Source organism: Manacus candei, unplaced genomic scaffold, assembly GCF_025592945.1.
Source record: "Manacus candei isolate 608988 ecotype Guabito, Panama unplaced genomic scaffold, ASM2559294v1 h1tg000011l, whole genome shotgun sequence".
Taxonomy (NCBI): Eukaryota; Metazoa; Chordata; class Aves; order Passeriformes; family Pipridae; genus Manacus; species Manacus candei.
The window spans coordinates 4,945,274-5,089,452 of record NW_026138059.1 but is presented as its reverse complement, the minus strand read 5'-3'; the positions used below and the strand labels follow the sequence as shown (position 1 = coordinate 5,089,452).

Below are 144,179 nucleotides of genomic sequence, written 5' to 3'. Positions count from 1 at the left end.
CTTTGTGTTCACAACCTCTTTCCGTTCTCCCTTACAGAAGACCATGGATTTTTTAACTGAGAATATGTCTTCAATGTTTCTGAATCTCAAGATTGATATTTTTTTAAACTTCAGTTTTAAAAGGAATTTATTGCTGTAGAACCCTGCCTACCTCTCATTCCAACTGACTTAAGCCACACACTCTCGTGAACTACAGGACATCATCTGCAAGTGAAATAATGGGAACAGCCCAGGTTACACGAAATATAAACACCAGAGTTGGCCTTTGTTGGGAGTAGTACAGCAGTAATAGCACATACTTACAACAACAAAATTTGCAATAAGAAGTAAATGTCCAGTTTTGGGGTTTTACCCAAAGGAAGATACTTGTCATTGCGCTGGAATGGGGTTAATTAAAGGTAATTTAAAAAATCATTTTCTTAGAGATTTATGGAAATGATTGTCCATCAGAGCAAAATGTGCTCCACGAGCACCATAAATACATGCCTGTAGTCAACAGGAGACCATGGTGCTGGTGCTACTGGTAGAAGAGTGAAAACACTTGAGATAACTCTATGGAAGCAAAAGCTCCCCCCTGGGAAACACAGGAGAGATCCTCCTGCTGTGGGGCCCAGATGAACTCTCCCACTCACTTCTGAGCCTTTCTTGAAAACCTCTCAGCCACACACTGATGTCAATGGATCCTACTCCATTCTTGACATTTAACAGGGTCACAGAGTGAAGTGATTGACAAAAACCTCCTTGTTCTGGCCCAGCAATGAGTGTATATGGGTTTAGAGCATTTTTCCACGTAGCTATACTGAAGTCTTCTAAAAAATGCATGTGCAGGCAGCTCATTCTACAAATCCTATGGTGACTGTTTGCATCATGGTGGTTGGCTGAATTCAAATATGCAAGACGTATACATTAAGAAATGTTATATTCAAATGGAGAAAACTTTCTAGAAATATTATTATTCACCCCCCACTATCAAGAGATCATAGCAATCCAACAAGATCTGACTACTTTGAATTATTATTCATGTACCATGGAATATGTATTTTTTAAGTAGCATTGTAAATGAATGCTACCAAAATGTAATTTGTAATTTAAATGTAAATCAGAATTGACTAAGAATATAATTAAGCTTTGAATGCCTAGGTAGTATCTGCAAACCAGACTGTTTGGTGGCGGTTTTCTACTACGATTTTAAAGCACATTATTCACCCTAAATACCTCAATGCATATTATCCGTATATGTGTGCTATAAAAATGTAAATAATAATAAGAGATTAGGTTACACACTGTTGAATTCTAGATTGATACATTTCTTTGAAAGTGAAAACTGCTCTATGCAGAGTTATATGGGATTCTTTATGGTTGCATAGAGGCTGACTCAGCCAGAGGGATGTTAGGAAGAAACAAAGTCCCCCCATCACAAATGGTTCTTCTGCTTATCGAATTTAATGTTGTAGCAGAAGTAAAAAACACAATGTCTTCTATATTAATCAAACAACACTGTCATGTAGTTTTAAGTAGTACACACATTTATATTAACATTTGCTTCAGTGCAAGGTAATTGTAAGCACATATAGAATATGTCTATCAGTCTATCTTCATATTGAAATCACCGTGTGGTTGCCTAAACATTTTGGTACTGGCCAAGCTGGTGTGTAGAGTTGACACTGCTTGCCCAGCCCACTGCTACCCCCTCAGCACAGGCATTTCCCCATTGATGCAACCACCTCTGGGCTGTGCTGTAATGTGGGAGCACAGCTATTAGTGAAATTATCTCAGTTGAAAAAAAGACACACCACCATGTAGCTACACCAGTAGAGAAACTGTGAGGTTGAAATGTAATTTAGATTTTACAGTAATACAAATGTTTTCTTACAGAAACAGGGACTTTGTAGCAATGAGCAATTGGCAAGACTATGTGCTTGATCAAGACGAAATAAATTAGCTGAAAGAGGCCAGGACATATTTAAATCTTTTAAAACAAATGAGATGATTTTAAAATGTCTCTTTTGATCTATGCACTTAGGGCAGCTATGAAATTGCTGACATTCTCTTCCAGAGGGCAATAGAACCTCTTTGTTTCCTATCAGCACCTCTGTAGCCCAGCTGCCCAAGCACCCAACTAATCCATGGTCCTGAAGGTTTCCAACATTGAATCTCAGATGTGCTTCCCCATACGGCCTTGGCCATCACTATGGAAGGGTCTGGATTCCCAACAGGCAATGGTTGTGGACTGCTTGTTCCTGAATATCAAATATATAGATCTATTCTTGTTTTTCAGTGGCCAACTACAGGCATTTTGAAAGGGGAAGAGCACAAAGATAAAAGGCATACAGGAAGGACAGGCAGAGGCTTTGGGGACTGAGTGCAAGGACTTCCCTGTGCTCCCACACGTTCTCCTTGGAGATAATAAGGATTCTTCTCAAATGTGCAGTTACACTGCATATGGCAAGTTGATCCTGTCTGGATGCCAGGTGCCCACCAAAGCCTCTCTATCACTCCCCTCCTCAGCTGGGCAGGCACCAGAAAATAGAACAAAAGGCTCATGGGTCAAGATACGGGCAGGGCGAGATCAGCCACCAGTGACTGTCACGGGCAAAAGAGACTCCACTTGGGGAAATTTTTTTAATTTATTACCAATCAAACCAGAGTAGAGTAATGAGAAATAAAACCAAATCCTTCCCCTCCACTCCTCCCTACTTTCTTGGTTCAACTTTACTCCCTAATTCCCTCCCTCCTCTCCCAGTGGGAATAGAGGCTACAGTTAGTTTACCACACCTTGTCTCTGCTGCTCCTTCCTCCTCAGGGGGAGGATTCCTCACACTCTTCCCCTGCTACATCGTGGGGTCCAACCCTCTTTGACAGGCAGAAGGGAATTTATTACTGACAGCTGAAATTAGGATTTTAATAATTACCTGAGCTCTTCTTTGCATAGACCCAGCAGGAGAACGTCCTACAATGTGCAGTGCGTCAGCCACTCATCTTGAAGTAAATGAAAGCTGAGACTTTGCAGCAATGGAAAGATGTTTAGCAACTTTCAGCATTAGGCTAAAACATGTTTTCTTAGTATGAACAGTGGATATAAGTTCAGCAGGAAGTTCACCTTGTATGAGGTAAGGACAGACAAAAAGTACTCAGAGTGTAAATGATGTTAAACACGGCTTAAGTGGAAGAGGTGGAGAAAACAGAATGGGAACAAAATGTTATAGAAGATTAGGAGGTGAATTAAGCTGATGGCTTCTCCCTTCCCACACTTAGGTACTGATTTCACAATCAAAATCTTCATTTCAGGGTTTGTATTCAACTGTTTGCTCACGGAGCCTTTCAGCATTGCTTTGATTTGTCTGTTCACTAAAGAAAACAGTCCAACCTTTGCACAGGAACAATGCCTTACTGTGGCTCCTACCTTCTGTAAGGGTTGTCTGAGCACAGCCTTCATTGTCTAGTCCTCGATGTACCCTAACTACTGGAAGGTCACTCCGGAACCTTCTCTTCCCCAGGCTGAATAAACCCCAGCTCTTTGGCCTGTCTTCGTATGAGAGATTCTCCAGCCCTTGAAGCATCTTTATGGCCTCCTCTGGACTTGCTAAAACAAGTCAATGTCCTTCTTATGTTGGGGGTCTCAGAGCTGGCTGCAGTACTCCACGTGGAGTCTTACGGGAGTGGAATAGTAGAGAATCACCTCCCTTGACCTGTGGGTTGACCTTCCTCCAAGATAACTCATCTGTGGCCTTTCATCACCTCAATCAGGCACAAGTTGTCTTCATCAGATCTGCTGGTTATCGATTGCTTTACCCATTACAGCACGTCTTGTAATTTCTAAAAGATTGTGACTTTTTGATCTTCCCTGCTCAGAAAAACTGGTCATTAGCTACCTTTCCCTTGATAACTTAGAAGTGTAGGTGGATGCTTACCCAAATAGCAGGGGGTATTGAAGAAAGGGTAGCACGCCAGAAGCCTGATTTTTGCTGTCAGTGAAAATCTGCAAGAAGTCTACATTGCACACAGTATCTAAATCTATTCGAATACATAAAGTGTTATTGTTTTTATGCAGAAATCTTTGTATGCAAATTCTAAATAATTCATCAGTATAACAATCTCATCAGCTTATCTTAAAACCTTAATTTAGGCCTACACACATCCAAATAGTTTGTTTTCCTGCTGAAACTACCTCCACCCTTGGGTGCTCATAATCCTCTACCAGCCCTGTCTTTTGAGCGCTCAGTTCCCAGCAGGGAGGGGAAATGCTGTTGCTGCTTTTCTGTAGTTTCAAGAAACAGGATAACTGAGAGGCTCTAGCCACCCCACCGACTCTCTCAGGTAACTCAGCACACCCAGCTCGGAAGCTGAAATCAGATAAGAAACTGAGAAGCCTTTAGCTAACAGGGCAGGAGAGGAGAGAATAGCAGAGGACTTCAACTGCTTCTCCATCTAAAACCTCTTCTTTCCTTTAGCTTGTGCTTGGTTATTTTCTTTTTCCCTTTTCAGTGTCACTGACTTGAAGAATGTGGGGAAGAGGCAGAAAGAACAACTTTTTTTTTTTCACTTTAATGAAACATGTGACAAGAACTTTCCATCATCATCCAATACCGTTACCGTTGCATGGTCTTGCCATAGGGAAAAAGTCAGGGAGGGGCATTCTTGTGCTGTGAGTTTCCTTATATACACTAGATGTTGTCAGAACAAAATACACCCTTGGTGTACCTCCTGAGCACTAAATTTAAATCACCAACAATTCATGCAAACTCTGACTCAAATCAGAGATTTCAAAGCGAAATATTTTAGGGCTCTTCACAATGACCATAACTTTAAGCAAGCTACAAAATCCCAGTGCATTGTTCTAGGAATGAAACCATTTTCATCAGAAACCTTGGGGGGGGGTGACCAGTTTTAAGACGGAGCTTTTAAAATACGTGAAAGAATGATTCTTTACAACCAAACTGACTTAAGGAACCAAAAGGTGCTTCTTTTTTTTTTGTCCTTTTTTTTTTTTGGTCTTGTATCCTATGTTCCAGTGAAAATGTCGCAATTAGGCAATTTTAAAAGTGAGCTAGGTTGATTCTGTATTTAGGGAATGAGACTGCTTTCATATAGTCATATCTCATGTGGAAAAGCAGAAATGTTGTAGCTCAGGACACTTAAAACTGGACAGGGCAGCACTAAACCAGAAACTAGAGAAGAATCCAGCCCTGGAAGACAGTGTCTGCAAGACAGTAGTTGCCTCTCTGACTTCTATTATATCCATGTTTTTTCACAGTGATGTATTTATTTTTGCACCCTGACTCCTCTGGAGACAAACAGAAAGGATTCATCTTAACAATACATCTCTGAGAGTCTGAGACATTCAACAACACTCACATGTCTTTTCCTCGCTGACTCCTAGGGAGTTAAACTGTGGATGCACTGAACTAAATTGTAATTGAATTGTGTCTTGATGATGAATGGGCACTTGTGCACCGGCCCCTTCTCACAGAACATGGGTTATAGGCTGGAGATCAGATATCTCCTCATGTAGGATCTGTGGCTTGCAGTGCACCAGCAAATTGGAATATTTCAACTTCTTTGACTGGTTTCACCCGTGAATAGTAGTTTCCTCATTGAAAAGGCAACCTATCTGAACCACCTAGCCTTCTCAAGTTTGAGCACCTCCTGGTGCAGAAATGCAAGGAGAAGGAGAAAAGGCTGAACGGACAGGAAAAGCTTACAGACACACAGAGTTTTGGCACAGAACAAACATGTTCATTCAAGCACAACATCTTCTCTTTCTTTATTAGTGTGTAAATTTCCACAGCCACATTTCTAATGAGGTTGTGGTTTCTGCTTTTCAGCTTGCATGGGGGAGCAGGTCCTCAGAGTGGGCAGAGATATCCAGCAAGATCCAGCCTTAAACTATTGTTTTGTTGAAATGTATTCCCATCAGACATACCAGGGATGGGAATGTGGCACAGGGGAACAGTGTTATCTGCAAGAACTTCCCCATGTGAGACCATTTTTCTGGCAAGGGGAAACTGTCCAGAGAGAAAATCAGCCACCATACTGCCATATCAGTCAGCTTAGGCTTAGTTTTTAAGTGCTAAAAATATAAGCAGAAGACACAAGCTATGTTCTTCCACAGCTGAGGAGAGGAAACAGAGAAGATATGTCCAAATTCCTTCAGGAAGAATCACAACAAATTAAACAGTGCAATCTATCCAAGTGGTGCACATGATGATCACACAGAAGGAATGGTTCTCAGCAAGGTATGAGTGAAGGCAGAGATGGTGCACAGCTCTCTAAAGGATGACCAATTGCCCTTGGTCTGCAGCAGGAGAGGAGTAATGTGGAGGGTCTTGTGGTGATTTAAATAAGAATGGGCTGACATCAGATTGGACACATTATAACCAAGGTCAAAGCCATCACAATGCAGGGAATAGAAACTCTTCAAGTTTTATCTCTGTTACAGTGCCATCAGATACCAAATTTATAATAATTTGAGACAATTTGCATTTAATCTGTTTGTAACAGTCATAAATAAATTGCTAGCAAGTATTTTTAATATTATACTATGATTCATAATCATAAATAATAATTCACAAATACTAAAATTTATATTTCACAATGATCACCAATGAGAGAAAGAAGGATGAGCTGTTACATGGAAAACAGTGCACCCTTTTGGGTGAGAACACTTTCTTGTCTCTTCTGCTTCATCTCTAAAAGGTGTTAGGAAAAGAGTGAGAGGAGAAATTATTGAGGGAGAAGAGAATTTCTTCATTAAGAGAGAGACTGTAATGCTTAGGCTCAGTTTGCTTAATAGCCAGAGGGAAGAGAGGGAGAGTTATAAGGATTTCCAAATTATGCTGATTAGAGAGAAAGGAAATTGCATGTTACCATCACTACTGAAGGAGCCAGGTGACTTTTAAACAGACTGAAGTCACCAAACCCATTTTCTACAACTTTATCCATAGTGGTGGTGCTTTGTGAGCAAACCCATCTGTAAATGATAACTGCACTTTTTTTTTTTTTTAATCCAAAAGATCGTGTGAGGATAAGCATATTGAAACTTAAAGCCCTGAGCTGAGACCTGAGTTCCTCTGGGATATATCTTTGTTTCATCCAAGAGACTAGTACCTGTGTGGCCACACCGACAGCTGGATTAAGACACTAATACAGCTGGAAGTAAAAACTAACTGATTTTGGCTGAAAGTTACTATTGTTTTAGCAGCTGTGGCCACAGCAGTTATGAAGCCAAAAAGCTAATGGAAATATTAAATTTCTAATTATAACTTTTCTTAGAAGTTTGCATATGGATATCTGATAACTTCACTGCAAATCATTAGGCCCCCGAGAAAGGTATTTAAATGGAATGGGGATGATGGGGAAAGAACTGTGCTTAGAAACATACACTGCTCAGGCTCCCTAAGGATGTTCCTTGTTTCTTTTTTCTCTCCAGTTGCACAATATCAAACACTCCCTAATCCCATCATGCATACAGTGTGCAACAATATACATCCATAACAAGCAGCACTTACAGTGCTTGACATCTTCAAAAGTCTCTACAAACCTGAGTTAATTAACCTGTTTCAACACCCCTGTGGGCTAAGCATAATTATTCTGAAGAAGCTGAAACAGAGAGGTTAAATGAGTTACTGTGGGCCACAGAAAGTGAGGGGTAGAGGAGGGCTGGGATTGCTGCTGCTGGCACACTCTGACCCTATGCCTCTCCTCTTCATGCCCTTACATGCCACAGACTCTCAAATATATGTAAAACTAACAAAAAAAGAAAAAAGAAGCCAAATGCATAACATTGTCAAGGTTTTTATACGACATTTATTTATAACAACCTGCCATCAATATTAGTTTTGTCTTCTGGGAGCAAGGTGATCCTAAAGTCACAAACAAGACCTTAAAGCGACTGTAAAGCACCCCACTGCTCGATACCATCATTAATATTGCACATGGGAATCAGGACATTAAGCCTCAGAGTTCAAATCAAACCTAAAATCCAGCATCCTAGTTTGGATTTGGTGTGTGGGTTTAGAGTATTAGATAAGGTTGGAGCCTATTTCCAAAGCTTGCTGGGGGAAGTTTTGGAGTGTCTTTCTCTCTGGAAGCATCTCCATGCCTCTACAGATATTTATCTGTTTTGTTTGATGAAAAGTTGAGATCTATTGCTTTTTACCCCAAACTTTTTTGACTCATGTAAATATAAAAATTCAAGGTCATATTCTCTAGCACATGCATTTTTATTTTGGTGAATTGATTATTTTAGAAGAATAAGATATAAGATTTATTATCCATATGTTTTGAACAGAATGCTTGGGATTTCCAATATGAATGATTTTATCAAAACTTTCTCTTTACATTTATGTCAAAGAACTGCTTTGCACTGACATTTGTCACAACCATGGATGTATTTAGAGGGGTGCTTCTGAAATGCCTGAAGCAACCCTCCCTTTGTAGAAGGCAGATCTGCCCTGGTGACCTCAGCAATGCAGATGAGATCAACATGCCACAGCTCCAGCATGTTTTCAAGCTGTGCTTATACATCATCCAGTACTCTGATTTTCAAGGGTGCTTCATGCCTTGCCATCAGTAAGTCAAGGGTGCTCAGCTCCTGCAGAAAATAAGCAGAGAAGTATACAACAAAAGCGTAATTAGCAAATGAGTCATTAATTCTCATTATTCTGCAGTAGAATCAGAGCTGTTTCATCAGGGGGTAGCAGGTAGTTCTAACTGACTGTTAGCATGGAAAACACATCCATCACAGTCACTTCACTCCCTCGGGGGAGCATCAAGGAAAGAAAGGCAAGGATGCTGGAGCAGATAAGCACTGTAAGGACCTCGTTCTGCAAAACGCTGAAATATGGGCATTTCAGTCATGCTGACTTCAGCAGGCAGGGAAAAAAACCATGGACTTAGATAGTCAGCATCAGCAAAATGCCAGTTTATTAAGATGACCAGGTCTAAGGGAAAAAAACCCCAAATTTCTTTAACTTATTACATGTATAATCCTCTACTACCTTTTGGTTGTGACTGTGGTCACACACCAGGCTTATAGTGTTGTAATCCTGTGGGTTTTAATGGACCTGGTTCTCAGCCACCATGGGTGAGGTCAGGGTTAGCCCATGAACGGAACTCTGTGCCAACACCAGAGCTTTTGCATATGGTTTCATAATCAGCTCTTTATTAATTCCTGCTTCAAGGTGCCTAGTTTAAAATAAAATGATTTTTCATTTTCTAGCCCAGCACATTGAATATCAGAAGGATGAGAGGTGGTTTTCTGCTTAATGCCTGGTAGGAAGAGCTGATCCAGCCCACGTGCTGGCTCTGGGCATCTTCAAAGGCTTACAAAATTTTTAGAAAATATTGTATCAAAATCATTCCTGTTGGTTAACACACACATTGACTGCGGGAAATCAAATTAATCCCTGGTGTTACTTTGTCCTTGTCAGCAGATTAATTCCCGGAATTACTTTAATCTATTACCTTTGCTTTCATTTTCTATTAAATGTTTATAAAAAAACATCAATAGGAAAAAAATGATACACAGACAAAGCAAACACGGAAGCAGAACTAAGAATAACCTGGTGAACTGCTCTCACTGGACAGTATAAATATTTCTTTCAGGTTAAAAATATTTCTTTGAGGATAGAAAGCCCTTAAACACCAGAATAGATTTCAGACAATGACACTTCCTCACAACCAAGGGAGTAACATGTTTTTGCCCGTAAAGGATATGCTCTTCTTTGCAGAGGAAACTCCTGTTGGCTAATTTCACCATGGAAACTCCAGGTCTGACTATAAAAAGACCATCTTATCTCCTGACAAATATCCTTATGCTGGGAATAGCAAAAAACTAAGAGTGGCTGGTGTGACTGCCGAGTACAGGGGTTACTACTGGTGTGGAGCAGCCATGGGGCAGCCTGGCGCAGGCTGGTCTGCATGAAAAGCAGAGCTGAGCACACAGACATCTCCGTGTCAGTAATAAAGCCCAGGCTAAAGCCAGCCTTAGGATCTGTCTGCCCAAATCTCCTGTCCCAAAAGTGACTATTGCATTTCGCTCACACTTCTGGGACAAATGTGAATTGGCCAGATGTGAGAACAAGGCCCAGAGTTTTCAGCTTCAAAGGGGTTTCTGACCCAGAGGTTTCTCACATTGATCCCTTGAGCAGTGACTCTCTGAGGCTGCTTTGTGTGGTGTAGTGGTAGAGATGTTGTGTGAGGGGACAAGCCATGTGCTGGAGGTGCTCTGATTTCTTTGGATCAGTCTGCAGAGATGTCGAGATTGCACTTTCCTCCTGGTACAGCTCTGCTTTGATGCATCTTTAACACAGAGGTTTTCAATTCCCTCAAAGGAGCAAATATAGAATTATATAACATAAATATAATAATATTATTAATAATAATATAACAATAAACAAAAATACATATATATATATAACATAAATTATCAAATACTCTGCTGATGATGGATGAAGAGGACCAACGTGGTCACTAGAATACTTACAATGAATCTTTTTAGAGATGCAATGGTTTCCAGGTTTAATTTTGAGCTCTGTCCTGCTGTCTCTGTCAGACAGTGCACTATTGAGGCACTGTGGGTGACAGACTGATGGCTAATGGCTACACACACAGCTAAAAAAGAGCACAGGTAAGGGAAGGCCAGTCCAAATAATCAGAAAACAGACAAATTTGTGATAAAATAGTAACAAAAAATAACACAGTGTCTTTCTTGTGTAATCCCAACCACCACGGTGACTTACAGCAACCTAAGGCAGTTTTACACAGGTTTTATCTTTTTTCTCTACAAGTAGAGAATTTACATTAGAAATAGCCATGATTTTACTTCCTATTGCACTTGGTGCTGCCACAACATCTCCGGATGACCTGAACAGTGACTCTGCCTGGGCTAGTTGGTCTCCATCACCTGCCAGTGAAAGAACAGGCAGCATTTAGGAAGAGGGAGACCCATAATCCACAATATCATGCACCACTAAGCAGAAAGATGCATTACAGCTCTTGCTCTTATATGTCAGAAAATCCAGAAGAAAGGATGCATTTTCTTCCTCCAAATTAAAAAACCCAAACAACCCCAAACCAAACAAAACAAATGATTTGCAAGTGTTCAGGAGTGTTGGAAATTATTTTGGAAAGTGCTTTAGGCTAATTTTGTACACCACAACAGAACTGTAGTGGGTAGAAAAACACTTTCATCTTACTTATTTCTCTCCATCTTTAAATGCTGGGTTTACTAGGATAAGTTTCTCTTTCAAATCTGCTCAGCATGACATAAATTTTCTTGGTTATGAAGTGTCTGGCCACACAAGTACAGATACAGACATGTCCAATGAGCTTATGATCTTCCTGTCCCATAGTAACACTGAGCCAAATTTGGTTTCAGTTTCCACCAAGCTTTTCCCTATCAATGGTGCAAAAATCAACGGGGCTGATTTTCCCTACACCTGGGACTGCATTTTTCTGTGCACCTGTAGCAGGATGAGTTAACTCATGCCAAAATCAAGAAGGATGTGCTGCAATTTTCTATATCCAGCACAAAGCCTGCTGTGTGGATGGCAGGATACACTGGGCACAGAACCTGAGCTCAGCCTGGCTGCAGCACACACAGGTTGGCGTCATCTTTGAAAGGTGTTCGTCGAGCAACAACTCAGGGGAAACCCCACTTCACACAGCTTTGGGTCACCAGTCTCTGTATCCCCATATTGTGAGCATCTCCAATGTCTCCCATGAGTTCTCCCATGCCAAAGGGGTACAAGCAGGGACTTGCCAGAGCGATGTGTATACCTTTGAGGTCTCAGCCATTGTACTGTTTTGTGACCAAAATTGGCCAGCTGGTTTAGGAACCCCAGCCTTTCCCCTCCTCCTGATGATCATCCTCTCTTAGAGAATTTCTGGGAATTTCTGTTGACTTCTGCCTGAGGCAGAGCATGCGTGCCCTGTGTTGCCTCTGTGCACGCTGCAGGGATGAGCACCTCCAGAGGGAGCATTTGCCCCATCTTAAAACACCATCTAAGCAAGAGTAGGAATTTCCTTTTGCAATTTTATCTGGTTAAAAACACACAAAATGCATCCCACCCCAGCTTGTAAGTGCCAATGCTTCGGTTGGCTTTTGCATGTTAGAGCGTGTAGAACTGGGGGTGAGAAATAGCTCTTTCCATATTGCCAGAAGGTAAAGCAGTTCAGGAGGGATTGTAGATATCTGGATGCATTAACAGGCAAGCAACAAGAGCACAATCCCTGCTCACTGCTGACAGATTTCTCACTGTGTAACATGTGAGTGGAGTTTTGAGCAGTAACCACGTACTGAGGTGGAGTACGAAACACTTGATATTTGGTTGTGTTGTGTAGCTGCTGAAGCATATACAGACTTGTGGAGATTTGCAGGTCCAAGAGGCAGAGGAGCCCTTCCACAGGGGGTATGGAGCCAGTCCACATCATTTCTTGGCCTTTTAGAGTGACCTGCAGCTGGGTTGCAGGCCACCAGAACCCTGGGAGGGGCAGAGCAGTTCTGCCATGTGTGAAAGTAGTTCCTCTTCAGCTGGCACTTGTCTGTATGTGGTGCTCACTTAGTGCCTCATACCAGTGACACACTGTTAAATTTATTATAATGTCTTACAGTGCTGTAAAACATGAACTCCAGCTTCTCGTTTTAGATTGAATTGTGTTCCAGGCATTTTGTACTTCATGGAAAACACATCAGGAAAATGTGGTCTGTTACTTGCTATTTTACTGTTTGGTCTCCAGTAAAAATCTTGTTGATATTGTTTGTTTGGTTTTGTATGTTTATTTACGGGGGGAAAAGGAAGACTTAGCCTGAGTTCTTCTGCACTGAAATGTTATTTAATAAGTAGAAGAAAGTAGGTAAGCTGGGATTCTGTAACTGTCTTGTCAGCAAATTAGCTTTAACTAGTGTAATGGCAGGAGTATTCACTTCTAAAAGAGGAGAAAGTTCAATGTCATGCAGTAAACCATCCCTTGCTTTTCAAAAATTAGGATCATAGGTCCAGAAGAACAAAAAACCAAGCTTTTATTAATTTTTCCAAATTCATAAGGATATTGTACAATGCTCTTAAATGTAATAGAGCGAATGCAAGACTTTTGGACTGTTTTGTTACAACAAAAAGAGAAGAGACCTAAAGACACCTGAAGACCCACAAATTTTGTGATACATAACTAGTTCTGCACCACTGAACTCTTCAATTAAACAAAACAGACAGAAAATCCAAAGAAAGCCTTTTCCTGTGTAGCTCCCGTGTATCTTTGCTCAACATTCACTCTTCAGAGATGTCTACAAAGTGTGAGACCATGTTAACTGTCAAACAGGTATAAAACTAACGTGTAAAACCTTCTGGAAGTACATAACCTAAAACTGAGTAATTGTGAGACCTTCTAGTCTTCCCTAACTTCATCCCTCCCCTGTTGTCCATCACCTCTTCAGCTCAGGCAAGAAGTTACCCCGTGGTACATGTGGTGGTTTCTCCGGTTGCTGTAGAAAAGGCTTGCTGAGATGCTGGTCTGGAGATGTCAGATCCCTGGGTGCATTTATTTGCAAAGTAGTTAAAGGCAACAAGCAAAGCAGCCAAATTCTGAAGGATCCTTCTTACATCCAGCAAGGATTTTCAGGTTGAATCCTGCAGCCCCCATGCAGCATCTGCAAGAGAGAAATCCACTGAAAATCCAAATGCAAGAGTTCGCTGAAAATTTTATTCTGGGGCAAGAAGTTGACTTCTTGCAAACTGAGGGTGATGGTAGCTGCTAAAGGCCTGATTTTGGACAGAAAGGTTTAAGGGCATGTGCTGGGCAAAGGGACAGGAGAGGCAGAGGAGCTGGGCAGGGAGTGCTCAGGGGGTGCACGATCCCTTGTAGGAAGAGAGGGACAGGAAGGAGGGTGAAGGGTGGTATGAAATGAAGAGCAAGCCCAGGTCCCTTGGATGAGGAGCAGGAGAAGGAAATTATCAAAACCAAAGATGTCTCAGGCTACAGAGGAAGGAGGAAGAATTGCAGAGCTGGGGTCAGCACGATGAGCTCTAACTCCCACAAGGGCAAAGGATGAGTGGGATGTCATGGGGTGTCCCCTTCAATCACAGCTTCTACTGAAAAGGATTGGGAGGGTGGGAGGGATCTCTCTTTTTTCAGGAGGAGGCTGTGAGCCCCAGCTCTGCCCCTCTAAAAGGCAGAACCATAAGGTGCTTTGTTGGGCTCACAAGTCCTCTTTTTGCCAGGCCACATCCTTGCTAAGAGACTTTTGTGTGAGAGATGAGCACCTGCACAGGGAAGCATCACATTTCTTGTAAGAGATCTGTGAAACTCTTCCAGAGAAATGCATTAAAACATCCCTGAGGTGCTGTCACAGAAGTAACAGCACCCTCTCCCATCCTTTTCCCTTCATCTGCCCATCCACAAACATTCCTTGATATTATAAATAAAGATAGGTCTTCCTTATAGTTTCTGATCATGTTTTATAATTTAATCAGGACTAATATCTCTCTCCTAATTGACTCCTGTTATGACAGCCTTGTTCAAAAATACCAATTCCAGAAATATCCTACAGAAATCCTTATAAAAATTCTGTGGTTTCTTCAATTAGTTTTTAAAGAAATCCTGAAGTTCCCGCAGAGTAGGCACTTCCAGAGAATTATGGAAAAGTAATCATGATCTTGTAATTGAAAATCAAAATGCTCACAGATGTTCATGAAAGCCTCAGTTCTGCCTCCACTAATGGTGCCATTTCTCTGAAGTTAGGTGGAAGCCGGCAGGATAGTCCTTATAGCAGGGCTGGGTCAGGAAATATACAGCTTGGGAAATTTAGTCAATTAACTTAAGTTTTTATAGAAACTGGTTCCGGTCATGTTGACATTGTTTTTTAATCCCATTCTAATGCAATAGAAAATACTGATTTCCCTACAGATTTGAGACCGCATGTCCACTACACAGACAACGTGTGAGTAAATTACAACCCACTTTCCCATCAACTCTGCTTCTACCTAGATTGCTTCTTTCTCGCCCATGCTGCATGCAATAATTTTCAAAACAAACTGAATAAACTAGCATAAGCATTTAAGTGTGTTTCCACTGATTCCCATACTTAAATTAAACATGCAAATGAAAACATTAAAAGGAATGATTTATTCATGTTCTTGGGCAAAGTATACATATTAAATTAATGTACATGTATCAAAGAAGGCATTAAGTGCTGACTCTTGGAAAGCCTGTGTAAGAAACTGTACTACAGACTGTTCATTTAATATTTTTTATAGTTTAATATGAAACTTAGAAAGACTGTATTGATTCTATCTTAAGTATTTGTCAATATATTCTCATTTAGAGCAACCTCCTCATTTCCAAATATATATTCAATGAAGCACGTGGAATTTTAGGCAGACATTTAAAGTATAAGTTTCATCTCTTTAACGTTTTAAGAGTATATGTCACATTAACAACTCTTTTGATGTAGCACGTAAGATGGGAAGTTATCAGTAATACAAAGCAGCTCCATAGGATTGCTGTGCAAAGCTCCAGCAGTATAGAAAAATATATTTTTAGAATGACAGAGGTTGGTTTTAATTTGCACATTTCTTTTGAATCTTGTTTTTATTTGTTGCTCTGTTGAAAATTACATGTACATGCATTTTTAGATCTCTTTATGACACAAGAGTAGACTAGGAGGGAAAAAATCATCCAGTGATTTTTTTGTAAAGTGACTTCTGTCAGCCAAAGAGCTGAAGGCTTAAGCAACCTGCAGTTTAAGTCTCAGAGCTCCTAACAAGTAAAGCTGAAAGCTTGTCAAGCTTACAAAAACAACAAATAGCTCAAGGACAGAGCTGGAAAGGAGGGTTTTGGCACATTCAATTACTGGAAAGCTTTCACAGGAGGAAAATTGTCTTCATTGGCTGAACTGCCTTTGTACATGGAGTATCAAAGTGCCAGGATTACGGTTGGAACAGATTCAAGTTATCTTACCCAGGTTAATAGGTAGGAAACGCAAAATGGAATAAGTGAGGAAGAAGGAAAAAAACCAGCATAGCCAAGATAGAAATCTGCAAGCAAGGAGAAAACATAAAGTTATATTCACAAGATGGGTGGTCAGGTAAGCAAAAGGCAGTGAAACAATTTCGCTTGCAAGGAAATTGAGAGAGGTCAGGGCGCGAGAACTGAGTGCTTGGACACAGAGCAATGAGCCCATGCAGTGAGATACAGGAGGCAAATGTTGTGGTAAAGGACCTGAAACCAGGCATTTGCAACATGGCATGTTCCTTCTGGCTGGAGTACAGGGTTCTGAGGAAGTCAGAACTCAGGACAGAGGGGTAGGGAGGTAGTGGTGAGAGGAAAACACAGTACACTACTGATGTAGTGGTGCGTAGAGAAGGAAAAGCATGATACAATAAAATTGATCAAGGTCCATTGCCTTCTTGAAAAGCACTGTAAATCTACGTTATTACAGCAGTAGCACTAAAGACCCTCTAGATAAAATTTGACTGTGGCTGTGTGACAGTGGAATAGTATTAGTCAACAGAACCTGTAGGACACCTGCTCCTAGAAATAGATCAGAGCAGAATTATATCAATAAAAAAATGGAGGCTACAGGTGATGACACAGTTCTGATGTTCTTAAATCTGGACTGCTGGCAGACTGTTTTTAAGATATTTATTAAGCCTTCAGGAGGCAGTACTAGTTCAGACATAAAGAGGATGTTATAGAAGAGGAGGCTGTAGAAAATAGCCCTGATCAAACAGATCATAGAGCTTTCTGATTAAACTGAATGGAAAAATAAAAAAACCCTATGCTTTTCTGGGTTCTCATGTTTGGCTTTTTTCAATCTCAGAGGAGTGTATTCAACTGAACCAAACTGAGGAACTTGGAGACTTGGCTGCAAAGGAGATTCCCGAAGTCAAAGATGCATAATTGAGTCTGCATTTCAGGAAGAGAAAACTCACAGAGAAGAACTCCAGACCCAACTGGTGACAATCCAACTTGAAAAGGATACGAGTAGTAGGCAAAGAGTCTGCAAGAAGTGGAAAAAAAGGGGCTGACTAACATGGAAAATTGCATCTTGGAGGTCAGAAAGTGTGGGGAGAAAGTGAGATCTGTCAAAAGCTGGGCTGTGTTACACCTTGCAGAGGAAATTAAAAACACGTTGTAAAATGTTCTTTAGTCATATAAACAAAGAGAGAGAAAAAAGAGGAATTTGAGACAGCTATGCAGTAAAGATTGGGGGTGGGGGATAAAGATAACCTAAGCATGGGCCAAAATAAAAATGAAAGCTTTACTTCAGTTTTTAGTAAGCACAGTGACATGTGGGGCAAAGATGGTGGGACTCATGGGAACGAGAAAACATCTGGAGTGGAAAAAGTCTAAGGGCTTAATATTTTTGGCCAAAGACAGCAGTCTCATCTCAATCCAAAACCCTGAAAGAACCTACACAGGAACCTGCCAAAACTAGTAAATTGATATGTTATCTCAGGAATGGATGCTGGGAGCTGAGCAAGGGTATCTTCTACATTATAGAAAGCATGAAAATTTTGATCTAGTTGAACAATAACTGTTAGTTTGATTTCAACAGTCAGCAGAGGTAGGCAAAAGAAAGTATAGTTTAGCACAGCTTAATCCAAGGTAGGTTACTAACCTCCCTTTCTCTGATAATTTTTATTGATTCTTAGTAGGGAAAACTCCCAACTTTTTTCTCATCTTATTTCAAGTATTTCATACAATGTCTCTTTAGAAACAACTACATGAGGAACATATCCAAGGCACGTGAAGAACTGGCTAATATGGAAATAGTAGCTAAATAAAGGATTGGGGTAGAAGACAACTATTTAGGGAGCTACTAAAAAACCGGGCTTAGAATGAACATTCTATTAGTGAACATGACAAAAAAGCATGCCAGTGCTGACATTTGTCACTGACAAAGACAGAAGAATCAGAATACAGTTCAGAAAAATCTGAAGGGCTTTCAGGATTACAACAATAAGCAAATGATGGACTTTTAAGGGCAGAGCCATGCACTAAAAATTTTTTTGTGGTTTTGCCGTGAGCTCAGAATTAATCTGTTGGTGGGCAAGAGACCTCAGTGAATTAGCTGACCACTGGTGCCTTTAAACCAGTTAACTATGGTGAAGAAAAATGTAAACTTGGTGTTTTACACTCAGGTTTCTTTTATAATCAGTGAAAAGAAATAAGACACCACAACTTCCTATTTTAAAATGAGATGAATGACCTTTGTATGGAACTTACCTTAAACTTAGACAACAAAGTTTGAATGTCTGAAGTTAGATTAGATTAATCTTCCTGAGAAATATTTGGCATGAAAGCCCCATGTTAGACAGGGTTTCATCCTGCATGGTGCTGTTGACTTTTTCTTGAAGCAGTTCATGGGAGGCAAGTAAGGCTATAAAAGCCAGACACCTAAAGTTTCAATTATTTTTGAAAGGACCGAGTGTCTCAACCCTGTCTTTGAAACACTTGTGCTGTCTGCCTTTTGAAACCAGCGGGGGTGGTGAGCTCAGCCCCAGTAAAGTGCTGCTGTGGGCGGAGGCCTTCCTGCAACAACGCTGGGTAAGTGTGATTGCACTGATTCATGCCACGAATAGCTGCTGAATGCTCTGCAAACACTTGGAGTTACATCACCAATGTACGGGGTCATATTTTTATGCAGTTGGTGACCCCTATTGATGGTTGCATTGCAAAGATGAAGGAGCTGGAAGTCCAAGGAGGTGGGCTGGACACACAGCACAGACGGTCTCAGTTTTGTATCCTCTTTGTCTTGGTCTATTGCTTTTTCCTAAGAAAACCAAGGGAAAGAGGATGCACAACGGGGGTGCTACCAGCCTTCCTCATCCCCATGCAATAGGGACCACTGGGTGCTGAAAGGTGAGTTTGGCGTGCAGGAAAAACTGGAATACATCACTCTCCTCTGCCATCAGCAAAGAGTCTGGAGCTACCCAGGGGAAAGGTCTGGGCACCACTGAAAAAAAAAAAAAAAAAAAAAAGAAAAATTAGAAAAATTAGTTTCCAGGAATAGGTTTATGCATGAGGAGTAAACCCCCAGGACCCTCTAATGGAAAGCAATCATTTGTGGACTGTAGGTCAGGCACAGCTACTGGACTGAGATGGAAAAACTGTTTGACATATGCCACAGGGACTTGTGAGTAAAGTCATGCTGTATCAAATTCACCTGGCATGGTGAAAATCCCTTGTAAAGATTGCTTTGAGAAGAGTTTGGATTTCCATTGCAGTGACACGGTTTCTTTCTGAGCACCTGCCCGCATGATTAGGTGCTAAATTCTGCCTTGAGATCTCTCATCAGGCCAAGTAAGACCAACAGGGGCAATTAAATGCTGGAGGAAAAGATAAGGATCACTAATCAACTTGCAAATCGTCTAATCAAACCATGCTGTTCACATCCCACTGTTCCAGTGGATTTATAACTATAATTATCTTATTTTCATTTTTCCCCAATCAATTTTACATGAGTATTTATTTTTGTGCACTAAACATTGTCCTCCATAGATTCAAGGAGTTTTTTATAGTCATGCCTCTTAAACAGCCACCTTGCATGGCAACTCTTAACCTTGATGCATATATAGACAGAGACAAAAAATATTTCTAGAGTATTGCTCTTTGCTAAATTGCAACATTTTATGATGTATGTATGTATATATATGTTTTGTTTACATATGTATTTACTTTTCATTAGGGATTTTGTGAAAAAGCATGGTGCTAATAACATCAAGTTTGTGGGTTCAATCCCTGTATGGGCCATTCCCTTAAGAGTTGGACTCAATGATCCCTGTGGGTCCCTTCCAACTCAGAATATTCTGTAAATCTATGATTCTGTGAATATTTGTAGATTATTTATCTGCACTATAAAAGATGAGAGATGAAAAGATACACTATCCATTGCACTAATTTTTCAGAATGGTTTGATTCTCAGAACAACTTAAATCCTCACATCTTCAGTGGTTTAGTTACACCCTTTGTGGGCCTTCCCTTTTCACATCAGATAGACCTAATACATTGCATATTGCAAGAACAGTGTTAATGAGGAGACCATTAGCATACACTTAGGTTACCTAATATTTTTCATTTTAAAGGTTTTTAAAGGAACTCTTGGAAGAGTTCTTTCTTTTCCATATGGGACATCTCCAACAGCATTGCAGCAGTTAAAGTGAGGCCTCTCTTAGATCTCTGAAAAATCTCTTTTGACCTGATGATGTTGAAAAAAGCCAAGGACCCTTTCCTTTTTTGTGTTCTCCAGGGCAGAGCCCCTTCATGTCTCAGGAGATATCATTTCAGATGGATCCTGCCAGGTGGGATAGCAAAAAAAGGAGCCCCTTCCCTGTCACTTCCACTCCCTCACTGTGAGACCATACTGGAAATGGAGCAGAAGTTAGATAGATGTAGGTTTGGGCATATATATCCACTAACTGGCTTTAATAGCATCATAGTTTAATGACTTTTGACAGGATCTTGCAGATTACATGAGCTGTTGAATCCTGGCATGACATTTTTTAGGTAAGCCCTGAAATTCTTGGCAAGAAATTCAGAAGCTTCACAGTCAAAAAGGGAATGGAAGCCACTGAGTTCATGAATTTTCCTTGTAGGAAAATGTAGTCCTCTCCATTGTACTGAGCCACTGTATTAAGGACAAAAATAGAATAAAACTATTATTTCTATATAACTTGTCCAAAATAATAGTAATGACAGGACAGTTATCAGGATTGCACAGTCTGTAAAGGCAAGGAAAATTTAAGTTGTTCTAAGCATAAAGCTTTGGAGCAAAGAAAGGGAACTATTTTCCACAGCTATAAATGAGTCTTCACCTTTATGCTGCACTATTCAATCTGCTCTGACAAATCCCCCCATGAAAACCCTTGTATTGACCTAACAGCTTCAATCCCCAGATAAAGTTTTCTCCATTGCAATAAGAAGCAAAGCAGAGGTCAACATAGCAGATATGTGACACTCGGGAAATTAGAGGGCTTTAATAAAATGAAAATAAATCTCACCTTTTAAATCAAGAAGTTTTTGTGACCATTTATGTTTTCCATATGTGATGATAGTGCATGCTGAGCCAAGAACATCTTTACATCCCCAGTCTTAAATCTTAAGAGGTAGCTGTAATTCATCAAGCACAGTTCAGTGTTGCTACTGGAATAAAAGCTTCACCACAGTGCCAAAAACAAAAATAAGATGAACCTCCACTCTAAAATGTATTCCTGTAGTTCAGATGGTAGTGAGAGATGACAAATAGCTGGCAAATGCAGCAATTCATTCGATCAATAGATAAACTATGCAAATTGCAGAGGAAGAATCCTGGAGAATGCCATTATTGTAAAAATAAAGCACAGTCACCAAGGCAGCTCCTGCAGTCGATCATACAATACGTTTAAGGCAATTCTGCTCCTCCTGGATTCAGGGAAAGTTGACTAGAAAGAAAAAAATCTGTGGAAGATATACAAAAGAGCAGCCTCTGCAACCCAGGCTTTAGGGCTTGATTAGGGGTTAATTCAGATCAGTGCTTATGGAACAGAATTTTATGGCTGGGCTGCTCTGTTGCAGCTTGACAAGCAGTAAATTCCCTGCTCTGTGGGATTTACCGTGTCTGGATTCAGCTGTCAGAGGAGGCTGAATATAAATGGGAGATGAGCATGGCCAAACCTCCCCTGGGGACCCCTGGGGACCCACAGGGCTGGCTACCAGGGTGCTGGGCACACTTGCACTGGTGTCCACTGGCAACTAAATCACATCAAGCTCCAAGATTGATAATGGGATTATTAAATCTGCTCACAGAGTAACTGTTTTTAATTTTGCCCAGGTGTGAGAGAAATACCCTTTGTTTCTCTCTCTCTGAGCCCTGCTTAGAAAGGAGTCCTCCAAACCTACATAGTTCAGTAACTTTTTTTTTCCCAGTAGAATGACCATGGTCCCTCCTTGATGTTTGCCTCAAGAAAACTATTTGTAAACTAAAAACCACCACAAATCCTAACACTACCAAACTTGCAAAGCAAATCAATAAAATTATAAGAAGTAGAAATCCCAGATCGATAAAAATGCTGGGAAGCCAAATATGTTAAAGAACTGGCTATTTATAGTTTATCAGCATTGAAGCAGCAGATACACACCCACAGTATTTAAAATGTGTGATGAATTATCTACTGTCAGCCTCTGTAGTACAATCCAGATAAATCAATGATGTGCTTAATGGGACACTGGCATGAAGGCAATATTGGGATTCGAATAAAGAAAAAAAACTCAAGATGAGAGTAGAGGATTACGTTTCCATTTATACTTCATTCACCAATGATTGGGATAGCTATTTGCACCCCAGTAGGCCCCTAAGCTATTTATGTACCAGAAAGCTGAAACAAGTGACCCCTTAGAGACACATATTTTGAAATCCTTATTCCTGCAGAAAGGTCTTTGTTAAGGACAAACCGTAAGATTTTCCAGAACTGGGATGTAATACCATACATACACCTCAAGAGAATTTTAAAATGTTTTGTCAAGGGCAAGCAACAAGTTATCTAAGGACAATGAGATAAACAGGGTATTCTGAAGACAGTGGCATTGCATCAGTTAAGAATTCAACACAATTTTATTATTTGGAAACACAGCAAATGATTTATTACCGTAGCCATTTGCTTAGGGGCTCAATAAATACTTATGCAGCTGTTTCTGCTATATGTGGTTTATCAGTAGACTTTGGTGGGTACGAGTGATGTAACGTAAAACCAATATATATTTAATAGTCTGTTCAAGGATAAATTAACTTGTATAATGCAATGTATGTTATTAATGTAATCCTGTGATTTTTTACTGGGAGGCATATAGATACATGCAGTTATTGAAAATGCAAGAATTTGTTTATTTGATGGTTTAACTGCCTCAGATTAAAATACAGGATTATTATGCAAAAGCTCTGAAGTGCACATTAGTACTTTGTGATCTCTTAGTTGTACAGTTTGAGATGGAAAATTTATATTTCTAAAAACAATATGCCATAAGTATCTTTATTTGCATTGCTTGGAAGTCATATGGTGTCATTTTGTATTGAAGAGTGTGCTGAAAGGCCTAAATCTGCATGTCTCTTGAAGGTGCAGCTTCTGTCTCCAGAAGAGGTTCACTTTTGTGAATAACCCCCATGTTATAACTCCCAGAATGTCCTGGGATCTCTCTGAGGAAATGACTCTCTAGCAGAAAGAAGGACATTGCCTTTGCCATTCCCATCAGCTAAGGTGATGGAAAGGACTTTGGTGAGAAGAACTGGACCCTATTTCAAGCAGTATGGTTTGCTTGCCAACCAACCAAAGGAAGCCATGAAGGGAAAAACTGAAGCTCTTCTCCTGATGCAAATCTTGCACATCTTCTCCAAATGCTGCTCTTGGCCACCACCCAGATACTGGAATCTTGCCTTCATGAGACAGCATGATTTTCTACCTAATGCATTGTCTCACCATAACACAAAGGTCTTTGTCTGCAGACTGGATCCACACAAGATGACACGGCTCCTGGTGCAGCAGTAAACGTAGGAGCTGTTGTGTGTACATGGCTTAGCCACTCCACCAGTATTTCAGCAGGATATGTGTATCTGCACAATGCTAAAATGAAGTCAAAGGTTCCACCATTGCTACTAGTCCTGGGGCTCCACCCTTTTTCCAGCATGAAGAGAATGATTTATGCGTCTTGCTTATAGGAGTAAAACTAGAAGTAGGTGCCCATACAGAGATACTTCCTCACTGCTTCTCAGCCTCTGAATTAGTTATTTTTCCTTTTTCCTTTTTTTTTTTTTTTTTTAGGAAAGTCGTCTCATATCTATTAACCTTTTAGTTCAAGAGTGTCATCGCCAGACCTCCCATAGCTGTTATTTATTAAAGAGCCAGAAAACACTGGTTGTATTTACAGTGCTGATGGCCACCGGCCAGATTTGCAGCCCCAAGCCAGGGCTGGGCACAGCTGCACAGCTTCTGCAAACCAGGACTACATTTGAAAGCTTGAAAACTCCTTTGCTCTGTTTGTATTTGTTTCACCATATTTACTTGTTTCTAACTTGGCAACCAAGCATTTAAATGTGTAGAAGTATAAACTCTATTGGCAGTCAAGCTGTGTTATCAAGGCAACATAATGATACCAGCCTCACTGCAATGCAGCAGCCAAACCGAACTTTTGTCAAGCACAGAAAGCTTCCTAGCTGTTTTTTCTTAGGAAATACTGAAATGTGGTTAAAAAGTGTGTATCCATACTGATGCTTTAGAAATTGCAACATGAGAAGACAAACTACCATTGTAGGAGATGGGAAAGGAGGAAAAGGTTTTCCTCAGGACAGATTTGACAGCAGCCACTGCAGCAAGGGAAGCTGCATCAGCAATACCCTGTGCTGTAGCAAATCTCCACAGAACCTTGGTTTCACCTAGCTGGCACTGAGGGTGCTTAGAAAAGGAAGTGGGAATAGCTATGAAAACCTTTTCCAATTTTTCAGACAGGGAATTGCAAAATATATTATTTTTTGAACTATCATAGGCCCCTGTGTATACACATGAAGGCATGCAATTATGGAAGTATGGCTATATTGTTTCAGTGGCTATAACTGTGGAAGCAAGGCATGTTTGGTTATCATACTGCTCACTTTAGACGTGTAATCCAAATATGATCCAAACGACTGAAATTAGGAGCTTGACTTTATTAGAGATGTTCCTAATAAGCTGAAATGAGAGGACAGGAATGCGCTTTCTGAGTGAGGGTGCTATTGGCAGCACCAAGAGCCTACATTGCAGAAACCCAAGTACAAGCGAATTTGGATGGAGTTATATCATAGAATATTTGAATAGCCTGAATTGGAAGGGATTCCCAAGGATCATTGAAGTCCAGCTCCTGATCCTGCAAAGGACAGCCCAGATAATCACACCATGTGACTGAAAGTGTTGTCCAAATGATTCTTGAATTCTGGCAGGCTTGGTGCTGTAACCACTTCCTTGGGGAATTTCAGTGCCCAACCACACTCTGGATGAAGAACCTTTTCCTAACATCTATCCTAAACTTCCTCCAACACAGCTTCATGCTGTTAATCATGTGAAATCCTAAATACACCTGACACCTGAATGCAACTGGACAGATGATTTCCTGCCTCAGTAGCCTCCTGACATCCATGCCAGAACATCCACCAGGTCTTCCCCAGCCCTGGGGTACTGGTGGATGTCACCACTGCTTCTTAGCCACCAATGGCTTTTCCATTCAGCAATACCTGGGAAAAGAAGGCAAGAGATAAGAGTAAATAGGAAACTTTGCAAAGGGTTGTCAGCTGATCCCTAAGGGTCCTAGAGTGAAAACCCTCAGAGTAAAGAAATTGCCTCCTTCAGGGGCCTCACTTTGTGTATTTGGGGTTAAAAAGCTACTGATAAGAGCAACTAAGAGACAAAAGATATATATTTTCTGGTTCTAGTGGAAATACTCATGATAGTATCCTCAGGTATTTAAGCTGAGTTTAAAGCCATCCTTAAGGCCTGCTTCTTAACACAAGACCTTCCCAGAAAATGAAGTTTGAGTGAAGAGCTGTGAGAATTGCTGCTACATATTAAATATTGACATATATATAAATAGTTAATTTCGCTTCTCCTCAGTCTCCTCGTGTTTTACTTTACCTTCCTCAATGATGAAGCCTTTGGAGCCAGGTGTGCATAACAGCATTTTTGTGGAAAGTGCCTGGCAAACCCAGGGAACAGCAATGTTGCAGCTCTGCCCCAGCACTGGGGAGTGCTCTGCAGCAGCTGGTCAGCATCTGCATGGGACATCCAGACCATTGACATCAAGGGATGCTACAAAGACCTCGAACATATTTTCCACCTTTTTTTTTTTTTAAATTTTATTTTTTTTAGTCAGAATGTGTGTAAGTTTTAGCTGTTGTTACACACTATCCAAAGAGTGATGGAGACATAAGGATGGAGCATTCAGCCCTGAGTGCAGGTCTCTGATCTGTTTGCCGGGTTGGAAGCTCTCTGCTACCCAGCAGAGTGCACTTTTTCCTTCACGAGGATAATTCTGAGCTAGACTGTTTTGTTTCCCTGTCTGCTACAGAGCTACACCGCCATGTATGTTCTCCTGTGTGGGTGGATATAAATCTCTGTGCCTTTGCCAGCACTTTCTTAACTCTTTTGAAGCTAAGGGTCACATATGAATACTTTCTGTCATTGTCAGCCTGTGCTTCAAAGTTATTTCAGACTTGCTGTGTGAATGGATTATTTTAACATACTTTATTATACTATTTTGTTGAAAGAACCTTCCTGCAAGTTTAGAAATCACAAAGTAAACTAATAAACCATGTGTCATTTTTTCTCACGGATTCGTGAATGAATAGGCTTGGAAAGTGGGCAGATTTTCACTTCAGATGTTAATTCTGCACCAATTTCATGTGTTCACTTTGTATATGCATATATTTTGTTTGTCAGGTAAAAGATTGCACTGGGGTGCAGTAGAGGAGCAAATATAGACAATTTCTCACTACCTTTGCAAAGTTTGAGATATCTCAGGGACTATCACCCCAAAAGTTCAAAGCTCATGTGCCAGGCCCTAAGCATCAGGCAACTAGCCCAAATTTCTTTGGAGAAGTTGTGGGTTTTGATCTGCCTCTTGATATTTCCAGGATTTTCTTGTCTTTGGGTGTAGATAGGGGAGAACTGTGATATCCCCACATTTCTGGAATGTAGTTGCTGATACAGAAATTCTCATTGTACATCTGTTTTCCCGTTTCCATTCCCAGCACATACACTTGTGCTGCTCCGCACCCCCATCCAGCCCCAGGTGCTCCCCTCTGCCTGATCAGGGAGACCACGAAACTCCAGAGAGGGAGAAAACAACAGAGGCTCCTTTATTCTACCCTCTCAAGTCTGGTTTTGCACAGGAAGTCAAGAAGGAAGACAGATGAAGGCAAGTTGGAATGGATGGACTCTTTCTACTGAATTCCTACACCTGGGAGGTTCCCGAATCTATGTCTCAGTAAGGACTAAGTAAGCTTGGCCTCCAGTGTCCAGGCCATCAGCATCACAGAGAATGAGCCATTCCCTAATACTGTATGTTTTCACAAGAAAGTGAAAATTATTGAAATGTGTATGAGCTAGGGGAAAAACATTTTTAAAACTTGAAGTGTTTGTAATTTTCAACTTTTAGCCAAGCAATTATTTCATTGTGGATTTAAAAAAAATATTTCACGCAAAAGTTTTTCTTACTTTTTTTTTCTCACCATTTCCATTGTTCAGCAGCAGAAAATCTATAAAAAGAGGAAAAACATTCCCCGTCACTATCCCCCAATTTATTTTTTCAAACCTTCACATGTCTGCTTCTGCCTTACTTATCCTTTCTCCCATTCTCCTGCTTCTCAAGACAGAAATGCTGATCAGATAGGGTTTCCCTTCCAAATTGAGATTTGTAGGACTTCTGCCATTTTGGAGATCACCTCTAGTCCCAGCTAAATGCTATGAGCTACAGGGGAAAAAGCAACCAGCTAACAAATGTTGGCGAGACCACAAAACACAGAGTGTGTCTGTAGGAGGAATATATTCTCATGCTGGGGAAATACTGAATTTTCACAACATTGAAGCAGATAATCTGGAGGAGGATGGAATTTTTTCCCCAGCACTCCCTAATACAAATAAACACTGCTGAGAAAACAAACTTGTTTAGGTGAGAGAGGGTTGAATTAAACAGCGGTATCCATTTGTGGTCACCTAAAGCTGCTTCTATGCAGATTGCTTATCTTTGTTTACTGCTCTAAATTGCCTAAATGGTGTGAGCAATTCTGGGGATGGGTGGATGCTGTTTATGCTCTTGTTTGGGTTTGTTTGTCCTTGTCTTATGGACAAGGATAAGATGAAAATAAGATTCCTGGTCTGACTTTCAGATCTCCATTTTTTTCCTTTCTGACAATTGTGAAGGATATTTAGAGTATATTAGAATTTTTAAATCAGTAAATTATACCTTCCCTATCTTGGGTATACTCTTGAATTAGAACATAGTGCCTTATGTGCATGGCTAAAAAGAAGAAATGGAATAAAGATTCTGAAGGCACCAGTGATTTGAGCACGTGGCCTTTTTACCACACATTATATTCATGTGAGAAAGCAAGCTACAATGGAAGAAAAATCCCTGAGTAAAATCAAGCCCCAAATCCCCATTCCATGAGGCCACAAGATTCCACACACTACCTTCAGACCATGAGCAGACCACTAAGCAAAGGTGACTTTATTACACAGTAGTGTGCTGAATTTTCCTCTGGGCAAGAGTGAGATTCCCAAAGCACTCCATATGTCGCAGATTTGCATCCCACCTTCCTCTTTTCAAAGTGTCTTCCAAGGACAGCTCGTTTCAAGAGGTGCCTTGGTTGGGCAACAGGGATAAGGAAAGAGATTTGCTATGTTTTAAACCTCCATAGCAAAAGTGAAACATTTTCTGTGTGCAGACTGAACCCAGAAGGGGAGGCTGTAAGGAAATTATTACTTAAAAGTTCTTCATGTGCCAGGAACAGAAATGAAGGTATCAATAAATAAACAAATAACAAAAACATGGCAGAGAGAGAAATCCCTGATGCAATAGTAAGCTATTGCTCCAGAATTATGTGCTCCAGGATTACGCGCTGATCTGACTAAGACAACTCGTGGTGTGCAGATCTACAGATGCATCTGCAAGTGGTGACAGCGATACCTCTGTTTCCCAAGGGTGAGCTAAGGCTAAATACATTCTTCTGTGATAATTGCTGCAGTATGCACACATAAGTATGTCAAGTTACATGCAGTATGCCAAGTCAGTGTCCAAGACCAAAAGTCCACTGAAATGAGTGAAAAAATTTCTACTGTCTTTTAATGAGTTTTGGATGGCATCTTGAAGCTTATATTTTAACGAACAACCAAACAGCTTTATGTTTAAAACCAGAAAATCAACCAGTGCAGGAACACAGTCAGTACTTTTAATGGCATTAAAATGCCACCAGATGGACAACTTTCAATCATAATTAAATTATTGTCCTCAACAGAAACTACATTGTTTAAAAACTATTAAGTTTTAAGATGAAACATATAAAAAAGCTGAAAATAGCATGACACAACCCTAGCTTCCCTTTTCTCACCCTCATTGCACAAAAGCTCTTAAAATTTTGTTTCAGCATTTTCCTCCTAATTATAATGCATGATCCCTTTGTCAATGTGAAATGCACCCTCTTAAGCTAAAAGTTTGTTAGAACTGTACTGACAAAACAGGTCTGAAATACAATTTGCTGTAAACAAACAGGTCTCAGGTGCATCTCAGTTTTAGCTTTCTGCATTTTTGATGTCCCCAGCATATAATTAATAATTAAAACAAAGATGTGCAAAGATAGGTTTAGATCAGATATTAGAAAGAAATTATTTACTGTGAGGCTGGTGAGGCACTGGAACAGGTTGCCCAGAGGTGTGGCTGCCCCATCCCTGGAAGTGTTCAAGGCCAGGTTGGATGGGGTATGGAGCAACCTGGTCTAGTGAAAGGAACCCCTGCCCGTGGAAGTGGGGTTGGAACTGGATGTTTCAACCATTTTGTGTTGTTCTGTAATGATTCTATGACTCATCATTGCAGGAACAAAGCTCTCCTTTGTGTCCTTTCTGTATATCTACAAAAATAAGTTCTTTTAAGTATATTATGCAGGAGTGAGACCAAAAAAGGAATCATCATGGCTCTATCCCTTTGTCATTTTGGTCTATTTAGTAACACCACCACCACAAATACCCCAGTGCACAGGTGAGCTCAAAACAGCACTGAGCCTTGCTGAAGCATAATATGTTCACACTGCTGTGAAACAGCAGTTTCTAGGTCTCATATCATGCTGTAACTTACAGGCTTAATCAAGTTTTGAATAGGGATGGTGACCTTTTCTTTCTTCAGAAAGAAAGGACAGAAAAATAGATGTTGAGAAATGGAGGGCAGAAGCCATTGGGAGAATGGGATTGTAAATCAAAGCAAAGCTATGCCTCTACTTTACTATATTTTCATTTTTATTAATAGCACTCACAATTACTTTTTATTGCCTACTCTTCAAAAAAAAAAAAGATCATGAATTGTAGGGGATCCTATAAATTTAATTGCAACTTTTTTAAATGTTGTAGTTAGGACAGAAGATTTTTCTTTCTAAACTCTTCTTTTAAACTCCACAATCCCGCGTAAGTCTTTACAATAAAAGCTATCATAAAAGCTTTGTATTGTGGGTTAGGAATAGAAATTGAGAAACAATACTTTTTTCTTTACTTTAAGGGTGTAATTAATACTATTGTAGGTTTAATTGTCTTTGCAGAACATTCACTTTGCCAGGACCATGTCTAGTTTAGAGCAGCATTTATCAAACATTCTTTGTAACCTTGAACAAGCATGTTGGTTTGGAAGAGTACAGCACCCTGACTAAGGTGATCCTACTGGTTCTTCTGGATTCTCCTGAATGCTGCTGCATTCCCTTCTTGACAGAGACAACTTGAAAAGTGCAGACTTGAGACCAAAGCTTGGGAACATCCTGAAAATAGAGGATTGCATTCTACTCATTTCTATTTCTTCTAGATTTGGCTGTCCTTCACCTCTACCTATTATAATGCGAAATCATCTATCATGTTATTTTGGAACAAGCATTGGAAACCTGCTCCCAGTGTTCTATGCATACATGCACCATGGCCTCTTGGAAGCATGATGGAATGAAGTACGACAGGAAAAGGTGCAGGGTTTTTTTGAGACTTTCATATTTTTAAAACCAGAAGTTGTTGACTCTTTGCCATAGCCTTGTGGCATCTTTTTATGAATTTTCTCCTACTACCACATGTAATTTTATATGTGGTTACATTTAAATTACTGGGGAAAAAATTAATCCAGTCTGAAACAACCATTAAGGATACCCATAGATATCTCCTGTTTACAAAAACAACACTTGAACAAAGGGGAAAACTGAGCTCTATTAAGCATAAAGGATCTGGTGGGCTTGGCTGTTAAGACTTGGTCTAAAAAAAATGACTTCTCAGGTTGCTTTCACATGCTTTGTTGTGCTTTCAGATACAAGTGACTATTGGTTTAACACGAATTTTGAAAGTTGCATCTATTTTGAAATGTAACTTAACTTAAAGCTCTGCTAGTGTGTAACTAATTTAAAAAGATTCTGGAACCTAAAATTCACTCAGTAGAAGATGGGTAAAAGCCTATAGGACTGCACTGGACTCGGTTGTGTCATGATTCAATAACCAGGCTGATTATCAGTGGACTACCAGCCATTTACCTCAACACTGGCTTCTCTAGCACCTGGAGAATGACTCGAGCATCACAGCTCTCTTTTTTGGGTTTTTTGGGTATGTGTATGTGTGTGTTTCTTTAGATATTTAAGACCTATTATTACTTAGAGTGACTTTTTAAAATTTGTCTTTATATAAAATACACTCTTAAGACGTGATCTAATGTGCTGAAGATAAAGTTGCTGCTGCATAAAGGTCTTGGAAAAGACCAAGAAGGTTTGAAAAAAATCGAATTCCTCTTTCTTTGGCAAGACCATATGCTGGTATCCACAAATTGGTACTGACAAGCAGCTCAGAGTCCATTGTAAGAAATGGTGGGAGAGAAATGGTAAATGAAACATTTCATAGTCCCTGCTGCAGCCTCAGAACCATGACTATTCTTTACTTCCACAAAGAAACAACTACTGGTGTCACATAAATAATTCCATCTTTATTATTTCTCTGGTTATAGAGTATGGGCTGGTATTTGAGTTCTGACAATCCTAATTCTCAATGTTAATAAATGACTGCACAAGAAAAAAAGCCTGTGACAGAAATCTTAAGGAAATTTATCAGCATTTTTGGGGCTTAATTAATTATATGGTGAAAAATGCCCTGTGAACAACACCCCATACACAAGGCTATGTAGGACATAATGAATATGTTACTTTGCTTCCCTGATTCTGCTGCTTTCTGCACTTTTCTGACAGTTTTACATTCCTGCCTGCCACTGTCCACAAGCATCTTTGTTTGCTCTCCAGAGTTAGTCAGCAGAGCAGCTCTGTAATGCACTGTGCACTCAATATGCGCAGACGTGTGCATGGTGCATGTTTCCCAGACTGACAATCTCCAGGATCATGTTGGATCTGAATTTCTAGCAGTGAGTAGCTGCTGTTGCCAGCAGTATTATTTGGAGACCCTTTGTGAATCCCAGCTCCACAAGGTGGCTCTCAATTCCTTTAAAAATACCACTGCATTTGTGGATTAAACGCATCCAAGAATGATCTTAAGAACAATCTTTAGGGCTCTGTGGATGCGCAACACTATAGTGAAACCCAAGATTCCCTTTAGAGCTGGAAACTGGACAACGTCTGACACAGACAATACTTAAGTATTACAACTTCAAGGAATATTTCATGTTAGCTGCTCAATAAATTCTGAAAAATGAGAAAATAAAAGCATTATATATGCCTAGAATGTGAAATGGGACATTCAGTCCCTTCTCTGCTCCTTTGTGGCTGCTAATATCACCTTCTCTCCTGGAAGTGTCCTTCCCCTACTCTGTGCCTCTGTAGGATCATGTTAACATAGTCATCATGTACCAAGGGGTGCAGTCTCTGTTAGTGTGGACAGCAGGATAGCAGCTTGGTGCTCCTCAGGACAGAGATTTTGCCTTAGAAGGCGAGGACCTACAATGAGGTATTTATTTGACTCCAGTCAGACTTCAGCATCCCCAAGCAGACCTTCCAAATCACTTTGTGGCTGGCCTCATATGACCATGGCCTCCCAAACAGTTTTGCCTCCTACAGCAGCTCATCTGAATATGAGGTCCTGCCCTGCAGTCTGTGTCTCCAAACACCCCTGTCTGGGTGGCCATACAGCATTAACAGTTCTCTGAGCATGGAGAGCCACAGGTGAAACTGGGACAAGACTGTGGCCCCGCAGTGTGACTGTGTGAGATAGGCTGGGCTGCAGCACATAAAGCAAATGCTGATGGTGTAAACCCCAGACTGGGTGCACAGGACTGCCCTCCGTCCTGGGTGCAACATTGCTGCTTTTGGTAGTCAAAAATCAAAATTCATGTTGCTTACGTCCTGAGAAAATGTTAAGAAAACCTGACTAAACTTTGGGAAAAAAAATATTCGCTTTCTCTTCTTTTGGGTGTTTGAGATAGTACTTTCAGTCTTCCACAGCAGGGCTAGAAACGTATTTAACTAATAAAATTTGAAAGCTGAAGCTGTATAATAAACAGTAACTATCGCAAGGCAATGTTGGGTGTGTCAAAGCTGTAACGTTAAATTCATTCTCCTTGTCGCTTCCTTCAAAGCTCCGCTGAGCTCAGCCCCTCCCTGGTTATCCTCCCCTGCCGAGCTTGCTGCAACCCCCACGCCTTGCTGCTGTTCCCACCTTTGTCCCTTCTTCTGTCAGCTCCTTGCACAACTCGCTGTGCCTTTGCCTCCGCCGCACTTCTGCTGGCACAGCTTTTCCCCTTGACCCCTTCTGCAGTGTGGTCTCTTCTCTCCTCTAAGGACTGGTTAGAGTGAAGCCATTTACTTCTTGTTCTTCTAATTTCCCTTTTGTTTTCTGTCTGTCTTTAAACATGAGTTCTTCCATGGAGAGATGGTGCAAAGATGAAATTGTGGGTGCTAATAACTGTGTACGTTTGCCATAAACTTGAATCTGGTAGATCTGCCCTGTGTTCATCTGCACAATCTTTGGAGCAGCTGAGGTTGCTTTTCTGCTCTAACTCTTTGTAGTAGGTGTCTGACAATGAGTAAGGACTCTGGGGAGAATCTCTGCTACAGAAGTTTATATCCTGGAGCCAGCACAATTTCATGAACAATATGCCAAAGGATAGGCCAAGGGACATGTCTTTCAGTCCAATATGTAGTTTTTACATTTTCGCATGTAGAAAGTCTGCAGTCAAGAGCCAGAAATGTGATATCAGCAATGGAACTCAGTTCATTAAAAATTCAAATCAATGGAAACAACAGGACGTATTATTTATCTAACCCTCAAATCAATCTGACTACTATGCATAATGATCTTAATTAGAAAAGTGAGCCAAAGCAGGAAGACAGTCTGTCTCCTGGCTTTGAAATTATCATACCCCTATCAGTATGCTTGGGTAACTTGTAATTAGGGACAAAGGTTACACATAATTTTATATGCTGAAAAACCGGTTTTATACTTGTCATTTCAAAAAATATTTAAGAAACAGATATAAGACTTGCTAACCCTATTATGCTTTCATTTTTTTCTACCAGATTAGTAGTGTGCACTAATTAGTTGATGGACTTCAGAAGAAATACGGATAGAAGCTTTGCCTCTATGGAGAGCCTGGATACTAATAAATAACTAGTAATATCCGTATCAGTCAGTGTACAAGTTCCTTTCCAAAGTTTGCTACCTTTTCACATCTGTTTCACCTGCATGGAAAATGCAGCTCAGAAAAGCAGCGTGGGCTGTCCAAAAGCAAAGAATAAGGGCTTGCCTGTTCAAAAACTTTATTGGTGCCTTGCACCAGTATGCCTACAATTACATCAATGCAGTTCCCTGTACAGTCACCCACCTTCTTCCCTTGTTTATCTGCAACTGCTGCCATTGAATATGAAGTGTTCGAGTTTTTTACAAAATGGCAGTCCAATGATCACACTTTCTTTAATATTTTATTGACCAGCTGTAATTAGAAAACAGAAGACCTAACTCCAAGGTCCTGCCTCATCAAAGTGGCACATCTGGGCTTAATTTAAACAAGTTCCTCAATTTAGTTAAATCCACTGAGCAGGCCTAATGCCGGCTCACAGCCTGGAGTCACACGAGCATCACTCTCAGCAGCCAAGCCTTATCTTCCGTACTGGAGCGCAACTCTTCCTCTTTTATCGCAGATACAGATGCCCTGATATTTTTTCAAGGTAGTATTTCATCTTGGAAATTCATTAGAAATAGATCTAATGCTTTCTGTCACATGAAACGGCTTTGCTTTCCCAGAACAGTATTTCCACAAAAAAAATATGGAAATTAAAATCACAAGTAGGATCTGTTTCATCAAAGTATTAGCTACATTTCTGTGAGGTTGACAATCACCTTTTTAACATGGCAGGAATTACATGTGCAATTCTCTTTAAAGGGTGTTACAAATGTTCATCCCACACTGAAAAAAGATCACAGTTGGTATGAGTAATAACTTTTTTCTTGAACACAAATAGTTCCCCTCTAGCTCTGTACATATCCTCCAACATCAATGTAACCACAGCTGTCAAAGCAGCCTCACCTCTTTTTATGTATATTTTAGCTTTAATTTTTTCCCATGCTTTCCCTTAGTGGACCTTTTTTTTTTTTTTTAAAAGGTCCTAAACCTGTTCTCCAATTTTGTGGGCAAATTCACTGCAATAACAGATCTTGCTGTTTAGACATCTTTAAACATTATTATTAGCGTACAAGAAATTAGAGACCTACATCAAGATCTGGAGGTTTGGGTGTTGTTTTTTAATTGAAAGTGAATTTCAGATCATAGTTTCCCTCATCAAGAATCTCCAAGCACTTTGACATAGTTAAATGAGTTCCTGTGGCCTCCTTTTGTACAGGCAGTAGCAGTCTGTGTCCAACAGCCTCAGCTCAGGCTCAGTGGTCACCAGCCGAGTGTACCTGGTCAGGGAGATGGGAGGGTGAGGATGCAGGAGCTCAGCACAGAGGATGGTGGCAGGCTGGGAGGGCACACATAGTCTTAAACTGCACGTGTGATTGTAGTCTCTAACTGCGCCAGGGGAGGTTTAGGTTGGACATTAGGATGAATTTATTCATAGACAGGGTGATTAGACATTGGAATGGGCTGCCCAGGGAGGTGGTGGAGTCACTGTCCCTGGAGGTGTTTAAGGAAAGACTGGACATGGCACTCAGTGCCATGGTTTACTTGATATGGTGGTGTTTGGTCATAGGTTGGACTCGATGACCTCAGAGGTCTTTTCCAACCCTTGAAGCAGCCAAGTCCCCTTCAAAGGTGAAGCACACATATCATAGAATCACAAAATGTTAAGAGGTTGGAAGAGTCTTTAAAGATCACTCAGCCCCAATTCCCCTGCCACGGGCAGAGACACCTCCCACTAGACCAGGTTGCTCAAAGCCCTGTCCCACCTGGCCTTGGACATTTCCAGGGATGGGGCATCCACAACCTCCCTGGGCAACCTGTTCCACTGCCTAAGCACCCTCACGGTAAAGAATTTCTTCCTTATATCTAATGTCTAACACCTATATCCGCGTCCCCTCAGTGAAGCACCCACGTCCCCCCCGCAGTTCCCCCGTGCCGGGGCCCCGCGGCGCCCGGAACGCCAGCGCCGGGGACGCCGTTTCCAGACGGGCCGCAGTGGCGCGCGGCGCGGTTGTCATGGTGCGGGAGCGGCCGCCATGGAGGAGGAGGAGGACACGGTGGGGCCGGGGTTCGCCGGGCCGGGGTTCGCCGGGCCGGGGTTCGCTGGGCCGGGGTTCGCCGGCGGGGCGCGGGCAGTGCTTCCCCGCCGGGCGTGCGGCGGCTGCGGGGGTAGTGGAGGAGGTGCCGGTGGGCGCTGCCTTCCCCGGCCCAGTCCTGCCCACAGCGGGGCCCGGCGGCGGCGGGCGAGGCCCTGCGCGGCCCCTCGGCGTTGGCCGGTGCTCGGTCCTGGCCGGGGATGGGCCCGGCGGAGCTGCCTGTCCCCAGCACACACGTGTGGGGCGCCTCTGAAAACCACTTTGTTTTAATCTGTTGGTTTCCCTCTCTCCCGGCGCGTGCAGGCTTTCTTCGGATTTACAGAAATTTATTTTTCCTTTCGCCTTCCGCTCTAGTTTTTGTCTCCGCTTTCATTTCTGATGTGTGGCTTTTATTTTTTTAAGCCTCGCCACGTGCGTGCGAGGCGTGGATCACCATTCCCCTGATTCTAATGCTTACACACTCACTTAGTGCTTGCCAGGTAAAATTCCGTGTTTAGAGTTACCTGTGGCTGATAACAAAGGAGATGATCACTTGTTACCAACCAGAGCCAACACAAAAGATGTAAATATTCTCTATGAATAATCTCAAAAGCTGTGCAGTAGCCTGGTAATAGTGCCATTTTTTATACCCAAATATAAGAAAGTGCCATTTTTCACCCACTTCTGAAACACTCTTGTGATTTTTTTTTTCCTTTCAGAGAGATTTTAATGAACGTTGTGCCCAATGTTCAGAAGTGAACTGGGGTCTCACTGATGGAGGCAGATATTATTGCAGATCTTGCCACAATGTTACTGAGGTAAAAAGCTAAGTTACTGGCCTTGGAAAAGGTTTATTTTGATTACTTCTTTCTGTATGTTAAGAAAATGTTAGTTTTTTCTCCTTGACATTAGGAGTTGAAGGCAGTATTGTTATTCTTCCTTTTTCATGCTTTACTTGACACTAAGTCTAACGTTCCTTGAAATCACAAAATTTAGAATGAACCATCTTGGCCTGCTGTGTTGCTGTAGTCCTGGGGTGCTCTCTGGATGCCTTAGAAGCATTGCCTGGGTGTTGCTGCATTTTACTACAGCACAAATTTAGGCACTCTCTGGTGCACATCACCTGTATGACCATGATAGCAATTCTCTATTTTAGCAATTTCTGAATGAAGAGTTCAGAGTGTCCTGTCCTCTTCTTAGTTTAGGAAATTTGAATAAGTTCCTCCATTATGTTTTATGTGGTGGGGCAATCCATGCAAGTGAGACTTGGTGTTTTTTCTTGATAATACTCCTGTTTTGCAGAGAACTAGAGAAGTTGTAAACACTGATTTTATGACTAATTCAAGAGTCCAGAGAATCTCTAAAGGTTCAAGAAAGCAGGAAAAAACTGGTATGTATGAGTTTCTATCTGTATTTTGCATCAGTGGCTGTTCAGCCAGGGGTCACCCAGGCCATTATGTCTTTGATGGAGACCAAAAGCAGATAGCTAGGAAAGACTGTGGGAGTGGAAACAAAACACACCCCCTAGATGCTGCTATAACCTTCAGCAATCACTTTTGGTGACTTCCTGAGCCACAGGTGACCTCTGTGAGCCAGTGGTGTTTTGGTTTTTTTTTGATTGAACTGAGCCATGTGTTACTTATTGCTGCTTTGAGTCGTGGAAGTAAATACTCGCTGAAGATACTGGTGGCATGCATTCAGGTGTGGTGATCCCTTTGTTCCTTCCTTGTGATGGCTATCACAAAACCAGAGAAGTTGTTTGTCTTGGTGAGATATGATGGTGGTCCAGCTCTTAGAGAGTTTCAGACTGGCTTGTGTTAAAGGTACTTGTCCCTGTAACCTGCACAAAGCTACATGGAAGAGTTTTCATAGAGTTCCAATAGCTGAACCAGTATTACATCTTTCATCCTGAGTCACTTTTATACTTTTACTTTCATGATTCAGAAGAATAATGCTGATTATGTATGAGGATCTATGCCATAAGAATATCATGGTGAGGCTGTTGCTGGAGCTGTGTGTGTGTTCTGTGATGACTGGATAGATCTCTTACTGTTGTGGCCACTTTCAGAAATAAAGCTGCATTACAATACCAAATGAAGCATGGGGTTATCCTTGTCTCTGATGTGCTGATCTACCATTGCTCTGCTGCAGTGGCAGTGGATTGCTATATTCCTTTGAAAAGAGCAATTGTGAGGAAGCAAAGGGAGGGGTGAAACAACCTGAACACCTCCACTTGTCCTTATCCTGTATTGCTCCTAAAGCCTGGGCCATGTACTCAGCACTTCATGCTTTTTGTTTCTCCTGTTGGGAAGGTCATTAATTGACCCCCAGGCTTCTGCAGAAAGAAATCCTTACCTTCACACAGTCCCTTCTGTGAGTGCAGTCATGTTACACTATGTTTTCAGGCATTTATAGGAGTAAGCTGTATCTGTGGGTAACAGTTAAAGCCAGCATCACTGAAGCAGAGCAGAAGCTTTGAGCAGATAACCTATAAGATGGCAAGAGGCAAGGTGTGATTGGGAGGAAGGGTAATGAAGAACAGGTGTGGGGGGAATGAAAAGAGAGTTGAGAAATGCAGAGAAAATTTCTGAAACTGAAAGCTTGTGGAAGAGGCTAGTAGTAAACAGAGAGAAGTAAGGGTGAAAAGTAGATGTAATGCAGCCTGAAGAAATAGAGAATCGACTGGAGCAGGCCCACTCCTTATGAAATTCATGTTGTGCTGAGATTTGCTAGAACCTCAGAATATATGAGAAAGTTTCTTTCATTTAAACTTGTGTGATTCTGTGGGAGAGAATGGTGAAGCACATGATGGTGTTGGTTGTTTTTTGCCTGACTCACTACTGTAATGTTCCAGGTTTCTGTGCCAGGGATGGGAAAGAAATGTTCATATTTCATTTTTTAATGGCAGGTTCTTAGTTATTTTAAAACTGGTCATTTAACAATGCTCCACTGAATTACAAATGCCACACTAGATGTTATAGTGAAATATATTATTCTTGGGAAACATGTGGAGAACAGTGCTTGTTCAGTAACTTTTCTTCATTTAAGGCTGTGAATAAATGGAAGTTAATGGAGTATTCAGTGTAGCTGGTCTATGCACTAGGATCTGAAAGTCTTAAACAGAGAGACTTGTCTTTGTCCTGGTACCAAAGGAACAATGTTAAGTGGAAATAAGTGTGCATAAGGCTAAAGAAACCCAAAACAGTGCCAACAAACAGAAACCTCCTTCTTTTCCACCTTAGATAGAGTCTGTGAATGGTATGTTTGTGAAGGCTTTCAACTTATACTCAAGAAACAAGCTGAAGCTTTAGAAGCATTAGGAGTATGTCCACAAATGAAGGTATGTAGATGTCAGTGAGTTGTGTTACAGAAGGTGTTATTTTAACAAATTTTAATTTTAAAATGACTCAAACAACTCTCTCTTTAAAAACATTGACCATATAAAATCAAATTTTGTATCTCTGGTAATTTTAAAAAATATTTTATAAATCACAGTTAGTAAAATTAGAGATGGAATATTACTCAGATTCCTGAGTTAGAAATTACACTCTGTTCTCTCAGCAATTAATGGTCTTGTAAACTTTGTACTAATCATCCATTTGTATTTATAAGGATGAAGTTCTGTACAGTTTTTGGAGGTGTTACCTTCAGAAGAGCAAACAGGCATATTGCAACAGACCAGCTGGGGAAACTGTCAAAGCATTATCAGTAAGTGAAAGCTCACATCCCTTGAGATGTTTGATATCTTTTTAAAGCAACAACAGAAACATTCTTTGTTCAAGATATCTGGCTGGTAATAATGTCATTTCAGTATGAGGGATGTCATCTGAACAGGGTTCCACATGTCCATTTTGTTATTTCTGGGGTTTTTTTTACCTGTTTCAAGAGATAAATACTTCTGTGAGTATTTAAAACTACTTATTTAAAAATATTGCTTTGTCTTGACATAGAAAATCAGTAGATAGAAATCACCATGCAAAGTGTATCAGCAGCTACAATCCTGTCCTGCCTGCTCCCTTCATCAAGCTTTGATTCTATATGCTGCCAACTTTCTGGTCGTTGTGGCAGATTGAAATGTATTCACTAGAAAGCTTTTAATATTGAGAAATCCTCTAGAAATACTTTTTGCCCCTGATTTCTTCATGTACTGTTGATTTATAGAGAAAGTAAAAATGTGAACAGTTTGGGTTTTAACTTTTACTGTTGATTTTGTGTCTGTCCTGCTTTATGTGGTTTGTTAAGATTGAAACAGTAACTAACAGTAGCTAATACAAATATGTATTTACAAAAAACAGGTACGTGAGAGCAGTACTGATGTGGACAGTGAACCAGAAAGACCCAGCCTTCTGCACTTGCTGTCCCTCTCTGAAAGTGAGGGGGATCTGCAGACTGACTGCAGCTTTGCCTCGTCCGTGAGCAAGGTTTCAGGTAGGAGCAGTGAACTGAACTATCTAGAAACCAGTTTTTCTGTAGTTTTTAAATATAAATAAATATAAAATGTATTTGTGCACAGTGAGTTGGAGGAACTGGTTGGAAGATGTAAAGTTTTCAGTCCTGTTTGACACTGCAGTACTTTATATTCTAGCAGAAATTGAAGACTTCCCCCCTCAACCCTCGCCCTAGAAGATGAAAGTTGAACAGGACCTGTAAATACAATGAGAAATGCAGGAGGAAGTTCTGTTTTATAACAAGTTTGCTCCATGCCTCCTGTTTGGATTGGGAAAAAGTTGCTATTTTATCTGCAAAGCTAAATGTTCACAAACACAGCAGCTTTGAAGAGTAAGCACTTGTTTAGCCAGTAGCAGAACTGTCAGTCATGACTTTGATGTTAAAAAACATGAGTTTGTTCTTTGGGGGGGGGTGTATTTTTTTTCTATCCCATAGATATATTTAGCTTTTTAATTTTTTTCTTTGAAGTATTTTGGTACTTCTGTATCTTTTGTCTCTGCATTCTTTTTACTAATTTCCCTATAACCCCTTCTCTGAAAAATCATATTTTAGTGTTCCGTGAGTTTCTGCTTTCTGCTAGCAATACCAGCTTGAAAATATTTGCAGAATGATAAACTTTTTTATTAAAATGTTATAGAAAATTGGACTGTTTGGTGCATTTTGGAAAATCCAAACAGAAATAGGGAGGGGGGCAAAGGTGCAAAAATGGTGATGCAAATTTTTATGAATATTATTCAAGTACTTTCACCCTTAGATGTTAAAATGACAACATTTTTAGGTAAAGAGCCACTGTATGTTTGTACATGTAGAATCTTGGGTGTTACACAAATATCATATGAAGGGGAAAGAATTGAGTGAAGATTTTCTCGTGAAAATATTCCCTTGAATTTTCTTCCTCTTTTTGATGTCTAGAGGAACTCCTTTCTTCCTTGGTACTTTTGCCTTTTATAGTTATGTTTCTTACAGTTTTAGAACAGCTAGGTAATCCTAAATAGCTATAATTTTTCATGTTCTTGGTTTATTGTTTCAGAAGTTGAATTCAGCTTCCAGTAGTCATCAATTTCACTATAATAACTTGAAATTAATTAAGAGTTCAATGACACTAAAAGTAAATTTTGGTGAAATCAGACAAACATAGAAACAGTTTTGTATATTGAAGTTTAACACAAGTAATAGTAAGTATTCTCTAGTCTATTGTGAACTCTTGTGAAGATTCATAGATTTTCTCCTCAGTGCCATTTTTGCTGAGCTGTTGTTGCCACAAACTAGAAACCTCAACACTCTTCTTTGCCTAAGAGGCTTGTCCAGACGGCAAGCATTGTTTTTGTTATTTTTTCTGCAGGATTAATAGCAAATTCTACTGAATATAACATTGAGATACTGCTAGAGAAGCCTATAAAAACTCTTAAATTATTAGCTGTGTGTAACTGTGTGTTGTCATGCCTTGCATAAGCTAGAGGAAATAAAAGGAAATGGTGTGCCATCATTAAGGCCACAAATATAATGAGGATTATTTTAAATTGAATTGAATGTGAAATTAATAATGAAGCTGCCTTCAAGGACAGGCATCCCTGTGAAAGGTGAAGCCGTTGACTACAAGGATTAAACCGATGTTCCTGCTCTTGTCCTCTGACGTACCTGTGCGTGATAGCCACACAGGTTGCTCTTCTCTGTCCCAGGTGTGTTGGAGCCGGCTCTGTTGCCTGTGCCGTGCCCACAGCACTGCCGGCTCAGGAGCGGTAGGTGGCATCCCAGACCAGCCCTGCCGATGGAAATGCTGTTGGCAGTGTCCTCCTCCCGCGTATCAGCGGGCTGGACCTCCACCGCTGCCCCCTCGCAGGCGTGGCTGTCGCCTGCCAGTGTAACCGCGGAGCTGCCAAGCTCTCTGCAGTTCCAAACTCTTCTGTGCAGGCTGCTTGCCATGGCCCTGCAGCTCCCAGCTGCGGAGCTGTGCATCCAGCTCTCACTGTTCCTGTCTGAACCAGTGAACAGTCTGTGGGGAAACACAGAGAGAAAAATCTCTGCAGAGTCAATGCTGGATTTTGTACTGGTTTGCTTTAAATGCATTTTCCTTCATCCTGGCTGGGTCATGATGTAGGGAAGTTTTTTTTTTTTTAAATTATTTGTCTGAAAAGGTTCATAACTCATAAATCACTCTACTAAATTAAATTTTTTCTTTGCTGTTCCTCTTAGTTTTTAGTGATTCATCTCAGTAAGGAAGTAGGGAGGTTTGGTTGTTTATTTGTTTGGGGTTTTTCCACCCTCTTCACCATTTGCTACATTCTTTTTTAAAGTTGTTTCTTTGACATTGAATTTAAATACGGTTTTAAAAAAAATACTTGTGTTTCCACAGTTAGAGATTATAGGGCAGACCTTAACATCAGTAAAATTTCTGCAGTGTAAATGACGTTTTCGTTCAAGTCCTGCCTGTGCTGAAGTTTAAAACTGTTTTAATCCTCAACTGGGAGTCACTGATTAAAGTACATCAAATTTTCCCTTGTTTCCTCACTGTTCTCTTATCTCTCAAATGGAAAATAGTATTTCCAGCTCATAAGTAATGTTATTTATATGTTGTATAGGAGTTAATGTCCTTCCAGACATCCAGGTTTAAGAATTGTTCCCAACAAAAGGTCTGTTCTGATGGGTACCATAGGGAGTTCTCTCTTTTCATATGATCTGGTGTCTTAGTCAATTGAATTAGCAGTTTATGAAATAGGTTGTTATTGCGTGTCATGGTAGATGAGTAAATTAGAGTTAAGCTGTTTATAGAAAAGTACACAACCAACCAAACTACTCTGTAATTATTTCAGAATGTTACTGGTTGTTGAACAAGGGTCCTTGTATGTTCATTTATCTTGTTTTCTGTATACCATGGATCATGTGTCTATCATATCAATTACTTTTTTCCTCTTCTGTTTTTAACATAAACCCAAGAAAGCACCTCTATATACTCTGGATCAGTGGATGGCAGCTTGTATTTAATGAAGAACCAAAAGGAGAAACTGAGGATGACGATGCCAATGACCCTTTCATTTTGTTACATGGCATTACTCTGGTTGAGAGAACCAATTACATTGTCTGAGCTCTTAAGGTATGAATAGTCTCTAGTGAAGAATTTTTGCCTTTATAAATAATAATTTTTTAAGAAATTAGATCTGTTACCCTCTTACTAATTTGCTCAGTAATAGTGAGAAGTTCTCTATATTTAATTGTCTTATCTTTCATTTGACATAACAATTTGTGCAGCTGCTCTTGGAGGAGGTTCTTCTCTCTCAGTTGCAATGAATTTCAAAGACCTGTAACGATGAAGGTTTTGGAGCTAAAGAAACTTTTTATCCTTCTCCAAAATTTCATAAGGTTCACTGGAGGTGTGTATGACACTTTTGTGATACTTGCTGTTGTCAGCATGTCAGATTTAAATGAGTAAACATTCTCCAGGACTTACATCAGTGTCGTCATATAAACAATACCAGCATTATATAGTGATCTGAAAGGTAGCAAGGTAGCTTCATGCAATGAAGTTGGGCACAGAAATTAATATAGGAAGTTTGTTTTGTCTTCATATCTTTGTATCTGTAATTATGAGAGTTCAGAATAATACACCTTTTAATATAGTAGAAATAAATTGTTCTAATAATAGGGTTTGATGCTAAATGGAGACTGTCAAGCTCTTGCTGACAATGCAGTTCCCTTCTCTCCCCTACTAGGAGGCTATGAACACATTCCTTATTTACTTCAGGAATGAAAATTAGTTCATCAACTCTTCTTGATGGCAATAAATATTTTAAATCAGGCCCAAATAGTTTAAGTTCAGGAATTCCTAGATTTTCATTGGAAGACCTTTCGTATACTGATACTCCTTTTAAAATGACTTTTGAAATATTGGGTGTTTCTGAAATACAGGTGAAAAAGCACTAATTTGCCAAAATTTAAGGAACAGAAATACTCAAGTAACTACATTGGCAAATCAGATTGAAAATTCAGATAAAATAAAGGAAAAACTGATTCAAAATTCAGTTGATATGGTGGATTTCATTTCTTTAATTTTTATTTTTTAAATATGTAACCTGTGAGTTGAAAGGGAAGGCAATGAGTACATCATTCCCCACCTGTGGTGCTTATAACTGATGTAGCTGCTGAAAGCATAGTGAGTGCAAGGGAGGTTTTACCTTAGAGCCATTGTGGCCTCTCTCCCGTGGAGTGCCTGTTCCACTTGCACTTTTCTGGCTTTGTACAAACTTCCCAAGAAGGGTGGATGTTGAAGGATGCTCTTTTGCAAGTACTTTTGAAAAAGGGGAGGTTTGTATGTCTTGAAGTACAGTAGTTGGTACTAGGTAATTAATTTCTATGCAAAACAGTTTAACCCTTTGATTTTACTTTAGGGGTGGCCGTGTCCTTCACTGGCCAGAATTGCACAAACCGTTGTGTATTTGCAGAATTGGATATGTTGTTGTATAAAAGATGCTTGTAAAATTTTCAGCAAAATGCCGTAGTATTCAGAATTCAAACTAGCACTCTGCAATACAGAAGTGTTTATTGAGTAGATTAAGATCTAGTAGAACTCAAAAGTGGTTTTCAATAACAAGATTTATTACCGGCTACTGTCTTCCAAGGAAATTCTGTACGAGTCAGAACTCCCATAGCATGCTCTGTAATTTTGTCAATGATTAGAAAATAAATAATGTAAAACCTGTCTGATAATGTTTGCATATGACAAAAATCCAAGTAGTAAAATACAATTACTGGGACAGAGCAGCTGGTTCACACTAAGCGATTATTAATGACCCATTTGGAGAGAAAAATAAATAGTTAAGTATCTCTTCTTTGGTTATTGTATCTTGGAAACTTTCTCTGGGTTATACCAGGCAAAGACATCCTCACAAGTTCCTGTCTTAGTACAATGGTGTGGTTGGAAAAAAACCTTACCAAACGACAGCTGTCAAAGTCAACTGTTAAGAGGAAAGGTAGTTTGTTTGCATAGGAATGGTATATTGTTGTATTTAGCACTTTAAAAACTGGCAGCTACAGAAAAGATCCAGGAAAATGGTTCAGAATCTGGAGAACATCCTTTGGACCGAGATCCTGAAGAGGTGAGCACACTTACATGAAAGGATTTAGAGAGAACATGAAAGCAGTAAAAAAAGCTGGAAGAGATAAAAAAAATCAAGTTCCAAATATAGCACAGAAGGGCATAATCTGAAATGAATAATTGGAAATGGAAATAAGATGATTTGAATGAGACGATACCATTTAATTAGATAGAACTTATGTGTCTAAAATGGAGTAAATCATAATGAATCAGTGACTTTAAATGCACTGAATATACAAACTGAATTAAGCACAGAAAGTGACGTTTAAAAGAATGTCATTTGTATTGCAAAGTTTTACCATGATACGATAGTTGTATAAGACTGTAATTACGTTATCATGCTTCCCTCCCTACCCTTAAGGTCTTTGCCTTTCAACAGGTTTGATGAAGAAGGGGAAAGAATTTTAAATTGCATGAACTACCATAAAATACTTATTTTCTTACTTCTGAATATTTAAGTTTAAAAAAATCAGACAATGTTCACATTTTTGCATGCATTAAGATACACAGATCAAAATAACGACAGACCAAAGATGAAAATTATTCAGAGAAAACATTAAGTATTCAGCATTACCTTTTAAGTCTTTGTAGGCAAATTGTTTTATTTAAACCAACTGAATTAGAGTTCTGTTTAAAGTTCTGCTTTGTTTTTTCCTCAGTTTGGTTTTCTCTGTACCCTGAAGTCAGCTGACTACCACTCCTCCCTTGTGATACATACTTAGGCACTATGGTGGGGCAATCTGCCAGCTTTTAAAGGATTTACAACACCAAAAATATACTTACTCCTCCTTGCTACTTGACACACATAGCAGAAAAACACTACAATTACTTCCTCTGAAAGGAACATTTTGGTTTAAAAATAACATTTTTCACAGCCTTCTTCTCAAGCCTATGCTACACATTAAATCCTTTTCCATTGTGAATAGTCCCACAGTGTTCCATGTGAGGTATAATAAATAATAAAATAGTTGAGTTCTGGACAAAGTTTCAAGATGCTAGACTTTGAGATTCTGAGTAATAATGCCTTTCAAATAAGGTTATACCTAGTTGTGCTGGCAGGACTGAACTTGTAATCAGTTTGTGGCATTACTGTGTGGCTTTAACAGATGCATCATTTCCTTGGAGCATGCTGAGGACCTAGGATTTTTTTCATACTTGGACCTTACTAATGTACACTGCTGCTGTAATTAAGAGAACATGGCCTGTGTACTGTATGTACCAGTCACATTTTCAAGCACTTCCCTGACAGAACATAGTCTTGCAGGTGTTTTGACAATCTCTCTGTTAAATGGGAGGTTTGGAGGAACCGCAGACAGAAGAAACTGTTCTGAAGTGCTATTCCAAATCTGGACTTTTGGATTAAGTGTTAAAAACTTGATAAGCAGCACATTGTATTCACAGCAGGCTTTTTATGCTGTAATTTTAGAATGTAAAAGCAGCTCTTAATCTGAGAGAAAAGAGCATTCTTTTTTATGGAGACAGTAATTTCAAGCTAGAAAATATGGCATTATTTTTTAAACAGTTGCGGTGCTTTGACTTGGTACAGCCAAGTTAGTGAAAACTTTTTTAGAAAAGACATTTTGATGGACATTGGTTGTCTCCTGCAGCATAAGGATGTGGTTCCAGCATCAGTTTAAGCTGCTCCAAATTTCTGTTGCTGTGGTCCTGCATAAACATTCTTGTTCTTTCTCTTGCTCTAGTAGTAGCATTTATCCAATGGAGGGTTTAGTAATTGAAAGAAGTAGATCTGTAGAAGATTTATTTTGTAAAAGTTTAACTGGACATTTTAGTGCAGGTTAATGTGCTTCATTGCAGTCTTGTTCTGCCTATGTGCAGTAATGTTCCTGCAGTCAGCTGAGTCTGGGAATCTATCTGGTTGGAGTCAAACTCTGGAAGAGGCTGATTCTCCATCTGATCCTCTGAGAAGTCACACAAGTGCTTTTGTCAGCAGGGAGGAGTGTGTGGCAGGGGACTGAAGGGAGGGTGGGATTTCCCATTTCAGAGGCAGCAAGCTGTTAGGGTGGTTTGGCTGCATCACCACTACACCACACCCGAGGGAAGGTCCTGATTGTCTGTCCTCTTCCAGCTGCTGCTGTGCTGGCTCAGAAGGTTGCTGCTCTCTGGTTCCAGCTCTTCAGGTCTAATGGTGTGATTGTGCCTTAACTCGACTCAGCCAAAGCTTATCAGCTGAGCCAGTAATGGGTCACCGTTGCTGAAAGAGGACGATCTTGCTTCCTTTTGTTCTCCTGCCTGTGTGATGCATCCTCTTCCCTCTGCCAACTCTTTCACTTGTGGAACCATCTGTGAGCCTCCTCAGTTCTTTAGATGATGGGAAAGAAACTCTTTCAGGCAACAGAGTAATGAGTGGTTTTCTGCTGCTGTTGTGATTACGTTTGGGGAAGAGGATGAGGAGCAACAGGAGTACACACAGCCAGATCACCAGGAGGGAAGTCCTGCTAGTTTTGTTGAGCTTTTAGGTTGCCTCAATCAATTTTGTGAAACCATACCTCAAGCTTATGTTCTTCAATTTAGTGTGGGTGACTCAAATGAGCTGACAAACTGATGTGCAAGCTGCTCAGCAGGTCAGGTGGGATGGCGAGGGCAAGTGACTGGAGATGGGTTTGCAAGGTGGCCTCACTGACCACGTGGGCCAGTGCACAACTCTACTTGGGGTGGGAAACACTAATGCTGGTTGAGGAAAGCTACTGAAATTTCATTAGCAAAATGCTCATCACACAATTTTATTAGAAAGGATCGTGCAGCAACTTTTACCTCTTCATTTAAGAGACCAATACACAAAATCTTGGAATAAAAACTATTGGGAACTGTGATTTTTCATATTGCTCTTATTTTTCAGAAACTATTATAAACAATGGGTTAATTCTAACTGAGACAGAGTTTTGATTATCACAGAATCACAGAATCAACTATGTTGGAAAAGACCTCTGAGATCGAGTCCAACCTTTGACCTAACACCACCTTGTCTACACTTTTTATTTTAATCTTGTTTTTAATTAATTTTTTCAATTAAACTGAAAATTCAGATAAGATTGCTTTAAAAAAGTAGAATATAACTGTAAACTTTGCAGTAACTAGCTTTTAAGTAGAATTTTAGTCAACTTCAGTAGATACACACTAGATGGAACAATTAGTGATGAGGGCACTGGACTGAGAGAGAGCAGGTGAACTTATGAATTGCTGTAGGCTCAGGAGGGACATGACATATTTGTAGACCAAGAAGTTACTAATCTGTGTAGCGACATCAGAGAGGTCCTGTGCAGGTAACACAGTCAGCAGGAGAGAAAATAGTTTTCAGTTGTTTAAGATTATTTAAAGAAGAGTCTTCTCTGTTTGTAATGTTGACTTCTACAAGTTTAATGTAGTCGTAACAAAATTAGGTTGCAGAAGAGGAGACAGGAAAGCATTTCTATCTTAGTCCAGTGGGAGACTATCAGTGTGCTTTACTGTGGAATGAGTGTGTTCCCTTATGAGGGTCTGTACTGTTCTGTGCTTGCTTTGCCTGTTGTGGGTGTCTGCTAAGATTCTAGATAAGAGCAGGGGTTTGGTGTGGAGGTGGCTTTTTATTGATATGTGCTGTTAAGTCCCATTTTTTATATATATGTGTGTACATGAAAAAGTTGAGAAAAATCAAATAATACTGTCAACCACTTACCAAAGCCAATTTTTAACAAAAAAATACATTACTTGAGTGCAAATAAAAATTAAACTATTTTGATTTCTTAGTATAGGAGACCATTTCTATTCATACCTGAATAATACTTTTTTTTAAAATCATCATACAGATGTAATTAATGTGGATTCAGTTCTATGTATTTGCTCATCATTCTGTGACTTTCCTCCCTATCACATTACCTGACTTAAACTCCTCCAGCAGAAAGTGTGTGTTTTTTTCAAAGTAAAATTTACTTAAGGCTTTAGAAATTTGAAAAACAAAATTCCATACCATTCAGAGGAGGCTTAAAGCAGTTTCAGAAATGCAGTAGCTGAAGAATGTGCAGAATAAACTTGATGTAAGGATGTTGATTGTATGCTTACTGCCATAACGTTATCATTTGTCAGTCATATCTGAGCTGGAACTTAAAAACCTGTTAAATGTTTGAACTGATTTTTGTTCTGTGGAGCATTTAGGGGTGTGTAACTTCATATTGAATTGCTCAGGCAGCATAATACTGATGTTATTTCAAATCAGAAGTTAATTTGTATAATTATTTTATAATAAACCTATGCATTTATCATCCTAAATACTTTCTTGATTTGGTCTTCATTTTTTTTTAATGCAGGTTTGTTATTGAAGGTCATATTCCATATCTGAATGTTTTTCAGCATTTTCCGGAGAAGATGAAGTTATGTGGACTTGATCTTAAGATCTTTTGTGTAGAGGTAATTTTTTTCTTAAAGGGAAAGATTAAAAAAAAAATCAACCAAAACCTAGTTATTTTGTGGTATTTTAGTTCTTTTGTTCACTGTACTAATAAATTGATTAAATCTATTGTTTTGTAGTAGGGTTCATGTTTCACAGTGTTGGAGCCTGTGTGGAAACCAGTGCACTCTGTGACTCTAAGTGCTTTAATCTTTAACCAGTCTTATTAAGCTGATTACCTAAATTAAAATGAAATCAATAAGTGCTTGTGGAGAAGAAGGTATTTAGAACTGCTCTTGAAATACTCAGAAATAGGGTTTGACTTGACATCTAAGGGCAGTATATTATCCTTTTCGGATAATATATTATATTATGCTTATTTAAGTTATCTTTTGAATTTGTTTGTAATTCCATATTCTTTTCATAAAATACGGTTTAGGTGCTATATCTTGTTCCGTTTCTTGCTGTACTAGTTGAAATATACCAAGCCTAAAATCTACATAAGGGCTTACAGCCCTTTTAGGAGCTCAATAGTGATGGACAAGTCTTGAGTGAAATGTCAATTTCCCTTATTTAAGATTATTATGTATTGTGGTAACAGTTGCCCGATGGTGTTTGTGATACAGATAAAAAAGATTTATTATGGATTTTTGAAGTGTGCAAATGAAATCTTAGCTTTTAAGAACAGAAAGCAGCAATTCTGCTGACAGGAGAAGCTGGGTTTTACTCTGCTGTAATGGTTTTGAGCCCAATCCCTCAGTGATGATGTTGCAAGTTGCATTACCATTATCCAATATATTGCTTATATTCAGCAGGTCATGAGTTGTTCAGGAGCTGTAGCTTCAGAAGTTGTAGCATTTATATTTTTGTTTTTATACCACTGCTTTCTTGTTTGGATAAATGAGAATTATGACCTCAACTTTTAAAAATGAGAGGATCAATTTAATAAAAAACATCTTGATTTCTTTTTCTGTCTTAGATATTTCCTTAGAAGAAAAGATATGTTAGGTTCTAATATGGGTATAACCTTTTTTTTAAAGCCTTTAAAATTTTCATTCTCTCTGTCCTTCTTTGCCTCCATCCTTTGGATGTGTTTTTGTCTTATGAATTGCAACTGTAAAGCTTGTACCATATGCCAGAGTGGGAAATCTTGTTTGCAGAGAGGAGGTGACAGTTGCCCTTGGATAATCTTACTACTTTCGAAATAGAGGTGCACCCCTCACTTCCAAAGTATAGGTAGATATGGATGCTAATCAAGTAATCTCTTAACTTTGTTTTCATTGAGATACATAGGTAAAGTTCTGTAAGCTTACTGTACCATTTGTTTTCCAGCCTCTCCAGTGTCATTGTGGCTTCCTCTTTTTAGGAATATCTGCTCCTACTTTACTCTCAATGATACTTTAGTAATACATCCTCAGGTTTATTTAATTTTAATGGGTTTTTTACTACATCATTGGGCTGATAATTGCAAAAACCTTACTAGCTCGTTCCTACATCTTATGTTTCTCACTGTAGCACTGAGATTACCCATGGCTTACTGTATCTAGTTTTGACTTCTGAGTTTTGAGAAGTACAAGCGATGAGGTTATTGTCCTGGAGCAGGAAGTGAGATTGTGTATTACTCCATCCTGAAAATACAGCCTGCATTCTTTTCTCCTTTGTGTTATGTATAGAATATTTTATAGACAATTATCTTAAAGAGGTTTATGATATTAAGGCCATTATAACCAGGCAGGTAGGTTACCCTAGTGCCATTATTTGTTGTGCTTCAAGTCTGGTGAATTTAAGCTGCAAGCATGTTCCAAAATTCTGATAACTGACAGGACTATTCCATATGTCTTCTTTTTTATTTTGAACAGGTGTTTAGTGCATTAAATTGTGTCCTGTGCAGCCCAAATTTGAATGAAGAAGTAATTATATTGTAGTAGCTTGAAGGATTTGAAGTAATTTTTAGTATCATTTTATCAGTTAAGTGCAGATGAAACCTAACTTGATAAGACTTACCTTGTAGAAAAATATTCTTAGTGGCTTAAAGATTTTTTTTCAGTAACAATTTCCCACATACCCAAAATATGCTGAATTTGTACAAGGTTGAAGTTGTTACAGATTTTAGAAAAATAAATGCAACATTATTACAAGGTGAGTCACATCTACTTTCTATGTAGTGACGTGTTTATATATACATGCACAAGGGGTTTTTATATCTTGTCATGTATTAGTAGTATTTAATGTACAAAGACTGTGACTAGTCTCAGGCTTCCCAGCTGTAATGAACTTCTGTGTTGTGTAACTTAGGAATAGAGTCTGTATCACTGACCATTTTTCCCTGTCCTGCATACTGTTTAGGAATTAGAGGTGATTACAGTGTCTGCTGTGCTGAGAGAGCTGGGTTTTTTATCACTGAGAAGAGAAGGCTGTGGGGGGCATTTCGGTAATTTCAGTAATACCTGTCGGGGAGGAGCTGGGATGGAGTCAGGCTCTCTTCTTGGTGGTGCACAGTGGAAGGACAGGAGTCAACGGGCACAAAATGTAATACAGAAAATTCCATTTAAATACAAAACTGTTTTACTGTAAGGATTACTGAATGCTGGAACAGGTGACCCTGAACCACTGTGGGGTGCACAAAACCTGATGGGACACAGTCCTGAGCATGTTGCTGTAGGTGACACTGCTCTGAGCAGATGGATTGGACTCTGTGTAATCTCGGGGGGTCCCTTCCAACCTCAGGTATGCCTTGTATGCTATTTCACATTTTCAGTGTAGGTGGCAGATAGGCCCTTCATGTTTTAGTAATGGAACTGCTTACAAGAAGGGCATAATTCTTCATTCTGCTCAAACTAAACTTTTTTTAAAATACCTACCACAAAGGTTGTGGACACTGCTGTCCAGAAGTCTGGGAGCTCTGGCATGACTGTCTCATAAGTAAAGAGAAAAGGAGCCTCCAGCTCTCTTCATCATCTTTATCATGATACATAACTGTTAGACAGGTGTCAGGTCCTAGCTGGAGGTAAGTACTACCTCACAAGTATTTTAGGAAGGATAAAAGTACTTTATAGAAGATCTTTGTGTAAAATGAGTTGTTTATCTTTCCATTGCTTCAAGTCTCTTTTCTAAGCTTTTACTTACTATCATCCTATTTATTCCTTCCTCTATTAAGATCATGTGTATGTTAGAAGTTAGCCTTTGGAAAATGGGTTTTACCTAATGCATGGTTAGAGGGTTCACAGGGCAAACAGCAGCAGTAACAAGATGCTCCTACTTAGTTCAGAAGTTATAATTTGCCAGTACAGGAGAGGAAAAGCAAAATTTCCTTTTTCTAAAACAAGTATTCTTGTTCCATTTGATTAAAACTTTTTGTTTATGTATCAAGAAAGAATAAGATACTTAAGGTTTTGGTTTTGTTCTGTGCAGGAGGTCAAGAGGGGTGTTTTGCTGTTTTGCAGTTTGTTTAACTACAGTAAATCTCTGCTTTGAGATGCACTGGCTTGTGCCGGTAACCAGGATGTCTTTGATAAGCACAGTCATCTTTTCTCTTCTAGGTGTAAGTTTCCTTTATAATGTACAGGATATCTATTTTCTTTAAAGCCCGTTAGTGTAGGAGTTAAAACGTGTTTGTAAGTCAGTACTAGTATATATAAAAGGTCAGTGGATAATTTGCTTTCAACTTGTTTTATTTTATTGATACCATTTGTCCTTCACTGGAGCTACACAAAAATTCCCTCTTCCATTTCTGCTTCGAGTAGGGATACATCCTTAAGATACACATCCTCTGTTTTGCTTTTAGGGATTCATCTTTATCCTCATACAAAATTGATTAAAGCATCCCTTTTCTTTTAAACTAGCAACAGCTTGTCTTTGCCAGATCTGTCTGGCCTTACGTTTTTGACTCAGGACTGTTTACCAAATTACCTTTTATGTAATTATTTTGTTTGTGCTTTAAAGCTGATTGTCTTTTCCTGTCTCAAATTTACCTTTAGATTTCATTATTTACTTTTTGGTGTATTTACCCTTTAATGGATTGTAAATGGATTTTTTAGTCCAAAAGTACTTTTTGATTTTGATTCTCATGTTCTTCACACACACACAAATTTAAATGTACATGTATATATGGGTAAGCAGGTCACTCCCATGGCTATTGGGCAACATGATTTACTGAAGTATTGAAGATAACAAACACGTCACTTTGGAGTATGTGCTGTGTGCAACAGGATAGGTGTAGTCTTATAAGAATCTTTTAGATCCTGTTGTTCTAAGGAGCTTTGGGAATGGTTATCTGTAGATGCACAAGTGTCTGGACTTGGCAAGGAGCCCAGTGTGTGACTTCAGTGAAATTCCCTTCTCTCATTCTCTTCTCCAACTTTAAAATACTGACTTTAGGAAAGAAGGAGTTAAGAATCTTTTTTTCTTAAAGGGGAGACCAGGAGGAAGGTGAAGTTGGTGGGTGTTAGTCAAATTCTGTTCAGAACTGTCCACCAACCTACCCTCAAAGACGAAAGGAATGGGTATTTACTAGATTATCCTTGCTACTTCTGCCCTGGAGCGTGGTCATGGAATGGCTTCTCTATATAACCCTTTCTTCCCACCTCCTCCTTAGTCTTAAATGGAAGTAGCTGCACAATTCTAAGTCTACTTGAAACCTTCTCTCTTTTACAAGGCCACTGAATGTTTTAGTGTTGACAGTGTTGTTGATGTAGCTTGCTGTCTAGAAACCTGCATCTTAAAAATACTTCCTTTTTTGTTTTGTAATTTAATTCCATTCCTCTCTTTTTGTGTGTTTTTTGTTTTTATGATCCCTTGAGTAGTGCTGTTCTATAACAAGAAATGTATTTACTTCAAGAGCTTTGACCTTGCAACATGATAAAGTTTCCATAGTTTCCATCCACATTACTTTTGGGTTGTTTTAGTATAACTTCTTATTTTTTGTTTCTTTTTACACATCCAACTTCCAAGTTACATTAACAGAATCACTGTTTAGTTTGAATTCTGCTCTATATAATTCACCTATTTCCATCCCTAGATGTCTTGATTCTTAAAAAACTCCCAGGGTTACTCTTCTGATTTTTCCATGATACAGAAATGTTTCCTAAACTTCCATCTGAGACTGATGTTTGCATCTTCCTTACCTTTACCCATGGAAAACTCTTGAAAAGTGGTAGCAGTATGCTGTTGCTTGTCATAAATCACTGCCGTGGACAAGAGAGAACAATCATGAAAGTCAAAAGCATGTTGGGATTTTCTCCTCTTTATCCCACTTAACTGAAAGTCTTCTTGTTCCTTTCTTCTGCCTGATACTTTTTTTCTTTCAGGCTTAGTAGCTTCTCATTCTACATTAAAGTTATGTCTCTTTTGTCGGTGTTGGGTTAGGCTGGCACCTCTGGGGAACTCTTATTATGTTCATTTTAATAAGGACTTTTTATTCATGCTCCGTTGTGAACTGATGTTGGCTTTGATGGGAAATTGAAGAGTTGAAAAACAAATGTTTGCTGCTCTAAGAAAAGTTCTAATTCATCCAAGGCTTTCCTTTTTCTAAAAATAATCTGTGATAGGTGTTGAAATAGATACTATAATGTATTTATAAAGCAGACTGGAAAATTTCAGCTCTTTTGAGAATGTGCCACTTGAGTGTGGAATGCTTTATTCTGTAAGATGCTTTGGATTTATTTTATTTGTGTTGGAGGAATATATACCTTGCACTTAAGCATTCACACACCCCCCCTCCCTAGCTTGGATTGGTAAATTTCTTTCCTCTTTTATTTAACAGTGAAAGGCTTCTTGAACGATTGAGAGATGATCATTCTTTTCCATGCTGCCTGGAAACTTTCCAGGTCTTTGGTTTCTTCTTTTACAGTATTCTATAGTTTATATTTTCTTTTTCTTCTTCTTTTCCATTTTTCCCCCTTTTTTAGTGTTGCTTGACTTTATTCTTGGCAGCAGTTTTATATCCATATTTCTCTGACACTAATCCTTCTGTCACCCATCATTCTGTGTCAGCTTCAGTAAAAGCTCACTTCTGGTGAAGATTTGAGAGATCTGATTTCTGAGATGAATTTGCCAAGCTACTCCTCTGCCATCAAGGATGCTTCTGTTTTGGTCCTTTGTTCTGCATGCTTTGTTTCCCACAGAGCTACTCTTGACTTTTCAGTAAATTATGAGTTACATTCTTCTAGTGAGACTTGGTGGTAATTTTGATTTGGGTCCCCTTTAGCTTTCCCATGAAGAAGAAAAAAGGTTTTTCAGATCAGCTTCTTGTGGGAGCTGGAGCTTCAGTCAGCTCTCTGCTCTCCTCTCCTGACCTTATGAAGGTGACTTGACTGACAGGATATTTTTAGCTTCTATTTTTCCCATTGCCATAGTATTATTTTGTTCAGGATCCATGCCAAGCTAATCATTCTAGAGTTCCTGAATCTCCCCTTTTACATTTTTTTAAATATTGCATATTAATGTGGAGAACCCTTTGATGTTTAGAATTTCTTAAGATTATTTAAAAAACATTTGTGTTTCAGAGAACTCCTCAGTTATTTCCTTGAAGCTTCTTGTGTGTAAATTATCTGTGCCTCTCCTTTGTAAAATACTCCATTTTATCAGATAGTGGTTTGGTTTTTTGCAGACATAAATTTTTCTCTTCCTTACAAATGATTTTAATGATATGGATTTGTATTCTTTTTCCAGTTACAAAACAATCTTACTTTTCTTCATATTTGTTTCATGACTTACCCATTTACCTGTGGCATTGAAATTCAAGATTTTGGGATTGTTTGTTTTTTTAGTTTCCCTGCTGCTTACAGCTTAGTCACCTTAACATCTTGTTTCATTGCAGAATATCTGTAGTGCTGTTTCTTGTCTTTTTTTTTTAATCCAGGAGATTGCCCTGGAGTGCTACAGGAACAGCACTGCAGTTAAACCCCCTCTGCTTCAGAAAGGGGATCTTTTTTTTTCTGTGGTTTTCCCTTTATGCCATTATTCCACAATAAAAAGGAATATTACGGACTTGTCTGTGAGTGTAGTGACCTACCATGACTGTGTTTGGAGAGGTCTAATGCCTCTGCTTTTTTAGGAGTTAGATGTTTTTATGTTGTCTTCTATACTACTTGAGAACAAGGTTTAAACTTGGGACTTGTGTCCTTGTGCAGTATTACCCAATGTGGGACTTGTCATCCACATTCAAAATGATGATGTAAAGTTAATAGTTTATGTTACAATATGGTTAAATGTTACAGAATTTTGCTGTAGCAAGCAGGTTAAAGACACAGAACCTCAGATTTATACCCTCTCTCTTATTGTCTTTATTACAGGCAGTATTGCAGGTGGAATACCGTTGTTAATATTTGCACCATATAAGCACTTTGTGCCTTGTGACCATCCAACAACTCAGTTGCTTTGTAAAAACTGGTTTGAATTACATGGGGATGTGCCACAAAAATGTATGTGAATCAATTCAGCTTTGTTCAAGCATAGTAAAAGCCATTTTGTTTTGTAAATTTAGCTGACAAGTTTAAGTAGTTTAAGACGCCTCCTGATTTCGATTTCCCTGTGAATGTTGGGGGCAGAAGAACTGTCAAGTAGCCTGGAGGAAAATATAAAATTGGAAGGTTTCTCATGGATTAAGGAAAGACAATTGCTCAGTGCTTTGACAGTTACCTGCTGTATATAACCAAAACTAGGAACTGGTTGTAGACCTGGGCTATTGAGGGTAATGGCTCAATTTTAGAAGTAATTTGGCATTCAATCACTAGTAATTTCTAATAGTCTCTGCTAGCTTGTTATAAAATATGAGGGGGTTTGTATAAAATATGATTCTAGGATTGGTTAAACTATTTATCTATGTTCTGACCAGAAGTAGCATCAGTATTACTGGTTTATTGAAAACTAGTTCTTTGAATCTGTAAATAACAAAAGGAAACTATGACTCCTGTATCTTAGTGTATTGCTCGACTTACTCACATTGGAAACCATTGTTTGCATTTTGTTTTAGATACTTTAAGCTGGTTTTGTTTCATTTCCTGCATTCAGGAGCATATCACAAATATTTTCCCGTGTTTGAAGTGTATAAACTTAGATAGGATCTTCCCTGGGAAGCTTTGAAAAGTATCTACCTCTCTCACTGAGAGTATGTTCATTAGATCACTCAAATGTAGATCCAAGAGGAAGGATAGGTAGAGATTAGCAGAGAGACTATTATTAGGTCCTTCTCTCTTCTTGCCTACACTCAGCTCTTTTCCTGGAGGTCTGTGCAAGCCTGTAAAGTTTGTGTGCTGTTTTCACTCACAGTGGTAATTCTTTTATCATTCTTTCGAATACTGAAAGACTTAATATCTTCTCACATAATAAAACAGATGACCAGTGACCTTTATTGCAGCACAGGGAAGAGCAAGTTCTGTACCTGAACCATGAAGTGCTCAGGGTAAAGCACATTGTTTGCGGGGCCGGTGTCACTTAGGAATGGCTGTAGAGCACTCAGCTCATAGCTCGTGGTGTATGTTTATGTAAAGCTGTAATACTGACCACTGAAGATCCTTGGAAATCTCATGATGACTTTTTAGCGTTGCTAAAAATACAGGTATTTGTCCTGCTCTTCAGGCTGATGCATTTCTTAGGTTTGCTGGTGTCATTCCTTTATTTTTACCCTAAATTGGATGCAATGTGGCTGAGTGCTTTTATACAGCAAACGATAGTTCATTCTTTGTGATCGTTTTATATCAGAGATGCTATTTATGGTACTATAATTTCATCAACTTAAAAGCCTAAGGATTAGCATTTGCTTCATTACAGACTTTGAGTATGTGAATAGAAGTTTATAAACTTGACAGTATTTCTTAAGTGCTGGTGTTTCTTTATTTGTGGGTGTGGATTTAGTCTCCTAATTATAGTGCTCTTCTAGGAGGGACAGATGAACTGAATCACTGTACTAGGACTTTATGGTTTTTATCCCAATGTCTAAGGAGGAGTAAAATTCTCTGTATACTTTTGTATTTTGAGTATTGTGTGTGGTAACTGTGCTGAAATTGTTATTGTGGAAATTATTTATACCTCTTGGCGGCTGCTTTAGTGTTGCTAATTTGATAGATAACAATGCTATGCTAATGATATGTTAAATGATTTTCTAGTCTGAAGATGGTTTTTTAAATAAAATGGTCTGCTGACCATTTTTGATGAGTAAACCTTGTAGGAAAAAGTAAAATGCATGTCATTACTTAGAGATGCAGAAGTAATTTTTAGAGAATAATGATAATTTTAAACAAAAAGTTCCAGTGAAAACAAAAGTATACCTACAGGTTGCTTAGTCCTCTAAATTCTATTCAGTCTTGGTTTTTTTCACTTTTCCTCTCTTTTTTCTTGATATAATTGTGAATCCTCTGTTATGAGCAGTTTGGAGCAAGTCAAACCTTCCCCTTTTTGTGTCTGCTGAGATATATAACCTCACAGCTTCATAGTTATGGGAATACAAAGGGAGCAATACTGCTTGAAATTTCTCAAACTTTCTTCCTGTCCAACAATTCACTTAAATATCTTTATTCTATGTGGAGAAAATAGTATTAAGAAAAATTTATTTGAAGTGTTCTCTGAAAGCTGGTGTTATCAATGCTATTACTTTTATGTACCAGCCTTAGTTTAAATATCTGTGTGATCTTAATTATACAGTTTTCTGTAATCCCTTCATGATGCAGTTTTTGAACATGTGGTTGTTGTAGCCCAGCTTCATTGGAATTATTTTCTAACTCCTGACATCTAATAAAAAAATGGAGATCAAAACAATTTTATGTTAATGTATAAAACTGTCATGCACCTGTATCTTAAATACCGTATGGAATTTTGATTGGGTGTTTTGCTTTTCTTACCCTCCCTTTTCTCAAAGTTGCGGAAGAATTAAGAGGTACAGAGCGTCACAACAAGGATCATCAAACCTAGGGACAATTTTCCTGCATGAAACAATATTATCTACTTACCTTTCAACCTAAAGAAGAAGTCACTAAGAGGAAAATGTGGTACTAGTTTGTAGAACATATTTAGGAGACAATTGTTCATTGTCTCTTCCAATACAAAGACTGGGAAGTGTTAGAAGAGGTTACTGGTCTGCAGGTTCAGAATCAAACAGCAGGAGATGAGGTTTCATACATTTGTGGGTAACTGGTGAAACTCCCTGTGTTAGAGGATGTTCTGGATGTTAAAAGTGCCAGATGCTGACTGTACCAATGCCATGAAGAGAAAGGGATCTGGAACAAAAAAAAAAAAAAAGCAAGAGATCTCACTGCTGACTCAGCCACAAATGGTGTGAAGCTGGACAGACGTTTGGTGATGTCATGGCTTGCTTGGTTCATAAATCCCTCCATGCACCTTTTGCTTCCTTGCTGCTGGATGCAAGGCTAAATAGATCTTTTTGGATTCATGTAGTACAGCCACTTTTTTGTTTGTTCTGGAATTTCAGTTATGGTTTCAGTTTGTGGTTTTTGTGTTCTGGGGAGAGTTTTTTAAAGATTATAAAACTCCGTTTTTCATTAACTAGTTATCTCACAGTAACTCTATTTTAAGTCATGGTTCAAACCTTTAAGTTAGGTGAACTAAATATGATCCCATAAAGTTTCAGATTTAGAGATCTGGGGATGTTTCTTATTCAACTCGAAAAATGTTGAGGAATGACTAAGTGGTAAAAGTATGCAAAATCATTGCATAAAAGGGGTATGTCTAACCTATGGCAAAGAATTCTAAGCAATGAAGACTGCACATTTTTCTTAGGCAAAAACTTTGCTTTTTGAAAACAGATTTTTTATGCTTATATTTTTCTAGTGATCTTTTGGTTTGTTTTGGTGGAGGAACTAAGGGAATTTCTGGTTCAATAACTCACAATGTAAATTTCCTTGCTGTTGAGTAGTAGCAGTGTTCCCAATGCCAGGAGGAAGAAGGAACGCTTGCAAGAAGCCTGGCCTAGAAATGTGGCAAGAGGAGAAATGCAAAAAGACATGCAAGAGTAAATAAATTCTAGGTCATGGGGGAGCCATCCTCGGCTGACAGAGGTGGAAGTTTAAGGATTTTTGCACTTTATGCTTATACCCTTAATATTTCTAAACAGTTCTCAGTTCTGTGCAGTCCTCTTCTGGCCCTAAAAGTAAGCATTTATCTTGGATTTGTGAATAGATGAAGCTAATACTATCTTCTTTTCATTTCTTTTAATAGTGATTAAGGTTTTAAAGTTAAACGTATGGAATTTAGGAATTGCTGAAGTGGATATGCTTTAGCTGAGACTGTAAGTGCACTAGGGTGTAGTCCTTAATAATTTTGTCTCACAATGTTTCTAAACCAAGATAGCGTCTCAGTTCAGCATGCAGGAAGTGGTGAGATGCTCTGTATGTCTTTTCCTTTTCTTCATTTAATATGTGAGTTTAAGCCCACATTAATGCACACCACGTGAAGCCAACTCTGTTGCAGAATATTTGGTTCTTTCTCATCCTTTGCTGCTGGTCATTCCCCCTCATCATGCGACGCTGCCTGGTGGCTGCTCCTCCAGGGCTGGGCTCTCAGGGGTCGTATTGTGCTGCTCTGTCACAAGGTGGAACACTGGGACAAAGGCACCTGCCTGAGGCAATGGAGTGGGTTTGTGGCACAGTCATGAGGAAACTCGAAGAGTTTCTAAATGCTATAAAGTGTTCCCTGTATTTAGTTGGGTTTTTTTTTCACACTGGCTTTTTGAAAGGATTTTGTATCCCTTAATAATGTGCTACTGGCTAAAGCCCATGTCTTCAAGTCATCCCATAGCTCACAGGAAACTGCTGCCATTTGGTTTGTCTAACACTCTAGGTTTTGGTGGATTGCATATTTATGTTTTAGTTTGGGTCTGATTCAAACAGAGCAATTCCTGACTAAATCTATTAATGAACTCATGAATGCAGGTCAAAATGCTTGCTGTTTTCTCCTGGAGTGTTCAGACTGGAATGACAAAGGCTTTCTGCTTCCCTGGAAAGTATATCCACCAGACTGGCTTTTAGACATGTTCCTCTGTTTACTGAGGTCCTCTTGTCAAAACATTCCAGGTCTCATGTGTAAGAGCCTCTTTTCCTGACTAAAATTTGAATGACCTTAATTGCCATATGATTTTTTTATTTCTTTCTCTTAGTGGTAACTATTTAAAGAATTCCAATTAAGACAGAAGCCGGTCATTCTTGTTTATTTAAAAAAAAATATTCTATGAGGGGTAAAATTCTGTCTATATAAATTCTGCTAATCATCTATGCTGCTTTTACTTTCCAAAACAAGCCAGTGATTCCTGCTTTTGTCTGCTGGTGTTTTGAGATACCTTGTAATCTTACTGTGGTTGGGGGTGGGTGTTTTTCTATCTGTGGGGTTTTTTTTCTGTGTAACTCTGTATTTTTTGTGCATTTTAACAGGTGCATGCAGTACTTGTTCAGTAGAAAGCAGTGCAGAATGAAAAGAAGCAAGGGTGAGGCTTTTATTTGAAAGAAAAAAAAGCTGAGGAGGAAGTTCACTGCTGAAAGGGTTATTGTAATCAAGTTTATCATGGGAGCTTGCTGTTGTGTAACAGAAACTCTAGCTTGTCCATACCTGTCTTAAAGCATTACTTAATGAAGAAAGAAAACAAACCTACTGAAATATTTATGAAATTCAATAAAATTTGTTCTCGATCTCTTAAATTTCAATACATTATGACCGTTCAACTTTACTCTCTGTTTGTAGAAAAACTACATTTTTTACAGAAGTGATATTTGTCAGACTTACCCTGTGAGCATGAACAGGTTAATGCTCGAGCATGTATCTCTCTAATAATATTGAAACTCATTCATTCAAAAACCACTTTAACTGGGTACTGTGTAATGAAAAGTATGTCTTCCTCTAAAGGAGCCTATTGAAAGGTCTGCTAGGTAGCCAGTGAAACTTTTTTCCTAGTAAAGGAGTGCATCTATATTGGATGTTCAGTTAGCTTTTTTCTCTTGTTTTTGGGTTGCTGAGTCATCCTGGTGCCATCTTGAATTCTTCAGTAAAAACTGCCTGTGTCAATGTAATGCAGTCTAATATCCTAGCACACCTAATTTTTTTCTCAAAAATGCAAAACCGTTGTTTATTGAGTCATTTTCTAACAGTAATCTTTTTGCTGTATAAAGATCCTTCTTGTTTCCTCTACAACAATGATCAGGAGTAATTTGGGATTTTAAGATATAGTAGCTGTTGCAGCTGAAACAGTTATTAAAGGAGAGCAAGAGAGAGGCTGCCAGTGTGACATCTATGATTTTCAAATGGTGACTTGAATTTTTTTTTTCCCCTTCTCATTTTTTACCAGACAGATAACTTGGGCAACTTCTTTGCCTGGCATCAAGATGGACAAATTGATTTCCTTTTCCTGTCTTAACCTTTTAGTTACCCTTTCTGTTTGACAGCAGGCTTGGTCTCTTTATGTCTTTCCCAGTGTCAGAAGTCTCACAAGATGCATATTTCTTAGCAGTTATCTAAATGGAGTTGTAGCAGTTTCACCTGTCTTTGTTCTTCTTGTCATTTGGTTGCCTTTTAATAATTCCAGGCACACCCTCTCACTGTTACATCAGCATCTGTATGTGATTCATGGGTATCAGGATTTGAAGACATCTATCCACTCATTTAGGCCACATAAGAATGACTGCATTGAGTCAGGCTCGAGGTTCATGGATTCTGTTCTCCTGTTTCAGAAGGTGACCTAGGAAAGGAGGTAGGAGCAGGGTGCAGTGGTTCTCCCCAGTATACTTTCTCACTCACCAGCAAATCAGAAGCCTGGGACGTTTCTGTGCAGCAGTGGTAACAGTGCTTACAATGTCACAAAAACATGACATGGTTTGGGTTGAAGGAACCTTTAAAGATTCCCTTTAATGTTGCGTTTGTCTTTTCTGTATACCTTATGGTCTGGCAAAGAAGGCTTTCCTGAAGAGGCTACATAGAATCTAACTGTGCAACAAATTTGATTATATTAGGTTTTTTCCAGCTGGGTTAGATGGCAAAAAAAATTTTGAATGTTTCTTATTTTTTAAAAGTTTGTATTCATAATACACAATATTAAAGCACATTTAATTTGTGTTTGATGGCTGTTGTATTAGATTGCAGCTGTTTCAAGTGGGATGATGGTGGTCCCTGAGAGGTAGGTAGGGGTCAGGTAAGGGGGGAAAACAGTGTCATTTAAAAATACATCAGCAAGATTCATTGGTATGTGTTTGTATGGGAGGTAGCCAGATCACTAGTACTGTAAGAATACACAAAAAGCATGGCAAAAATAATCATTAGTAATCTAGAAGTTTAGGCTTGCTGACCACAAGTGTGTAATGATTGGTTCACAAGGTCATTTCATTCAGTTTTAAATATTATTTGGATGTAAATTTCACAGTTGATACAGTTATTGTTTCTACTGTGAATTCTTTTATGTAACCTGCATGCACTGTGGCTGGTATCTTCCCACATCAGGCTCTTGCTACAGATGACCAGATATATCTGAACCACTTGAGCAGCAGGAGCAAAGTAAGGTGAACAAAGTGTTGTGGAGAACTTGACTGCTGTGCTCATTGTTGGTACCTAATTTTACCTTATGTAAAGCTGCTTGGGTTCCTGGGTATGTGTGTTTCAATGCAGTCTGCGTTCAAAGATATTTACACACATTAGGGCAGCCATTTAATTTTTTATTTTTACAGTAAATATATTTTATTGTATGGGCATGCCTTGCTTTGCAGAAGGTTTGAACCAAAATTCTGGATTGTGTTGCGTAAGACCCCTTCTCCAACCCTCATAACTTGATGTTTCCCAAACCTTCAAGTTAAAGGGCTTTCTTAGGCCGTTTCCTGACAAGTTTTGTACACTCTTGTTCCAACTTGTTTTAGGCTGAATTTGTCATCTTAAAAATGATGAAGCCTTGCTGAGTTTTGGATAATTGCAATCATATTCAATTCTAAATGTCAGATGACTCCCTGAGACCTACAAAAAGCCAATAATGCAAAAATGAGTTGGACCGTATTAGATTCCAGTATTAAATGGTCATTAAACAAATCACTTGGGGAAAAAACGTCCACTGTGGAACATAAGCAGCCTAAGTGAAGGTAGAACTTTAGAGAATGTACAGGCATGGGAAAAACCAGTTCTCAAGATGGAAATTCACAGGTAGAAGGATGATGAGGAAGGGAATTGTGCTGCAAAAAAAGTCCTGAACAGGAAAGAAGGAAAAATGGAAGGGAAAATTTAAAGCAACTGTATAATTAATTCTTTTCAGAACGGATAGAACATTATCATTGTAAAATAAACTGAGTTGTGAGTATTGTGCATATGTGAGTAATGCCTTAACGCCTGCAGGGATATTGTCCTGATACACAAGAAGGAAGTGGCCTATATAGTCATTTAAGAGGAGAGTCAGTCAGACCACATTTAAAACAAGAAAATATGGAGCCTGCAAATTATTCTAGAAAGCCAACCAGTGCATATTGTTTTCTACTTGTTGATCAGCAACATTCTGATATTGTCCTAACAAGTAGGAGAGGCTGCAATCTTGGCTTACCCAAAACAATTACCTGTTACTGTGATCTGATTATCATGCTAATAGTTTGGCTCCTCTGCTCCTGAAAACCAGCTTGTTTTCTAATATGGGTGAAAAATGCCATGTAACTTTGAAAGATAAAGACAACCAACTTAAATAGTCTAATGACTATTTATTATCATAAAAATCTTGTTCTAGACACTTCTTCACTGACTCAAGTGTGTATTTTGTTCTCCTGTGCTCAGCTAAAGTTGCTGGGGAGGAGGGCAGGGGGAAGTACTCTCAAGTAGTACTAATCTTCTGTACTGCTTTCTGGAGAAGACCTGTAGCTACCTTATTTGTCACATGTGGGAATAACATGCAAAGATTTTAAAGACAAAGCTTAAGAAAAGTTCTTGGTAACCTCTGTACCCCATCTAGACAAGTTACAGGCTCTGTCAGCATTCTTGATCAGTCTTGAAGAAATCTCAGCTTGCGAAACTCCAGAAAAGGCTAGCAAGTGGCATAACTTTAAAAGGGTTTTCTGTCAGTCTTCCTGGAATTATTAGGTGCCCTCAAGGGTTTGTAACTTGAGTTTTATTTGTGGCTTTTATACTGTTTCCCAGGTTCTTGAAACAAGGTGAGAGTTCAGTGACTCCACGTGTTGATGGACAGAGGAGTTGTCCTAATATTTAGCACAGAAATACAACTTGAATTTTTTAATTTATGATTGGATAAGTGAAAGTTACAATTGGAGAGAGCATGGCATATGATCTAACACTGTCCTCTGTTGTCCAAGTACTCCTCCCTTGGGGTTTAATCATGGGGTGCTGGAGGCAGAGTTTTTTTACCTGAAAGAAGGAGGCCCCAGCTCTGGATCTTACTTTCCTAGTGGATTTGCTGGTTGACTTCCAGTGCAACTTGTTTTATCAGATTCTTTTTTTTTTTTTTTTTGGTTTTTGTTGCTGTTGTTGGCAGAGATATGTAGCTAGATAGAAGGTGATAACTTTTATTAATTTTGAGGCTGCTTTTTTGCTGTATCTTGCTTTTTTTTAATACTGTCCCAACACTTATGGTGTTGGTTGTGTGGAATTTGGGAGTTCTTTCTCTTTTAACCCTTGCAGTATGTTTGAATAAAAGAATAAAATATTTGCAGAATAAAAGATTTGCTGTATGAACTCACAGCTCTTCCAGAATTAAACAGGGTATGCAGTGACTGGTGAAAACAGCCAGTGCTTGACTCCTAAAATAACCCAGTAGTCTCCTCAGTCCTCGACCTTTCAGCCTTTGGCCCTTTGCTGTGATGTATCCCACGGAGGTGTGATCTTGTGCTGGATCCAGCTTATCCTTGCAGCTCACAGTTCCAGAGATGACTGTACTCCTGGAAGCGTGGTCATGACTCAGAGCTGCGTTGTAGCAACAGGAGTACTGCAGTGAATGTTTTTGAGCTTAGGGGGTTAAACCCTGGAAAGTAGAAATTGATTTGGTTGATCTTTGTGGTCTATTAGGATGCCCTTCCTAAATCTGCATGTCCCAAATGTGTTTAGATATCTTATGAACACACATCAACGAGGAACTGTTTTTGCCTATTAACACTCTTTTTAAAATAAGCCAAGTGGTAGCTCTCAGTCTTAATTTTTATAAAATTGCAAACAAAAGCTTTGAAACAAAAATAAGTGTTGGGCCTGGCAAGGAAGGTATGATTCAATAGTGCTTAGGATAGGAAGGCTGTCTCCTTGCCCTGGTACAGTGAGAGAAGCTCAGGTAGAAGGTGATAGAGGTGTCTACCTTGAGTCCTTCAATTAAGAGCTGTATTCCTAAAGTACCTTGGTATTAAATTAGACTGTGCAGATAGCTCCACTGGTGATAGTTTAATGTTTGAGAAGGGGATTACTTCAAGTGACTGAATTCCTGGTGTTGTAAATTATTTTCATCTGTGATATGTTATTAAGAAGCTACTAATTCTTTTCATTAAAGGGAAAAGCATATTTCCTTCATATCTAATTAGGAATAATATTTATGTAATGTTCTTATTTGAATTATCTGAGACTTTAATTTTTCTCCCACTACACTCAAGAGAAGTTACATATGATTCAGGTTGTGTTCCAAGATCGTTTTGGTATTCAATTTAGCACTGCTTTTTAAAAGGAATAGAAAGTACTGTGAGCCTGGTCTACTGCAAAACTCTTGTAATGCATGTTTTTCTTGTTTCTCAATTTAGTCCTGGAGCAGTCTGAGCCAATTTTTAACACTGTTTAGAAACTTTAATGAACATGATACAACTTCCTAACTGTTGCAAAAAGTTACATGTGTAATAGTAAGTGACAGCAGAATTATTCATTTGCTTCAGCGTGTATTCATACAGTTAAGCAAGTCTGAACTGCAGTTTGAGGGGAGATCATTTAAAAAAAGAAAATGAAATGTTGGTAATCACTCAAAATTTAAGCACTGGCTACATAGCTTATATTAAAATTTATGAAAACGAATTATTGGATAAAACCACATTTAATTCACCCTTGTTGGAGGAAGTTTTGAAGTTGTGCACAAAGTGTAAACACCTGCTAAATTTCTATTAAGGGAGGGTTCCATATGCGCAAATTGACTTTATAAAATATAAATACATGATAAAGTGCTCTGCTGAATTAGAACCACCAACTAAAGCAGAAAAAGCATTACTTTTTATGCATTTAAAATGGTAAAGTAGCCTGAACAACCTAAATTATTGCTTTGAGAGGTAAATTCAAGTAATCACTTAAAATACAGAGAATTAAGAATGTTTAATGAAACAGTTCAGGTATTAAGAAATGAGGGTCAAACCTTACAGTCTATACTTACACAAACCTCAGGTCCTGTTGAGTTCATTATGAGTAAACATGTCAAAATCTGTCTGTTAGTTATATTCTTCAGTAGCAGGAAAGCTTCAGTAGAAATTGGGAGAATTTTCCTCATGCAGTCAATAGTTTTGAAAAGAGAATTGTAGATTTATTTTCACTAATAAATATGCAAATATGGAATTCTTTTTTTTTAAATAACATTACATTAAAGATTCTGTGGAAGGGTTCTAGGGAATGTGGGCCTGCTGCTGAATGGGAATACGCTCACAAAGACCAAGGAGAAGGCTAAAGTGATGAATGTTTTTTTTTACCTCAGTTTTTTAGAAGCAGGTTAGGGAATATATGAACAAACTGGATGTATGAAGGTTCATGGGCTGTGATGGGATGCTGCCACAAGTGCTGAGGCAGCTGGCTGGCATCATCTCAATGTCACTGCCAATAATTTTTGAAAGGTTGTGGTGACTGCACAAGTCCTCAGGGAAGGTGATCCTTCCTCTCTGCTCAGCATTGATAAGAGACACCGGGAGTGCTGGGGTCCAATTCTGGGCTATCCACTGCAAAGGAGATGTGAATGCAGTGGAGTGAGTCCAGTAAAGGACTGTGAAGCTGATGGAGTGGAGCATCTGACAAATGAGGGTAGGCTGAGAGAGCTGCGACTTCATCCTGGAACTGGAGAATACTCAGGGCGAGTGTGATGTAATATCTGCAGGAGGGTGCAAAGGAGGAAAACCAGATCCTCCTTAATGGTATCCAGTGACAGGATGAGAGGAAATGGGCACAAATTGAAATGCAAGAAATTCCATTTAAGTGTGAGGGAAAACAAAATGTTTTTTCTTTTGTACATAAGGATTGGTGAAACAGAAACACTGGAGCAGATTTCCCACAGGTGTTGTGAAGCTGCCATCTATGGAAATATTTAAATCCAACTGGACATAGTGTTGGGCAGTCTGCTCTAGGTGACCCAAGCAGTGACTTGGACCTGGTGTTTTTATGCAGTCCCTGCCAACCTCCACCTTTTGTGGTTTTCTGATCTCTTAGCTCTTTAGACAGTTCATCATCAATTGCACTTGTAATGTTTTTTTTTCGAAAGCTCTTTCAGTTTTGTAGCATCTGGAGACATACTGATCACTTTACAAAAAAGGTAGAGTGTTGGTTGTGGGTCTGAAACAACTTTCTATTTGTTCCTTATATATTTCATGGGATTTGAAACTAGCACAGGTCTCTCTTTGCAGTACTGCAGTCTGGCTCCATTCTTGCACGTGTGTTTAGTCATAGAGTGCTAAAAGAGTCTGTATAAATAATCCTGTATTAAACAATACAGAATTTAACATTAATAACTAATTTCAAATCATTAACAAATATGGTAATAGAGCAAATGAGTAACACCTTCTAATGGTGTCTTTCAGTCATGGCCTGTGTATGAAGAAGTATACAACAAAATGCTTGAGCTTGCGGCGTTTTTAGACCTACCTCGTTTTCCAGATATAACAGACAGCTGCTTTCTTCATCCAGACATGTTGTGCATCAAGTACCTGATGGAAGCTAATTTACCTGGTAAATATTTTCCCTAGCCTGTGCTGATAAAACTTTTCTGTGGCTTATTAAACTCTGGCAAAAAGGCTTGAATTACTACTTGAAAATTGCTGCTCTTTTCCTCCTAATTTATTCCCATTTAAGCTTGAACTGAAAGATATTTTTTCTATAGAAAGCACCTTCATCAAACATTTAGAGTATGTATTATAGGCCCAGATATGCAAGGGCACTCTGGTGTTGGCTCTCTAAGTTGTGGAGTGGATACTTCATTTCAAATCTTTCAGTATCCATGTGAACTAAGAGGCACTAGTTGAATTCATATGATTTATTAACTTTAGCTAACTGATTCATGAAGTTGGGACCTGATTGCTTAGCTCTTGAATTCTCATATATAATAACGACTGTATATTCTCTAATATAGAATATGTTTTCTATATTATATAATATTGCATATTAGCGTTAATTTTAATATTGACACTGTGTGACAGATCAGCTGCTGTTTCACTGTATTTATGATTTAGTTCTAAAACTGTGTGTTGTTAAAGTATTGACTCTTTAAGTCTTGAATATTGAATTGTCAAAGAAAGTTCACACACTAGGACACATTGGTCTATCTGTTGGGTTACCATAATTTCTGTCAAATACCACTGTCACTGAAAATGAGTTATACAGACAAACAGCCTGTAAATTAATTTTTTTCCTCAAAGTATTCCAACAATTTGGGAATAGGGTAGGGGGTTAGTGTCTTATTTTGCAATTAGTTACACTGAATAAAGGTGCTTGGGTTTTCTGTTTACTCACAGTTGAATGAAAATAAGATAACCAACAGATTCAGGCCTAAAATTCCGGAATAGAAATTCTGATTTCATAGTTTTACACCAGTGTTATGATCCTATAGAGGGTCACCTTATTTTGCAAATTGTGAAGTATCAATTGAATCAAAGCAAAGGCTAGAAAATTGTCATTTTCAGATTTATTACAGTGCTCTTTGAAAATTACTGTAGAAGAAGAATATAATGTCCTTTACTTTTTCCTTGCAACTATGTTTTTTGGCATGTAGAAATATTTTTTTAAGAATTGAAAAAAGCCTGCTGCTGTTGTCTAACAACTCCCCCAAAGAAATAAGCAACGAATTGGCAGTGTTTCTTAGGACACTTAAGTACTAAGGAAGAGGCCATTTAAAGTATCTGAAATAAAATATACTGCTAGTATTTATAAGAAGATATAATTTCCAGACTTTGGTTAAGTTTTACTGTTTTGTACGAGAGGATTAAAAACAAGTTCCTGCTGACCTGTTTGTAAGCAGCAAGAGACTGTAAGTATAGCTGGATTAAGGTTGTACTTAGTCATACATTGCTAACCTTTGTGGAATCTGTTGGTGATGTAATCAGCTCCTGTATTTCTTGCTGAACAGGAAAGGTGAGAAATTTGGGGGATTTGTATCTGTGAAAAATAAGCAGAGTAATAAGAGACTGTATAGATACACTGTTGCTTGTGGACTGCAGTTGTATCTTATTGGCCCAACCTGCGCTAGCGGGTGCGAGGGTGCGATGGAGCTGCGTGAGGTAAAGCCGGGTCTAACCTGCCAGGTTTTGTCAGGGGAGCAGCAAATGCTGCCCTGCCACGATCCAACTGCTATTCATACCCAAACAGCTGCTTTAAAACTAGCCCCTGTTCCTCTTCTATGCAGTGCTGAATCTGTCCTCCCATGGGTATTCAGTCAACATGCAGGAAAAAAATCTTGTGACGAATTTTTGGCTTTTGGGGTTTCTTTCGAAACTATATTTGTGTGGATTTGTGATAGGCTTACCCAGAAGAACATTCAGGATGATCTCACAGCATCATTTGAGTAACATCAAAACACTATTAAATATGTGATTCTTTTTTTCTCCATGTGAATATGTAATGTCATAAGTGTTTTTCATGGAAGTGCAGTGAAGGTTGCTGAGTATTTTTAAAAATACTCAGCCTGAAAAAAATGGCTGTCAAATGGTCCTAAAATATCTAAATATTGTTTTCCTCAAATGACCAACATATTTGCACTGTAAAAATATTTTTAGTTTGTGTTAACCTACTCCTTTTATGTTTTTATTTATATTAATCAGATGAATTGCATAATTGGACTTGTCGAGTGGTGAAAAAAATCGGTATTGGAGAAGTGGATTTCCTGACTCTTGTACCTGGAAATAAGTCAACAAGAAAAGTGAAATATGATATTCTTGCTGCAGCAGTTATTGTAGTTGTGCTCAAATTACTGTTTTTATTAGATGATCACTATGAATGGTAAGTGTAAAGGCAAATCTGTAGCAAAGCCCAAATTTCAAATAGTGCAAATGATTGTTTTTTGGAGCGTTCCTTCTTTAGAATTAAATTTATAGTATTAGAATTTCAGTTCAATTCAGTAGGTTAAAATGTACACCTGAAAGTATTTTAGACATGAAATATTACTTATTTTTAAAAATCATTGTTTTGAATCTGAAACTTGGAATAAAATTAGGGTGTCATTTTTGTCAGTTGTATTTGAACTTCATGTAAAAAGTGCAGTATTTAGATCTACAAAACAGCCTGATTTTTTTATTTTTTCAGGTTACTTTCAGACTTTGCTGAAGAAAGAAATAAAAATAACAAAGAAGGTATATAAATATTCTAGTAGAAGCAATGTTGTGATTTAGTAAGTGAAACAACTTTGTAATCAAGCTTAAAAAGACTTGTCTTATTGATCATTAAAATGTGGTTTTGTCATTTATTCTTTTAGGACAAATCTTTATTCAGAGAAAAGAGTAGATTCTGCTCACATAAAATAGCCTCAGTGCACTTGCATAATTCTTATTGTGCTCGATAAGGGAGTTTGGTACACATTTTGCTAGGTACCTCTGCTTCTGCTTGTGCATGTTTGCCTCTTGTTTTAGAGTTTTGTGCTTGCTGGGTGAAGATGAATGGATACACATAAAGAGGGAATGCACTTTGATCGTAAATGGCAAATACTAGGGGCATCAAACCACATTTATGATAAAATCCAAACTTGTTTAGTCTTGTTAAATAAAATGTCTTAGTGTGTAACATATTTCAGATGTAATCTAGTTTCTTAGTCCAAATAATCTTGAGAGAGTGTGGAAAAGCTAGCAGCAATTAAGATAGAGAAGATAATGGTGTGAACATGGTTCTTTGAGGGCAGAAAGACCAAATCAAAGATTAGAAATCTTCAGGAAGATGTTCCATGGCCTCATCCAGCTCACAGTTGAAGATAAGATCCAAGATGTGTTACAGTGGTTTATCTATTAAGTCTTCCATCCAGTTTTGGGTCTGTTTTGACCCTTCTGCTATTTTTTAAAACTTAAGTCAATAATAAAATCGGTGTTAGCCATGTGTGAGCACAATTACTGCTGTAACTAGAAACAATCATCACTGTTAACTAAAACTGATAATTTTCAAGTGGATACACCAACTTATTGTGGATTCTTTTTTTCCTTTTTATTTCCCTTGAAAACTCGAAGTACGTGATAGTGACAAGAGTGAGAGATGTGCAGCTGCTTTACAAGCTGAGGTTCAAAGCCATTAATGTCTTAATGGGGTTTCTCCCTTATTAACAAGTCTCATTGCCCTTGGGAATTAGCAGCTCATTCTTTGCCCACTTTTTTACTTTAAAATCTGCTGGTGCAAATTGATCCATATGCTCTGTTATGTTGTCCCTGTCCTTTAAATGTTGGGGTGATGGTGAGCAGCTGCACAGAGGAGCTGATGTGAGAATTTCTGTTAGAGCAGTGATTAGTGCCAGAGCTCAAAACTGCCTCTGGCATTTTCCCAAAGTGCTGAAATGAATAATGGTTAACACTGAGTTTTACAGATTCAGTTTATGTTGACTCCATTCCCAGTTGTTAACTATCCTTTCTCTAGTCCTTAAAAAATAGTATTTCAGCTCCTACAATTCTTCAAGACACACTGGAAGCAGTACAATAGATACTTGTAGTTACCTAGTGTGTGTGTTCTATGAACTGCACACATACACAATACAGTTTATGTTCAAATAAAATGTGACTGATACATGTATATGTATGTGTGTGTCACAGAGCTGTGTATTTTCCATTCAGCTCAGCTACATGAACATCAGACTGACAGTACTGGACAGGTAAATGGTTATTACAGTGTAGCATCATGTCTCTGACAATGGTTTTGCGTGTGACAGATGCTTAATATTTCATATGAAGTTTAATACAAATTTCTACCACCCCCCAAACTGCCCTCCGAGCAGTTTAGGAGTATTTACTTAAACCTCTGGGTTTAAGGAGTTGTTAAAAGAACTTGTATTCACACCTTTGAATTTCAAGAACTACTGTAGGGTCTTTCTTCCCTTTATGTGTCTGTTGCTTTTCGAGCCCATCTATATTTGTTTCATCTAGACATCCTGTGGCAGGATAATACAAATAGCAAAACTGCAGATAATAAAAAAACATACGTAAGTTTGATGGTAAGAACAGTATATTCACCTTCAGAGCAGTTCAGATAGCTGGCTGGCACAGCTGAGCATGATGCAAGCGTTGCATGCAGTGCAGCTGGGGTGATGGGGAAATGCAAAGCCTGGTTAATTCACAATGCAGATAATCCACCCACAGGGAAGAAGAGTTGATTGTATTTTAAATATATAAATCTCCACCTTATTTCTGTTTGGAATTCTTATCCTTACTCTACCCAGTTGGTCTGCTTCAGTTTTGTGCCTCTTTGGAGGATCAATGATAAAGATTGTCCTACATGTCATATACTTTCATGCTTTTGCATGTGCTGGTTAGTATTTGTTCACATATCAATGAGTGAAGTTCCTGTGCTCAAAAGCATGGGAGGCTGATACAAAGTGAAGACCATTGTCTAGTTTATCCTTCCAACCCTGTACAGTTTCATGGGCAGTAGTATAGACAGTGATGAGCTGATGAAATTGTGTGAAATTTTACATCTGAGCTTCTTTAGATCTTATTTGTTTAAACCTAGGCTTGAGGTATAGTTTCATTAATCCCTTGAATTCAGCTTTCAAACAGGTGAAGGTACTTCACACAGTGGAGCACTAGTTCATTTGGTAGAGAGGAGGTAGTTGCTGGGCTTAACTTTTTAGAAAAGAGGGAAAAGGTTTGATTTGTTCTAAATCTACGAAGTCTAAGCTAAGGGGCTACTTTGCACTTCTTATGACATGCTATTCTTTCACTGTATTTCTGCATTTCTCTTTCTTATAGAATTAGTAGGTCAAGTAAGTTTTCTTTAGGCACATCGCATTCGGGATAGGTTTGTATACAGGTAGAAGATGCAGGGTTTAACTGTGCAGAGACCACCTTCTGTGTACTGCACATTTCTTTCATCTCTTCCCAACCTAAAATGTGTCTGTTTTATTCAGGTGGTCTGTATTTTGAGTTCAAGAAGTGGTACGAAGTGGTAAAACATTCCTTGGATGTGGAGCAAAAGAAATTGGATGAAGAAAGAGCCAAGTAAGAGGTTTTAAAGTATTTTTTCTTTAAGTAGACAGTTTTACGTGAAATCCTTATCCTCACAGAAATTAAAAAGGTTAGAAATTTGCTCCACCAAGCTTGAGCGAATAGTATGATTAAGTCCCTATCTTAATTTTTTATTTACACTCATAATGTTTATCAAGCTTATTAATTAAATGCTCACTTTCTGTGACATATAGCTTGTACAGCTGAACAATTAACTGATTATAGTACACCTAGGCTTACATGCCTTGGTTTGCCTGCTCTGAAAAAGACTTTCTGGCTCTGTTGGGGGAGAGTGGATTTTAAAAGCACTAACCATTAGATTATTTTGGTTTTAATTTAAAACTCTAGCAGTATTTGTAAGAAATTATTATTCTTTCATTTGTTTGCTCTAGCTTTCTTTTTCTTAACAATTCTTATGTCTCTTACTGGTAGGTACCTGTGGAGATGTGAAAAACCACTGTTTTATTCAGTCAAGAATAAATCTAGAGTTCTAAAGAGAAGACGTGAGTAAACTTTGCTTCTTCCCAGCAATGCAAAAATCTGCTCAGATTTTTCCCATCATAGGAAATCTGCAGGCCTGACTGATAACATTTACATCATAAAATACTTTCTCTCCTCTCTTTCATCTCCGGGTACAATTAATGTAGTACTGTTTTACAACCCGTGGCTGGAATTTTTCAAACACACATAACTGAAACTGCCTTTGCCAGTCTTCCCAACAACCTACTGAACCACATCTGGGAATGAGTACTCTGTCCCCATCTTCACTGTTTTGTCAGCTGCCTTTATATCAATGTTCCTTGTGAATTGTTAAGTCCTTTGGTAGACTTGCACGTCCCTCTTCTCTCCCACTCTTTCTTGGAATCTACTGCAGAAAGCAAGGAAGACTTTACATAAGTAGCCAGCTGCACATGGTGGGATGCAGCTACAGCTACTGTATTTAAGTAACTCTGGCAGTACTTATAAGAAATTACTGGGGTTTACATTGACATAAAAGCAAAGAAACAAAACAACAAAAACCCACTTATCTATGGAAATATGTAAAACTAGAATTTTATTCAACCAAATTAGTTCTGAAGTTCTTCATTCTACATTTAGTATTATCTAGAAAGCAGCAGGTATTTGGAGAGAGATGTCAAGTGTGGTAAGCGGTATTTTTCCATTTATATGCTCTTTCAGTTTCAGGGACTTCTAAACAAGTTGTATAATCCCATTTGGTTTGAATTACTCATGTTGGATTTCTCTTTCAAGAATACAGTGAGGTTTTTTTTATGTTCTTACTCTTCAAAATTCAGTAAGGGTGATCCTGCAGTCAGTTCATGTTCCATAGAAAGGCATGTTTAGATTAATTTATTTCAAGCTGATCATTGCTCAGATGCCCTTTAATTCCTGCATTTATAATAAAAGAGATTCCTCATGGAGCTAGAAGAAGACCACTGAGATTACCACTGCTGCTGTGACAGGGAATATCACATAATGCCATTGTAACAGACAAGATTCATCTTAAAACAAATGTACAGTAGTAGAGACAAAGAGTATCACACGTAAGAACACTTACATTCTAGATACAGGTTTTCAGAAACCTTCCTAAACCTTTGGTTTTGATTATAGATTTTAGCATCCACTTGAAAGATAAACTTTCCAGTCCTTGGATTAATTTAGGATTTTTTCTCAGGGTTTTTTTTTCAATGTATGAATGAGTTTCTTCAAATCCAGGTCATGAAAAGAAGTCAAAGCTCCAGCAACAATGGTTTTTAACCTTCTTTTTATCCTAGGAAAACAGGCTTAGGCAGTCATACTGTGTGTGCTGATCTATCATGATACCTTCTGGCACTTCTCAGTAACTTATGGAAGTTTGTCATTCATTCAGTGGGCAAAGGAGAGTGGGCTTTTTTCTTGGATTTTTTTTCCAGTTGAAATTTGCACTATGAAAAGCTTAACCTTGAGTCTGTGTGTGTATGAATGTGCTTCCTATCAGCATAAAAATCCTAGTAGGAGTGCCCCACTACTAATATCATTAGGTATGAAAGACATGGCATTTTGAATTATGTTTAAAAATCTTTTCACTAAAACATGTAAAGACTTGAATTTTAAATAGAGTGGCAGAGAGAACATACAGACTTACAAGATTTCTCAGTATTTCTCACAGAGGTTTAAAGAAAAAAAAAGAAATAAAAAACCCCACAGATACCCCATTTTCTTCCTGTATTAATCAACTCTAAACAGTATTCTAATACTTAATACTTTTGCCTTGGTTTATTTTCTTTCTGTTTGTACAGAAATGGTTGTGAATTTACAAAATCAGTTTGGCAAGCTGTCTGGTTCGGTGCGACGTGCTGAAAAGCCAAATCCTTCAAGTTTTCAGTTAAGGTGGTCTGAAGAAAACACAGATGGGAGTTGTTTTCATGGGCATAGCCTGAAGGGAATTTTGCAAGAAAAATGTGGTTTACTTACAGCCATGAACCCTGACTATTGGCTGTGTACAGTTAAACTGTGTAACGAGAAGTAAGTATTCACATTTTTTAAAATATATTTTGGAAAGTTCTCCTGAAAGTAAAGTCCTGTATATATTTTTTTTACAAATGACAAATACAGGGTGTGTACACAGCTATGTGTTCACATATAGTTCCAATCATTTGTAGGAAGCGGTATGTGTGGAGTGGATAGTCTTGGATTGTGAGTAGACAAATTGTAACATGAGGAGTGATCAAAGTGAGCTTTTGAGAAGAGAGGAGATGAGACAAAATCAACAACTAGAGTCACATGGCAAGAGTAGCAGCTAGATTAACTCACTTCACTTCTCCATAGTATTTTAGAAAAAAAATTGCGCCACAGCTCTCCAAAGAATGGGAAAATGGTTCCATTCCTCTGTCCCCAGCTTCCAAAAAAGCATAGGAAATTGATTTTCTAAGTCACTATACAACTTTTCTGTTGTCCTTAATCAAAGTTAAAATTAACAGGAGTTCAAATAAGCAGGCAATTAATGCCTCCAGAACATATTTTTAAAAAAATAATTATAAGTGAAAAGGTCTCTACCACTGTTTCATCTAAGTGTATCAGCAATCATCAGTTGTATTATTTGCATGGAGAAAAGTAAAAGAAGACACTTCATTTACTGGAAAAGTGAAAAAGACAAAACGTGAGAAAAGAAAATATTTTGTTCTATTGAGGAAGTTTAGCGTCTGTCTTTACTGGAGAACTGTTCCCAAATCCTGCCTTTACAAGTGAAAAGAAAATTTTTCTTTCAATTAAGTGTATATCAAAACAGTCATGCTATTTGTTAGTAAAATTATTTTCTTCAGAGGACCTAAATAGCAAGGAGTCCAGCTAATCCAGTCTTGTACTAAGTTATATGGATATTTAAGTATCTGCCTGATGTGTGTCAAACATCTCGCTCTTCCTTTAATACCTTCTCACTTCACATTCAGCAAAAATTGGTGAGTTTTCTACTTGAAGGGTGCTGACAATGGCCAGAGACAGACATCAAAAGCTCTGCTGAATGAATGTAGGACTTTGGCAGTATTTACTCCGAGGAATAGGAAATATCTAAAATAGTGTTTCTCATAAGTTCCATGGGTAAAGTACATATGGCTTCTGGATCATAGACTTTGGTTCTGCCATTGGTTGTATCATGAAACCCTAATCCAGAAGAGGAATGTACTGGTGATTATGAGGGGAAAAGATGAACTCTGTAGATGGCTTGGAATCTCCTGAATTTCTCATGTGTGTAATTGGAGGGCATTTTTTTGGAAAAGAGGTTGAGTTACATTCATGTAAAATGAGATTTCATTAGTCTGTTGAATAACATCTTAAATCTTTATCTGTATATACTTCTAAATGGTATTCTTCAGAGATCAATAGCCCCAACACAGTCTTAGTGATATATTCTGGATTTTTCAAGTATTAGATATTCCCCTTTAAAATAAGTAGTTTTTCCATGAATGCAGTTTTTCTGTCTTTCTGTGGATTTATTTCCTTATCTTTATTTTCCTTTTCACGTTACTTTTCACATATCCACTGTGACAGAAATAGGTTGGAATAATGCAAGCACAAGTGTTACATTACAAGAGCTTTGGTTCTATAGATTCATTCTTTTGTATGAATAAGAAGCTTTTTTTTTTTTTTAAGAGAGTATAGGTAATAATCCTTTTACCACGGATTTGAGTAAATCTTATGTACACATTGAATGAGTGGATATTTTGGTGTATGTTTGTATGAATAATCTTGCATGCAAAGTCTGTTTTTAAGCCTACATTTTCATATGTAATATATGAAAATGTTAATGGCAAACTGTCATAGCCTTCATAAAACAAGATTTGAATTTAAATTCTTACCAGTTAAATTTCCCATTATATCATTTGCAATGCAAGTAGTTAATTATACATCTGACACTTACTTAACATTGGAAAACAACATCTATTCCCTCAGATATAAGGGTTTATCCTATGCAAATGTGTGTATGTATAGTAGAACTGAAAACAAACTTAGAAATTCTCTTTCCCCAAAAATCAGCATGGCCTAACTGGGACTACTGAAATGGTTTAATCCTAGGACTAAAGTGTGATTACAGTGTCAGCAAAACTGAGATCAGTCGAATGGCTGCTGAAATGCTTTTACAATTCCTTTTATTTTAAAACTTTCCATTTTAAACTGGATTCTAAACTGTTTTTCTGTGGAAGTCTTTAAGTGACAGGAGTTGTACTCAATAATCCTAACAGTCTTTTCCAACCTAAATTATTCTATGATTCTGTATGTGATGAGGTATTACAATGTGTGAAAAACGTTGTAATGCTTTTGGGGAGTGTAAGGTAGGGCAGAGAATGGGATATACAGTGTGAGAGACCTAGTTTCAGATTTCCAATCTGCCAGACTTCGGGAGGCTTTAAACAAAGACTCTACTCCTTGAAGTGCGGCTTCTGTGGCACTCGGGACGGGTCTGTCTGTTCCTCTGGTTTGAGGTAAAATGTAAATGTTTGCTGGGCCAGAGGGAGTGAGCAAATGGCTCTATAGTCTAGTAATTAGCACACTTACCTGTAAATTGGGACAGACAGATCCCAGTCCTTGTTCTGGTGAATATTTAAGACAGCTGCTCTGAATCAAAGACAGGGAAAATTTTAAACTGTGCTTCTTCACATCCCAAGGCAATACCCAGTAAGTTAGGAGATGTATAGGGTTTATGTGGTGAATAGCACCTGAATCCCCATATCAGTGTGTAGTATTTTTTTTCCAAAATTGAAGCAGCTAGATTTTATAGTATTTTAAACTTACCACTTTTATTAAAAACAATTTTGAGACTTACTCAGAAGAGGGTATTTTTCCAACCTAAGCTGCTGAACTTAATGTTTACAGAGCTATCTTTGCAGTTTATCCTCTGTGCCGTCTTTTGTTCAGTCTGACAGTTGTTACCAGCAGGTGCAGTCTGCTATTTTCATTTTATACTTCATCAATAAAATCACCTCATCATTTTCATTAACATTTTCACCACGAAAGCTGCAAAGTAATTAAGCAGAAGGCTGCTCCAGGACTAATTACTCTCTGTTGAGCTGGTCAATGTTTGCTTCAATATTTCCTGTGTTACTCCATTGACTTAACTTTTCTCTCTTATTTCTAGAAAGCAATTTGTATTTAGCACACAAAGGACAATAAATGAATGGGTTATTATCCCATGACATAGTGTTAGGAAGATGAGAGGGGAACCCTACGGAGAGAGTATGCAAAGAACAGAGTAAAGAGCCTGGGGTGTCTGAATTGGACAGTCTTAGAAATTTTAAAAATAGGGTGAGGTAGCCATTTTCATACTTTGCTACATTTGCTAAAAGCTGGCAGAACAAACAGTGGTTCCATTTAGGCCCGAAAGGCAAAGAACATATTCTTTGCCTGGTTGAGCAAGATTGTGATTCATAATGTGAGAAGCTATGCAGGCTTTTCCTTCTTACTTTGCACCAGCTCTGAACGTGTCTTGGTCCAGTCCTCTACTTCAAGGTTTTGCAGGAGCAGATCACTTCACAGAATTGACATTGTAAACTACAGTCATGATTTATGCTGTTGGTAAAATGTAGAGTTTGCCTCTAATTACAATTAAATATATAAATGCAGCTAAATACTAACTAAATGCACTTGTAATTTAGGGCTTTTTTTCCTTTCGTCCCCCCTTTCTTTTCAGACTGTGTGGTCATCTGGCTCATTACAGAGAAGTGGACTTCCCCCAGAGTTACCATTTTGTATTAAGGTTATTTTCCTTTCTTCTGAGGATTCAGCCCTCTTATATCCATGACGAGGTGTGTATGATAGAACACAAACTTTTTAATAAAAAGCTCTATAAAAAGCTAAAATACAACACAGTCCTAAGGAAGTAAAAGTGGCCTAAACCCCCCAGTATTAAACCCATGTAAATTAGTTGGTTGGATCCCAAACCATGGTATTACATCTAAACTTATACTGATTATTTTGTCGGCATGGAAATTTTTTGTTAAGATAGTAGTGCTGAGATCTACTACTGTACTTTAATGTCATTTTATCTATAATTTAAGTCATGGTTATCCAGCTGGGAAAAGAAGCTGCCAAGGAAACTGTTAATCACCATTTATTTCATTACTTTGCATCAGAGTGAACAGAAAGCTGTGAAATAACCATTTTTTGGGGCATAAGTTGTACATACTTGGAGTATACTGGACAGCATGTTAGCATCTAATTATTGTGAGATTTTGCAATTGAAATATCTATTTTTTTACCTACCATTGTATGACATTAAATGTATTTCTAGAAAATAATGTTTGTTTTGTTTTTAAATACTATGTTAACAAATAAAAGGAGCAGTTGGTTGATGCTTTCACATTACTTTTTAGTCATTATTTCTAAACAGGCTGTTCTGGAACAACTCTGGCACTGTTTTCTACATTTCCTTGCATCCTGTATATCTTCCAGTGTCTTCTTATGGCTGAGCCTCTCATTCAAGTTAGCACCTTTCAGGTCCATGTTCCACTTCAGGCATCACAGATTTTGTAGATACTTTTATACCTGGTATAAAATCCCATCCTATTTCTTGGGCAATGGTAACTGCCAAGTCCTCCTCTTGTTCTTTTGCAAGGCTACAGTCATAGCCTTGAACAACTTCTGACTGCTTTATAGCCCAGCATCTTCAGCAGGTTGTGCCTTGGCCATTCTACCAGTTTTTTATGCTCCGTCTTATTTGTGCACCGTGTTTTTACACTGTCCCAGATGACGTGTAAATGAAGTTGGGTGCTGCCACTACATGAAAGACACCATAACATATACATATGTTGAACTGAGATGTTGTATAGATACCCAAATGAACACTGCTGCTTTCAGTTGAATGAAATTAAATTCAGCAACTCCAACCACCAGTATGGAGTACAGAAACTTGCCAAATCTATTTGATCAAAACTGAAATCAACAGCTGTTTCTAAGTATTATTATAACTAAGAAAAATGGTGCCTGCAGACTTCACAAAGAGTAATAGCTTCCTCCCTGAGCAAGCACATCAGTGAGATGTAATCTGGGAAGGTAATCAGTTTAGCAAGTAGACTGCGAAGAGTTTCAAATCTGTTGCAGTTCAATCCATGAAGCTGTTGTTTAAAAGTTAGGAACAGGTGAATGATAAAAGAGGGGATGTGCTGCCCTACCTGTCTGGAGCTAAGTGATAAAGTAGTATTTCAAGCACAGGTAGAGCAGACAAGACTATTAAAGGCAAGTTTTAAAGAGTTACGTGGAAATACTGGCAAACCAGGAGGCTCTGCTGACTCAGTAGAGGCAGGAGGTAATTAAGAATGGTGTCCTGACTTGAGGTGACAGACAAGACACAGTTTGGATGCAAGTTTTTACTTTTTCAGATATTTTAATTAGTTATTTTAGCGCAGGGATTTAGAGCAGTGGTCCTATAAAGTGACTGTAACATGCAGATGAGAAGGCATAGTTTTAGCCATACAGAGCTAAACTGTGCTTGATAGAGGAAGAGGAAAGAGCAGACTGAATTGTTACTTGGTGTATTTTAGAGATTTCATAAGTGGGTACAATTTAGTACGTCTAAGTCTGTGCCAGATACCTCAAACTTCTGGTGAGGTGTGTCTTGAACTGATGTTTACCTTAGTGGACTTGGAACATACCAGTTTAAATCTCATCTTCTGTCTGGTGTTTGTGTTTTAAAATTAGCCATTATCTATTATGTTTGACCTCACCTGAGTGAATTACTGAAGTCTGTAAGTATTTGGTAAGATTATTCATTGATCTTTTTCTAGACGAGTATTTGTATAGGTTAAAAATCTACAGAAGTATAATACACTGTTTTCAACACTGCTTGCTCAAGCGACTGTCTCATGCTTTTTACTGTAATATCTGTTAAAGTTTTGAATTAACTATTTAAAAGACACCTTGTTATACATAAAGGATTAATTTAATTCAGAAGTCGTTATTTGAAAGACTTATGCACTTAATTATAGGTATACCTTTCTTTTAAAACTACTGTAGTAGTAAAATCTGAGCTTCATAAATTAAAAATACCGTGCTCATTGTTACATTGTTACGAAGGTAAGAAGCTCCCTTAGATGTTAGGCTAAATTAAGGCTGTACTTTAATAAACTGGAATAAAGCTTGTAGTTAATCATCAAGAGCCATGTGCCTTCTGGACACATAGGTTTAAGAGTCAGGTTAAAAATAAAGGGTGTGCCCCAAAAATGCTTAATGTTCGTTCTATGCAGTTTAATCAATCAACACTTACATTGGAGTAATGATGTTTAAGAAGCTGTTGAGCCACAGGAGTGCCTTATCTTCAGTGTAGTTGAGCTCTCTTGGGACAGCTACTCTGGGTCCAGTTAATACAGCCCAAAGGAGGAGCCAAGCTGGTGGAACAGACAGCTGCCTGTGGATAGCTGAAGGGTGGGGTGTCTGCACAGCACAGCGCTTCCAACCACCTCTTCTATCCATTTTGAAATTAAAGCTCCTTCCCATAACTATTTGCTGAAAGTGTCCAGGTAAAGCTCAGTTTTCTGCTGGCTATTTTTTTGTACTTACTCCTCTGGAATTACTGAGTAAAGAGAGTCACCGTGTTTTGTTTCTTACTCTAAAACTTGAATGACAGATGGTTCTTAAGTATGTAGATAAAGGCAAGTGAAGTTTTTTAGACTAAACTTTTGAAACAGTATATATTGAGAAGACTTAATAATTAACTTAGACAGTAGCAAATCAGTTATTCTAAGACCTTTATGTATCTTCTAAAGTGAGTTTAGTTGTTTTGCTAGTTTGAATGTTTTATTTTAACACAGTTTTTTTCTGTCTTTAAGAGTACAAAAGTAAATTTGTTTTATGAATTCTCCTAAATAATGCAACCTTTCTGTTGTTTCAGTGGAGAAATATGACAGATGTCTCATTTTTTTTAAAGTTATAGCCTTCAGCAGACCTTGTATTTTACCCTTTCTAGTCTTTCACTACCTCAGTATGTCTGCATTCTCAATACCAACTTAGTCTCAGTCAAATACATTTTTCTTTTTAAAGTTTTTACTGTTTTCCAGACATGAAGGAGAGGTGTTTGACTTTCCCCTTAACTTCTTACACAGAGTGAAGGCCCTGAACCTGATTTAACCAGAGAATGAGAATCAGCAAAGTCCAATGCCTGCAACCAATGCTAGTCTAATTTATTGGCCATAGTGAGTTGCATGGGCTTCACTGCAATTACATCTTTCCTAATCCATCTTTAGCACAAACCCTGAAACACAAATAGTGTTTAGAAGATTTGAGAGAGTTTCGTGCAGTATTGCAGGTCAGGCAATGAATATCATAACTTCTTGGAAAGCTCACAAGTTCCTTCCTCGAATGACTTTTCTCCCTTTATGAACAAAAAAGACTTTAGCTTGATCTGAATAAAAAATTATTTCAGGATATTTGTGGTAAATTGTCAAGAGAATGCTTTTGCAGGGTCAGGAGCAAAAGAACCAGCACCCACAGGGCCTTTGGAACAGATAAAGTCTGAAAATGTTAAATCCCTGAATAAGGTGTCTGCCCTTAGTTCATCTGTCCTTTCCCCATGTCAGTTTTATTCTGCTTCACAGACAAAGAAAAGTCAGGATGACTGCATAATGAGTCTCATATTTTGATCCAAAATGAAATGGGCTTCCCAGCACATATTTCCTGGCTGAGCATGTTAGTATGTGGATTGGTCAAAGCAGCATCTCTCACTGCATGCAGGATGCTTTCTTTGCAGCATCTCCTCCACAGTTACTGGTTTTGTTGCTCCTCACGTGTGAAGCTCCTTGGTTCCTGGCCAGATTAGATGAGGGAGAGCATAAAGGGGATGCCAAGAGTGGAAATAGGCATATGTGAAAGACCTTTCACTGCTGTTTCTGCTAGGATGTTGCTGAAACAGTGAACAAGAGTAAGGATTAGCAGAACAGGAGATGGATGCTTGTGTCCTCACGTGAGGCTATTGCTGCCCTTGTACAACTGTTAATGGCAACATTTCCAGAGCCAGAACACACCTCCCCAGTCCTCAGCATCTGCACTCTGCCTCCAGCAGTACATCAGGTATTGTACCAGAGGAATGGGCTTGTATTTTCTTCGAAGTCTCACGTGGCTGCTCTCTATTCTAGAAGCATTCTGTGCCTGCTCATAGACCACCCTGTTGCCCCAGCAGTGGCTGCAGCCCTTGCCATTGCGTCGTGGCAATGCCACTGAGTGTGTTCAGTGCCTGTGTTGTGATCTTAGAGCTTGGTCTGGATGCTGGGATGCTTCTGTCATGCTGTGTCAGTATAAAATTGTAGCAAACCATTTTTATTTGCTGAACTAGGACCCGGGGCATTTGTAACTCCTGACTGGGCAGCTGGGTGGTTTCTGTGCTGCGGAGCAAAGTGGATCAGGGCAGGGCACAGTGTGCAGTGAAGGACCTGCACGTGCTGCTCTCTCACTACACCAGTGTCAGCCCATGTGGCAAGACCGATGGACACAGCAGTCAGTCCTGGAGAAAGTGCAGTGCTGAGTAAAGACAATAAATGCTCAGTGAGTCTGAATGACATGCTAAAGATTTTATCGTCAATAAAACTTCAGGTTTCAGGCTGACTTTTTTAAATATATAGGCTGCTGCAAAATTGATTAATTTACATTGTAGTAATTTCAGAGTGTCCTCAGTCCGGCTGATGGAACTGCATTTCCTGTCCCTGAATAGTCTGTATGCTTCCAACAGTGTCTACATTATCTTTAGAGATAAGTACAGAATCAAAAGGGGAATCTTTAAGGAATGTCTGCAAGATTGCATACAGGGATATGACTGAAGTGAAAAGCAAACTGTTCCATATTTCACACATTGTGCTTTCATTTATTTCTTCATCCTTCCCCCCACCCCCAGCTTTTCCATCTCTTTCCTACAAGGCATTTCCTGCTTCGTTTTCTGCTGTCACTTGTCTATTCCTTTCCACTATGCCTGCTTTCACTTCAGTTTCTAGTGAGTTCAAGAAAACTCTGTCTGGGCTTTTCTTTTGTTTTTCTTCTTTTTAAGCCCTTTGATGCCTTCAGGTTTATTCTGCAGGGATCAGCAATCAGCTTTGGGCTCACTTTTCCAGCTCTGCCCTTAGCGACCACAGGCCTGTTGCACAGAAGGAAAGCCTTCCTGGCATGGTGTGTAATGGAGGGTATAGAAGCTTTACTGCTCTTTACAGCCAACTCTGAAGCCTGGCCCTTGTATTTTACAGGCTTAGATTAAGCAGAAAGTATCTTGTTTTGACTCTCTGGCACATTTTGTGAAATCGAAAATACTGCTACAAACCTGATGCAACTTGTTTGTTTATTACACAGGTGTGAATGACCAGTGCACATAGATGGTAATTATCAGGTATGAGATTTTAAAACCATATTTGTTAAGTAAGTCATAACAGTAGCTAATTCTTGTCCAGAATAAATCCCAGTTTTTCTAGATGGCAATGTCAAAAGACAGTCTAGGAAGAGGGGCAAGCGTGAACGAGACAGTGCTCGGCCAGATGGCTTCCAGTGCCGTACAGTTACGGTGAGGTTCCTTACGTGGTTTTAGTGGAATTGGTTTAAAAGGAAATGAATGCGTGAAGAAGGGAAGGAGAACGCTGAAGGCAGGACAGAGGCAGAAGGAAAGGTAAAGGGAAGGACATGAAAGGTGGAGAGGAGCAGTGTGATTGAGGTGTAAAGGCTGAGCGAGGGAAGAAGTTGTAGGGAACACCAACCAGTGCAGAGCAAGGGGAGTCCTGCCAGAGCGCTGCCACACCAGGCTGGTGTGGCTTTATGCCCCAGCCAAAGCTCTGCTAAATCCCTTTGTGCTTCTTGCCTGATTTTACTTGGTGCTGATGCAACCCAGTTAGTGACATCACATAAATACACCTACCAGTGGTGTTGCAGAGTCTAGATTGTGACCGGCAGATTAGTCAGTGGTGTCACAATCCGGTGTTTATATCATTGTCTCCTGAATGTGGAAGTGATTGCTATGGCGATAACCAAGTTTTCATCGGTGTATCAGGCTGTTAAGAAAAGCCATCCCTTTTGCAAAGGCAAACAGCTTTCAGTTACTTGGAATAAAATCATAGTAAACTCGAATTAAGTAGGAATACCAAGTGTGGCACGTTACTAAGATTTTAGCAATTTGGGTGCAGTGTAAACCTGTGACTGAACTCCAGCACATACTGCGTCTGGGTCACCTACGGCTACAGGGCAGTATTATATTTTATTGTTAATGAAAAGTTTGCACCTGTGCCAGAAAGCAGTGATTGTGTCTGCATATCCCAGAATTCTATGAACAGACGCAGGGAACGTGAGGACTGAATGACACCTGACAAAGTCAGCAGTCCTTCCCAGAGCTTGTGATTTGGAGCTAGTTTTGTAATTTGTTTTGGAAGCAAAGCGAGTTATACTTGTTTGGAAAAATGTAACTTTCTGACATCTTCGTCAGATTATAGTATTTTTTTCATATGTGAGGACAGGTAAGAAATTTTTTTCTGTGTAATCTTGAATTAGATTTTTTAAAACTGTTTAAAAATGTAGAATACCTTTTACTGGATGTCATAAAGAACAATTTACGTCAGTTTATTTCACTTTGTAGAGCGAGATCCTACTTCAGTAATGAATGATATTTATCTTTGTCATCCTAATGGCAATGTTTGCAGATCTAAACAAAGCATTTTGTTTCTAGAATGCTAGCTGTAATCCAGTCAGAGGATATTAAGCAACTTCCAGGATTAGACCCTTAGTTAAAGTTTGTTCTCTTCAGTTTCATATTTCCTTCGGTAGGCTGCTTGAATTGTCCTTCTATAGTTTTGCATTGGAGTATATCCTGTACAAATAGGGAAGAGATTTTGACCTAGAAGGAGAGACCTCTTATTAGTGAGCATACGTTTAAATTGCAGTAGCTATCAGAAGCATCTTGACATTTGATAGATAGCATCGTTGCTGTATGGGTTTGATTCAACTTGTTACTTAAACAAGCAACCTCCCACCCTTATTTCTCAAGGAGAAGCTGAAGATCTTTCTGATTTAACTTCATGCATGCCACTTTGGATATATCTGGTGTGTTTGTGATGTTGCTGCTGGTGTTAAACTGGAGGATTTCAATGCATTTGCAGCAGTAACTGCATTGTAAACCTCCCTTTCTCCACAAAGCCAGGTTCATCTGTAAGGCACCAAACAACACATGGATCTATTGCCCTTCGGCAGATGCTGTAGTGCTTGTGCAAATGCACAGAATCACGGAATCAGTCAGGTTGGAAAAGATCTCTGAGGTCATTGAGTCCAACCTATGACCAATCACCACCATGTCAACTAGACCATGGCACCGCGTGCCTCGTCCGGTCTTTCCCTGAACACCTCCAGGAACGGTGACTCCACCCCCTCCCTGGGCAGCCCCTTCCTGGGCAGCCCCTTCCAATGTCTAATCAGTCTTTCTATGAAGAAATGGCCCCAAACGTTCAGTCGGAATCTCCCCTGGCGCAGATTAAGATGTGCATTAAAGACAATTCATACAATTGTGTTTGGTTTAGATTTTCATAAAAGTGGCTGCAGTACATGAAAAAAAAATAGTTATATGGGACGGGAGAGAGAAAGAAGGGAAACACATTTTTAGCACGGGAAAGAACCCAGAGTACTTCCCGCGTCCCCCAGCGTGAGCCCCAGTGCAGGGGCGGGTCCCGGGGGTGACGGCCCCTCTCGGACGGCGCCAGGGAACCCCCGGTCACCCCGTTCCGGGGGTCTCTCCCGCCGCCCGTCCCGCTCCCTCGTCCCGCTCCCCCGGCGCTGTCGCGGCCCCGCACGCGCGCCGGCCCCGCCCCCCCCGCCCAGCCGCCCAATGCGGGCGCGGCGGCCCCGCCCCTCGGCCCGCAGCAGCCAATGGGGGGCGCGGCGAGGCGCGCGGCCACCTGCGGCTGCGGGAGCACCTGAGCGGGCGAGAGCAGCCGACAAAAGCCGTGGGAGCGGCGGGTGCGCGGCGCTGCTCCTCCCGACCCGCCCGGCCAGTTCTGCCGCCCGCTGCCTCCGCCAGACATGACACAGGACTACGACAAGTGAGTGAGCCAGGCGGGGGAAGAACCACCGCGGCCGGTCCGACCGGTGCCGCCACCCCGCCGGGGGGCTGCGGCGAGAGGGGCTCGCCGCCCGGGGCCGGGCCGGGGGAGCCGCTCTGCCGGGGTCCGCCCCCCGCCGTCCTCTCTGCGGGGGAGTGACCGGAGGCTGCGGTGGGGCGGTGCGAAATGGCGGGGGGCGAAGGGGGGGCTGAGCCCCGAGGGGGGTCCTGCGGCGCCGCGGGGCCACCCCGGCGGCCACCCCGCCCCGCGGGGCGAGCGGCGAGGCCGGGCCGGCTTTGAAACCCGATCCCTGCAGCGAGGCGTGGGGCCGCCCCCCGCCCCGCGGGGCCGCGCCTTAAATGCGGGCGGCAGCGGCGGCGGCCGCGCCGTCCGGAGCAGCGGGCGCGGAGCAGCGCCGGGACCCCCCTGTGCTGGGGCCGAGGGACCGGGCCGAGCCCCTGCGCCGCTGCCCGGCGGCCGCAGCGGCCCCCATGGACTTCTATGAGGCGCATCCCTCCGGCAAGGTGGACTTCGGCAGGTAAGGGGAGCTCCCGGCGAGCTCGGCTGCGGCGACCCCGGAGTAGCCGAAACTGGGTGCGGAAAGAGTTAAACTGAGCTCGAGGTGTGTGTGCTGTAACTCCGTGGTGTTGAATGCGAGACGTCGCCTTCAAGCGGATCCCGGGCGGTGTTTAAAGATTCCAGTCTGTTCCTGCACTTGTCACCGTGTCCATCTGTAGACGGTGGCCGTGGACGCTTGAGTGCCAGAAAATGGGGTAAACTCTGAACTGATTTGATTTGAAGAACCGATTATAAAATTGCTATACTTTGAATGGTTTGTGACTCAACGCACTCCTTTCCTAGGGAAAGCATAGGTTTTTACCAAAGTTTTTATTTCAGTATGCTACCCTATAAAGAGGACTCCAGTGCAGCAGCTCCCTAACTCGTCTCTGTGATTAGGATTTTTCATAGGTGTTCTTATTTCCAGTGACACTTAGTAGATAAGGCCGTAGCAATTTGGTTACGTGCACTTCGCTGTTCTGGCACGCAGGAGACGTGAAAGAAATCTTCGGTGCTGCCTCAGCATTAAAGGTGTGCGCTGAGCAGGAGCAGTTACAGCGCGGCTCAGGCTGGGCAGCCCTGAGCGTCGCCAGGTAAATTGCAGGGTGAGGGAGAAGGCGGCAGGATCCTGGATCAGCGAAGTAAGTAGGAATAGTTTCTGTGATCTGAACACAGAGTGTTGAGGGCTGAGGGATCCTTGCAGGCAAAGAGAGTGTATCTGCTTTTTGTAATATTTCTCTGTTCCCACTGCATTCACGTAGAAAATAAAATTCAGAAATTATTAAAACTGCGGTAGGAAATTTAATTCCAGGCTTTGCTGGACACATCTACTACTTTGTGAGCAGATCCCCCTGCCAGTTATCTTTTAAAACTTAGGAAAAATATGTTTGCCTTCTCTTATTAATATATTCTTGTTTTCGTGGAAGAAGCTGTGTTCCTCCTAAAGGATTAAGTTCCTGCCAAACCCTGCACTTCTCCTGATAATTCTGCAAATAATTTTTTCAGCATTGTTTGTAGCAGGGTGGGTTACCTGTAGGGCAATGTGCATTATATTTGTGTGTTTCAATGACAAAGAAATCACACAAAAATATGTAGGTTTTGCATTTACTGTGTTTCTGATTAGTTGCTGTTTTAGTTCTCAGTATTTTTGGTTCTTTCTTGGTTCTCTCTTTGCATGTGTGTTGCTTTGCTGGAGGGAATCAGCTTAGTGCTGTGAGTTCTAGCAAGGCTCTTACCCCTTCAGCTTCACAGGGATGGATAAAGTGAACTGCATCCAGGTTACTTCCAGTTACTTTTTCTCTATGAGAGTGTAACTGGAGGATTTACCCGTTTGCAATGGATATTGGAGGCTTCTTATATCACATTGTGTAAGAATAGGAGTTTGTGTCATGTCCCTGAAGAAAATTCTGCTTTGTCTTCTGCTGCTCCCCTGACTTTGATAGAAAGATGTCCTCAATACCAGAAGTATCTGCATTCTGTTGCGTACACAAATATGTGTGAAGACCTAAAGAAAGGGCTTGGTGCAAGAGCTTGTCTCCTTTGTCATCGTTGTTTGCTTTTTGCCAACTATATAATACTGATTTATAGCCAGAAAGTGCTCTTACAAGTCCTGGAAACTCCCACTTGCTTTCAGTGTCTTCAGCTCGGCCAAGCTGTCCGATGGAAGCTCAGCAAGATGACTTGTGTAACTGATAAAGCATCGAACGCGTAATTTGCTTTGCAATCTTTTTGGTAGAAGGTGGTGATAAATGTAGGATACTGCTAAGCTGATTATAGTGATTAGGGTATTTCACAACTTTCTATTTCACAACTTTTTGTACTTGTAGTATATTTCAGTCCCTGAATGCATCTGGGTAAATAGATGCAAAGAATGCTTATCTACCGGGGAAAGCGTGTGATGGTGGTAGGGAACTGCTTTTTATGGGGTTAGTTGTTTTAACATAATTATTTATTTGTTTTAAACTATTAGCAGTTCATTAAAGATGACAAGTTTGGGATTATTTAAGAAAATAAAGAGGCCTCCCCTTCTCCCTCAACCAATCTACAGTAAATTAATATTACACTTGCACAAGAAAGAAAACTGTTTGAACTGGTTTAAAAGTCAGATTTAAACATTATCTTGAGCTGACTTGGAAGAAGAAGCATATATTTTATCAATAGAACAAAAAAAACCCTAAGTTGTCTGGGCTGGCAAGACAGCAGTTTCTGCACATGTCCTGCTTTTGCCTGTGGGCAGAAGGTCCAAGTTATGTTGGAGCTTTCCTGTTCTCAACAATCTCAGAATGTTCAGAGTAAAAATAATTTCTTTTTTATATATTGCAACATAAAGGGAATAACTCAGATTTTTTTCTTTTTTTTTTTTTTTCTTCACTTATCTGTTGAGGGTGTTTCAAACTGGTGTCATGGATTATTTCAATGGTAACCGGGCAGTAAATCTTTTGGTTTCTTGTCAGAGGAGAACACTTCCATGTTGATTTCAAGTCCCCTTGACCAGTTTCCCTGCATAGTCTGTAACTAATGGGTAACTTCTAGGTGGTGTTTTTAGCTTAGACACTTGAAAGTGCTGGAGGAAAGAGATGTTTTGTTAATTCACATTTCCTAGTTCCATGTGGTAACTGAAATAGGTTGCATCTTGGCAGTATCACATAGGAGGTTTGGTAAGTGGTAGGCTAGTGTGTGTGTAACTCTTTCTGGGTTGGATTCAGAGCATGAGCAGGTCAGGTGCAGTCTTAAACGGCTTTGCCTTTTTATATAGGCTGGTGTAATCCATCTGAGTTTGGTCAAATTAATCCTGATTTACACCGAGCATGAGTGAGATCAGAATTAGGTTTCTGGGCTTTTTGTGTTGACTAATCCTTGTAGTACACTGAATCAGAGTGTGAACCCTGTGAAACTGGGGCAGCTTATTTTGAAGAATTTACAGAATGTTTTTCATGTGTTCTAACAGGTGGCTTTTTTTATTTCTTCTTTTTTTTTTATGATTCAAGTAAAAGACCCGTGTTGGTTCTTCAGAATGATTCTCTCTACTCTCAGAGACGTCCTTACACCAATGAAGATGAGGCCTGGAAAACCTTTCTTGAAAATCCCCTTACAGCAGCTACCAAAGCTATGATGAGCATCAATGGGGATGAAGACAGCGCGGCTGCCCTGGGACTGCTGTATGATTACTACAAGGTAGAGTGGCGTGGGTACGCTCTGGCAGCCTGAGGAGCTCTTGTTCCACTTGTAGGAAAGGTGTCATTTGCTAGAGGATTTTACAGAATCTATGAATAGATCATGAGGACTTTAAACAATGTGGTTTTCAAAGGGAAAAAATTCCACATCTCTCTTTCTGACATGTGGTTTATTTTTAGCTCAGTAAAATAAGATCCCCTGGATCTTAATGTAAAGGTTTGGTAGCACTTTGCTGCTTTTCAGCTTCCACAGCACTTTCCTTGCCTCTTGACCCTGGGCTCTGCAGAAGGCAGTGAGTTATAGAAATAGTCATGAAGAATGACACTTTGGTACCATATCCCTGTCTGAATGTAAATATACATGGAGAACGAAACTTCTCTTCTTTTGCTCATGTGGTGGACCATTGGCTTTGGCTGGGGCTTTGTGGTGTTACCTTAGTCTCAACTGATACTAAGCTATAACTACAGATTCTGGGTGGTGTGTGAGGCAGAAGTGTCCACCTGAAGGAGTTGCTATCTTCATCTCTCTAACCCTCAGTGAGCTTCAGCTGCTGTAATCTGTTAATCCTTTGGCCATTGTGGTTCTCTTCCCCAGTGTTCATGGTCTTCTTGGAGACATGTGCCTTCCTAGTTGCTCACAGCTGAATTAAGTGGTCAAACAGATTCTGGTCTGCATGGGGTGCATTTTGCTGAGCTTTCTTTCCTAAATACCAAAAGTATAAGCCAGGGTAGTTGTCTCCGGTCCAGGTCAGAAGAGACCAACAGGCATTTCCAGGCAGGGAGGGGTCCTGCTTGTGTTAAGACACCTGTGTTATGGTGGCCTGGCTTACTGGGTGGAGATGCCTGTTTTTTCTTTGCTGAGCGTGCAGGAGTCTGACTTGGCTCTCGTGCCTGGCATTTTGGCTAGTGCTTTCAGCAGTAGTGAGTGGAGTTGCCAGCCTCAGTGTGTTCTTCAAGCACAAGGAGAGGTTGCCTGGTGCAGACTAAATCCTTGCCTACCCTTTTTAAAAGTTGAACACATCTTATGTATCAAAATATTCTTGTAATGCTTAATATGGAGATTAACGCTCCACACACACACGACAGAATGCCACAGACTCACTGATGTGGATGTTATTCAGCTAGTTTTGTGAGAAAACTGGCTTTCTGCTTTGTGCCTGTGCTTGCTATGCTTTTGGGGGGAAAAAAAAAGAAGAAACAACAACATGCTTTCACTGGAACAATTTTAATCCAGAAAATCAATTTTGATCTCTAAACCTGTAGATTACAAAAGGAACGTTGATGTTGATCCTTCATGCTCAGCAAAGCAGAAGAGATTTGCTGTACATAAATGCCTAATTCAGGGTTTCCTCTTATGTTTGGGTATCAGTGGGTGTACAGAAAAAAATCAGTGGAAGAACAGGTATGCTGCACACCTGGGTGAAGCAAAATAGTTAGAGGTTGAAAGATTTATTGTGGGCTGTTATGGAGTAATGTTGGAGAGATGATGTCTAGGCAGTTCTAGTACGCCCCCTCTGCAATATTAAAGGCAGCTGATGAGATCACTTTTGTATTAAAAAAAAACCCAAATCAGCAAAACTAAACAACTTTCATTTCCTTCCATTTGACTACTGGGCTACCTTGATTGCTCAACTGTGGTTAATAAGGCCTTATGGGCAACAAATTTTGAGAAAAACCTATCATTTGGGAGCACTGGCCAAATGCAACTTGAAAGACCCTTGTTTTTCAGACTAGTAGTGCTGGTCTCCCAGCAGTCTCCAGCTAGATATTCTCCAAATTTTGCTGGTTACCACAGAAAATCTAAGAATTCTGGTGTTATTGGAGGTTCATGGTTATGTAGAAGAATGAGGACTTAGTTTTCACTTGGGGGCTGTTTAAAATAGTATGCTGTTCATGCAGGTATTCCATCAGCCTTTGAGTTAGCACTAAAGTGGTATTTCTCCATGCTGGACCCAAGCTAGCAAACAGAGGCAAGATCTGAACAGGCTTTAGCAAAGGAGAGTGGTGGGAGTTCACTTGTCCATACACCAGAAGGTGTTTGCTTTCCTTGTTCAGGAGGCGTGTTGAGGGTGGCAAAAGTCCTGGACCCTGTGTGTGGGTTGGCAGGGGAGCTTGTGTGGACTTGCTGTGTGGCTGAGGGGGCCTGAGCACCACGAGCTTGTGCCAGTGGTTGCAAGAGCTGTTTGGGTTGCTGAGGCACTGGCTGTGTGCTCTGTGCAAGAAACTGAGCCACCACAGCTCCAAGAGTTCAAGGTCTGTGTGCCTCGGCTTTGCAGAGCAGTCAGGAAAATGGGTGTGCATATGTATGGATGAGGTTACTTGTGTGATCGGTGTTTGTGTTTTCAGGGCAAATCGTGTCCGTGGCATAAAATATGAGGAGCAGTATTGAGCTGTCTTAAATCCAGAGAACTGGTTGTTACCTTTTGTTTATAAAATATTTAGTATAGCTTGAGCCAGTGTGTTGTGTGTGGCCATGCACAAATATGAGCTGTAACATCTCAATATGCTTATTGGACCTAGTCCTCCACAAATCCCCTGGTGTCCAAGAAGAAAGGAGAGCCTCAAGTGGTCTTAGCAGGATGGCCTAGAGAGCATGTGTTCCTGGGGAAGTGGCTATGGAGCAGTGTCCTTTCACAAGCTTCGAGTTCATCCAGCAAACTGAACTCTGCCAGCCTGCAGAGGAGTAAACCTGCACTGCCAGCACAAACCTTGGGAAATCTCCTGGTCCTGCTCACCCTGGTGCTGATGCTCCAGCCAAGGATGGATGGCTTTCTGCACTGGTTTTTCCACCACCTAGTGCTGACAGGAGCCCAGGACTGACACAGCTGACCAAGTCAGCTGCAAGGGGATCCATGGGGCATCTCCTGGGATAGGCCTGGCATCCCCAAACCCTGCAAATACTGGTCAAGCGGTAATGTTAATAATGACTGACCATCAGAGAGTAACACTTTCATAATTTGACCAAAAGGCTCTGTTTTAAGGAGGTATTTTTTTTTTAATGGGAGTAAGAATTGAATTATAATATGTCTTAAATTTCCCAGGTTCCAAGGGAGAGGAGATCTTCAACAGCTAAACCAGAGGTAGAGCATCCGGAACAAGATCATAGCAAAAGGTATTATTTTTTATTATTGCTTCTCTGCTTAATTCCCTTCCCTCCTAGACCACCAAAGCTGCTGAAAGAAAGTAACTTGCTGCACTATTGTGTTGTGCTGGAAGAGACAGATTGTTTGCTTTTACTCTGTGCCTCAGATTCCTGTGTTGTCCCAGGAATGGGATGGGGATTGGAGAACAGTGTGGAGAGCTGAGGCTCAAACTGCTTCTTGTTTCCATCCATCTGCTTTTTGTGTCCTAGTGTCACACAGTCAGCATAGCAAAAGCTGCTCTCTCTAACATTAGACACAGTCTGGTAGCACAGGCACCCCTTCCCCAGACTGTGGAGGTTGCTGGTGACCCTTTTATTTTTGCATGAGGTTACTTCAGTTACTCTCTGCAGATGTTGCTCTCAGGTACCGGCAGCATTGCTGTGTCATGCATTGGGCTAGTAGGGAAGGACTTCAAAGTGCTTGTAGTTTAGTTTTGGGTTGGTATTGCTTGGACTTCCTTTTTATCCTCTGGGACTCCTTTCTTTCTTCCCCTTCCTGCCCTCCCTCTCAAGCAGAAGATGATATTAAGTGAATATTACCAATGTGAGATTCACTCAAGCCAGGCTTCCACTTCTACCATCCTCTTTTTTTTGGACAGATTAGAATGCTTTAAGGACCTGAGGTGAGGTTTTGTGATCTGGCTGAGCTGATTGAATACCCTGTTGTTTAGAAGAGCAGTCTGGTTCCCACTGCTCCCCTTGTACCAGCTCTGGTCTTACACTGACCCATCACCAAACAGGGAAAAAAAGGTGGCTTGTTCCAGCAGAACAAGCTGAACTGGTTCATCAGGGAGGCAGGGGAGCATCAGAATTGGTGCAAGGGAGCGGGCAGGACCACTTTGTGGGGAGGGAGAAAGGGAGGGCAGGCTGAGTTAGTGGCTACTAGCTGTGAGGTCAGCTCAGCCCCAGGTCTCAGTCAGGTCTCAGTGTTGTCCTGGCAGAAATGAGTGTGGTGGGGTGGAGAGCGGCAAGTTATGCAAACCACTCCCAGGAGTCTCAGTGTGGATTTTCCTGGGGGTTTGTGCATGAGAGAGGGGTGTAATTTCCCTATTAGTGCTTCTCGTGTGGTGCGCAGTCCTGGGGCAGAGAAGCAGCAACCTTGCTCTCAGCCCTTCTCTGTCTGCCAAAGAGCAGTTCCATGGAGCCTTGTGTGCTGATGTGTGGTGGGCAGGGCCTCGAAGCACTTAGTTTTGGACTACTGTTTTCCAAGCAGTGAGGATCTGGGCTGTGAACCCTCACCCTTTGCTCCAGGGTAATTCATCTCCAAGGTGGGCTGGTTAGCAGTGGGTGAGGAGTTTTTGGTTTTTCATGTGTTTATCAGCTTTTCAGATTAGGATTGAGCTGTTCTGCACAAGCAGGAGAGTTGGTGTCAGATATCCTTGTCTAAAAGGCCGAGAAGTATTTCTAGCTCTTGTTTAATGAGAAAATAAGCTGTATAACTTATGCATGATTTCTTTTTGCCTTTTTTAGGAACAGCATCCCAAATGTGACAGAACAGTCACTCATTTCTGCTGGAGAAAACAGAGTCCAGGTTCTGAAAAATGTGCCTTTCAATATTGTCCTTCCACACACGCCCCAGATGGGCATGGACAAGCGAGGCCACCTCACAACCCCTGACACAACAGTCACCGTTTCGATTGCCACGATGCCCACCCATTCCATCAAAACGGAGACGCAGCCCCATGGCTTTGCCGTGGGCATCCCACCGAGTGTCTACCACCCCGAGCCCCCTGAGCGAGTGGTGGTCTTCGACAGGAACCTCAATCCTGACCAGTTCAGTTCCAGCACCCAGCCCCAAAACTCCCAGAGGCGAACACCAGACTCCACCTTCTCGGAGACTTTCAAGGAGGGCGTGCAAGAGGTACCAAGAGAGGCAGTTGCCCTGTGTATGTCTGTGTGTGTGCCTGCACGTGTCTTGATCTGGATGGAGAGATCCAGTTCCACCTTTAACTGTTCTTGTTACATGAATCAGAAATCTGTCCAGTGGTTTAGGAATAGAAGACTTTCTCAGAAAGGTGCATAAGTATAACTTAAAACCTTCACGATGTGAAATTATTATCAAAAGCAAATGACTAATCTTACTGGTGACAGAGGCTTTGGCTTGCATACTGTGGAAATGGTTATCTCGATCCACAGCACTGAGCCAGGTTTTGCAAGAGTTTAGCACTCCGTGGTGCCTTTGCAGGTACCAAACTGAAGTGACTATGTCTGTAAGCTTCCTTACTGCCAGTTTCTAGGTGTGGTGTGTATCAGTGGAAAACAGTTGGATTATGTAGGGGCCTTGAGTGAGAGTTAAACATGGCTGAAAATCTGCGGGGTTTGTTTTATGGTACCAACTGAAAACAACAGTGGTGTTGTTTGATTTTTAAGCCAAACCTTAAAGAGCTATGTAGCTATGCCCTTTCTTTGAGATTTGGGAAAGCTTTAAAATGTTGCCCTAAGCTGACTCAGAAGGCTTGTCAGATGTTGTTCGTAGTTGACACCCAGAAGTTTTGGATTAAAACACTGCTCAAGTGTCCTGTTTGTACAGACCAAAAATCAGTTGTTATCTGATGATCAATTTGCTTGCCAGAAGTTCTGTGGTAATGAGTATCGGTTTAATCTTGACTTTTCTTGTTGCTGTTGTGTTAATTGTTGTGTTTTGTTTTGTGTCTACCCCAGGTTTTCTTTCCTACCGAACTGAATCTGCGAATGGCCAACATGAATTCAGAAGATTATGTTTTTGACAGCATTTCTGGGTAATGCTTTAAGGCCCTCATTTGCCTGTATCTTCCCATTCTCTTACAGTTGTCCACAAGCAAACAGTACAGCTCATGCCATTCTGCACTAAGTCTGTTAGATACTGGAGGTGCAGTGGATCTCAAAACCACAACAGTGTCTGCTCATTTGAATTTCACAGCTGAAAATCCTACTTTTGTCTTTAAAGAAAACTACTTTCAGGAAAACTACTTGCGGGGTTGGAAATACACCCAATTTCGGTCACTGACCTTGCACCAGCACCCTGTCCCCTGGGAAGGTGCAGTGCTGTCTGTCAGCTTTTTGGTGGTCTGGGAGTTTGCTTCCAGCTGTGTCCCTCTCCCTGGTCAGCTTGTCTTATTCTCTCTCTGCTGGAAATCTACAGCAGAAATAGGAACTCATCTGAATTCCAAGGAAGGGGAGCAAATTAGTTATTTGATTAGTTGCAGTTGACCAAGAGGGCCATGGCCACTGAATAGCTTATTAGCTTGTGAATTTAATTAAATTGCTAATAGATACTTTTCTGTGAAAGCAGCTTGCTGCTCTCAGCCTGAATAGGGACCTTCCAGTCTTGCCTGCTGATGTGTCTTGGGATTTAGCTTGCCAAGAACTTCTCTTAAATGTTCATTCATGAAGGAAATGATTGAAAAAGGGGCTCATCCTGTTTTCCAACTTCCTTGCCTGTTGATGGCTTAGTGAGTCAACTAACGACTTTGGAATTTCTCCAAATTAAATGTGGAATGTTTAGTCGGCTTTCCAGGAAAATGCCTTAGCAATCACTACCCTTTTTGCTCTATAGGAATAACTTCGAATACACTCTGGAAGCCTCCAAGTCCCTGCGACAGAAGCCTGGGGACAGCACAATGACCTACTTGAACAAAGGTCAATTTTACCCCATCACGCTGAAAGAAGTCAGCAGCAGTGAAGGAATCCATCACCCCATCAGTAAAGTCCGAGTGAGTGGCAGCTTTTGTGGTTTCTTGGGAAAGAGGGTGTGTACAGTGGTGGCCTTAGACTCTCCCAAAGTGCAGTAATCTAAACTAGAGCATCAGCACTAAGGCCAGCTTACCCGCGCTCTTACGTCAACGTTCGTTCCTTTGCTGTCCACCTACTTCCACACCAGCCCATCCTGGCTCAGTCTGTTAAGAAGTGGTGTCAGCACTTGTGTAAAGGTGATGCAACACCTGGAATGAGATCCTTGAATTCTAGTTAGGAGAGCAGCTCTGCTCTGTTTATGACCCAGAAAGTGATGCTGTCTGCCTTCCAGTTTGGCAGCAGTGTGGCAGGTACACTGTGATGCCTCAAGTGGGAAAGCCTAAAGCAGAAAACCTGATACCAATGAGAACTTCCAAAACAAATGTACTCTCTGACCTTTTATCTTTCACATTTTTGTTATTTATTTTTTTTAATCTTTCTCTCCCTCTCCTTTCAGAGTGTCATTATGGTTGTGTTTGCTGAAGACAAAACAAGGGAAGATCAGCTCAGGCACTGGAAATACTGGCACTCAAGACAGCACACAGCCAAACAAAGATGCATTGACATAGGTAAGGAACACTCTCATTGCTGATGTCAAATTTCATGCCTAATTCCTTGGCAAGGTTTGGTTTTCTGCTAAAGCTTTGTTATTTTAAGGGACACTCTGCTATCCATGGGTTTACTGAAAGCCCAGAGAGAGCTTATGATTGCTTGGAGCTAATGCAGTTTTTAGGACTCCTTAAAGAAGCTGATCTTTGGAGGATTTTGGTTGGTGGTCTTTAGACGTTTGCATTAGGAGATCTAACACCCTCTTTCAAACAACAGTTGCTTTGGCATATCCTGGTGCTTGCAGCTAAATCACAGCTTGTAGTCTCAGTGTCTGTCCTAAATATTGTATTTCTTCAAAGGACAAGATCCTCATAGAAGTACCTCAACACTAATGATCCTCCTTCCCACAACTTTGCTCACAACTGGTCTTTGGTACATGTGAAAAAAGAAAACACTGCAAATTTCCACTTGCCTCCAGACAAGGCTGGGGCTGGCTGACTTCCAGCCTTCTCTGGCTGAAGGCTGGGTTGTACTCGTCGTCCCTTCCTTCTGTGAATCAAAGCAGGGATTAATCACCTGGCACTTAAAGCAGACGCGCATGCAAATCTTTGTTTGTTATTGAAGGAGTTTATTGAGAGCTTTATGTCCTTGCTGTGCAGGGTAGAGTTTCCTGCACATAGGAGGTTATGGCACAGAACACTTGATATTTGGGATATCTTCCTTTCTCACTGGAGTTTAGAATTTCTACAAGTCCCATTTTCCTCCTTCCTCATGTTTGTTGGGGTTGTTTTGTACAAGAACCATTTCCGGGCTTTTTAATGATCCATTCCTAAGTACAGTTCAGCTTCCTTTGCTGAAGAGTTGCAGTTTCTGGCTGCTTTGTGTGATTAAGGACTTCACATAGTATCTCTTCTTCCTCTCCCTCATGAATCCTTCTTTCTAACAGCTGACTACAAGGAGAGCTTTAACACCATCAGTAACATCGAGGAGATTGCTTACAACGCCATATCCTTCACTTGGGACATCAACGAGGAAGCGAAGGTATGTGACCACGATTATATTTCCTGTCCTTTTAGCAGATTCAGGGGCTGGGGGAGGGGAAGGGTGTGTGGCCTACCTGGTGATTAGCATGTAACAAGTTTGTTTACGCTCTTACATTAGGCAAAACCTTCTGGCTATTTCTTAAGAGGGTTTGGATGTGCAACTGGGAGAGCTTTGCAACTGCTTTAAGGTTCTTGGCAGAACTGTCTGCCTGACAGACAAGTACTGACAGAAGGAAGCACTGAGCGTTTCCAGAGCTGATGAAGTGGTGCAGGAGGTGTGATGGAGCATAGCTGGGCTTGGCAGTGAGCACAGCCTCCTGAAGGATCCCTGTGGGAGGCAGGGGGCAGCTTCTGAGGGAGTTAAGGCTGTGGGAATGGGCTTGCGTTCAGCAGAAGAGGGAGTAGCAGCTGCCTCTGAGCTCCCAAAGCATGTGTTGCTTAAACCACAGATCCCAACACCCAGTGACCTATTTCAAAGTAGAGCAGCCTCCTGGTGAACCCTGGTTTGATCTTTTCTCAGAACTGTGGGCACTATGGAAGGTGTGTAGGTAGGGGCAGCATCCCTAGCTAGTAGCTAACTGCAGCTGTTTGAGCCACTCCAGCTTTTGGAAAAGGCCTGTATATCTTCAGGTGCAAGGACAGCAGGTCAGAGAGTCGAGTTAACTCAGTTCTAAAGGCATTTCCCACCAGTTTGTTGCTGGAGTCAAAGAGCAGAAGTTTTCTTTGGAGAGTTTCATTACTGCTTGGATTTTCATGAAAAATTGGGAATGGCTCTCCTTCAATTTTTGGAGACTGGCTGTTCCCTTGCTAGTATGTTATGTGCTAGTCACCAACATCATGGGGAAAACTAGTGGAGGCTGCAGAGTGCCATATCTAGGGAGAGCCTGGCTTGGAGAACATGGGAACTCTCAGTAGAGAACACAGGTCCTTCTCTGGAGCTGTGTGTGCCAATGTGCTCTGCAGGAGGAACAAAGGCTGGTGTCACTGCACAGAGCTCACTCTCACCATGAGCTTTGCTCTGTGCTACACAATAACTATGGAGAAAAGGTTGTATGGGGAGTGCTGTTGGGTTTCAGCTCTGTGGGAGACGTTTAGGATGCTTGGCAGGCAGCACCCATGAGGAGCTGTGTGTGCTGCTGCTGAAAGTGCTGCCTTGCACCATGTGTGGCATTGCTTGTGAAGCTGGCGTTGAGTGCCGGGCTTCCCTGTTCACCAGGTTTGGCTTCAGTCAGGTTGAGAGGGCTGGCAGGGAGGGCCTTACCTGCTGGAGAGTGCTAAAAGGCTGACATGATTTCTGAAACATGAAGCACTTCATTATGTGAACAAGCAGATGATGCTTCAGAACGGCAGTCAAAAGGAGTCAGTAAATATTCCCAAAGTGTTATCCTGCTGCCACAGCCAGTCAGACATTTAACAAACCTGGGTAGTCAGTGTCTATAAGATACACAAAGGCTTAGGATTTGTACACAGGGGTGGATCGTGGAGACAGAGCAATTCAAGTCCTCGGGGAGATGGAAACACTTTGTGCAGCCGCCTCTCTACTGGCTGAGCCATTCTGCAGCAGGGGTGGGTCACTAACCCAGGAGCAGGGCTTAGAGATGGTGCTGAGAACCCTGTGGCTGCCCCAAGGAAGGCCTTCCCTTCCTACCAGGTAGTTATTGCCCAGTCACTCTACAGACCCCTGAATGAGTAGCTTCAGTCTATGATATAGCATCTTGTAAAGTTCTAAGGACCCTCATGGTGATACTTCATCTCAGGACTGAACTTCATGGGATGAAGTCGTGGTGGGGGGTGTGAGACAGACTGGTTTGGTAGCTAGAGAGACAAATTTTCTTCCAGAATCACAGTCTTAGTGTGTGAGATCCATATACTGTGAGTACTGGTTTGTATGAACCTGCAGAGGGGACTGTTGATACCAAATGTGCAAGCCTTGGCTCCTGGTATCAGAATCATATTAAGACAAAAATAGTCTTGACTTCAGTGTTTAAAGAATTGCCATTTTTAGCAAGTGCTCTGTGTGTTTAAGTGTCTGTTTAACTTCAGTATTTTCCCTGAGTGGATGTGTTTTGTCAATGGTTGAATTTCTCACCAGTAGAGCTGCAATTCTTTCTCAACTTCTGTGATCTTATCAGGAGATGTCTGAGCCAATTTCAACAATTTTTATTGCATGGTTCATTTACCTTGCATGCTCTTGCTCTTTCCTTTCCCTCCCCCACTGCCCCCCCAACAGTAGTCTTAAAGTGTATGAAGAGAGCAAGAATTAGACAGAGCTGAGTTTCTAATGCTGCAGAAAGTCCTTCGCAGTAATAAATAGTGTTTTATGTTTAATAACAGCAGAAGTGCTGCATAGATGGTATGTTTAACCAGCCAGCAAGCCTTTGATTATTAGAAATTTGCTTTCTGAGCCTTGGAGTTACCTGGACCAGAGCCAGGTGATTCTTCTGGGTTTGCTGCTTCTCCTGTTTCCTTCTCTTGCTTTTGCTTCCAGTTTGCTGTGGGAATGATTTGATCCCAGTGTCAAGCAGCATTGCAGCAGTGTTAAGTGGGAGGTGATGAGGCTCTGTGTCTGGGATTTCTGATGTAGTTATTCATTTAAGCACCCAGGACCCTGGATGTGTGTCATATTTAATGTCGAAGTAGCATATTATCCCAAGGAGTTGCCCCTAGCAACTCTGGGACCAAGTTCTTGCCTTCTTGTGGGCATGTGCAGGGATATTGCACCTCTGCCACTGTGTCTGTTCAGGAGGGTGTCACCTGCCAGACAGAGTGCTTTGCTGGTCTCCTTAGGGCGCTATGGGGATTTAGTAAACTACACCTTTCTGGTGAAGAAACGCTCCTTTCACACAGTGAGTCATGTGCTTCCTCTGTAGCAAGGAAAATGTGTGGATTTTGAAGCTGTGGAGTTATGGGATGGAAAAAAGAAGTTTGAGATGCCCTTAGCAACAAGTATTTCCCATTTCCCAGTTGCATTGTGCTGGAAGAGCTGAGAGCAAGGCCAGGGCTTTGGTCACTGGATGCATCAGACATGCCTGGCTCTGCATGGATGGGATTGTCACACAGCTGGCTGTGTTGTTGTGCTGTTTTGTGAGCCTGTGGGTGTAGGAACCAGGAGGATTTCATGCTTGACAGATGCTTCCCACCCTGGGACCGAGACCGTATCCATAAATTTCAGAGCAAATTCGCTTCTCTGGCAGCTCCCCTCTGCCCTCTTCTGTTATTTTGGGACATCACAGGGTCTGCTGGAAGCAGCCGCTTCATAGAAGAGGCTGGGTTAAGTGTTCTCTGACCTTTGCAAGAGTGTATTCAAGCTGGAAAAGGGCCCAGGATCCAAAGGCTCCTTGTTCTGAGACAGTGAAGGGAGCTGAGGGTGGGGGGAGGAAGGCCAGACTTCGAGAGGAAAAGGCAAACTGCCCTGAAGTGGTGCTGTTGAGATTAAAAGGAGAGTGCGGTCAGGGTTAGAAAGATTGTCAGGAAACACTGTGGAGTGATGAAGTGGTAATTCAGATGGGCTTTCAGGTGTCTGTGTTAGGGGTGAGGTCTGATCTCATCACCTCACAGACCAGGGAAGGGGAATAATTGGATGAGGAGACAATCATGCTTTGCGAGAAGGAAAGGGAAGATGGTGAACTGGAAAATTAATAATGTTAGATGAACTGGTAAGTTGTTGAGTGGGATATTTAAGAAAGCCAGTGTAGCTGCTCAGTCAGGAGCCATCCTGCTTGGGTGGAAGTGCGATTCGATGAGTCTGACAAAGATGTGTAGCTGATACTCACTTGCACGCAACAGGTAGCGCTGGAGTTACCCTGAGGCTTGTGGAGACTTTAAACAGTTTCCCACCCCATCCTGGGTGTCTGCCGGGTTGGGCAGACAGTCGAGGTGGGGTTCTTCTCCTGCAAAGAAGCTTTTAGATGTCTGAGCATATACTCGTCATCTTTCACATCTATGACTTCATTAGGGACAGGGTGTCTAGAGCTGGGATGGAGCTTTCTCTGGAGGTGCCTGCCCCTTGTTGACTAAGCAGGCTTGGCCATCTTTAAAATGGGGATTTTAAAGGTAGGGAAGAGAAATAGTGTACTTGCAACCCTTTTTGTGTCTTTGACCTCTGTATGTCAATTAGGAGAAGTGTTTATAGATTCAGATCATGAGTTTTTGAAGTTGGGAACCATCTCTTTCCAGGTACCACACACCTGGTTCCCCATTACAGGTCTTTTAATGAAAATTGCCATTATGTGCATGGTTAAATGCACATTTCATGCTGCTCTTCATACTGTTGGCTGTTGTTCTGTTACCTCTATTGTGTTACCCGTTAGGCCGCGAAGCAAATTCTCTGTCCCTTAACTCTGGCCTGCGGACATGGCCTGCTCTCAGGTCAGTGGCAGTTGAACAATCTGGACAGATTGGTTTACCCAGGGTTAACTGGCTTTGTTGGATCCTGCTTTGCACAAATCTTGTCTGAGCTCCTGCCCTGTGGAGCAGGAGGGTTGGGGCCTCCTGTCTGAACAGAGCGAGTTGTGCGCGGTGATTGCGAGATCCTCCTTGCCCTGTTTTTGTAGCTCTAGCAGTGCAAGGACCCTGCTGTTGTGCTGGGGCACCCCTTCAGTGCTTCCCAATGGGTTTCTTCTGAAACACAGCATTGCTTCCAGCAGCTCCCAGAGAAGGGCCCCTTGGAGGTCTTCTGTGTGGCTTGCTTAAGGCTAGATGCTGGGACTGTAGCCAAAAATGATGTCACTGCGCATTAAGGGTTCTATTGTCCTTTTACTCTTTCCCTCCAAAAAAAAGGCATTGTAAGCCAGATGCTCCGTGTGAAAAGACCCTTTCTACTAAGAAGGGTGTTAGTGTAACAAATATTTTGAGCTGGAGAATATCATGGTAGAGCTTTTGCTGCCTTTTCACAAATGGAAGGTGCTGTATTATCTCTTAAGTGATGCCCTGAATGACAGAGCAATTAATCAATGCTTCTTTTTTTTGTCTAGGAAGAGTTGAATGGTCCTATATTACAGTAATTTGTGTCTAATTTGGGATGGCTTTTCGAAATAGCAAATTGGGCAATGAGGGTGGTCTTCTTGACATATCCTCTCTTGTCTTGGCAGGATTTTTTTGTTCAGATGAGCTCAATTTTTGGAGAGGGTGGATCTCTTGCTACAACTTGAAGTGAGGCTGGGCTGTACACTGATTTATTTTAAGAGTTTATTCTAGCATAATCCTCTCTTGGTGTTCACTGTAGGAAGAATTTCAACTTTTTTGACTGATGAATGTTGCATACATTTATATGGATGCCATTGTAATGAAGCAGCAGTCATATGCCTCATTAAAGAAGGTGTTGCCACCTTCAGCAGCATTGAGGAGGTACAGGTTTGGCTAGTTGGAAATGAAACTATGAAATGTGATGAGTCAAACATACTTAAAGGGAAGAGATTGGTGTGAAGCCAAGGCTGCAGACCACAAATACTTTGAGGCACAAGTACACACAGCCTTTGGAGCAGTGACATAGGAAAGTCATAGCAAGTATTGCTTACCTGCCTCTTAACACACACCTCTCCCTGCTCTGTCATGGATTTTCTGAAAAACAGGCATATGCTGCCCTTGATTTTAAGCATTGTCAGCTAGAACCAAGTTTTCAACTCACTGTATTTCTTTCAAACTTGGTGTCCCAAGTTCTGCCATTGTCTGGTCCTTCCAACTATGGGGCTCATGATGTATTTCCTAAAGCTGAATGAAAAATATCCTGACATTAGCTTCTCTGTAGAGAAAATTAGTAGGAAAATTAGGGTGATCTTTTTTTTTTCTTTTCTTTTCTTTGCTTTCCTTTTATACCTGATGGTTACTCCTCCTTTTCAGCCGTTTTTGTGCCTTTGTAGACTTAATTCTTGGTTTTGTCAGGGTTTTGGTTTTTTTCGGTTTTTTAGGGGCTTTTATTGGTGGTGGTGGTTTGGAAGTGTGAGTTGGTTTTCTGTGGGGTTTTTTGTTTGTTTGCTTGGTGGGTTTTTTTTCTCTCCATATTGCTACTTTTTTTCCCAGCTGTTGTTTTTATTTTCTTTCCAACTAACCTAACAAAACCTGGCCCCATACCTTTATCTTATCAAAGCACAGGGTGGGAGGAAGCATCAGTATGACTGGGAACCTCTATCCCCAGGTTTCCCATATGTTGTGAGCAGAGACATTGCTATATTTCCTTGCCTTGGAACAGGTTGGAATAACAATCAGCATTGTTCTTTGTGAGCAGGAATATGTATTTTCCTTTCATTACCATGCATTTTTGTTTTGTTGATGGGGTGAACTTGCTAGGAGGATGTTCTCTTATCTGGAACTGGGTGGTATTTCCCACTTGTCGTTCCTTGGTGTGGTGTGGGACCCATGGTAGGCTCTGTGTCAGTCACCCAAATTGGGTTTGGTACGTTTGAATGCAAACTAACTTCCCTGGGCTGCGAGCAGGATGGTTCTGAGTCTGACTGGGTGGAGCTGGAACGGATGCAGCCCTATTGCACATCTACCAGACAAGCCTTATTTGGAGTGTCCGATCCCAAAGGCAAGAGGTGGCTGAGGAGCCCACAGGTGCATGAATTGCCCAATTTTTTTATCTCTCTCCTGGCTCACCTCCTGCTGATGCAAAACCTGTGGTGCATGTGGGAGGTGAAGAAACGAATGTGAGAGCAGTAAGATGAGGCACCTCTCAGGTGATCTGTACCCAAGTGTGGGTTTGGGTTTTTTTTCTTTTAAAGACAGAAGAGTCTTCCCAGCATTGCTTTTCTAGGACATGCCTTCGTGGTGTGTGCAGGCAGACCTGTGCTTGCCTGCCTGCACTCCGAGCTCCCTGGCTCTGACCCAGAGCCAGTCCTGGAAGCCATGTAGCTGGATTGGCACAAGGCAGTGCCCAGGCTGACAGCTCTGGCTCTTGGAAGGGCTTGGAACTGTACTGGTGTAATTTAAAAGGGTTTTGGACTGGAGATATTTTGTATCCAACCAGTTCGCAGCGTAGGTGAAACGTATGTGGACAAATGTTCAGAAAACGCCCTTTATTTTTTCCTTTTATATTTGTCCAAGCATTTAGAGAAACCATATGCTTTCAGCTATCAGCACTGAAATAACCAACTTCAAGCTTCTGGGTAGTTTTTCTTTACAGGAGGGGGAGACACTGTGTCAGGGAGATGGTCTCAGGACCCACTGGAATCCCTTTGTCTGCTGTGTTTTGGGCAGAACATTGAAACTATTTTAACCAAGGTCAAGAAAAACAATATCCAACTGCATTCCCTGGAAAAGAAGCTCATCACAGTTTAATCTGTCTCTGGTTGTTGTACTGTATACTCCAAACTCTGTATTCTTTACAGACACAGTAATCCAAAATGAAAAGCATCCTGACAATTTCAAGTTGAGTATAACATAGACCGAATATAATATAAGTTGAATATAACATAGGCTGGAGCATCGCTTCTATGAAGACAGGCTGAAGAGTTGGGGCTGTACAGCCTGGAGAAGAGATGGCTCTGGGGAGACCTCAGAGCACCTTCCAGTACCTAAAGGAGACCAGAAGGAAAGCTGGAGAGGGACTTTTTATGGGGGCTTGTAGTGATACAGAGCAAGGGGGAATGGCTTTAAACTGACAGATTTAGATTAGATATTAGGAAGAAATCTTTACTGTGAGGGACTAGAACAGGTTGCCCAGAGAAGTTGTGGATGTCCCATCCCTGGGTGTGTTCAAGGCCGGGTTTGATGAGGTTTTGAGCAAGCTGATCTCGTAGAAAGTGTCCCTGCCATGGCAGGGGGGTTGGACTGGGTGATCTTTAGGGTCACTTCATCCCAAACCATTCTGTGGTTAAAATGGGTGGCTTTTGCCTACTAGTGTCAGAAAAGTTAAAGTTTTTATCTGAATTTTCAGTAGGGAAAGAAATATCCAATGTGCTTGGATTGGTGAATAACGTCTTAATCCTTTGGGTACAAAAATATAACAGAGCATAAATAGGAGAAGGTAAATACAATTTACCTGTCTTCTCTTGAAATGAAAGCCATGTGGAGCAAGGTGGTCAGACTGGAAAAAAATCCCAAGTCTGCCTCTGTAGGGCCTTATCCAGAGGGATGTACAGGACTTTGCACAATAGTGTGACCCATGCCTGTGTCTGGGGACTGGTTGGAGCTCATGGTGTGCTTGTACCCAGTGGAATTGCTCACCATTACCTATGGCAGCCCCAGATGTCACTGGTGTGTACCTACGTACCGCTGCTTTTCAACTGTGCTCTGCAGTGAGTCAGATGAGGCTGTACAAGGTGACATTTCATCTAAAGCTGCTGCATATGTAGCCTTTGGACTAACAAAATTGCTGGTGCTTTTTTGTGACAAAAGAGTACGGCGTCCAAGATAAACCAAGGAGAAGAGATCTGGGTATGCAAGCCTTCATTTTAAAAAGGCATCTTTCATCTCGCTGACAGTGAGGTTCCTGCAGGGCTTTGATTGCCCTTTAATTATGCCTGTTTTTCCTGGTTTGTTTGAAAGGCAGATCTTGTTAGAAAAAGGTGCTGTGTGGAAAGAACTTGGCTGTCTCTGCTGCCCTTCCTTGAGGGCACACAGCAGAGCTGTCGGATTAATTTTTTTTTCTGCATTATTAAAATGGAAGATTGTTTCTTGTAGATTTGAATGTAGGCACGGTGTGTTCCTCCCAACTTAGGTGAGGAGGGGCGTGAGGGGTCAGGTGGTTAAAGCAGGCTGGGAAGTCATGAGGTCTGACTTCTTCCCACGTTAGCTTCCAGCATGATCCCAGAGGGAGGTGCTTTAATCCTTCTGCCTTCGGTCTTTTGTTGTGTGCAGCTGGGCCACTGCTCATCTGCCCCAAAGGCTGCAGGAATCTCAGCCTAGTGTTGGAGAAAGGAGACTCTAGTGTGTTGGGGTGAATGCCAGGTGTGGGGGGTTAGCAGTTCGTACCAGCTCACGCTTTTTGTGCTGTTCGGTGTTTCATCTGAGACCTCACTGTTGTGGAGCCATTTGTCTCAATGACTATCTTGGCTGTCATGAGCAAGAGATAGAAAAATCATGGAAAAAAATTAACAAAAAGTAAAAGAAAAATAAAGTCTGAGTTTGTTGGAGAGAAAAGCCTCAATATATGATTCCAATATAGACTAAAAACTTAACTGCCGAGCAAGCAAAATTACTTGAGAACAGGTTTCTAATCCCTTTAGAAATACCAGTTTTAAAGAAAATCTGGGTAACTTTTGAGGGCTTTACTCATGTTTGTAAGTGCCCAGGCTTGACAGTGCTCTATTTTTAAGTGCTGCCTTTATGTCGAATCTTGGGAGGCAAGATGAAAATGGTTTGGGTTTTGTTTTTTTTTTTTTTTAAGTAACAGCAAATCTTAATATAGCTGAGAATGCGGAACTGCCTTTAGAAAAATAGGTTGAACACATGAAAAGGAATCTTGCTCAGCAGGCTGAAGACGCAGAGCAACTTCTGCGGTTATGTTTTTCTTTCTTCTGGCAATTTTGGGGTGGGGATGTAGCTGGCGCAGTCACTTTGCCTTATGTTCCTTTTTGAATGTAAGTCAAATCTTCCTGAACAAAAAGCACCCGTCTGAAACTGTTTTAGCCCAAACTGGAAGAGCTGTTTGCTAAAACTCTTGTTTTGTGAAACTTGAGGTATCCTGAAGTTGCTCAAAAATAGGAGTTACAGGATGAGTAGGGAGAAGTATATGGTCCTTTTGTACTGGCTCAGTACAAACAGAAGACAGGCTGGTGGCTCCCTGTAGCTTCAGAGAGGTGATTAGGTTTTAGTTGTCATCTCCTCCCTAGAGTCCTGAAGACTTAAATGGTATGAAAATGAAATCAGCTGCTTAAAGCCAAAGCTAATCAAATGAGGAGACTCTAAAGCAGGAGGATAATCTTTGTCATCTGACAAGCAATCCTAAATTCCCATGGGATACCCATGCAGCTCCACTGTAGTAACATGCATCTGTCATGCAGAGACTCTTTGACCTTCAGCCCAGTGTGGAGCATGGGCTTTGTGTGGCTGGTAAGCCATAAAAACTGAAAACAGACCTGAAGTCTCAAAAGAGAAGTGACAACATATACTGGAGAACTGGTGACTGGTATTCAACACTGCTGGTGTCCAGTGATGTGAAACTCAGTTGAGGGATTTCACAGAAATTTTGAGGCGGTGGTAGACCTGCTGACGTGGTTGCTTGGGCATGTTTTCCTTAAAGAATGAAGTAACTTTTTCATACAGAAATGAGTTATGCATGAATATTCAGTGTAGGTAAATTTAAAATTAAAATTTAAAATGTAAAAATATGCAAACACCAGAGCTGAGGGTCTTTTAAAAAACAAAACCCCTACTCAGGGAACGCAATTATTTAGGCTGTGCATACATCTGATTACCTAGCTCCTAAGCCGGTGAGAGCAGCTCTTTAGACTCCTTGAAGCTTCCCCCTGGGGTGTGCCAGTGCTGCAGGCAAAATGCCCTTGTAAAGCCAAAGGTAGCAAAAAGGGAAGCAGGTGGATAAAAGCTGGCAAAGCCATCCTTTGAGTTGGTCTGGGGAAGACTGAGAAGAGTTTATTTTAAAATAATTTTCCTGGCTGTGATTTGAGATGTACATAACACTGTCACAAAAAGTTTTCGTAGAACAGCACAGGTTTGGGAGAAGACAGAGAAGTTGCTTAATTGCACTACTCTTGCTCCCTGGCCTGTCTTTTTATACAGCAAAAAGATGGAAAAAACATCCATGGTGGGGAAAAAAACAATTACTTTATAACCCTAATCTGGTGATAGTTACAAAATGTCCATTTCCCCTCTTTCGTTAAAACTGTTAAAGGGTGTTGCAGAACCTGTGCGAAGAGGCCCACGGTAAGCGGCACTCAGCAAAACCAAAGCCCATAAGCTTTTCCAAGCCTGGCGTGAGCCTTTGCGGCTCCGGGAGGTGGCACCAGCTCACTGCGGAGGCACCACCGAGCCACCGGGTCCTGGGGATGGTGCTGCCGCAAGATCTCCGGGAAGGTGCTGCTGGCTCCCAAGGCTTTTGATTACTTTGTGAAGCAGTGAGCTCCCAGCCTTTATTCTTGAGGCAGAGCGGAGAGGAGTCATTGCAGGTCTTGGTGGCTCGTAAATTCCTGGTAATTAATCCTTGCAGCTTCTTCTGAGACGTGCTGGTAATGGGCATTGTGCCTGTAGAAAAGCCTGGCATGCTGCAAGCCCGTGTTCTGGATACAAAATACTCTGGTCTATCTGTTCATACCCACATAAGGATATTTCTTCCTTCTGTTAAGCAGCACTGGACTTGTTCTCTGCCTGCGTGTGTGTTTTGGCTTCTTTGGTTTTTCTTGGTTTTTTAGACCATTATGAAAATTAAATTAGATACGTTCAAAATCACAGTTAATTTCCCATGTAATTAAGTTTTTTATAAGAATAATACAAATATTTCTCTTTCCCTTTCAATCTGAATGTTAACAGGATATTGCAGGTCTTACTGAGGAATATTCAAAGTAGTGTTCAACTTCTTAGTATGAAGCCCAGAAATTTTTACTGAAATAATGGCATTATTCCTGTGTTTAAAGATAACATGTTCCCTAATATTTTTAAAAAGCTTTTAATAACATTTACAAAAAACAACATAAAACCCCTTCAACCAAGTAGTATCAAGCATAAGCTGCAATAGCAGCAGCTTATGTAAAACTCAGGAAAAGATTTGTTTTAACTTGCCCGAAGTAGCATAAATTTTTCGAAGCATGGTTGTGTCCTTACCAGGGTGATAAACACTGAGCAGTGAGGATTGAGTATAGGACAATTCCTTCTGCTAAAAATTTCATGATATTTGGGATTTCTTGGGTGGAAAAAACTGGGAAAGATGGGTGGAGTCTTCCTTAAGTTGGGAGAGTTCGTTGAAATCTGTTCTGGATAAAGTGGCTTTGTCCCCTTTAATGGCTTATATAAAGACTTAAGAATGTTGTGATGCTTGGGGATTTTATCTGATGTCTCAGAAGAAAAGAGGTCCTGCTTGTAGTGGCAAGGACCAGCATTTAGATCTCAGCAGTCACTGAGTAGTCCCTCGCTCAGTGGTCAGCCAGAAGTCAGTGTGTCACTACTGATGGGTTCTGCTTTCTTCTTCTGCAGGTTTTCATTTCTGTGAACTGCCTCAGCACAGATTTCTCCTCTCAGAAGGGAGTTAAAGGCCTGCCCCTGAATCTTCAGATTGACACCTACAGCTACAATAACAGGAGTAACAAACCTGTCCACAGAGCCTACTGTCAAATTAAAGTCTTCTGCGACAAGGTAAGGTTGGGTCACTGTGCCAGTGACTGTTTGAGAAAGGCTCTTCCACAGCTTAGCAGCTTTTTTTTTTCTCCTCCTAATTCTGTCACTTGCTATTTTGACTCACTGAAGAGTCCTGTCTGTGTCTAGCCTTAGCAAGGAAAAAATTTCAACCCCTTCTACTTGGCTCATAAATGTTGTGATGACCTCAGATAAATTTGCTGCTCTCAAAATGCTGGAGTGCTGAGAAGTGTTCGTGAGCATTGACTTTGAAGAAAGGTCAGTCAGTGGCAGACTGACACTGGGAAGTCCTGCAGAGTGCCTTCAGCAGGAGAAATCACTGCCAATGATTGGAGCAAGAGAAGGCTTGTCTTTTTCCCCAGGCTGTATTGTCTTGGTCCTTTTAAATTTCTTTACGTGTTCTTACTGCACTTGTAATAAAAAAAAACAATACCAATAAACTTGCATATCTTGTGAGCAGAAAATGTATCACTGTGTGATACATCAGTGTAGCAAAGCCCCTTTACAAGCTGGATGGGTGCTGTGGTTTGACTGCTCTGCCTTTCGATTTTAGCACACAGGGAATTGATGCCTGTCCCAAAACCACTGCTCACCAGAAGCTGTGAAAGAAACAGTAGGAGCTGAGCTGGAAGCCGCTGTAAAAGCTTAACTGCAAAGAAAGGGTGTTTCCCAATCTTTATAACCTGTTGCTGCCTGAGCAGTCTTTTGAAGGACCATGGCAAGTAATGTGCAACGTTGCTATTTCCAGAGTGACCAAGATTGTTCTAGGCAGAGATAAATGCTTCCTGGACTTCCTCAGTCCTTCCTTTGATTGCTGTGAACCATGTGGACTTCCTGTTCTGCTGGTATCCTACTTGATTAGGGCCTCTCATTCTTTGCATCCAGACTCTATAGGATGAACTTTTATAAGTGATATCTCAAATACCTCTGTGCAGCTGCAGGTCTGAGATGGGCTTGTAACCCTCACTCTCTAGTCCCGTGCTGGCTTTTCCCTGGTCACGCTGTGTGGTCTTGCCTGGTGATCGCCCAGGACACTGACCCAAAGATTCATCTCATGCACCACTGTTCTGCCTCCACTTACTGCCCAAAATATGCAGAGCCCTCTGCACTGTCCCCTTGCTGTAGCATCCCATTGACTCATCCTGCCATGTTCTGTTGTCCATCTATATGCCTTTAAATAGGCCCCTCTACTTTCCTGCGGGGCTAGGAGAGCTGCCTGTAGCTGCTCCCATTGTGATGTTTTCAGCAAAGAATTTACAGGGAAATAGCATAGGCTTTCCAGAGCCATCTTAAAGACTTGCCAGTAAGCCTAAGAAGCTTGGGTCTTAGGGGCTTTCTTCAGGTCTTTTTTTTTTTCTCCTCCTTTTTTTAATTTTCTTCTTTAAGATGAGACTGAGGCAAGCGTGCCATCTAAAGTTCTTTCATTAAAGTAATCTTGTAGTCTTGTGTGTTATCAACCTGTATTCTCTACAAAACAGTGAATATGAACTTGCTGCAGGGTAGGGGGGGATCTTTTACTCATAAGTTGTTCAGTCAATTACTGACACCATGCTAAAATTACTGACAGGCTTGTGCTACTGCTAATAAGACAAATCAGTTAATAAAAAGGCAGATGTGTACTCAGCACATAACTTGGAGACCATTGGAGTCTGTCAGAAACTTCAACAAATCTAGTAGTACAGGAATGGCAGTGCAAGTTTTATTTTCTTTTCAGATTTTGACTTATTCTCCTGCTTTATTCCTCTAGACACTGCAAATTGTACCTGGATTAAAAGAGAAGGGAAAGAAGGAGAAATACCAATCAAAATCAGAACAGGATAATAAAAAATAAGACTGAATCTAATCTTAAAGCACCTTCCCTCTCCCCCCTCTTCTTCCTGGGCTCAACTTCACTTCCTAATTATCTTCCTCTTCCCCACAGCAGCACATGGGAACAGGGAATGGAGGTTGCAGTCAGTTCATCACATGTTGTCTTCTGCTCCTTCCTCCTCAGCAGGAGGACTCCTCACACTATTCCCCTGCTGGTCCACTGTGGGTCCCTCCCACAGGAGACAGTCCTCCACAAACTTCTCCAACACGAGTTCATCCCAAAGATTGCAGTTCTTTACAAACTGCTCCATTGTAGGTCCACCATGGGGTCACAAGTCCTACCAGCAAACCTGCTCCAGTGTGGGCTGCTCTCTCCATGGGGCCACAGGTCCTACCAGGACCCTGCCTGCTCCAGCAGGGGCTTCCTGTGGAGTCACAGCTTCCTTTGGGCATCCACCTGCTCTAGTCTGGGGGTCCTTCATGGGCTGCAGGGGGACAGCCTGCTCACCATGGATTGTACCACAGGCTGCAGGGGAACCTCAGCTCCAGAGCCTGGAGCACCTTCTCCCCTTCCTTCACTGACCTTTGCGTCTGCAGAACTGTTTCTCTCACATATTCCCCCTTGTCTCTTCTGACAGCTGCTGCACAGAGGGTTTTCTCCCTTTTTTAAATTCATTAGCCCAGAGGCACTACCACTGTTGCAGGTCTATCTTAGAGTCAGCTGGCATTGGCTCTGTTGGGCATGGGGCAAGTTGCTTCTTAGAATAAACATCTTCTCAGAGAAGCCACCCCTGTAATGCCCCCAAACTGCCACACCAAAACCTTACCCTACAAACCCTATGTACTCATTGACCATGATGCTGGCTGCTTGCTCCAGGCTCCTATAAGAGCACTGGCGTTTCAGAAAGGGTGCCTATTTTCTGCATTGAATCTTGGGTAATCAGTCAGCTGGTTTTGAATGTTTACAGGACCATTGTTACTACAGTACCCACACCTGTTGCAGTCCTGAATGTGTTTGTCCTTGTATGGCCACTCTTACCTGTAGAAGTTCTGTTATCCATGTTTATTCTGTGTAGGTCCAAGCCTATAGTGTGGAGGTGTGCTAGAAAAAAGCAGCAAATTGTGATGCTGTTGGCCTCCTAATGGGGACAGTTCTGTGTACATGTCCTCAATTCCTTTGTCTGTTAAGACTGTGCTTGCACTGCACGGCTGAACTGACTTTGAACCCAGATAGTGGCATGGCAGTCCTCTGCTGTCTCTTTTTTCTTTGTACAAATCAATAGATATTCTACGGAAGGTCAAACAGTTTAGTTGATGTTATGGGGGGGCCTTCACACAGGGAAGCAGTGAAAGAGGAGGGTTCCCATGCTTGGGTGGAAGGGAAAGCTCCTGATACGTTTCTACTTATTATCTGCTGTTTCTGAGACAAGTTTCTTCCTGTGTTTCTGTCTTCTCCTTTGTATTCTCTCTGTGGAAAGGGTGTCCACAGATGCCCAGGATGTTTGGTTTTTGTCTAATCCTATGTGGTTTCAAGACCTGAGTAAAGCAGTATGGGTGTAATGATGTCATCCTATTGCATGTTATGGTACAAGCTTCATTCAGGCTTGGCCTAGCAGTATTTGGGCTGTGTAGGGATGGGGCTGACCTGTCCTAGAGGAAGAAGACCTTCTCTGCTGTAAACGGTACCTCAGCTATGCATCCACATGAGGAAGATTAAATACAGGGTTTCACAGATTATAGCTAGTGTGGCCCTCTGGGATCTGTTGTTACTCTGGTACTGATGGGCAGTGCTGTGGGAAGGCTTTTGAGGGGCGGTAGGAAGAAGTGAGTGAGGTGCTGCTGGAAGGAGGGAGTGGATGCAAGGCAGCTGGGGGCAGGGTGGGCAGCAGCACGGAGACTGTTCCTTTAGTTGCATGATCACAGGATGTTTTGGGTTGTACAGGGCTCTTAAAGGTCATCTAGCCCAGACCTCTGCCATTGGCAGGGATACCTTCCACTAAACCAGGTTGCTCAAAGCCCTGTTTAACCTGGCCTTGATGACTTCTAGGGATGGGGCATCCACAGCTTCTCATGGGTAACCTGTTCCAGTGTCTTATCACCTTCATCATAAAAAAATTTCCTCCTTCTGTCCAATATAAATCTACCCTCTTTCAGTTTAAAACCATCTCTCCCTGAGCTGGTAATAGATAATAGGCAGAAAAGCCTATTACCAAGGCATAACTTGCTATTTTTATGTGGGATTTGAGATGTGTTTACCTGAGTCCCAGTAGCTTGGATCAAGTTGACTTTCAAGCAGGGAACGGGAGGGCAGAGGTTTTCTCAAAATGTGTGCTCTTGTTGGATCAGCATGTTCTCCACATGGAAGCAGGTGCTGTTCTGTAGCACAGTGTTTGAGTAGCAGAACTTTATTATTTCCACATGAAAGGTTAAAATCATATCTGGAGCCAATCTGATCTTTCTGCTCTCAAGCTGAGATGTTGTGACTGTTCTGGTAAGGGAAGTCACAGAGGGGTGTGGGTCTAGCTCTGCTGAGGTTTAGGTGAGATGTCTTCACTGTAGTAGCTGTATCATCTTTATGGGGTCAAGCAGAGCTGGCAATGCCTGTGTCTTCATGTGTAATTTTTTTCTCTTTTTCACAGTAACTGCCTGAAGCTGCTTGTGTCCCTCTCATTAGGTGGGAGAAAAGATGATACATATTAATGTGCATCCAATATCTTGGCTAACTTTCCTTCTTATTGCTAGTGCAGATGTTCCCATTGTTACCTAGGAGGCATAAGCAGCCTGACACCTATAGAGCATTGATTTAGTGGGAGGTAAGGAGGGCTGTTCCCCTTCTCCCATGCGGTGCACTGTTAGGCACCAATTCTGAGCCCATGGCCATGTGGTTTTTGACACTGTGTTTATCATAGCTAATCTCTTCTTCCCCCAGCACCATGTGAGGTTGTGGGTGTGTTTTGTCAGCTTTGCAGGAGTGGGAATGAGAAATAATGGCTTCCTATGGCCAGATAACTGTTACCTTTTACCCTGCTTTGCAAGAGGGTGTTGAGAGACAGGTAGAACTTGTATATACCAGTTTGGGCAATAATCTGATGGTAGTACCAGGATTGAGTGTTGGGGATCGACTGTGGGTTTATCACCTCATGGAACGGGCAATGTGATATCCCTGATGTAACCCACAGTCACATGTGAGGTCTGGGCAGAGGTGGATGAATTAACACTATTCCAGTACAAACCTTCTTCCTTCCTTTTCCCTCTCTATCATAGTTGCCTGCACCTTGCAGAAAATATGGCACTGTCCCCACATCTGCTTGGTTTGGAAGGCCAGGAACAGTGCAGGCATGAAGTTTGGGATCTGTGTATTCCACCATGGCCTGGCCCTGATGAAAAGAGAAGTAATACCTGCTTTAAAAGGATGCATGTCTGCAGTTTGAGATGAGTGGGGGCTGGTATAAGTGATGCAGGCTCGATGCGAAATGTGCAGGAAGGTGTTTTGCACTTGGTGATCCAAGCATGGTGTGACTTCTATAGATCAGGATCTATCAAGTGAACTGAGGGAATGTGCAATTTTTTATTGTCTTAAACATTTAACCTATATTTTTATCTCACACTTTATACAATTGTTATAGATGTGGGTATCTTTTGTCATCATATCCCCATCTGACTTAAAAGAAAAGCGTTTGCATCTTGGGTATGGTTGTTGGATTTCATTAGATGCTAGGAGTCAAAAGTAAGCAGATCTCAGAGTTGGCACTCACTGACAAACCTAGAGCTCAGATACTGTGGAGCTGACCTCCACAAACACAGCTCTGGGATAATTGGTGTTCCTGCCTCTGCAGCTGAAAACAAAAAAAATTAAAAGTGTCTCTCTCCCTCTCTCTCTTTCTCTCTTTTCTCTTTCCCCCTTTCCCTTAATCTCTTGTCTGACAGGGAGCAGAGAGGAAGATCAGGGATGAAGAGCGAAAGCAAAGCAAAAGAAAAGGCAAGTGCACTGACCCCAGCTCTCAGTTGAATGCCTGTAAGTAGAAATTATTCCATCAGTGTTTTAAATACCAGTTTTGATTTTGGCTACAAATATCTTGTGCAGTAGAACTCTAAAGTCAATTTTTCCCACATGGAATAGTGCTTATTTTAAGCAGTTGCAGATGGAGTCGTCATGCTCTGCAACACACTGGGTCACTTTGGGCTTTGTTCTGCATAGTTCTTTCTGTCCTAGACAGGGTCCTGCTGTGTATTCAATCAGGTATGGGTTGTAGCAACTGAAGTGAGAGGGTGTGGGTGGGATTCTTGGGCACTGCTGGAGCCCCAGCAGGTCCAGGTGGCAGCGAGAACTGTATCTGTTCCAAGTGTTTCCAACTTGATCCTAAACTTAGGCTTTAACTTACATTGAAAATGTTTTACAACTCCTCAGCAAGGCAGCGGCAGCCTTGGAGCTGAGCCTTCATCCTCCCAGCCCTATGCTCACTCTTCTAGAGCAAAGTGGTCCTTAGTAAATAATTTCAAAGTTTTTGCAGTGTGAAGGATGTGGAGACCTCAGCACTGTAGTATGTAAGGGCTGAGGAGTTTCTTTCTGCTGAGCATCTTCCTTTAGCTGCTGCAAATGACAGATCCTGTATTTGGATGACTATTCACTAGCAGAGCTGCTCAGAGGAAAATGTATCTCCCTGTTCTTTGTTTGCACGGGGCAGGTGCATGCTCTCACTTGCCCTGCGCCGTGTGCTATTAACAGCCCGACTGGTTCAACAAGCAGGCGCCTCACAGCTTGTCGGGCAGGATTTTCCTGACACAGCAGGTACAGGTTGCTGGAGCAGCTTCAGAAGAAGATAATGCTGTAAGGGAACCTATTTGCTCAAGGGCAGTAGTGGAAAGGGCTGGGGTTTTGTTTTTTCCCCGAAGTACATGGTGAGAGGTAGGTTTAGCACACTGTTAGCATTTCACAAATGAAGTAGCCCCAGAGGCTCCCAAAAGATTACTGCACACAGCCCTTTGCATAATGGCTGGAAAGGGAGGACAGTTTCAATATGCCTTTCCAGGATCTTATGATTTTACAAAAGCTGTTTTCCATTATTAATTTTTTAGGCTTGGGCTTAGCCTGACGTGACCCTTATTTTCCTGGAAAGTACAATCCTTTACTCTTTAGTTCTTGTGTTGTAAGTTTTTGATTCCTTTAAGCCATAAGCCGTTATACCCACCTGCAGGATCACAAATGCCACGTGTGCATGAACTCATCAATAGCATAGAAACAGTTGGTGGCTTTTGGTCAAATTTATTTTTGCAGGGATTGCTCAAGTTTCTTTAAGAAACTCAGTTTTGCAAGGAGAAAAATGTGTATTTTCTACTGAGGACATGAGAAATGAAGTGGGTTTTTTTGCAAAACACTTTTTTTGTTTGCAGTTGGTTTGACCCTAAATTGATATGTTTCCACTGGGTAAAATGAAGTCATCAGCTGTGGTAGTTTGACATAAACGTGTCTGAAGTGCAGTTCAAGGCACCTCCTGTCTCACTGTCTCCCAAGTGGGTCTTTGTGGTTGAAGTCTGCCCTCTTGGTGGCTTGTGTCACGTCAGCTGGTGCATTGTGAGAGCTAAAGTGCTCCGTGGGAGACAGTGCAGGTTCTTGGAGGAGGTGGACTAGGATCTGACAGCTTGAGGTGACCAGAATGAACAATGAGATGAACCAAAATGTGAAACTTTAAGGTGTGGAATCAAAACGTAACTCTCAGTGTAGCAACTTGGAAACCACACAATTTGTACTGCATCTGTAGTAGGTTGTTATCCTGTGGTGCTGTCTCTCTGAGAGGTTCCCAACTGGGACCACATGAGTTGCAAGTTGTCCCCTTGTCTTCTTTCTGCGTTCCTGGTATGGGAACACCAGCAAGCTTTTGAGGGAATGGACAGGGAAAAGATGGGGCATGGACTAGTTTTTGCCCTCTGTTTGCATGGTTTGCTTGGTATATGGAAGACCTAGGTTCCTCTGTTGGGGTGACTGGCCAGGTTATTCTCCATCCCACTTAATATCTGAACAAAGTCAAGCGGCTCAGTTGGAGAGATAGAGAAAACTTCTACTACTCTGTGAAGCAAGCTGTTTCTTTAGGGCCCAGTCCCTCAGTTGAGAGGTAGACAATCCAAGTTCAAACTCCCTCACTACGGAACCTTTTTGCTTTGACCCTGACTACAGAGTACCCTTGTTCAGTAGCATATGTGCCTTTTAAATGGAGGAAAGCTACAGCCCTATTAGGGCCTTCACTATCCTTTCTTCTGATCTTTGTCTCTGCAGTTTCTGATGTCAAAGTGCCCATGCTTCCCTCACACAAACGTACAGACATCACCATCTTCAAGCCCTTCATGGATCTGGACACTCAGCCTGTCCTTTTCATTCCTGATGTTCACTTTGCAAACCTCCAGCGTGGAGCTCACGTAAGTAAAGTTCATGGGTGTGGGCATGAAGAGGCTCTGGGATGCTGTGTGTGCACATGAAATGTCAGACTGTTTGCATCAATGCCTGTAATCAAATACAGGCTGAGTCTCATGTAAGCAAGGGTTGTTGCTCCAAGCTGCATTGGCAAGAGTTAACTGGGGATGTTTTCCCATCAAATTGGTTTCCTATGAAGTCCAGTTTCTGTGAATCTGAAAGGATTTTACATAGCATCTCCACTGATTGAACTGCAGGCTGGTTTTCCCTTGTAATGCCTGTTGGGATCCTGGTGTGCTGTTGTACAGCGCGGGCTCCTCCACCCGCCTGCTGCAGGGTGAGAATCCATCCTGTGGAACTGGCACACGTGTCAGCTCTGTGATCCACTGCCAGAGTGCCCTGCCTCAGTGTTCCTGGAAAGTTCCAACTTACAGGAAGCCGGAAGGGAAAAAATTAGTGTGCAACCAGGTTTCAAAATCTTGGACTTTCCTGAGCCGGGAGTTCTGGTGTGCTCTAACATAATCTAAACTATAGTTTTTTAAGAGCATTGTCTAGACTCCTAGCAGGGATGGAGAATAAACATCTGCATGTTTTCCTACAAAGGCCCTAGTGCTGCGGTCTGTCAGACTCTATGCCAGTCCAGGTAGAAAGCTGGTTAGCTATTCTTTGTTCCTGTCTCTCTCATTTGAGATCCTTTAATCATTTTTATGAAAAAAGGTAAAGAAGATGCTTACTGGCTTTTGGAAGATTGATTGAAAGTGTCATTCGATACAGGGTTGAAAGATTATAATAAGAAATGAATTCTAGTTCTGGATAAAATTTTTACAAAATTTCTCCTTTGTTTTGAAAGGTCCTTCCTGTTGCTTCAGAAGAACTAGAGGGTGAAAGGTAAGAGCTGCCCTTCTTCAACCTACTGATGTCTTGCTCTCAGACAGAGGAGTAAGTCCCTGTACAACTGCTAACTTTTTACCCTGTCAATGACAGCTCCAACCTGAAGAGAGGAGCTTATATTGGTGAAGAGGACTTCATTGCTACTCCAAATAAGATGGCCAGAATAGAAGAGCCAAAAAGAGGTATTTTCTTCTTTCAGTGACCGAATGGTTGGCATATTTGTCCATCATGATAGAGAGATGCATCTGAGGTTAAAGAGTGTTTTAATTTATTTTGGTGTATTCTTCACCCTGATTTCTCTGGCTTTGAGTAGTGACAGTTTGTGTGTCAGGATGTAGTTCAGCTCTGCAAATCTTTTAGTGTCAGAATGTTTGGGGTATTCTGCCAACTCAGACACTAATTGGCTCTGAACCTGTAAGGAAAGAAAGTCAAGAGGAGGTGAGCAGCTTACCAGTCTCCCTAGTGGATTGGGGAAGAGAATTTATCATGTAAGCCGCTACAAATTCTGGAAATCTGCTCCAGAACTTTAGGCAATACTCAAGAACTGGTTCTAGGTATAAGATTTTTGCATCTTTCATGGTGCCAGAAAATGGGCTGAGAGAATATTCTGCTAATTTTAGCTGTGTTTCAGTCATTGCAATTTCACATGGGACTAGATGTTGCTGTGGTGCCGTGGAAGGAGATAAGAGGTCCCTTTGGGGTGGTGGACATGGTGTATTTGCCTGATGACAGTCATGTGTGGAAGGACCACAACAAAGCTTGAAATATTAAACTTGTATTGCAGCAAAGGTTTGGCAAGTCTGACCATAATGGGGCTGCACTTCTGTAGTCTGGATATACTAGTAAGGAAGGATGGATTTTATAAAAGGAAATTAGACTTCTTGTTTTTTCATGTTTCTGTATGCCATAAGACAAGACCCATGAGATTCTTTCTCCTTTGACTGGGTATCATCTGACCTGTGCTGTAACTGAGAGCATGTGTGCTGTCTTCCTTTTTTTAGATCTACAGTCTTTCTTTTTTAAACCTGCCTTTAGCAGAGGAAATGCATCCGGGTGCTGTGCTGTCCTGAGTTGACCTTGTTCAATTAGAAATGCCATTAGTTGTTCCGTGTTGCAGGTGTGTCAAAACTGTGGCTGATAAACCCCTGCAAAGAATCCAGGCTGCAATACCTAGTCATTAGAAGATGGATTAAAGACAGCAAAGCTGTTAAAGGCCAAGCTTTCTTGCTTTCCTGGCTTATTCCTCAACCTTAATGCAGTTTTTAATGAGTCTGATGTTACATATAATGACTGTGCTAGCTTGAGAACGCTAGGGATGCTCACCTAATTGGGCTTCTTACTCCTTCATTGCCCTCCTAGCAGGAGACCAAGCCTGTATTGTCTGTCAGCTGTGGTGGTATGAGCATTACTGAAATACAGCAAGGGATTGGAAGAGAGATGAGACAGCTAGGAGGAAGGAGTAGAGGACTGTACAAATAAATTATTTAAAAATTAGAAGATGTCCAGGATGGGCTTCACCTGGTGTGGTAGCATCTGTCAGATCATTTGATTGTGCAAAGTCTTATGGCAGATAACCTGTGAGACATAGAGGAACCCAAGAGTCTCAAAGGTTTGCGTTTTGTCTTCCTCCTTTCTGTGTTTCAAGTATGACCTTTTTTCAAATAATAGAGAAAATATCAAATAGAGAAAATATTAAAGTATTTTGACAATAAAGATGCTTGAGCATGCAATAGCTTGATGTGCAAAAAAAGTGCATTTTGAGTTAATCTAGCTGCATGTCTGTGATGCAGTCTGCAATGTGTATTGAACATATGTATGTCCATCTCTTCGTAAGATCCTCGGAGTGTGTCACTGTGTGCTTAGCCACTATGGGATGCAGATCTTTTTGAGGACCAATTACACAGTTAATTCCTCTCTCCAAATTGCTTTTCAGTGTTGCTGTATGTGCGAAAAGAGTCAGAGGAAGTCTTTGATGCACTAATGTTAAAGACCCCATCTCTGAAAGGCCTAATGGAAGCGGTAAGTGACGAGGTTGTTTTATGGTCCTTGCCTCCCGCTTGAGAAAGAGCGAGTGTAGCCCTGGCTACCCAGTGCTGACACACTGGACAGTCACAGGAATCAGACTCTCAATCACAGCTTGTGTCCACATATTTCTGCCCTTCTGGATAAGAAGCATAAGGCTGATTTCCTTTCAATAACATGGAAATTAATTTAAATAATGCTTTAATTCATTATTAAGGGACTTCAGGAAGCTTCTCTTTTAAGCACCTTCTCCCACATCTGTGGGGTCTGAGTGTAAGAAGCCTTTCTGAAAATCTGGGTGTGTCAAACTTGATGACTGGATGTTCCTCTTGTCAGAGAGGGTATTTTAGTCAGAAGATGGAGTGATTCCCAGAATGTGTTCGGTGGTTTGGGTTTGTTTCAGTCTTTCAAAGCCTCGTTTGGGGGCTTCCCCTGTCGTTTCATAAGCAGTTATGCAGAGCTCCAAGTCCCAGCTTCTATGTGTGCTTGAAGACTTTTATATATCTGTGCACCTGTGTGAAATTACTCTCTGGTACCTGACTTCCAAAACAGCCTTCCACTACCCCTGCTGCTGCAGTGCAAGGGAAATACAGAGTTTAAGTCCAAGGAATGGTGTAATGTTTGGCAGGAGCTCAAAACTGACGTTTCTGTCTGTCTGTTTCTGTGACTAATGCCTTGTTGATGCTCAGAGCACAGGAGCTTGGGGCTGTACAGACAGGTCTTGCCATTAACTTTGGGGACCCAGAGGTGGTTCTGTAACCAGAATCTTTATCTCTTCCTGGCTTTGAGGCTTTGCCAGCACAGACAGCTAGAGGTGGGGGGCTAATGGAGAGAGGGAATGAAGGCTGTGGAATCCTCCCTTTCTCCGTGGTCCTGAAATGAAGCTGCACCTTTGTTGTTACTCTTGGATTTCTTAAAGCAAGGAACTAAGAGCTCACAGCTGTAGCTTGGGGGAAACTCCGTGTGCTTTTTCTGCATGCTGAAACAGCATATTGGTTTGGTACTTGCTGTTGGTGTGACAGAGCAATTTACCAAAGTAAACCAGGCTTAGGTTACTGACCTCCTGACTTCCTGGAGTGCAGTGAGATACCGTGGTCAGTGGCTGTGGTTTCACACACACACATTGACATCACCTTGCTGGGTAGGGGGAATGTTTCTGATCACCTTGTGCCCTTAACAGCAGAGAGCTTCACTCTGTTGCTATTTTCTTCCTGCACCACCCACTGTCATGACTAGTTTTCACTTGATCCCTCTGGCACTGAATTTAAAAATGTGTTTCAGTATGCTAAGAGAACACACAGTCAAGAGAGAATGAGAGTCAGGGTGTGGAATGGGTTTTTAATGCTTTTGGGTGTAGGGGCAGGAGGTTGCTGTATGAGAAGTCAGTGGCCAGGTCTCAAACATAATTAAATTTTTTTCACAGAATTTGGCAAACCGCAGAGGAGGGTTTCTGATGCATAGGCTTATGTTATAGCTCAGGATTTAGTGTTGCCTTTATAGAGCAGAGCAGTTGTCTTCATTTGCAGGCTTTTTTTTTTGTTCCTTTCTGTAAAATAGGAAGGGGAGGATGGTGCCAGCAGTCTCCTTGCCTTACCAATGATTGCTGTCTTTCATTCTAGATATCTGACAAGTATGACGTTCCTTTTGATAAAATAGGAAAAATCTTCAAAAAGTGTAAAAAAGGGTGAGTATGTACCTATGCAAAAACTGCCTAAGAATATGAACACCTTTTTTCAAACCTGTAGGAAGGTCTGCTTTATAATTCCTCATACCCTGCACATAGATGAAAACCATATGCAGTTATGTGTGTGTGTACACAACGTACACGCGTTCCAACATCATTCATAGAGCTGAAGACTGGAAGACTATAGGAAGGGTCCTATAGAAATATGTAGTTTAACTTCCTGGGTAAATACAAGTCATGGAACCTCTCTGAGCTAATTGTTACTTGAACTGAAGTTGATTATGTCAGAGGAAGAAGAGTTCAGTTCGTTTAAAGAGTCACAGTGATGAAGAACTTCCTTCAACCTATGTTAAATTGTTCCAGTGGTTGACTGTGCTCACTGTATCTGCATTTGACTACACCTGGTTGTCTTTTTGTGAGCTAAATTGAAGAGAACTTTATTGTGAAGTGTCTGTTTCTCACAGAGGCCACACTCCACCATGTTTTTATTTTGTAGCATAAATAATTGAGTTCGCTTTTGCTTTTCCTTTTAATTTCTCAGTAATTTTGGGGGGTTTTCTCTAAAGTCACATTGATGTTTCAGCCCCTTCACCAAAGACCTTCTGGCCAGAAAATTATATCTTTCGAGGGTAGTGCTTTTATAGCAGAATTACCCCACCAGAATAGCTGCAAAAGTTTAGAATTTATGGTACCTAAATCACTGCTAAGCACAGCTTTGTATGCATGTGTGCCCACAAACACACAGGTATCAACCTTTCTAGCAAATGGAAGAAGTGGCCAAGTATTGGTGGTTTCTTCCCTGCAAACTCTGTAGGTTTTTGGGCTCATAGTTTATAAACTGTCGAGCAAACCCATTAAGAGCCGCAAGTGTCTGCAGCTTCAGAAGGATTTCTGCCAAGATCTCTCTCCCTTTCTGGTCCAGGATCCAGATTTAACCCTTCCATTCAGACCCTAAAAGTGTGGTTGCAAGCCTTGATGGCAGGTTTGGGTAAAGACAGCCAGATCTGCTGTAGGAAGCAATGAGTCAGAGAGAGGGAGGGGTCCACTGAGCAGGGATCCACTGTTACCCCTGGATAGTCCAGTCTTTCTGAGGTTTGAGAGTGCCTTTGCTGTCTTTGGCATTTAGAACTGTAATATATCTGATCTGTTTTATTTTTCCAGAATTCTGGTCAACATGGATGATAACATTGTGAAACACTATTCTAATGAAGATACCTTCCAGTTGCAGATTGAAGAAGTTGGAGGATCTTATAAGCTCACTCTGACTGAGATCTAAGATCACAGATCCTCTGTGGATTCTAAACAAAGGTCTCAAGTGAACATTTTCCCATAATTCAGTACATTGGGCAAAACACTAATGATCTTCTCCAGAAGAAAGCCATGTGTTGACTTGTTCTGGGGAGCAGAGCAGTGGTTTTGCTTAATACATTTGTGTTTCTGTTCTTGCTCATGACCTTATTTGCACTTGAAATGAGCGAGCAAAGATCTGCAATTAAATGGAGAGCATGTATATATTTATACTAGTGTATAAAACACTAGTAAATACAGGAGGGTAACACTCCTGGAAGGTGGCCTTTTAGACTGGTGATATCTTATTTATCTATTCCGTAACCATGTTTGAGCCCATTATCAGCTAATACCATTTTACTGGACTGTTTTCTGCTAGGTAGAGCTGCACAACTACTAATTGGAGTTGCATGCAGGTTGGACAAAAGTCTTTATAATGTTTACTTGTGACCAGGGCAGACTGTTGAAATCATTTGTGTCACTTGGGGGGAACATAAAACTGCCTTGCTTATGAAGAACTCGCCTTAGTAACTGTGTGAACTCTCATCAGATGAAGCTATATTGTATATAAGTGCAATATATTTTTGAAGGTTTGTAAATGTGTACATACAAGTGATATATAATATATATATAAAATATGGTGTTCTGTATATACCGTGAATATATGCAACGAAGCCCATCTAAAAGGATGCCATATACAGAGAAAACATATTTAACATAGATATTTAAAAATGGACAAACCCTTAACATGCACCAAAGGTGAGCACACGTTTGTACGTTCATAGGAGGCACAAGGGACCTGCTTGTTCAACATGGATCTTCCTGTGTGGGAGGAAAATGGTAGTGGCTCTCTCCTAAACCCTCCTGCACAGCCAGGATGGCAGTCCTGGCTTCTCTTAAGAACTGCCACTTTGAAACAGCTGGGTGCTGCTGCCCTGGGAGGTAATTTGGGCCAAGTATGAGAGTTGGATCCCAGGAGGAGCTGAGCAGATGCAGTTCCCTTGAAGTCTCACTTCTAGGGGTCAGGAAGGTGGATTTTTTTTCTGTAGCAGCGTACTTAAGGCTCAGCTGGATGCTGCCCACACCAGCAGCTCAGGCTGGATGAACCCAGGGGCTGGTGCCAGCTTGCAAAGTCATAGGATGCCAACAACTGGAAATGCACAGGCAAGGTTTTTGAGAGAGGAAGGTGGCATCATGGCTCAACGGGCCAAGCGTTGGCAGGGAGTAGGGCCTGCAAGCAGGTTACACATTCTTGGTGTCTGTGCATCACATGGACCCACTGCAGAGCTGGAGAGACCACATGGGCAGCAGGCATCTTGAGCCTAGAACCAGCTGGGAGTGCCAAACACCTCCAAAATTTACTGCTCTGCACTATTTACTCGTTGTGTGCATGTGCTTATGAAGGAAAGGCACCCTCTGGTTAGTAGCAAGTGAGGGAGGAGCATTTAAACAGCAGCACTTGGCTCTAAGGCAAAAACCTGCATTACATGGTGAGCAGATGAATGTGAGTGCCATGTCCAGTGTCAGAGATTTTACTATGGATCTAGATAATGAAAAAAGGTTTATAATGTTTTTAGATGGCACAAAGCTGCACATGCCTCACTTAGGACATGAAGGCCAACCTGTAAAGCCTGGAGAAATAGTCCAGAAAAGTAGGATATGAATCTGTTTAATAATTAAGGATTCTACTTGATAGTTAATGAATCATAACTTAAATTGTTCAGCTCTTTTGTGGTTCTGTTTGGAAGAGGGAGGCAAATACCACATTGAGTTGATCAACAGCAGCATGGCCTGCAGGAAATCTGAGATCCACCTTTTGCATTGCTGAGGCCTCTGCTGGAGAGTGGTGCCCTGCCAGCAGAGCCTGGTCCTAGTGGATGTCTCAGAGAGGCCAGACCATCCAGTCCTTCAGCCAGAGCTCATGGCTTCTGAAGCGGAAGGGCTAGATGATTTGGCTAGTGAAGGGTCATCTTCAGAAGGGAAGGTTGACGGGAGCAGCCTCCCAACCTATGGAAGTGTTCTCCACATCCATTGCAAGCACAAGCAGTGGGTGTAAATTGCAGAAATTCAGGTCAGGTGTTGAGGCAGTTTCCTCTAGTGAGAAGAGCAAGTTGCTCAGGAAGGTGGTGGTTTGGCTGGGCAAAGATATCTCTGGACTGTCACAGGTGTAATTGATTGTCCCTTGGTGCTGAAACCAGGTGATCGCTTCAAGTCCCTCCCCACCTTATCTTTTCATGATTTATATGAAATACAGTATTTGGGGATTTGTATTAATCCTGAGCTGGTTCATGGACCACTCCATTCCCCCCTCCTTCCTTCTCCTCTTGTTGATGGGCCCACCAGAGGGCTGACGATACTCTGGGCACCACGTGCTCCCCTCTTTGCTCTGTGGCTGGAGTTGGGCAAACTCCACATGGATGCATCTATGACAGTGAGTATGTGGACAGAACCCATGGGCTCAAAGCTGAAGGAGAGAAGCTGATGTGCAGCACAACATGCAGAGACTTGGCCAACACATGCCACCCCATACGGGAATCCACCGCCTGCAGAGCAGCCACGGGACTTGCCAACCCGCCACTTGGGCTTCCCTTCATCAGTCATGGGAATAATGTTACTATGGCAAGGGAATTTTTTTAAAAACTTGATATATAGAATACATATATATATTTACACATTTTTATTGAAAATGGAAGTTTTATTACAGAAACTTGGTCTAGGGTCAGGGAAATAGATTTAGAGTCTCCATAGAGGTAAGATTGATATGAATGTTATTTCTTTTTACTGCTTAATGAAGTATGTGAACTAAATCTGACGATTGTTTTCCACTATAAGATACTCTGGGACACGGGTCTTATAACAGTAGCAGCAATGTCATATATGTTTTATGAAACTGATTTTTTTGTTTTGCCTGCTGTTTTTTAATTGAAAATGTATTTTAAACCAAGCTATTAAATTTTTTATGTTCCTTTCTAATGATGAGTCTTTTATATAACAAATGCATCTGCTCTTATCCCTTTGTTTTTCCTTTGACAGGGAATCTGTAAAACCCCAGTTATCATTTCCTTGTTTTTTTTCCAAAAAAAAAAAAATAATCCCAGTGCCAGCCTTGCTGCTGTTCCTGCATAAGAAATGGTCACTCCTATTCTCACTCCCTGCTTTATTTCAACACATTCATTTCAATTCATTTTGCATGTGAGGAATCTGTGCAGTATTTTGTTTCCATAGGACCCTTTGGCAGGAGAGCAGAACATCCAGCTCAGGTGTGCAACTGGGTCGGTGATGCCTGGTGGCCTCTGCTGGAGGGGGCATTGCCACCTTCTGGGCCCTGTGCAGCAGTGGATGGGTTCTGCTATCTCTGTAGATGTGGAAGGCAAGCTGTGGGCTCATAGTGGTGCTGGCAGCTGTCCCTGGCTGCCAGTCCATGGTGCTCTGTGTAACTTCCAGCCCACAATCACTACAGAGAGTGGTGGATGTCCTTCCAGGAGGAGTTGGTTGTAATGGGCACTTGCTGGGCGGCACGGGGACCACTGGTGAAGCTGCAGGTACTGACTTTCCCAAGCTGAAAACAAAACTCGTGCTAATATCTCCAGGATAACCCTAATGCCATGGTGTCTTGAGGGGTGTGCACCTCCTCTTTTTCACTGTCAGAAAATGTCTCAACAGGCTTTGGCTGCAGCTGGCTCCCCAGCCCCTGCAACGGGTGCTGTCCTGGGGCAGATTCTGTGCCGGCACCGTCCCAACTCTGGGTTTGCATCGACATGCCCAGGGCTGGGTGGGGAGCAGTGTGGGCGGCAGAAGATTTCTGGGGTAGGAAAAGGCAGGTAAAACTTTATTTATTTTCTTATTTATTTCTAGTTTCTCTACAGGCTGTGCTGTAGTTCTGTGTCCCACATGTAGGAATATGCTGCAGCGTGTCACCTGGCGAGTCATGGCGTGCCTTGGGTACTGCACAAGTGCTGGGGGATGCCCTGTGTCATCTCCACCTGACTCGGTGTCACTGAAAGACTGAGCGGGGTGTTGCCCTCATAAAGTTGGTGTGTGGCATGGTGGCCTCCTCACAGCAAACCTCAGCATGAGGCTGGATGGGCTGCAGGGCCGGCTGTGAAACAGCTGCAACTACCTCTCCCCTGGGTGTGTGACATCATCATTTTCCTCAACCTTTAGCCCTCCTTCCTCCTGAGACACTGTCAGCCCTTTTCTATTCAGGTGACTTTAAAGGACGTGAAGGTGAGTCCCCAGAGATGCAGCTTTGAACTCTCAAGGCAGGCAGACTTCCATGGAGATCTGTGCCTCTTCCCTGTGGCGTGACTCGGGACTACTATTGCAAACATTTAGTTAGGCTTTTAAGATCTGACTTTTCTTATAGGAAAGCTGAATTCACATTAGTCTCCAGCTTCATGATGGAGCTTTGTCTATTAATTGCAAAACCTTTTTCTAAGAGCATGGAACTTAGATGCTCCTCCATTTGGTTTGTTTGTACTTAAGATCATTTGACTTATGATTAAGTTATTAAATATTAGACAATATTTAGACAACACCTCAACTAGATGAATTGGTCCAATATATGAGTTCTTGTTTTGCTGTTTGTCCTTGGACTACCCTGCCTTCTTCACTGGGTACCTTTGCATAGTTCACAATGCTGTAGAAGGGATATTTGGCCTTTTTTTTTTTCTCTTTGGCTTTTCAGTAGCTGCTGTGACTGGGGTGATTGCAGGGTTTTTGGCACATCTCACAGTTTCTTGTTTGCTTAGGGCAGTGCTCCACTGCCCCACTGAGCTGTTTGCCTGCACACACAGGTCGTGGGATGGCCGGTGTTCCTGCTGCCTCAAGCGTTACTTATTTTGCCATGTCCAGCGTGGCCATCCCGCAGGCTGCAGGTGCACGTGCAAATACCAGCTGGTGGCCAGTGTCAACAATGTTGAACTTGTGTGCCCCTGTTGCAGTGTTGGTCATCTCAAGGAGCATCCTGAGCCCGGCACTGGCCTGCAGGTCGGTCACTGCCACCACAGTTTGGGAAGCACACACCAGGCAGAGGAAAGGTGCGTGGCTGAGCCTGGCAGCAGCTCTAATGAGTGGAAACACAGTGGAGAAATGTGTTTGGGGATTTGATACCTGGAGGTGGGGACAGCCCTGATCTCAGGGATTGATGGCAGTGAGGAATGATGGAGCGTGCTGGGTGGATGGCTGCTGCCACCAGGCTGGAAAAGATGGTGTAAATTAGAATGAAATTTGGAGAGGGGGGAAGTGACATGGGGAAAGGCAGGTGATAAGAACCCTGTGGTTCCCAGCACCAGGGAAATCAAGTCCCATGGTTCCTCAGTGCCCCGTGGGTGAGGAGAGCTGGATGGATCCCCAGCTGGGCAGCACTGGCCCTGCCAGCCTGTTGAATCTGCACCCCCAGCTTCTGAGCTTGGTAGTTTGGGGCAAAGAGGGTACAGTCCTGCTACCACTGCCCAGGAGTTTGGATTCAGCCAACTTCTCTGCTCCAGGCATTGACTGTGCCCAGGCAGAGCCCAGTCCCCTGCCTGGAGAGACATGTTTGCTGGAGCAGCTGCTGTCCACAGGGACTGCTCTGGGGACAATGCTCAGCCCTGCTCAGAGGATTACAGGTGCCTGGAATCAGGGCACAGGAGTGCAGGGATTGGCACTGGCTCTGCCAGGCAGCTGTGCCAGTGGCACAGGGGTTGTTACCGGTGCTTGGTTTGATGATGCTTCTAATCTTGTTGTGAAAAGATTTTTTTTTCTTAAATAACTGCATGACCTTTGTAAATTAAGAATAAGTAAAGAAAAAGTGATCACACAGTGGTCAGCTCTGCAGGTTGACTCTCTACAGTCTCTGGTCCTTCTCGCTTGAAATGCTTTGAGCCTGTCAGCCAGCGCTGGCCAAGGGTTTTTGGGAGGCAGCAGTGCTGGGTCCCCCATATTGTGGGTGTCCTAAATGGCCCTAAACCAGCCCTTGCTCTCTACATTTGCTTCTGCTCTGTGTGCTTAAAGAAGAGCCCAGGCTGCAGGGAAGAGGCTGGTTGAGACTTGCTGCCTACCAAGCCCCAGGTCAGGGTAATGCATGAGACAAAAGGAGACAGTTATAAAATCAGTGATAGCAAGCTAAAAAAAAATCCATTACTGCTTAAATCACCTCTTGCTGTGCTATGTGGCCATTGCCAAATGAGCTGGCACCTCCTGGCAGTCCTGTCCAGAGCTTTGCCTGTGAGTGAGCCCCCTACCTGGCCTTAGCAGGGGCTGAGCTGTTCCTGTGGGGATGCTGCCTGTGGGCTGCCCCAGCTCAGCAGGGGTGATGGTTCTGATGAGAGAAGGGCCCAAATCCAGCACATCTCTATAGAGACACAGCTCGTTCCTGCTCATCTGTACGTGCTGTGGGCCAGGGACCACAACAGTGCCTCACACCCATGGCTAGCAGCACACCCCAGACCCCATGCTGACTTCCATTGCTTTTCATTGCTTCAAAATTTTAAACGTCCCTTCAGGAACTGCAGAGGAAATTTGAAAGATGTCTTAAAAGGAAGAAAAATTATGATAATTTTGATCCTAAATCACTTCCCTTTGGGTTTTTTTCCCCTTCAGGTCCATGTTTCAATTCTTAAGTGCTCGGGGTTAATGATGCTCTTCAACACCATTAAATTGTGCAATATTTAACTTCTTGGCAGAATTTCCCCCTGTTGCCCAGCTTTGAAAACCCTCTTTCTCCTCAAGGTTTTCTTCACGCTGCATTACATCTATCCATTACCCCGCTGTTATTTTGCTCCAAAGGTACATCTTGAGGCTTTTATGAAGTATATTTGAGCTCCCTGGCGACAGCGCTCGGGCAGATATAATACAGAGTGACAGACCATTGTGAATGCCATAAAGTGCAGAGATAGCAGGTGGAAATCTGGCTGGGGGGACCTGCCTGGCTGCAGTGGTGCTGGGATGTCATCCCCTGCTGAAGGAAGAAGGAGGACCTGACCTGAGCTGGGGCAAAAACTAAGATGTCCACTGTGCAAGTCTGTGTTTGGCACTGAATAGAAGCCCAAACCTTCAGGTTAAGTATCCAGGCAGGGTATTCACAGCTCAGCTTACTTCAGTCAATCACTCAGGAGAAAAGGAGAGCTGATGCTTGTAGAGCGGAAGGAACTGTGGCCAGGGCTCAACCATAAGGCTGGAAATTACTGGGTATGTGGGGAAGGTTTTGGGGTAAAAGCAGTGTTTCTCCCCAGTCCAGGGCCTCTCCCATCCAGCAGAACTGTGCCAGTGCTGGGTCACCCTCACAGTGAAGAAGTATTTCCTGATGTTCAGAAACTCCTGTGTTTCAGTTTGTGCCTTTTGTCCTGTGAAGGTATGTGGTGGGTCTCCTGAAGGAAATGGTACCAAGAGATCAGAGATGAAGTGGTGATTTTGGGCTGCTTCAGATGAGCTGCAGCCATGAGGAAGAGAGGTGGAGCAGCCTAAAGTGGGGCGTGCAGCTGGGGGCATCCCTGGACAACATTCACCCCTTGGAAAAGCACTGCAAGGCGTGGCACCACCTCATTTCTCTGTTCTGTTGGCACCATGGAAGGATGCCCAAGGGGAAAGAAATTGAGAGTAAACAGCATTGCCTGTACTCACAATGGAAAAACAGCACAGCTACAAACCAGAAGAGCTGCAGCCCAGAACTGGAACCTGAGTTTATTTCACATTAGTCATCTTGCTGCACCTCTTAACATCCTGAAGAACTGCAGCAGTGGAGAGGAAGTGCACACCCAGGGCTGATGTAAGGATTTACCCATGCTGGAAAAAAATGAGGACTCCTTGTCCTTTTAATATAAACAGTGTAAAACTAAGTAGGAAAGTGCCTTTGAAGGGAGGAATTAGGATCTCCACTGTGCACGGGAACTAGCGGCAAGTAAGTCCAAGAAAGCACGAGTTATGATAAAAAGCATCAAGGCATGTTCAGCAGCCCAGCCTGGTGGGATAGCTTATCCAAACCACAAGCAGGGTCTGCTCTGCTTCTGAGCAAGTGGGTGGAGCCGACGGAGTCACGTATGACCAGAAGTACTGCTAAGGAGGTATCACAACAGCAGGAATTGCAGTTTTCCATCTCCCTAGCTGGAGCAGGGATGGGATGTGGGCATTGATGGGGTGAGACACCCCTCCTTAGACAGTAGGACAAGGATTTAAAATGCCAGTTGCTACTGACTTTACTCCCTAAACCACCAAAATCTCAGAAGAGCAGAGGTGGCTCTTTTGTTTATTTAGCTCTTAGTAGAAAATGTGTTTGTCGGTAGTAAAATCTTATACTTGACCATGTCCTTCTAATATATAGTTATAAAGGAGGGGTGCTCAGAGTATATAGTGGCATAGTTTGAGTGCAAGCACTGTGCAGGGGGGAAATTACCCTTGTAAGCAATCTCCTCAGCTTATGCCCTCCTTTGCTTTGGCTGTCCCTGGCTTTGGTGTCTGTCCTGCCAGCTGCAACTCTTCTCCAGCCCCCCAGCAGAAATGTGGCTTTGGAGAGGGACACAGAAACCCCATCACTGATGAGGGAGCATGGGCTGACTTAGCTGGAGACAGCGTGCTTTTAAGAGCACTGCTGTTGAGCAGCGTCTGGGGAGGCAAAGGAAGGTGTCAGGTGAGCGTGAACGGAGACCCTGCGATGAGGAGCAGAAATGAGAGTGGGCACAGCAGAGCCTAAGGAAACTGAAGAAGGTGATGTCATAGCCACACAGTGTTTAGTGAGGAGTTTATTTATAAACATGATGGGTTAGCAATCTCATGTCTGTTTGGATGTGTGTAGCTAGCTGTCACAGGGAGGATTTTGTACAGCAAAACTCACAGTGGCACTCACTCTGACAATTTCAGGCATTTATGTTGTTATAGGAAGCAGCAAGCGAAGCTGAGCATGCAGAACAGGGGTACCTCAGCTTTTGTCTCTTGCTCATCTACTCCTGCAGACCCTGTGCATCTGTGAGCAGCAAGGTGGGGCAGGCCATGGTCCCACTGTGCTGTTGGCCCCACAGCGAGGTTCTTCACCCCTGGCCAGAACACATCTGGAGGAAAGCAGGGCTGAGCTTTAGTGTCCATGACAACATCCATGTGCAGCAATAGAGTCATGCTTGGTGCCAAGGTCAGTCCCTTGAAGGTGGCTGTCTCATTTGTCCCCTTCTCTTCCACACAAGCTCTGTGCTTACTTCTGTTCAAAGTTGCTCTGGCTAATCTCCTGCCCCTCCTCAGCCCCCTCATCTGTCTGATTTTCAGTGATAGTCATTAACTGCAAACCAAGATAGTTATATTTTTACAGAGATGTTCCTTATTCTGAATATTTTGCCAAGATAGGGCCAAGAAAGAAGAGGGAGAGGCTCATTGTACAGGGCTGGGGAAGGAAAGGGTAAGACACATAGCTCCAGGGAGGAGGAGGAGGGGAGGCTGCAAAATGGACAGTGTGGACCAGGGATATGTGAGTGATTAATACCCCAGGAAGTGCAGGGTCAAGAGTCACCCTGAAGGTGGGGTTCCAGGGAGTGGATAGGGGAGCAAGGATACAGGTAAGGCAGTAGCCCAGAAGTTACATGGACTCTTATTTTTAGGTCTGCTTAGAGATGTGACCTCAAGTGGCAGCAACCTTTCATTGTACAACAAGGTCTAGGATGTCTTGGCCCCTCTCAGGCACATAAGAAGGGCCCATTCCCAGAAAGGGGTGTTGGGAGAAGCTTTTGAAGGTGCTCAGTAGTGTCTCACATTATCAAACATGACAAGGTACAGAAATCATACATCTGAACTATGGAGACAGCCCCTCTGATATCAGCCAGGTAATCCAGAAGCAGTGTGTGAAGGACAGGAAAAAGTTACAGGATCTTAAACAAACCCCATCTGGTGTCAAAAAAGATGACCCTTAGTGAGCTGCCTGCAGTGGTTAAGACCACATTGACCAGCTCTTCTGATCACATATGGACCTTGGCCAAGAGCCAGCAAAGAGAAAACTGAACACATGTGAGAAGACCTCTGGGCACCTGCCATCAGCCAAAATCCCCACCACGCCCCACAGACCTCCCTTGGACTTGGCACCGTTCTGTGCTCAGTGCTGCACAAGTACTCAGATGCACATAGACAACATCCCAGAGGAGATGCCAGTGTTGGTGCTGGAGGAGTTACTGCTAATGCTGTGTGTGGGCCACTGCTGTGCCATTGGAACTCTGTGGAACCAGTCATCCCCACCTGGGAACAATGTCCAATGGTCCAAAAGTTGGTCCCTGGTGGCACAGAATGTCTTCACAGTATCTCAGTCCTGCTTGAAAACACCACAGAGTTGTTAACATGTGAGAGATGATTCAAGATGAAACACGTTTTCACATAGGCTTGGTACCTGCCCCAGCAAGTCCTGAGTTGACCAAAACAGGGGAACATCCATCAGCATTGCTGATGCTTTAATATACTGTGTGTCAGAAAATATGCGTGGGCTTAGCTAACAGTAATACTGAGGTCAAGGGAACAGTGAAAATGATGAAGACATCCACTTAAGCGGAACAATAAATAAATAGCATGTAATTTCAATTTTTGCTGGTATTTGAATCCATCTCCTGGTGCCACTAAAATAGGATCAGGGCACAAATAGCAGTAGAAAAACCAGATGGTGTACTAGAATGAGCAGATGGTGCACTAGCACGCCATACTTATTACTGTCACTTTATTATTTCTATTACAGTGGATCTGTGGACAGTCCACACCTGTAATCAATATTTGTGCATTGCATTTTTTTTTTAATTCAGTAAACACTATGTTTTACATACTCGTAGCAAATCTGTTTGAGTAGTAATTTCTCCCTGTAGTACTGCCAGGTCTCACAAAGTGTTTGATGCAGTTAATCTTTTTTCAGGTAGATATATATTTTGGGGAGTGAAGAAAAAAAATAAAATTGGCAGTGTGTGTTTATTCTATAAGCACTCTGGGTCCAAAATAGAGTGGGAAACAGTTTTTGTCTCTTCTCTTAAAGCCCTTCCTTTTGTTGTAACCTGGCTATGTTTCCTTATGCTGTGATGGCTGCTAACCCACTCCTTGGATGCTTATCCACATGCTAAAAGCTCAGTCTGCTTCTGAAAGTGAATGTGAAAGATGCAGGTGAAGAAGAATTTGACTTTTGACTCAACCAATTGGGGATGGCACGTGAGGACTGTGGGTTTTGTCCTCCCTGTGGGCAAAGGCTGCTGTGTCACAGCCTGTCCCTGCTAGTAGACACGTAGGCAGTTTGCCGGGGAGGACTGGAGGGGGATTTGCTGTGCTATCCGATAGCCTGCAGTGATAAATGAGATCTCCCCATCGGCAGCTGGCCCACATGCAGCGTGACAGTGTGGGGGATGGCACGTCTGCACCCCCCCTTCCCTGTGACACCCTGTCCAGCACCGCACTCGCCTCTCTCGGCACACTGGGAGTGTGTCCCTCCAGCTCCGTGATGCTGCCGGGCACGGTCACACGCAGGAGCAGCAAAGGCTGGATGGTCTGTATGGCTGTACCTGCTCGCTCCATAGGAAAGACGTAATCCCTCAAAACATCCCTCACACACACACTCAATGTCAGCTGGGCCAAAGCCTGTGTAAAACCCCATGGATTTATCATCACTTTGCATTCAGGAATTATTCTACTAAGAAATATTCCTTGTTGGCCTGTCTGCTTTCTTTTACTCCCTTTTTTCTTCCCATCTCTATTCTTCATAGTTATCCCTTATACTCCTTTCCCCCACTCTTCTTGACAGATACCCTCTGACTATAAATACCTTTCCACTGATGTCAGTGTATTCACCCTTTGGAGGAATCCCTTCGGTCCTGCTCCTGCCCTTAACCAAGGGCTGCTGCAGCCATTTCCATCAGCTGGTGACAGACACCACCTGGTAGAACTCCTTAGTTTCCTCTGTGGTGGGGAGTTTCTCCTCTGTCTGCTGCTGTCGGCCAAGCAAGTGTATTTTGGGACAATCTGGGGCTATGGCAGCTCTGACTGCTCTGTCCTTCACAACAGAGGAGGGGGAGCGGACAGAGATGCATCCTCACACACACATATCACAGTCTTTCATTTCTTCCCATGTATCTTCTCACATACTCTGCACGAGAGCTCTGATTGTAATTATCTATATTTATTTAATCCTGTCATATTTGCTTGGCTCTATGTGTTTGCTACACTAGCCCGCTGCTGTATTCAGCCAGACCAGATACTGCTGCCAAATTGCACTAACTGTAGAGCTGCACCCCAGACAACTGCTTTGGTCTATTTTTAACTGCTGGTAAATATTAGGGAAACTGTCTGAGCCCATAATATTCTCCCTCTAGTCTCTTTTGAATTGTTTATGGCATAATTAGCTGCAAAAAGGGAAGGGGGGAGAGCTGCCTGCATGACCTTTTGTTGTTTTCAGTCTACAGTACTAAATATTTTCCCTCCTACTCACATTCATTTGATTCTTTCTTGTCATCCCAGCTGAAAGGATAAGATAACCAGAGCAGGGCCTTCTCAACCCTCTACTGCAGCCTCTTACATCTGCTCCTTCCCAGGTTGGAACAAAGACATTGTCTATCTCCAACAAAGAAAGCTTTTCTCTGAAGTGTTTGCCAGCAATCTGAGTAAAACAGGCCTTTATAAAATCAAATGGTCCCCAGAGAGCCCAATCCAGAGGATACCAGAGCAGCAGCAGCACTGGAGGGGCAGGCTGGCGCAGGGTGGCTCTGCTAGGATGGGGAGCACACTGCCACAGCCAGGCAGGGCAGGGACACCAGCATCCTGCAGCCACCGACATGGGTAGGCTCCTCCAAGCTCTTTGGAAAAATACTGAGGATATCTGGGCCTTGTTCCAGATTACTAGCTTCAGGAGGGAAACCACAGCCAGTGTGGATAATCCCAATGAGCTCACTCGTGCACTGCTCAGGAAGCTGTGCTGCTGGCTGGAACCCATGGGGAAGTCGGTGGGTGTAAGTACAAGCACAAAGAAGCAGGATAATGTTAACTGCTTTGTTATTCACCTTCGTGCAGCCTCAGGAAGGGAAAGAGAGGAGGGAGAAGTAAGAGTGGGGAGAGGAGGCGAAGTTCTAGGCTGCCAAGGCTGGAGGCTCAGTCTCCATGGGGTTCAGACTCGTGCTCTGCCACAGAGATCCGATGTGAGGATGAAGATGCTCGTTTCTCACCTAACACTGCCTCAGCTGGCAGCGGCAGAACAAGGCAGACAAGGTAGTTTTGGTAAGAGCTCCGAGGATTTATTTTAAAACTTTAGTTGCCATTTTTAGCTCAGGAAGGGGAACATAATCAAATATATTTTCCCTATGGCACAAGTTGGAGTACAGATGTGTAACATGACTTCTTTTAACTGGTCTTGCATCCATGAATTTCAGTGCCTGGTAAAGTTATGGAGATTATTCTGGGAGGTACTGAAAAACACCTGAAAGACAATGCAGTCATTGGTCACAGCCAGCATGACTTCATGAGAGGAAAGTCCTGCTTATCAAACCTGATTTCCTTTTATGACAAGGTTACCCACCTAACTGATCAAGGGAAGCCAGCTGATGTAATCTTTTTGGATTTCAGTAAAGCTTTTGATACTGTCTCTCACAGGATCTTTCTGGACAAAATGTCCAGCACACAGCTGGATAAACATATCATGGGCTGGGTGAGCAATTGGCTCAAGGGCTGAGCACAGAGGGTAACAGTGAGTGGGGTAACATCAGACTGGTGATCTGTCACTACTGGGGTTCCACAGGGATCCATCTTGGGCCCTGTGCTCTTCAACATCTTCATAAATGACTTGGACGCAGGACTGGAAGGGATACTAAGCCAGTTGGCAGATGACACAAAACTGGGAGGAGCTGTTCAGTCCCTCGAAGCAGGGAGGCCCTGCAGAGAGACCTCGACAAATTAAGAGGACTGGGCCATATAAAGTTCAATATGGGAAAGTGCCAGATTCTGCACCTGGGATGGGACAACCTGGGATGTACAGACAGACTGGGGAATGAGATGCTGGAAAGCAGTGCCATGGAAAGGGACCTGGGAGTCTTGGTTGATGGCAAGCTGAATATGAGTCAGCAGTGCCCCGGCAGCCAGGAGGGCCAACTGTGTCCTGGGGGGCACCAGGCAAAGCATTGCCGGGGGTGGAGCGAGGTGACTGTCCTGCTCTGCTCTCCACTGGTGTGGCCTCACCTGGAATATTGTGTGCAGGTTTGGGCACTGCAATAAAAGAAAAGTATAAAGTTATTGGAGAGCATCCAAAGGAGGGCAACAAGGATCGTGAAGGGCCTTGAGGGAAAGCCATATGAGGAGCAGCTGAGGGCACTTGGTCTGTTCAGCCTGGAGAAGAAGAGACTGAGGGAAGACCTCGTTGCAGTTACAACTTCCTCATGAGGGGAAGAGGAGGGGCAGGCACTGATCCCTTCTCTATGGTGACCAGTGACAGGACCTGAGGGAATGGCCTGAAGTTGTGTCAGGGGAGGTTTAGGTTGGATATTAGAAAAAGGTTCTTCATCCAGAGAGTGGTTGGGTGCTGGAACAGGCTCCCCTGGGAAGTGGTCACAGCACCAAGCCTGGCAGAGTTCAAGAAGCATTTGGACAATACTCTCAGGCACATGGTGTGACTCTTGCAGATGGTCCTGTGCAGGGCCAGGAGGTGGACTGGATGATCCTTGTGGGTCCCTTCTAACTCAGCATATTCTGTGATTCTGTGAGGACCCCTGGGTGACTTGGAACATGTGGTACGTGACACAGGAAAACATCCTGCTGGGAGTTGGGAGGAGACATGATCCACTCTTCTTTCCTGCTTCTTCCCTGGTAAGGTTGCTGTGCTGCCTTCAGATGCTCTTACTCAATTAAAAGTCCATGCTGTCAGTGACTAAGGCTGTGTGGGTAAGTGCAGAAGTAAGTTTCTGAGCAGAAACTGCATATGTTACAACAAGCAGCAAAGAGACAAACACAAGTCACTTCTCAACTACAGTGGAACTGGAGAACATGCAAAATAGAACAGCATGGTATATTCCTAGTTTTACAATTCCCTAAAGGTTTTCCTTGAAATGGGTCTATGCAATTGGCTTTGGTTTTACAAGGATTTAGTGTAAAAATAGTGATTTTTAGGAGAGGCACAAACCCTGTGTCCTCACCATGCTTTTTAGTCACCAACAGCTTTTTCCCAAAATTTGTTTCAGTCCATGTCACACAGCTGATTCCCTTTTCCGACCACAACTCTTTAACGTTAGATCTCAATTTGCAGTTTGAATTATCAGTGTTTTCCTTACCATCACACAGCAGAGACTGGGGCTCCAGCATGGCAGGTACCACACAAATACAGTGAGAAAGCTGCTGGTAACCTATACACAGCACGAGGTGCTGGCCAGGGAGATCCTTTCAATTTGATGTTTGATGGGCTGGGAAGTGCTAGTGCTGGGAAAGCTAAAGTACATGAAATGTGAAGTAACAGATATCAGGAATGAGCACAGGACAATGAAGCTTTAGAAACGATGTGGACAGCAGGGAAGGACGGTGATACAGAAGAGCTGTAATGGGGGAGATTCAAGGTG

General features: G+C 41.5%; 2 protein-coding genes and 1 long non-coding RNA gene across 4 annotated transcripts; all 3 read left to right on the top strand.

Annotated features, from left to right (window-relative positions):
- Positions 1-36,327: 36,327 nt before the first annotated feature.
- On the top strand, positions 36,328-82,409 carry TAF1B (TATA-box binding protein associated factor, RNA polymerase I subunit B). Its single transcript, XM_051778315.1, has 15 exons — positions 36,328-36,395; positions 37,133-37,231; positions 37,716-37,803; positions 39,656-39,753; positions 40,026-40,121; positions 40,709-40,841; positions 43,797-43,953; positions 50,253-50,352; positions 70,039-70,186; positions 72,271-72,448; positions 72,752-72,798; positions 75,543-75,633; positions 76,072-76,142; positions 77,919-78,144; positions 81,803-82,409. Exons 1-15 carry the CDS (start codon positions 36,375-36,377, stop codon positions 81,993-81,995), a joined length of 1,746 nt encoding a protein of 581 aa, XP_051634275.1. The 5' UTR covers positions 36,328-36,374; the 3' UTR covers positions 81,996-82,409.
- A 2,775-nt stretch (positions 82,410-85,184) lies between these two features.
- On the top strand, positions 85,185-89,448 carry LOC127466975 (uncharacterized). The gene is made up of 3 exons (XR_007902919.1): positions 85,185-86,172; positions 87,436-87,472; positions 89,260-89,448. It is a non-coding gene; the product is annotated as an uncharacterized LOC127466975 (long non-coding RNA).
- A 599-nt stretch (positions 89,449-90,047) lies between these two features.
- On the top strand, positions 90,048-131,613 carry GRHL1 (grainyhead like transcription factor 1). Of its 2 annotated transcripts, none has more exons than XM_051778314.1 (16): positions 90,048-90,155; positions 93,701-93,887; positions 96,928-96,998; positions 98,499-98,889; positions 99,690-99,766; positions 100,564-100,720; positions 101,197-101,308; positions 102,235-102,329; positions 114,416-114,574; positions 120,311-120,398; positions 122,655-122,794; positions 123,640-123,677; positions 123,774-123,862; positions 125,614-125,699; positions 127,322-127,386; positions 128,548-131,613. In XM_051778314.1, exons 1-16 carry the CDS (start codon positions 90,136-90,138, stop codon positions 128,660-128,662), a joined length of 1,890 nt encoding a protein of 629 aa, XP_051634274.1. In that variant the 5' UTR covers positions 90,048-90,135; the 3' UTR covers positions 128,663-131,613. The 2 variants fall into 2 exon arrangements, with proteins under 2 accessions (XP_051634274.1, XP_051634273.1); XM_051778313.1 differs by lacking the exon at positions 90,048-90,155 and adding an exon at positions 90,365-90,693.
- The last annotated feature ends 12,566 nt before the right edge of the window (positions 131,614-144,179 follow it).

Excerpts from the sequence above, each read along its gene's own strand:
- TAF1B (XM_051778315.1), top strand. The coding sequence starts at position 36,375 with ATGGAGGAGGAGGAGGACACG. Across the intron at positions 37,804-39,655 it reads AAGAAAGCAGGAAAAAACTG|ATAGAGTCTGTGAATGGTAT; the intron begins GTATGTATGAGT and ends TTTCCACCTTAG. Across the intron at positions 39,754-40,025 it reads GAGTATGTCCACAAATGAAG|GATGAAGTTCTGTACAGTTT; the intron begins GTATGTAGATGT and ends TGTATTTATAAG.
- GRHL1 (XM_051778313.1), top strand. The coding sequence starts at position 90,515 with ATGCGGGCGGCAGCGGCGGCGGCCGCGCCGTCCGGAGCAGCGGGCGCG. Across the intron at positions 98,890-99,689 it reads TCAAGGAGGGCGTGCAAGAG|GTTTTCTTTCCTACCGAACT; the intron begins GTACCAAGAGAG and ends TGTCTACCCCAG. Across the intron at positions 123,678-123,773 it reads GAAGAACTAGAGGGTGAAAG|CTCCAACCTGAAGAGAGGAG; the intron begins GTAAGAGCTGCC and ends TGTCAATGACAG.